At 45.8% G+C, this 144179-nt stretch overlaps 1 protein-coding gene and 1 long non-coding RNA gene across 2 annotated transcripts; one reads left to right on the forward strand and one right to left on the reverse strand.

Annotated features, from left to right (window-relative positions):
* Positions 1 to 4588: 4588 nt before the first annotated feature.
* LOC126542310 (gonadotropin-releasing hormone receptor-like) lies at positions 4589 to 88880 on the reverse strand. Its single transcript, XM_050189329.3, has 2 exons — positions 87594 to 88880; positions 4589 to 8181 (listed from the first exon to the last, which is right to left on the reverse strand). Exon 2 carries the CDS (start codon positions 7797 to 7799, stop codon positions 6570 to 6572), a length of 1230 nt encoding a protein of 409 aa, XP_050045286.1. The 5' UTR covers positions 7800 to 8181; positions 87594 to 88880; the 3' UTR covers positions 4589 to 6569.
* LOC129387712 (uncharacterized) lies at positions 34965 to 39945 on the forward strand. Its single transcript, XR_008614892.1, has 3 exons — positions 34965 to 35338; positions 36441 to 36542; positions 39862 to 39945. It is a non-coding gene; the product is annotated as an uncharacterized lncRNA (long non-coding RNA).
* Positions 88881 to 144179: the final 55299 nt, after the last annotated feature.

Below are 144179 nucleotides of genomic sequence, written 5' to 3' on the forward strand. Positions count from 1 at the left end.
CCTTGCGGAGCGGAGTCTTAAACCGCTGCCTTCCATTGTTAGGACTACTGTAAATGTTAAAAACATATATGCTGCCTCGGTTGAAATGACCAGGTATTATCTCTACCATGACACACTCAATATTCATCATCATCGTCATCATCATCATCCTCATCATCCTGGTTACGCACACTGCAAAGCAAAGGCCTCTCCCATACTTCTCCAACTACCCCGGTCACAGGATACAGGTCACAGATCACTCAATATTACTACCAGCCATTTTGAGATCATGCGTTACATGAGTGAGTTTGTTACTAATGAGACTAACAAGGTCGGCTCCCGTCGGATGATGGCGAAAATGCATGCTGCTGGCTGAGCGCTGCCAATGAGATAAAGAACGCCCTGCCGCTTCCTCGTCGCCAGTGACGATGCAGCCGACCTTGTTCACTGAACGCATGCTTGAGAGCAGCACAATACGACTGCGCAAACGCTCCATCACGTGGCTTTTTTTTTTCATATTTCGCGGGCTTTATTTGCAACCCGGAAAAAAGGATTACGTGAGACGTATTGTAAAGGAAACAAGCCGATCGGTGGTTTCTGAAGGTGTTCGACAAATGTGCGTATCATACTTGGGGTCCTCAGCCAGAAATTAGAAATCTTGGTAATTAAACTTAATTATTTATTGAGTTATGGGGGAAACAAAAAACTGTCTGAGTTACTATAGGCTATTGCGAATAGTATGCGTTCGGTTCAATTCGCTTCCGACACGCTTTTCATGTTTAAATTCTTGGCTCAAGATAGGTGAGACACCCTGTATTTGTAGATATATGTGCGAAGTTTTTATGTGCACCGAATGGGGGATAGTATCAACAAACGAGCTTATATAACCCATGCAAGAATGACAAAGCAGTGTAAGCACACCCCCCCCCCCCCCCCCCCCCCTCGCGCTGTCCTGCGTAAAATAACCATTTTCCTGCATAAAACCTGGGCATAAATTGTCGGCTCGTAGGTATCTGTAAAGAACATATAATATAATAGCGCATTATATTGGCCGGATATGTTATTTAGTTCATTTTCTTCGATATAGCCAGCTGGTAGGTGCCACTTGGTGAGTACTCATTCTTGGCCAGTTCTTTGGAATGCACCGAAGCACAGAATCCGTAAATGTAGCAAAATATGTGCCGTACTTCCCTGTTCATAAGCCTGTCTTCATCACTGCTCCCGTGAAATGCGTCATGCATGGTACATCGTCTTCGTCCTCATGCTTAGACATCTCACAATGCGCCTCCGCCTTAACCAGTGTTTGTATTTTAGTATAACTTGGGGACTGTGTATTGGATGAACATAAAACACTTGACTGAAGCTTCATTTCACAGTGATTCCAATATTTCTGTTTGACCTGCATAATGTTTTCCCGTTCGGAGTCTAAATATAATACCCTACAGCTGTATGGTATACTAAGTATGTAAGTATGCGTAATGTAGTATGTAAGTATGTGAGTATCGTAAGTAATGGCACCCTACTGCTGGTACCCTACTCCTGGTACCATGCTGGTCTACCCTCCTGTACGAGCATGATCGTATACGTAAGTGCTTCGCCTATGATCTCACAGGTCGGCATGGGCGAAAATTCTCCCGATATTCCTAGATGGTGTCACGAAAGGTCAGCTGCAATCACGGCGCTTACGGTGTCAGTGTTGCGTCCGCCGCCTGTGCCGGCTTAAAAATAGAACTATGCCTTGCAGTGAAAAATCTGATAAATAGCACGACCGCAATAGTAAATTCAGTTACTTGATTTCGTCGCGTTGTCTCAGATATCGATTGCCAATGAATGGCAGACAAAAGTATTTCTTCCGCCTTCTCGTTACTTTCTACTTTCTAATTTCACAAACTTGAGGCACTGAAACTGAACGAGAGGGAGCGAGACCAGTTATGAGCATACTTTTCTATAGAGATGTGGCATGATTCACCTATAAACTAGAATTAGTGACTATAAAGCTTCTTAGTGCAAATGAACATCATATAAACAAGTCCGAGGACTGGATATACAAAATTGTCAGAACACAGGATGTACGGCGTATCGAATTAAATAAAAGGAAAAGACGAGAAAGCAAACTATCTTTAACTATCTAGAAATTTTTCCATATGTCAATCGTAAAGGTAGCACGTTAAAAAATAATAATTATGGGGTTTTACGTGCCAAAAGCCCTTTATGATTATGAGACACGCCGTAGTGGAGGACTCAGAAAATTTCGACCACCTGGGGTTCTTTAATGTGCACCTAAATCTAAGTACACTTGTGTTTGCGCGTTCCGCCCTCGTCTAAATGCGGCCCCCATGGCCGGGATTCTATCCCACAACCTCGTGCTCAGCAGCCCAAACCCATAGCCGCTGAGCAACCACGGCGGGTAGCACGTAAAAAGAGCTGGAGATAAAAAAAAAACTTATTTCATTAAATCGTGTGGTTCACTTCGAATATAAAAAAATTCTAAATGCAAGGAATTGTGCTTCCTCAAAATCGGTTGTTTTCGACAGGGCGATCGTCGATATTGGAATTCCTGATGGGAAGGAGTGAATTCTCCCCAGCCCTGTGCCTTTCACGAAGCCTGTGTGTTGACCTCCCCAGCGTTATGAACCGGGCTGCCGCTGGTTCCAACTTTTGGTGTTAAATGGAGCGAAGAAATGCCGCGCCGACCTTTCCGGCCGTATTCACACACACCCAGAAAAAGTTCTCGCCTATTGCTTTGCGCGAGCTAGTGAAGAAATGCTTCGTCGTCTGATGCTATCGCGAATTTGCCCTTTCGCCTTCGGTCGAATGCGCGCAGCCATTCGCGAGATCAGACCGCTGTCAATTGATCTAGGAACGTAGGTGACTGAACTAGATGGCATAGGGATTGCTGACTTTGGAACGACCGAAAGTTGGGCGAGCTGGGAGCCATTTCTTGTTTAAAGTGATAAACTTGGAAAGCAGAGACAAAAAAAAACATGCAACGTAAAACACAAACGCCGGTGTTTGTGTGGTCCTTTTAGTTCTTTTTTTTTGGGGGGGGGGGGGGGGTGTTTATACGCCTCACTTTCCAAACCACATATTGCCGGCCTACTGCCGTTTACTCTTGGAGCCTTCTGTCCATTTCGCCGTCCTCAAAGAAAAAAAGAAAAGGCCCATGGTCCGTTTTGCGGCGAGATTTGAGTCCTGGTCTAGAAGCCTGCGAAGTTGCATAGAAGGGCCGGTTTTTGTGTGCTTCTTGTGCGGAGTGAAACATGTGCAACCTAACGAACGGATGCAAAACGCGGATTTCTCATGCAAATGTAGTGCAAGCACGCGCACACGATTTGTGCCGGGAGCGAATGCTCTCGTAAAGTACTTGATAAGGAGCAGCTGTCGCTCGCGGCTCTCGGACCAGCCAATGGACGACGAAGGCAGAGAAGTGGCGTATTATGTGGTCGCATTAGGAACTCTTGCGTGCCGATCTTTGTCATAGTTTCCACCGTGCATGATACCCATAAATAACACCACCTGAGCGCACTTTGAGTATTGCGAAAAAAAGATATAGAGGCAAGGCCGCACAGAATCTCTCATCACCAGGGGATTCGTCAAAACGCCACAGAGCGCCTGTGCAGAAACTTCATATATCACTGCATATAGTCTGGTCTTGATGGAAGTGATTGCTCTGGACGGAGGCTAGTTCAGGACGGCGGCTAGAGGCCTGTTCAGTGTTACTTGCGTAAAAATGCGAATCAGCGCTTCGCCTACGAGTACTGATGCCAAGTGCTGACTGATGAGTAACAATCCTGATGAGTAACAGTACTGACGATAGTTAGTGGCAGTGGCCGTCGTGGTTGTTGTGGTGGTGGTAGTGGACCATGTTTCTAGGATCGCTGTCACTTTCTCAGCGGGGCGCAAGTATGCAAATTAGCCTTGCTCGGTGAAGTATAGTTACACAAGCATGCTTAAACGCGTGAGGAGTCTGGCGTTCGGATAATACTGCTCTCAGGCTTCACCTTATCGCGAACAATAAAGTGTTATCCTGATGCCCCCCAAAGCACTGCGAACATTTAATCCAAATCCCATTACAAATGTACAGGGATCCTTTGGGGATAACATGGTAGAGGTGTTTTCTTTCTTTAAGGTTCAGTGTGCCAACCTAAACAGTGCGTTCCACACAGCCGTTTCCGTGCTCTGATTCACTATCATTACTACACCTGCACGCATGACCGTTAAGCTATTGCTCACTCTCAGGATGGAAAAACTTAATTGGCCCTTGCGCTGATTTTTGTTAGTTGGTGTTTGATAAGGAGGGGGTACTTACAGCCAACGTTGCCCTGCAATTGGGACCAGTGGTCCATGTTCCTGGGGTTCTGAAGATGTCAGGTAATTTCAAATTTACACTTACCTGAGCACCAAAAATGTAGCTGGGGCATAAAGGGTGTGGAGTACACTAAGCTTCTACAGGAAGTAGAAGTATGGCAAGTACACTGGTGACAGTGCATTACATCTGAATATATATGTCCTACTGTTTTACAAAAGTAATGTTCCCCACGAAGAAAATTAAGGCATAAAGGTAATTTCATTTGCCATAAACTTTACAAAGCACCACAAAGCTGTCGAATCGTGTAATGCTGGCCGTTTATTTGATCATTAAAATATGTGTATATGACATCTCCACCTTGTGTTGACAAAATACTGACTATTCCGTTAACATTCTCGTGCTGAAATCATACACCACTGACGGTGCAGTAATTGGGTACGCAACTAAGGCAGAACAGTAACAGGATACTACAATGATGAAAACATGTCCAAAGTATTTTGGTGCAAAGGTATTCTACATGTGCAGTAAACACGTGGTCTAGTTTTTGTATATGACTCATAGTGCAAGCTTTCTGACTTTTCCTGAATATGTTTCGAAAACATATACAGCATCATTAACTCATGAACTCTTTTAGATGTACTTCCAGTTCTCACTATCCCTCGAGATACCTCGACTCCAGAAGTGGTCCATGCGCTTCAATAACGCTAGTCGGCGATTCCCAAGTTACGATTTGCTAACAAGCTCTGGACGTCAACTGTAAGGTATTGTGGCTGCTCAAGACGAGTTTCTCAAGCGACTTCAGACCACCCTGATCCCCAAGCGCCTTTGACGCACAGTGTCTGTCTTTAGTGCTACTCAGCGTGAAGCCGAAGAAGGCATATGTGATAGACCCATCTTTTGTACACGAGAGTAAGCCGCCGAGCGTGCATAATAAAATTAATTGACAATACTCTTCACGAAGGACTATGTCACTTTCGTCGTATCAATATACGAGATGAGCTGAGCTGATGAGATGAGCTCCATGTTTAAACTATCGGACAACTTCACCGTCATCAACATCGCGCCGTATATTACTTTCACAGAGACGTAGCGGTACCAATTTTACCACATGGCGGAACGAATCATGCGGGCAGAGGTACTGGCGTTGCAGAACTTGCATTATCATCACAGCCGTCACGACGCCTTCTACTCAACACGCAACGTTCTTCCGAACTCCGCTGCCTTCCACATTCTTTTGCAACTTCACAGCGCCGCATTCTTCTGCTAGTAGTGCTGTTTATGATATGCCACTAAGCCTAGTCTTTCCTTTTCTTTACTTTGTCAAGGTTTATTCAGCTAAGCAGGATGCGCTACATTCCTGGTGGCGGTGCTAAAGGTGAATGTTTCTCGAAAGCTTAGTAGAAACGCCTTCCGCAAGAACATCTCTTCAGCTGACCCAGAGGTACATATTTGTGTATTAATTAATCCGGGTAACATGCGTAATATTTTCTTATCGTACCTGTTGGATCCTTCTCGCATAGATCGGATTTGCAAGTAGGCCTTTATGGAAGGCCTTTCCTTCGAAAGGATGTCAAGCAACGTCTCAGTTTTTGTACTGGCACATACCGACATGCGACATGAATTCTGCACTCCTTTTCCAGAGCTCGGTTGGATACGAGAGCAGTTCATTTAATTACCAATGCCCAACACGGATACTGTACACTTGGCAGCCTGTAATAAAGCGTACTTAAAGCATGTGTCGAAAAGCTTCTATGAGCAAGAACGCGCTTGCCAGACAAGGGAGATCTATCGCATTTTTGTCCCACTTCATTTTATAACACTGGTCTCTTCATCAAGTTGTACCTTGTCTGGAAAAGTGTGTAGTATTTCTTATTATGATAAGCAGACCCGAGAGCTCTCACTCAGTCCATGACCATCCGATACGCATATTACAGGAAACTAACATCATCCATGACGCGTCTCGTGCGCACCATTTCCCCACCACTTTCTCCGTGACCACCCAATTCGGCGCAGTTCTAGCCCGAGCACACTCAGTCCCTACTTACGAGAATGATAGACGTCCCTGAATACACTAGTCACAAAATACTGCACATATGATCGCTCTGCTGAAACACTGCATCACAGTTACTGAAAAAAAAAACCTACCGAACGAGTCCAGTTCATCTCTCAACATATTAGCATTGGGTAAAGGGCACTCTACCCTAAAGTGACTATGCCATGCGCTGCTGAAAATTACCAACTCGACAGCACAACGACTCCACCTGCGATCTGCGTTCGCTCCTCACATCTTTTTCTCCGGTGCTCCGAGCTGTCCGTTACTTCTGCACTTCTGCTCAGAAAGTGGCCCTTGCGCCGTTATTGGCCGCTTACGGCGGCGAGTAGGCAACGTTGAGAACGAGGTGCGAAGCATGGTGGTCGTGCGTTTGGAGCCCGAAGAACACGTAAGCCTACGCCACAAACCGCGCACGCGAGCATCGCAAGTGGTGCCTGCTGCGCCGCCGTTGAAGGCCAGATACACGTATGGATTAACAGCGCTGTTGGAGGCAGAGATGACGCCAAACACAGCCACCACGTGAGGTCCCAACGAAATGTCTCGAGCGAAGGCTAAAATCATCTCTTGCACCATGTAAGGCAAGTTAGTCAGCAGGAACGCCACAAAAATCACCACCGCCATCTTCAGAGTCCGCAGACGCGCTCTAGGCAGCGTGCTTTGGTTTGAATTCTCGGTGACAGTTGTAGTCGTTGGCGTTGTCCTTGATGTCAACGTCGTCGAAAGCCCTATGCGAACGCCTCCTGACGTTCTGGCGTTGGCGGCGCCCATCTTCCGCATCCTGATTAGGATGCTAGTGTAGAGCCCTACCAGCGCACACAGCGGAAGGACGAAGACGAGTGTGAACACGCACGCCATGTAGATTTGCCGGGCCATTTTGGCGGAATCCCGATAGATGTAGAAGACTGAGGCACAGTAGCATTTGTCTCGCACCACGACCACGCGGAACACGAACAGGTTCGGCAGGGACGGAACGAGTGAGAGCAGCCAGCAGATGGCGGCCACGGAGCGAGGTCTGGGAGCAGGCACGAGCGGCTTGCAGATGGCGTAGTGGCGGTCCACCGCGATACCCACAAGCATGTACGTGGAGGAGACGAGCGCGAACGTCTGCATCACCTTGAATACACGGCAGGGGCCGTCCCCGGCGGCCCAGACGCGTCCCATGATCTCCCAGAGCAGCTGAGAGTTCATGGTAACCAGAGTGACGAGAAGGTCGGCCAGTGCCAGGTTGAGGAACAGTACCTGAGCCTTGAACACCCTGTGGCGCCGCGACGTCAGGAGACGGTAGCACACAATTGTATTGCCGAAGAGCGACAGAACGAGCATGGTGGTTATAAGGGCGATTCGCAGTGTACTGGCGTAGATAGGGCCGAACACGTCTTCATCCGCTGTGACCGTCGCCGCTCCCGCCAGCGTCGTCTCGTTGTCAGAACCGAAGATTTCTCCGAACTCATATGGCATGGTGGCGGCAGTGCCGTTCGAAAGGCCGCGTCTTGCCCCATTGCCTTTCAGGCCAGCCGCAGAACGAGCGAAGGCCGTGAAGCCAGAGGTGGTCGGCTGGTATGCCTTCAGGAAACCGGATGCAAGCCCCGCCGTACTGAAGAGGTTAGCCGCCGTGCTTACACTTCATAGTAATAAAGAACATGTTGATGGTTCGCTATCTGTAACCACTCTTTCTCTGTGGGGCCAAATCAAAGATGGAGTAGCAGATACTCTTGATGGCTCCATCACTCGCCACTTACACTTTATTTTTTAAACAGGCTAGGCTTCCGTTCCTCCGTAAGTCCGAGCCGGCAAAGCAGCATGGGCGCCTTCTCAGTGTGGGCGCCTTAGCCAGAAGAATCTGAAACAGAGAAAGAAGATTCAAATTTTTTCAGTGATAATCCTTCGAGACCACAGCACCCATCAACAACATTTCCGGCCATTGGTTTTAAAGAGAACGTTCCCTATAACGTAGTTTCAAGTCTTACCCTCATACCATATTATACTGTGAGGGCAGCAATGCCGTCGTCTGCTTCACGTACCTGTGCTTCGACTTCTGTCGTTCACGGCGCTGTTCGCCAGCGCGTCGCTGGCGCGTTTCGACGGCCACCTGGTACCTATAAGCTCCCACTGAAAGTCATACGGCCGAAAGCGATCGTCCGAAAGCACATTTCCTATGCGCTAAGCTTTAACACATGTTGTCACATGAGATGCACCTTGTTTTCTACCAAGTGCACTACAGAGACACTGTGGCAATGCCGAAGGAGAAACGCAAAGCGCAAATCCTTCAGCGCCTTGTCAGTGTACTGAGCGGCTCTCCAGCTAAAGTCGGCCGGTCGTGCACAGGGGATGAAACCAAAACGAGCAAGACGAGCTATTAAATTAAGCCAACCGTGAAGCCTGTCACCCTTGTGTGTAAAAGGCAAGTAAAACTTTTTCAAAAGGAAATAACGTGCATGATGTGTTCAAAAAAAGGTCAGTCAATTTTCATGGCCCACAATTTCACACGTTCACTATTAGACACATTTCTTCCCTTTCCTGTTGAGTACCTCGAGAACTTGCTCTCATTCAGATCCCCGTCACTATCAGCGCACTTAATTAAGGATACGAACGACCCTGGGATAAAAGTTTTCCTCACTGGCAAGTTAAAATTAAAGCGCCATTTGAAGGTAGAGTTAGGCCAAAGAAAAAATTCCTGTCATTTTCTTCTGCTTAGACGTTACTCATGTTACATAAGTTGTTGTTCAGCCCATGGACTATTGCTCACAGCTTTTCTCCTTCTTTTAGCAAAATAACAATAAATGACATAATTACTACAAGGTAGCATGCTCATTAAAAAAGTAAAGCATGACTTGCAGCGCTTGAATTTCAAAAAGTGTAATGCTACCTTCCCAGAAAAACTTCAGCACACTTTTGCGCACTTGAATCATAGACCAAATTCGGGTGAAACAGAGTTTGAGACAGATAGACTGCAATGCCTGCTGCGGTATTTCATCAAACAGGCGTTTTCGCTTTCTGTGGCAGCTTGCGGCAGTATTTGTGAACCCTCCTCAGAGTTGGGCCACAGCAGTTACACCGGAGTCAGCGGCATTGAACACGCGACTACTTACAATTAACGCGTTCAGTTAAGCCTTACTGAATTGAGAAACATTAAATAGGTCAAATGTTTCAACGGATACGCAGCTATTTATCCATAAGATCCTTTTTTGTAAGCACCGAGGAAGGCTATACTTCTATACATTATAGCTACCGCGACGTCCCCCAGAGCGGTGTACTTAGGTCTGTGTTATTTAATCTAACCCTAATTGGTCTCTTTGAGCACGTGCCAAGCACAGTCAGGCATCAATGTATGCGGATGACATCTGCATACGGACATCTGCAGTAATACGCCTACAATTGCGAGCGAGAATTCAGAGAGCTGCTTCCCAAACTGCTATCTCCGTAATCGAGGCGTGGAAACTTCCTCCAAGAAATGCGTACTAGTGCCATTTGCGCGCGAACACGTGACAAACTACATGGTAATTATAAATGGCCAAAGAATCCCATATGTTCGATCTTACAAGATTATAGGTGCCATAATGGACAGGGACTTGTCATGGAGTCCTCACGTATCATACGTGAAGAAACGGTTGACAGGCATCTGCCACCTGTTCAAGTTTTTCACTGGCAAGACTTGGGGAATGTCGACAAGTGCTATGCTACAACTATACAGGGCGCTTCTTCTCGGCTTTCTGCGTACAGCTTGCCAGCAATAACCAACACAGGCAAAACGAATCTACGCACAATGCAAAGTGTCTAGGATCAATTGAGCGCTTCGGATCTGTGTAGGCCTGCCTCAGAATGCATCAACAGTGCCGCCGGTAGCAATCGCTAGATACCTTGTCAAGACCCACATTGAAATTGAAGCGCTGAGGACCCATATAAGGCATCTTGACAGGACTCTTCGCCACCACCTAGCCTCTCTACCAGCGGAAAGACCACGCACCTCTTTCATCCAAACGATAACCGCACATGGTGAATCATTGCCAGCTTGTTTCACTCCTGCTGCAAGACCTTCGATTGCTCCATGGTGCCTCGCTCAGCCGAAAATCAACCTGACAATACCTGGCATTACGAAAAAAGCTGATCTGTCATCAACAGTCCTTAAACGGCTCACGTTACTACTTTTGTACGAGAACTACCGTGACTCTACACATATCTACACTGATGGATCTGTCCTGCCAAACAGCTCCGCTATGGCAATGGTGGTACCAACGAAAGTTACAACCATCAAATTTAAGACGACTCACGCGACATCACCGACGGCAGCCGAGCTCGCAGCGCTCCTTACCGCCCTTCATTACATCGGTGATGAGCCTCCACACAAGTGGAGGATCTTCTGCGATTGAATGGCTGCACTGCAGTCTCTACTGTCGCCTTTACGACGCGGACTGCACGAATAGCTCGTATTTCACATTACAGAGACGATGCACCATATAAGTGATGCAGGCCGTGAAATAACTTTCCAATTGCTTCCAAGTCACTGCGGGATTATCGGCAATGAACGGGCCGATCCAACTGCCCGTTGAGCCAATGCTGAGGACCACCACGTACCAATACCACTTTCTAGAACTGACGCATCATGGAAGCTCCGCCTGCTTGCTCGCCAGTGCACCACGTCGCAATGGAATGCGCTGCATTTCAGGAATTCCCGACTATATTCCCTTGATCCCACATTAAGCCTTCGAGTCCCATCAAAGCTTCGCCGTGGAGACGCCACGTTTTTGTATCGACTGTGCTTGGACATTGCTTTTACCAGAGTCCTTCAATGCTTTTCTGGTCACGAAACTCCGCCGTAACGCTATGGGAGAGCTTGCTTTGTTGGTGCAGCTGCCACGCGGCGGCGCTGGGAGCACGGTGGGGATAGGTGGGGAGCTAGACGAAAGCTGCGCGCTGCGTCAGTTTGTTCTTTATTCTATGGCTAGATGCGCCCAAGTAGCCCGGCGGCATCGGCAGTTGGTTTTCCTCATTTCAAGAGATAATTTGTTGATCCGTACCGCGTTGTCACTTCGGCTACAGAGGTACGAGCGAAAAGGTATCGTTGTTTTGTTTGCCTAGTGACGCCGATGAGCGGGTGAAGTGGAAACGTGCAGCACCACGACAGGAAGCAGGCGGATTTACCTTCGATTCTGAACACGTCACAGTGTGTGAAAAAGATCTTGACAACACGGTTGTTGTTCGAAGCGATAAGTTCATTGTGAAAGGTGACGCTGTGTCCTTGCCCGGCACCGTTCCTTGGCTGTTCGAAGATCTGTCAGTGTACTTAGGCATCACGGCAAAAATTGTGCATTTTTTCCGCAGACGCCGTCGGCACTTCTTCACAAGGGAGAAGAACAAACTTGCACGGGCAAGCAAGCGTGCAACCTGCCCAGCCGGTGGGGGCAAGAAAGTGATGTGCGGAATGCCTTCCTTAACGGCTTCGGCCATGCTAACAAGCGGCAGTTTTTTTTTTCACTGCTTTTTCGCAATGCGATAAATAATCGTAAAAAAAATGAATTTTCCTCTTTTCATTCACTAATACGTCAACCATGTTCGTTTTTCTATTTCTACACTACTTCACTAGAACGACTTCGTAGCTTGCTGTTTTTTTAGGTGCTTTCCATCATATAATGTATTTTGCATTCTTACCTTGTTTACTGTGAATTTTCTTGCGCAACAGTGTCATGTTCTCGAACATACGTTATGAAATGTGCCATTATACTGAAGCTTGTGACGCAATCGGCATTAGTATCTCCTCAGCGTGACTTGTTTTGGGATATTTTGCCCCATATTAGTGGTTCACATTCTGAATAAATCGGCAGTGCAGCAGCGTCATGCTCGTGAACACACGTGTGCTTATTTTTGTTTAATTTAGTGACGTGAAACGCGGCTTCGTTTCACTTAATCAAGTCTCCCCAGTGCAGTCTTCATTAAGCAATCTCGCGCCTTGCAAGCGTAGTCCGTCCAAGAAACACACGCTGTCATTATGAAGCATGCCAAATTGGAGTGGAGGTGATAGCGAGACTCGTTCCAGAAGGCGAGACATTTGAGAAAGCGCAACCAACGCAAGAATTGGAACTGCACGGATGGCTTTGCGTAGCTGCGCAACGTAAAGTGAGACGCACTTTCGCTCGTGCAATGCCTACGTAACATGAAGTTGTCAAGGTTACACGTTAGAAATTAACACTGTCGTTGCAAACTCGGAGTTAAGGCTAGGTTAGAGATCAACGCGTATTCACGCGACACACGGACGTTGCCTTGCGAAAGCTTCGTCGTTCCCGGTTTGAAATTTTGCCGGCGCTCTCTGCGATAGGCTGCAGCAGAGTGAAATTAGCTTTTATAAACTATAAACACGGCAAATCTAGTAAGTTTTCTGTTATGTAATGCAGCAGCGGCAAACTAGCGCGGCTAAGAGGGTCTCAATGCAAATAGCTAGCGCAATCAGCGCTGCTTCAAGTCTCGCTGCGAGGCTTAAATTTGCGAGTTGGCGAGTTTCCTAGGCTTGCACAGTGTCACAAGCCCAAACAAACGACCTATCCTTAAATAAATATTCTCATGCTCCTCTGCCTGAGATAAGGAACTGCGCTGCAACGACACATACTGCTGCTCGGCATGACTGCCTCCATCGTAGCCTGTGTATCTTGCAAAGGTTAGCGAAAGTAACTTTTTCAGACGCACGTGCAATGACCGTATTGTATGTAAGGCGAAATATGAGTGGTAGTAGAATGTTAGCTTTTTGATGAAAGATAAACAATTGCTTCGAACCGTTACAGGAGTTTCAGCCGTGTGTCGTGCGCGCGGACACGGAATGCCCCCACGCTAGCAGCAGCGATCCTAGCGGCAGCTTCTGTCCCTGTATAAAACTGCGGGCGCAGTTTCGTGACCAGAAAAGCATTGAAGGACTCTGCTTTCACGAAGCCTATGCGCTCCGCATAGGGATGGCCGACAGCGCAACCTGTGATCAATGCGGCGATGAAGGATCGATTCATCATATTTTGTGCGACTGCCCGCGAACTCAACCAGCTGGACGACCGACCACTATCGGAAGAAGGGATTCCACACCGTCGACAGGGCCTAACGTCACCAAAGAAGGCCGTGCAAACCCCAGTGTAGGGTAGCAAACCGGAGACTGATATTTGGTTAACCTCCCTGCCTTTCCTCTTCATCTCTCTCTCTCTCTCTTTAAATAAGTCGGTCAACGCCTATAGGGTCGCTCTGTGAAATGTTTAAAAAAAACTCAGTGTCACTCTCTGTGATGAAGGTTAACCAGCGAAGTGGTGTACGCGGGCCCCTTAATGGCGAGCTGCACCTCCACCGCGGGTCGGCCTGGCATTGCACTGTCTTCGGGATCGGCCAACGTATGGGGAGTGCTTAACGCCTGCTTCACCACTGCCGAGGGTTGGCCCGGCAACGCACTATCTTCGGATTTTTTTAGACGCGAACACGATAGTGGGTAGCCCTCAACAGCTTCGGTGTGAAAATGCCTAGCCATTTTCATATAGAGTGAATACGCTGAAATTTATATCGCTGCTCAAATGAACATTTTGGCAATTTCATATGGCACCTCCATTATATTTACAGCTTTGAAATTTTGTTAGCGTGTTCTACCCACTACAGGCATCATTCCGACGAAGTTGTTCTGCATAGGTCAAGTGTGCCGTGCCAAAGTAAAAAAGATAAGTAAAGTCTGGAGCTTCACGCGCCATAGCCACGGTCTGATTATGAGGGATTCTTGAACGTGCCCCTAAATCTGAGTACATGAGCATTTTCGCATTTTGCCTGCATCGAAATGCGGCCACCGCGGCCGCGATCGAACCCACGACCTCGAGCTCACAAGCGCAACGCCATAGCCACTAAGCGAGCGCGGTAGTCGCACGCGTCAAACATTTTAACGCCTTGGCCCCATGTCACAAAATATTCGGCGTCGGCGTTCGGCGCGTTAAGAACAAGTTTATTTCAACAAGAGACGATACGAACACTGATTCACAATCCGCCCTTTTCACGGCACGACGGCGCATGCGCCCTGCCCTAGCGGATTAGTCGCGAAATGTTTTGGAAGGGACGCGCGCACGGTCGCGCGGGCAGATATCGGGGGAAAGTACCCCGAAAAAAAAATATACGCACGTACCCTCACTGCAGCGAACACTTGTGCCGTGTACCGCGTTGAAACTCTACTGGTAGCTCGACGGCGGTGCGGTGCCGGAAACGTGCGTAGCGTAAGACTGCAACTCCACTTTAAAACAGAAAAGGGCCAGGACTCCGTCCGGACTGCGCCGCGAACTACGTAGTTTCCGCCTTGCATTGACGGCTGTCAAATTTATCGATAAACCCCTACGTTACACTTGGGCCGTTACACTAGAGCGTCGGCCCACTCTTGCTGGTGGTGGCAGCGCGTGCCTGACTTCACCTACTCGTTTAAGGCGTGGTAACACTGGGTCGATACGAGACCGAGAAGACACTGACGTCGATGATTGGCCGATTATTCGGCACTGTGTCACTGAGACCATTTGATCATAATAGGCCGACAACAACACAACTGACCGGTGCTAGTTGTCATATAGCGCGACGGGCTTTCTTGTCGACGACGGCACCGACAAGATCAGCGTGCCGACCGTGATCGCTCGACCGAACCCTACGCGATCAACCGTCGAACCGACAACGCGATAGCTGCAGCTCATTCACTTGTAAACATAATTATTCGCGCTCAAAATGCGTCGACATGCCTTCGAAGTTGTAATGCACAAGCATCAGGCCTTTCAAGCCATGCACGTGAAGTTTGAGCCAATGTTGATCCTGTTTAGCAAAGGTTGGGTTAGGCCTGACCCCGTAGAGTTCGTGCACTCGCTACCGAGGGACCTGAACTGAAAAAATAAGCAGTCAGGACGAAGGAAACCACTCTTATACTTCAGTTGTGGCGCTATAGCGATTTGATAACTACTCTTCACTTCTCACGTGACGTACACAATAAGCGGCAAGCGACGAAACAGCGCTGTGCCAACATCTTGTACTTTGGTCACCGTTCCCGAACGCTGCCGGTCGCATTCCCGTAGATGGTAGGTCTGTGTGTGTTGGTATGCTGACACATTTCTTAATTCCACAGAAGCACTGTTTACCTCTGCGTCAAACGGGAAAGAAGAGACAGTGCGATCGGTACAGCAGCCTAAACTCACTCAGTAACCAATGGTGTCACCGATGGCATCCTCGTTTTCGCGAGAGAACTACACGGCCCATAAGTGGGGGCTTATGCCGAGGACAGTTTTCTTTAATAATACTTTATGGCACGCGTAAACTGTAAGTATAATGAAGTTAAACAAAAGCGAGAATCAGTAGCAACAGCCCGTAATATATATGAGTCTGGATCACAGTTGTAGAATTTAAGTGGCCCGGCCGCTCATATTGACTCGTCTCATCGAGGAACAACGCGGCTCATATTAAATTAAAATTAAATAATGGGGTTTTACGTGCCAGAACCACTTTCTGATTATGAGGCACGCCGTAGTGGAGGAATCCGGAATTTTCCACCACCTGGGGTTCTGTAACGTGCACCTAAATCTAAGTACACGGGTGTTTTCGCATTTCGCCCCCATTGAAATGCGGCCGCCGTGGCCAGGATTCGATCCCGCGACCTCGGGCTCAGCAGCCTAACACCATAACCACTGAACAACCACGCCGGGTGCGGCTCATACGCGCAGATATGTATGTTTTGCTACGTTTTGAGATTATTTCACATCAGCGATGCGCCGTTTCTACAATATCCGAAGCTAACAGCGATCTGAAGCTGTAGATGTATACATGTAAACAAATGCATCGCTTTGGCAAATCCGACGTGGAAGGCTGCGCTCGAGGGCTTCTTGAATATGCAAAATGTTTAGTGAATGTCTAAAAGGAATACAAAAAGCAATGTGCAAGCACAGACATCAGCGACAACGAACTCAAAGGCAGCCGCATCGGCAGACGCAACTCAGCGTGCCTTTTTGGCCGCGCTGTGACCACAACAGTGCACTCGGGCCTATTCACCCAGTACAGTCGATGGGTGAACGACAAGCTGTCCCGGAGAAACCATTAACAATTAATCGCGATCCATGAAACGCACAACCGACGCACACTCAACATGGGCGCAGGTACACACATGGTACACAAATCAACCGGCGAAACCCCCGGCACCCTTCCAAAACGTTCCCAGCGGCGTGCGTCAGAGGGCCGCACAGGAACATGAAAGAGGTGGATTATGGGAAAATTCAACCAGGACGATAACATATGCAAAGTACAAAACACTGTCGGCGTCCAGCGTTGACCGTCGTTTAGGCAAAAATAATTCCGAACCATGGAAACCCAACCACGCATGCCCAACCATGCAGGCCCTCCATGTTGGGCAAATGGGTTACTGAACTAATTGAATTTCTCATGTAAAGTATGTCAGAAAAATAGTAAAGTACGACTTACACACAACCTACACTCTTAAACAAATGTGCACCCTTTGGGTCGTATCTTGTACACAACAATAATCGTCATCTGTCTTGCTTGCGTTCCCTTTCTTGAAAACGCTGCGCTCGCTACTTTCCTGTGGAGAATGCTCTGTCATGCTGATAACGCACTTGCGGTTCGTAACTTCGAAGTACCGGGCTCGCAGCATTAACGAAAAAAAATGCGGGCAAGACAGATGACGATTATTGTTGTGTGGCAGGATACGACCTAAAGGCTGTTTTAGAGCGCAGCTCTTTGGCGTCCGTTCCTGGGTTTCGCGTCGTCGTCGGCGTTGTCGTCGGCCTCGTAACCAGCTCCGCCCCCCTTTCATCCCCCCAGCGCTAGCAGCGACCGACTGATACCGCTGGATGCCGCTGACGCCGCTAGAGAGTCAAGATAACGTGACTGCATAGAACACCGTCGCCGCCATGCAGAAAGAGGAGGAAAGGGTCCCCCCCCCCTGTTCTTGTGTGGCGGATAGGGTGCTCTTCAGTTGCCGACGCGCCGGTTATTTCACGTAGGCCCCGGCACGTCGACGAATACGTGACCACCTTCCCACGGCTAGACCTGGTTCTTAGCGCTGCGGAAGCGAGGGTATCATATTGTTTGTGTCGGCATAGGCGGCGTTGTTCCTGAAACCAACTCCGCAGCTGGGGTTGACTCACTATCGGCGTCAGCGGCATGAGTCAGTCGCTGCTATCTCTTCCCTCCTCCCTTTATCGTGTTGTCCGCTTGCTGCGCGCGCTTCTGCCCCCATCGTTTGCCGCTGGGTGTACACGCCGCCCCCCTCCCCCCTCTTCCTGCGAGTCTCCGGTTGTCAAAGCGCCGGCTCGAACTTAATTCCTTTCTTCGACTTCACATTCTACCACGGAAAAGCCAATCCGGACAGAAAGCTAGCCGATGAATTTCGTCGGTTGCAGTCCCACAAACTTGACACCATCACCGCCAAGTGCCTCGCCATGACTGAACAGCCGCACTACTTGTTGATCTCCGCTCTTAACGTACGCTCCCTTGCCGCACATGCCAAGGACGTACACCACGATCACATTCTGCGCCATTCCTCTGTACTTTGCTTTGCTGAAACCTGGATGGATCCCGAAGAGCCTCTCGAAATCATAGATTTCCTATACTGCTGTGGTGCTCGCAGAGACCACAACAGAGCGGCGGGAGTCGCTATCTACTTGCGCACAGGTCTCTCTGCAATACCAGTCGAAATGTTTGGCACGTCACATGAAGTTGGCGAACTGTGCGCCGCAAAGTTGCCCAACGGCTTGCTGGTAGTAGCTGCCTACTTCGCCCCTACCGCACTCACGAAAGACGTCGTGCACTTCCTGCAACTCGCATTAACCGTCCATCGATCCACACCGATGTTAGTAGTGGGGGACTTTAATGTTGACATAAAGAGAAACAGCAATTTCCTAACACTTATGCGGGAGAACATCCCGTTCCTCTCGCTCGTAACGCGTCCCACGGCTGTGACAACCTCGCGAGGCACTTGTATAGATCTCGTCTTTGAGAATCAAGCATTGGTGTACCAAGTCGAACATATATCAGTCTATTTCTCCGACCACAAAGCTTCCTTCATGACTGTCAAGAACTGTTAGTGGAGTCTTTGTTAAAGGAATACGTGTGAAAAATAAAAAAAAAATTCTGTGATAGCGCATACATGTGTTGCTCGATTTCTTTGCCTCAATCTATCGAAAAGGTGAAACAGCTTATTTGCTGCGCTCAAATTTCGCATTAGGAAGTAACGTAATCGTCGGTAATTTTTTTTGCTTAAGAATGTACATACTTGATAGCATCGAATTGTAATTTGAATATACAACAAAATATAATTATGTTACGCAGCAACTCAAAACACAAACCCCTTCCGCAAATCTTAAAGGCCATAAAGCAGCGCGCCCGGTTCCTTGCAACAGCTCCAGATGACGCTGGCCTCCGCCGCGTCGCGGCCCACACAAGGGGCCGCGTTTCCACACTCTTAAGCACTCCTAAACGCTCTTAAACGGGAGCCGATCCCAAAGATAGCGCATTGTCGGGCCAACCTCCGGCGAAGGGGAAGCAGGAGTTAAGCACTCCCCCTACGTGGGCCGATCCCGAAGATATTGAAATACCGGGCCAAACGGTGGCGGAAGTGCAGTTCGCCATTAAGGGGCACACATACACAACTTCGCTGGTCATCCTTCTTCACAGAGTAGAAGGGCACTGAGTTTTTTCGTATACATGTATATAATCTTCCTTCTTTTTGCTTCATCTAAACCTCTCCATCTACCTTATACCGCTATCTATGCTGTGACGAATCCGGTCCTATCAATCTCTTTTCTGCTTTTTTTTCACCAATACTCTAAACGTCTCTTGCTTGTCTCGACTGCTGGCCGGTTGATGCTTCCGTCCACATTAAATCGAAGCGCTTCTGGAAGGTGTAGTACATTACTAACGGGTCTCACTGTTTGACTCTCTTCACATCCCATTAGGATGTGCTAGGTGGTCTCCGGATTTTTTATGTAGCATAGACGCGCCTCATTTTGTTGCGACTATTTTCTCCGGCATGTTTTTGTCATTAGGTAACCAGCTCGAGCCTCAAACAGCATCGTACTGTCCTTTATTCTATCGTACAAATTTTTCCTTCTAATTTCTTTTTTCCGAATCCTGTAAACCTCCATGGTAATTTTTGTTTCCATTCTTGGCATAAAATTCGCTGTCTCTGTTTCTCTCACTTTCTTTATGATGACTTCTGGTTGTCAATTTTCAATTGCCCTGTACTTGGTTGCCGACATTCTTGACCTCTTCCTCTACCCTGTGTCCACGCTTTTCAGGTACAGATACTTGTGCACTTTAGACACCCATTCATTTTGAATCATGTTCCTGAGCCTTCAAAGCTAATTTTGCTCTGCGCTTCTCAGACTTCAAAAGAGGCCCAGCCCATGTCACCATGCCCTGCCGGTTTTACCGTGTGCGCCCAAATTCATCCGGCCTACTCATCTCTGGGTAACTTCCAACCCCGATAAGATATCCGATTTTAAGCAAAGTATGGCATCCGCGCACCACCTTAGGTTTATTGTGGCCCCAATGTGATCTGTTTCATTGTTGCTGCATTCTGCTTCCCCTTTATTTTCAAATTGTCTTGGTGAATGCTTTAGTAAGTCTTTCCTTCGCTTATGTATACGCCAAGATATTTATACTACTTGACTATAGGTATGACTCGCTATCGAACTGACACCACGAGTAATTACTCGTCCCTCCATTAAAGATCATAATTCCTGATTTCTCTGTGCTAAACGTAAGGCGTACATTTGTCTCTGCATTGCCACAGATATTCACAACCGTCTGTAAATCTCTTGCATTGTCAGCTAGTAGCACTTTGTCGTCCGCAAATATCAGTCCGGGGCCTTTCTGTTGCACCATTATCCAATACGCAAGAAAAGTGACCATTCACAATACATTGCCGACTCGCAAGTATCGGAAGATGGATATCATGTATACACCATGGGCACTTACGGTTCTATATATCCTTTTTTATCTTATTTATAAGTACTGCGATCTTAAACAAGGTCTTAGCAGCGTGGTACACGAGTAAGTTTGTAAAACAAAATAAATACAAAGATGTGGAACTGCACTAAAAAAAAATTCTGCACACAAGCGCAAGAAACAGGCGCAAAAACAGGCGCTTCAACGTTACTTCAGCGATTTTTCCAATCATACAGTAAAGCAGTGCTATCACTAACGATCTCAGCAAGTGCAAAAAAATGATTTTTATTAAAGATATGCCTTGAAAAGTGATAATTAGTCCTGTGTTACAGTTTTATCGGCCAGCTTATTCCAATCTACTATAGTTCTAGGATAAACTGAATATAGTTGAAGCAGTTGACACGTGTTGTAAATGGAGTTACAGCTAGTGAGCGTCGCTGTCTGGTAGCGTAACCTGTGGTATAGGTGATAATGTGAGACGTGTCAATGTTGTAGTGACCATTTATTAGTTGGAAAAATAATTTTAGACAACATACACGATTTCTATCACTTACAGAAGGCAAGCCGCTCCTACGGTTAGTAATAAAACTACGCCCATGTGTATTGTAGATGAATCGAACTGCTTTTTTCTGTCATTTTTCTAGCTTTCCAATATCGCTATTAGTGAAGCGATATCAAACTGTGTGTGGAAGAAATCAATAAAAAACGAGATCCCTTCTCGGTTGCTGCCCAACAAACGACGCTATATTAGATATACTAGCTAGATGCGATACCGTGACTACGCTCATGTATACAAAAATGGCTCGCGAGGGCCCAGGACGCGGCCCGAGCTCAAGGCATTCTGCAATGAGAACGCCTCTCCAAAGCTGCAATCACCCAATAAAAATGTTTATTCTCTCTCTCTCTCTCTCTCTCCAGTTTGCTCGACTCACATCTGCGTTTGTCCTTCATCACTTAGGTATACAAACAGATATTCGACAATTCCGGGCAACGCCTTCGACTACAGCTTTATTGTACCCTACTCTGTCTTCAGTCCGGTTTGTAACATCAAAACAAGACTCACAAAAATGGGTTATCTTCAGCGACTCGCAGGCAGCACTTGGACCGATTCGCAACTTAAGTGCATTACCTATAAACACGCCACCAGTGTACGAAACGCTAAAAGAAGTCACTAAAGCAAATGAGGCGCACCATACGGCTATCTCTCTGTGGATACCGAGGCTCTGTAACGTACACGTAAGTAGTGCAGTTGATGCAGCAGGGCGACAAATACACCAAGAGAACACGGCCACCACCCTTCACCCTTTCAATAACTACATCTGAAGTACGTTGCATATTAATAGATGCATCTTCACGCAGTGCCAAAAGAACTTGGCTCAATGTAACCGATCAGACATGAGATATTTACAATATTTATTCACTTATTGAATTTCATAACGAACCCCAGGTGGTGCCAATTTCCGGAGTCCCCCACTACCTACTACGGCGTTCCTCTTGATAAGATCGTGGCTACGGCACGTAAAACCCCACAATTTTTCAGGAGAAGCTTGTATTGCCTCACTCGTGTCGGTGTTGTGTAGCCGTACGAAAAAAATTCAAGCCGCGCGAAAATAAAGATTTCCTGTTCGTCTGCGGATTTGAACCACCGCCCTCCGGGTTGCGAGACCACCACGCTAACCGATTCAGCCACTGACGGTTTTCTCTTTATTACAAGAGACAGACTATTCAACAAAATAAAACAACCAAAGCCCTACATAAATTTAAGGTGACTGAAAACACATTCGAAAGTCAGGCAAACACGTGCAAGCGCCCAGTAAAGGCATCCAGTTCGGCACTGTTTCTTGTGCAGCATACACCCTATGAACGTAGGCAACGTATTCTTGAAAAAACGACCGAGTGCTTCGCGGTGGTTCAGCGTGCTTGTCACACATTCTACTGCGCCAAAGTCTATGTAGGCCAAGTACCACGAACATGTCATATGGTGAGTCACAGGGATCTTTAAAAGGTAGGAAACGAATTCTGTATGGTGTGATATCTAAATCCTTTTTAAGTGTTCTTTGGAAAATGTCCCAGAAGAACACGGCATCTCTACACACTCCACAAAACAGTGATCAATCGTTTAAATATGTGGACACAAACACCAGCTAGTCGACCAAAGCACCAAACAGCCCCTGTTTTTCTAGCCAGGTTTCAACAGGAAGAGTTACCGAACGTAACTTAAAGAAAAAAGTTTTGATCCCTGGAGGAATGATCATTTGACGGAGACGCTTAAGTACGTAAAGGTAATGACATCCTAAATAAGGTGAACGATAACGGGGAACAGGAAACAATGTGTCTCTGAGTGCAGCAGAAATTTCTTTAATGGAAACAGTAAAAATGTGTTTCATACTAAAGCAAACCTTAAGAAAGTGAAATCCTTCGACTACCTCCTTCAAGAAGTCCCAAGGAGCCCGTGGTGCATCTCTGACAGATGACGACACAACTATTTCTGGAAGGTAATTGATCAATCGAAGTTGTAACATTTCTCTTAGAAATGGGCTCTTTACATCACGAAAGAAGATTAACCGGGAGACAAGTTGCCTAACAAAAAAAGGTCGCATGGCCTCAACACGTGAGCTCCATACGAAAATAGCAAACACACGATGGAAAGCTTGCAACCTAAGCCGCGAGCAATGTAATACCTGCAGGACATACATAAGTCGAGCTGCTAGAAACACATTGTGAGCTTCAGCTTGGCTAAATATGGACAACTGTCGTCCCTGCTAGTTGTTAACCTTCCGTTGTACATACTTCTGCAACTTCCGCTGACCAGTGTGGATTACTATTGCGATATTGAGAGAGGTGTACACTTAGGTACTTAAAGTCTTGCGTCCACTGAATACCTGCGAAGCGAGTTGACAAAACGTACAACATAGACCAAACTAAACCCCTGAACTCTTCTTAAACTTCACTGCTGCACCAGAAGCTGACCAAAACTATTGCGTTATGGCAAGGGCACTTACCGCAATCTTATATATATGTATATATATATATATATATATATATATATATATATATATATATATATATATATATATATATAGGGGTTTTCTTCAAAGTTCAGCACGCAGGACCCGACGTAGCATACGCAGGAAAGAGACGACGAACTTTTTGGAAGACTTCCTTTACTTAACGTTTTCGGCTGGTGGACCAGCCTTAGGCTGGTCCACCAGCCGAAAACGTTAAGTAAAGGAAGTCTTCCAAAAAGTTCGTCGTCTCTTTCCTGCGTATATATATATATATATATATATATATATATATATATATATATATATATATATATATATATATATATATATATATATATATATATATATACACAGGCTGCGTTGAAGGAATGGCAGCGGGAGCCGGTCGCGCGTCTTGCTTTCGGCCGAAGAACAGAACAGGCGGCGTTTCAAGAACGCCGCCGAGAACTCGCTCGAAAAAGGGCGCTTCGTCAACGTGCTGACCTCGCCGTGAGGGAACGCGAGTTCAGGCGTTACGACAACGACGAGCCACGGATCCTGAGCTTCGCTTGCACCCCTCTTCACGGTAGTAGAAGGGCGGTCATTTTTTTTTTTCAAATATAACGATAAAGCTAAACAGGCGTCTAGAAACTGTCATTCACCGTCTGAGACTGGATAGCGCGCATAAAGTATGTGTTTACACCGTGTTAACCAAACTCAAAACCCTCACTGCGAATGTGGCAGCGCCAGACCTTAGAAGGTGTACATCTACTTTTAGAATGCGACAAATACCTTGAGCCGAAAAACGGACTCGCGTCAAAACTTATGAGACACGATCTAAAGCCAATGAGCCTAAAGAAGTTACTGGGACTGTGGCTAACAAATAGCCATCAACAGCGTGCGCTCAATGCTCTTTAAGAGTTCTTGTAGACCACAGATAGTGCGAAGAAATGCGGAGTTTCACTTTATGAAAAAACTCACTGCACGCATGCGCATTGTAGTTACGTACACTGTATGTATTCTTCTCTCTGTATCTCTATTATATTGTAGTTCTTGCTACGTTTATATTGGTTAATTTTTCTATGCAGTGTTATTATTTATACTATTTCTGTATTTGTACTGTATCTGTGGTGTTTCTGACAATGAGCATAAGTCAGTTTATAATGTACCATTTTTCTTTCTTTCTTTTACTTTTCAGATCTCTAATATTATGCGAAATTTATATGCGATAATATGTGATGCATGTCACCCATGCGAAAAGGAGTAGCCAGCCAGCACCATATTTCAGCACTAACATCTCATCATTTATTCATATCATTTGTAGGGTTTTCACCCATGCTCTTGGGACAAAAGAACGACAACACAATAGTGCAAACAATCACAAGGGCATTTCTTGCACCTTTCATAGACTAATGCCTGCTAGCCGAGTTGCTATAGCCACAAAACATGCCGATGGGCGCGCGACAAATCGCGGAAGTCTGACTCACCGCGACCGGATAACGAGCGAATATGTTCGCCCCATGCTGGACACCAACGCCTGGTCGTTCACGCGTACGGTCACGCGAACGGTGGCGCGTTCGAACAATCGTGTTCGTCAATTCCGTGTTAGGCTCCGCGAGATGGTCTCGCAGAAGCATGGCTTGCCGAGCCGAGCCAAAGACGCAGAGTCTTCTCCTTTTTTTGCGCCCAAGTTACCCCGCCGTTAGGTGGCGTTAGCAGAGTCACCCTCGCGCCATCTCTCCCAATGCGCTTCAACCAGACCGACTGCCGCTTGCATCAAGCCACGCGGCAAAGCCGGGTAACAGGAGACGGGAGCTATGCGGAAAAACAATATATCAGGGAAAGCGTGAGAGTCGCGCATCCCCACACATTAAAGAAAATGGCGAAAGGGATCTGGGTGAAAGCGCGGCATGTGCAGGGTAATGTAAAGCAAGAACGCGGTGCTGAAAAGTGAAAGTTTATTCATCAACGATGTCAGTTTACAAAGAATTGGATACAAAATTGGTACTACACAGGGAGACCCAAAGTTAGAAACTGTCAGTTGGACTCCCATACATGAACAAAATAAAAAAACGAGATATAAAGGAAGCATTGGTTACGGTGACTTTAAAGACAATTTGAAGAAAGAAAAGGAACAGTATGAAAAACAAGAAAATGTAAGCTGTTAAGGAAGAAAAAGATTCCAAAGAACACTTCTGTAATAAAGAAGCAGTGCAAGTTTATAATACAATAAAAATAGGAGCAATACAACATGTAGTATTACAGCTAGCTCAATTATTATTGCAATCACAGAAGTCAGTTGTTAGGATGAAGAGACTTGTTGCATAAAATATTTCTTATCTTGGTGCTTGAATATATGCTCCTTGGGTGATGATTTAATGGTATGTGGAATAGAATTCCACAATTTGATTCCCGCAAATGTTGTAGTGAACTTACCATGGTTTGTGCGCACAGAGGAGCAAGCTTAACGGTTGCCACAGCAGCCGAGTAGTATTAGGAGTTGCACCATTGGAATAACGTCGTGCTGACGTCACAATTTCGCTATAGGGTAACGGGGCGATGATTGAGTGGAACAGTGACTGAACACTGTAAGCGGCGCCCATTTATAGAGCCCGATTATAGAGAGGTTGCGAGTACGCCCAATGTACCATTCTTCACGTGGCTCTGATTTATCGTTCACGTCCCGGCGGCAACAGAACGTTTAGTCCGCGCCGCTATGGCCTTGATCATTGTGCCGAGGCCGCGGTTGCAAACAGGTCAAACTAACCGGCTCCTATGTTCCTAAAGAGCTGCGTGGAGTACCATGCCTTGCGAGGTTAATAGAGCAGAAACCGCTCTGCCTGAGCGACTCAACGACCCCTGTCCCCAAGTGTAGGCCATCAAGTCAGGGCACACACATACATTAATTCTGCGCCGCGAAACGAGCGTGGAGCGGGCGGGTTCCTTATCTCAGCCCTCCGTGAAAATGTCCGAAACCTCTGCATCCTTTTTGGCCAGTTTTGTATTTCGTTTGTTTACCGGCGCGATCTTCGTTTATATGTTGGTTGAGTATTCCTATATGTCCGCCTATGTGCATGTAATAAGTTTACTGCGATAGGCAGCTAAAAGCTTTATACTGAATTTAGCTGTGTCCGCCCGTCCTCCCCATTACGTAAAGCTAATAAGGTTTTTTTTACTACTACTCCAATACGTTGCACTCGTCAGGCCGTCCCTTCACCCAGAGCTTCACGGTAACCATACGCCGAAAAAAAGAAACTAGCGCTTTCGCCCATAGTGCCAAGCAGTGAAGCGATACCTAGCGCAGTAATATACCCAGCAAGTCTCGCGCTATTTCGGCTGCTTGGATTACACATTCGCAGATGCGCTCGAACACTCTGCTCTGGACGACAGCAAATTAACTTTCTTCAATAGTTTAGTTTACATAAACTCGAGGTAAGTGGATCGAGTCGAAAGTCGAGCTGGCCCATCCCAACCCGACCAGTTGCACACGCATCATGCTAAGCTGGTTGGCGACTCAATGAAACTCTCGCTTGTGGGTTGACTGCACTCGCCTCGATGCTACCTCGAATCGACCCGCTAGGGTTTGAACGCACCCGATCGCCAATTTTCAGCCCAACAAGCCGACTAGAGCCGACTTCGTCATCTTCGCTTTGGAGGTGGCGCTTCCCAGCAGTGCTTTAGTGGGGAGAGACAGCTATTTCTTCCTCCTCATGCCTATCCTGCCGTTCGTACATTATCTCCTGCTTTGTTGAAATTATTTGATCTTAGTGCTAGTTTATAGGTAAGCTGCAGAACGCGGCGTTAGCCAATCATAGCAGCTAGCCCGGCGAAAGCACACTTCAGGTGCACTATGCCACTAATAGAGAGTGGCGGAGATGTGAAATATGCGACTGCTACTCTGTGGGGCAGGAATTCAACTCCATGTGAGACACTGCGCATTTTGTTTTTCGTTATATAGTTCTCGCAAAGTATTTTACGGTGCCCGCAGGCGACATTCACCGGAATACACTGGCACTAGCGGTGGCCCATATCAGCTATCACAGTAAAGCAATACTCTGTCCACTACCATCATGGGTGATAGAACATATGTCAATGAGCAAATGTGCAGTTAAAACGTATTATGGGGAACCAGCGCACGGACAACACAAAGAGAATGCAGGACATCTCGCTGGACTCGCAAAGTGAAGGGTTATTAGAAATCAAAAATGAAGATGAAATGCATGCAAGCAATACTACGTGATCACAGGTCGAGATTCACCCCGGGAAACAATCTAATCTCGCAGAATTCGTTTACCAGACCACTGCTTCGACCTGCTATCTTTTGAGTTAGAATGTCCATCTTTTTCCAGCTTTCATGGGGCTAAATACGTCACAGGCGCATTAAACCACTCGCCCATTTTCATTCATACGTCCGAAATTCCGTGGACGTATGCAATAACCAAGAGGCTTTCTCTAGATTCACCTGCCTTTTCTTCCTCTCTTGAGAGCACGCACCTTCCCTCTCGTTTTATTAGCTCTTCAGCAGGAGCCATATAACGTTAAACTATTCCCATGTGGTTTTATTCCAATCTCCTGACGTCAAATTTGCGTAACCGCTGACGCAAGCATCGGGCGGTGACCCGCAGCGTTGCCTTAACAGCCTATCAAACGCTCTCTTAGTTTATAGGAGGTCATTCTCCTTTGCTTTCAAAACAAATAACATTGCCTACGTTGAGCGGTTTTTCGTTTTTAATTGGCTGCCAGGAGGCGAGGAGCACGCTCAACTGGAGAGGGTTTCGATGGGGCCGAACAAGTGCACTGCAAATCGATAATCCGTTGAAAAGGGTGCTGCCGGCGCCTGCGATTGGCCCGCTTTCCCTTACTTGGCTTGAGGTGGCTGGTCGAAAATCGCGGTGGCATGCAACGGAAGGTTAAGAATGCCGCTAACACGAATCCTCAGCAAGGAAGAGTTGGCAGAGCGAGGTCATAAACGCGCCGAAAGGGCTCAATAATGTTACATGGCCACGCAGAAAATTTTATTATATGCAATTAAACACATGCTCTCCGGCAGATGCGAGTAGCCAGCACCCGAGCGATCGGCGGCAGCCATCTTTCATTCCTTTCGGGACGGGGCAGCCTGCCGCTATTAAAAAAAATGAGTTTTGTTCGGCATATTAATGGATCTTTATTGCGTACACGTCACTTTGACGCTGTGAGTTCTCGCGGTTTTGTGGCGTTGCGTGACAGGCAGGGGAAGTGGGTGCAGCCCGAAAAAATTTGACCAATAGCTGAGGGCTAATGGCGAAAAGGCATCGAATGAGAAGTAACTATTTTCTTTTGTTCGGTCCAATGATGCATAATCAGTGTGTACGCATCATATTAGATGGGGAGCTATCGCGGTTTTCCTGACGTCGCGTTACAGACAGGCCCAAAGTGGGGGTGGCCCCAAAAAGTTTTTGACTAATCGCGGAGGGCTGACTGCAAAATCGGACTAGAAAAGTTGGAATAACATTACGCTATAGCGCCCCAGTTGCCTTGTTCCAACTTTAGAGTGATTGTAGTCTTTGGGCGTTGCTGGTCCGGAGTCAATCTTTAGTTGCGATTTGTGAACGCCTCCGCATTTATCACGTGATATCGCTTCTACGCCTTTAAACAACGTTTTCAGTTTTTTTTTCTTCTTTTTAATAAAACTTTAGTTTTGACTCCTACGAAGTGGCGCGTCTTCTTCTCTTGGTCTTTGTTGTGCATGGGCTGGCTCCCCACGATGAAACCACAACTTGCCCCGCCTAACATTCTTCGATGATGCAGTTAAAAACCCTGCGAGCAACATCGGCGTTGCACTATTTTGCGCGGTTTTTTGTGTACAACGCGAACGCTCAGAGCTGTGACATCCATGCATATAATTCAGAGGCTATATACGACAGGCAATTCAGTATAGTGGACTACGACGATGTTACGTGCATCGCAAAGAACTTATTGAGAAAGCCTGCTTCTTCACAAGGAAACGAGTTCAAAGCCGGGTGAGTCGCTGATGTCTACTCAACCGTGTTCGCATAAGATTTAATTATAGACTCTGTTTGTCTTACTTGAGTCGTCATCTTTGTGGACTCCCACGCTGCATGCCTTAGCATACAACAGAGAAGGGACACTCCATGGTCATCCAGCTAGTTGTGCGTTGCATCTCTGAGTGTGCCAGCAAAATCGCATATCGGGGGGCATCCCTGTATGGTCAATGGATGCCTTCGGACGGATGGTTTGCTCGACAAGTTGATATTTCATTCTTGAGGCGATAAGCGCGAGAAATTACTGCTTAAGATATTCCTGCGCTTTAGTTAAAACCCCTGCGAGCTAACCGCTACGTGAGTTGTGTCCGTGTGCATTTGTGCAACGCTGTGTCCGTCTTTCTCGCCTTCGTATTAAGTCTCTCCTCAAGGATGGATGCATTCGCACGTGCGTGGATTGCGCTGGAAATGAAGAGGCTGATCCACTGGCTTCGCACTAGTGCTCTCAACAACTGCCACTGCTCGAATATACTGCGCAATTTTGACGACGCTGATTGGCCATTACTTCTTCAAGCAGCACCGAGACTATAGCGCGCAACAAATGGATCGTTTCCTTCCCATCTTTATGGATCATTTGCTGCGCGCTGTCGCGGTCGAAGCTTGCCTCGTCGAGCTAGGCCACTATTAGTCATGTTAAGCTAGGCCAGGCTCTCTGCTGGTATGTGAAAGTTTTATCGACACGGACGTGCGGATAGTCCACCGTGCGCGTCTTCTGATTCCCGCGAGACACCCGATCACGTGATGTGAGAGTGTCCTGCTTTCCTTGCGCAGCGCGCGTCGCTATTCAGGGACTACAGTCTACTTGACCTGCGGTGTACGACCCCACGTGATAGCCTGTGTCAAAGCGCTTGTGCGCCTCCAGGCGACCAGACTCATCGCGCCCTGCTTACTTTCCTACAAGAAGCTTCCCGTGTGTAGCACACTTTTTTCTCTACTGGTGAAGAGGCATTTTCTGTTTTTCTTTCTTAGTACTTTTATTTTCTTCTGCAAATAATGAGACCTGCGGCCTTTCTTCTTATACTGCCGCACTGTATTCTTTGTGTTTGCTGTACCTTTAGCATCTCTGATCCTTCGTGTCGCTCTTTTCTTTCCTATTTCCTTTCCTTTTTCCTATCTTTAACTTCTCTTTTTATCATCTCCTTCCGGAACAGCTAATAAACCGGCGTTGTGCCCCTCTCAGCGGCAGCTGCCAGCCTGCTTTCTCCCTTATCTTTCTCTTTGTCGACTGTATATATGTTTTCATATGTAAATATTAATCAATCGATCAGTAATGTGTTTAACATGCCCAAAAATAACACGGAGGTCTGAGTGCTGCTGAACAAAGAAACAAAAAGCAAAACACGTAGAACTGTAGAACTAAAGCAGAAGGAAGGTATGGGATAAAACAATTAGATGAAAAACAAAAACAACTGCATGACACCTACATATTAGGCAGCAATACAAAAATAACACAAAGTTGCGGGAAGTAGTACACATACAGAGGAGATAGAAACTATGAGTAGATAAGAGAGGAGTGAGGCTAGAAAAAAGGCTCAAGAGAATGGGGGAAACTCGGAAGCTCGGAAGCGAAAGAAGATAACACGTATTGAAAGATATCAAGAAACAGGATATGGCAGTTACAGAAACTTTGCATTGTGTGGCGTACAATATCCGTGGTAAAGTAAATAAACAGAATATTTCTTATTGTGGAAAATATGTTTCTTGACCTTGCGATGTGCCGCATATGTTGTATGGTTATTTCATTTACATTTTTCTTCCACGCAAAGCTTCTCTTTTTTTTTTGTTCTTTTTATTCGCGCGAGCAAGTCGAATGAGATGTGATAGATGGTTGCGTCAGATGCGAACATTTTGCGGGCTACACAGCTCGCTGTCTTCCTAATGCAATCACTGCGCCGTTTCGCACAAAGGAACGCCCAATTCGCGAGCGAAATTCGAGCGCCCGCCATACTGAGCTCCTCGTGCAACGTGTGCCTCTTGAATCGAATTAAGCGCGTCGTAGAAAAGCGTGCCCTTTCGTGCCGTGTCCATGCGCAGCGTTCCAAACTGTGCGTGTCCACTAGCGAAAGTCGAAGCTTACTTGCATTCTCCGTTATATCTCGCTCTACTTGCATTTGTTTTATTTTGTGTGAGTGTGTGTGTGTGTTTTCACAAACAAGTATATATTTGCACCATTTGTTTTCGAAAATCTTTACTCAAGCTTGCAATCCAGACGTAGCGGCACACTGGGCGTAAGAGGATATATGTTTTCATTGTATCGATCTGCCGCGTGAGCTGGCGAAGGCCCTGCTAGAAACATTTTCTTAAGGTTGTAGAAGTTGACTTTTTCCTTTAGGAGTCGCTGCTCCAAGAGCTCTATTCTTCTGGAGAAGTTATCGCGATCAAATAAATAAAGTTACGAGAAGCAGGAACGCAAGCGCCAAAAATGAAAATCCACTACACATTAGAATTTCTGCGCAAAGTATATGCGGTACCGGCAGTACTAACCTGTATGTACAGGAGGGAGAGATACCATTTTAATTATAACTGGAGAGGTCATAGTCTTGCTGATTCATGCTGGGTGATGAAAGGAAGGGAGTGAGAGAAAAGAAAGGAAAAATACCGCACACGCCAGCCAACACGCAGAAAGCGCGCTAGAACATCCAGCTCATGTTAATTTACAGAGGCGAGGCCTCTTATCCCCAAGGAATGTTTGCGCGCCCTAATAAGCGTTCATGGCAGGCGCTGCACAGCGAAGGTACATGGACGTTCTACAGATCAAAACAAGTGTCGTAAAACCTTGATGAAGAGATGCTAAGGAGAAAAATTGTGCGTGTCATGTTGACCGCAAATAAAAACGGAGACCGTGCCCCTATGAAAATGGTCATTGCCTTTATGTTTCCTTTATGTATCCTTCTTGTGCCCTATGTGACCTTTATGATTCCTTGTCCTTTGTGTGACCTCCGGGACGCAAACTTTGTGTGTACCACATGTTTACTCATCCTAACGTATACCTCGAGGAAGTGACCTTTATTATGCCTCTAGGATGTGTCCTTTATGTTTACGGCAGGATGTTAACTGGGTGTGCTCTTTGCGTTACCTGAGTGTACACTTGAGTGCACATGTAGGTGACATAGAGTGCACATAACAACTGTCTGTACATATAACACAGGCAGATATATCTGTACAGTGTGACAGCCATTGATACACTCTGCAGAGTCATTGTAATACTAAATCTTGACTTATCCTTTCATTTGCCCCAAGAAAACAACCCTTATTATAATTATTGTAGGGTGTGCCCTTTGTGTTTACGGCGGGATGTTACCTAGGTGTGCACTTCAGTGCATACGTAGGTAACAGAGCATTAATCCATGTATGGTGCGCATGCACTCTATATATGTTACCTACATGTGCACTTGAGTGCACATGTAGGTAACAGAATGTGCGCAGTGTGCATCTTTTGCAAATAGTACAGCTAGATCTATCTGTACTGTATGTTAGTCACTGGCAGATTCAGGGAAAAGGCATTGCTTGCCCCCCTCACACTAGACATGCCGACCGGCACTAATTGTGCCTTATTGTGCGGAAAATTGAGCATGCCATGAAATAGGATGGTGTATATAATGATTTATGCTATGCATTCTCTTAATATATAAAGTATTTCTTACTTTTTCAACCTGCTATTCTCCAGTAGTAAGTCAGATGCAGAAATCTGCAGTATTTAACCTAATATGCAAGAATTTTATGAAAGTTTTGTGCCAGCTAGACCATCAAATATAGTTGATTGAATGTTTAAGACGCTTCTCATAGCAGGCGTCTTTCAGATGCTCCGCTTCGCCTCCAGTTTGGGAAATAATCTACTTAATTTATATATCTGGCTTATATATAAGCACTATGTTACCTGTGTGGGCACTCTATGTTACCTAGCTGTGTACTCCCTCGAGTGCACCTCCAGGTAACATAGAGTGCGACCAATGATTATCTTTTTACACATGCTACAGATAGATCGTCTACATGAAAGATGTATTAACTTTAACTACTGGCGTATCACAGTAAAAGAAATGGGGGGGGTGCACCTGCCTCCCCCTCCCTATCTATCTTGGCTGTATTGATCACCACGCGCCATCAACAGTACATACGTACACCAAAGCCTCATGCAGCGAATAATCTCTCACGACAAATAACAATTGCGCGGCGGCTGGAGACGCGGTGGCACGACCCGCAGTGTTCGATGGCTTGCGCTACATGAACCGAAAAAGAGGCGGACGCCTCCGCGGCCAATCCGCCGTTTATATGACTATACAACCATTTAAGTAGGTGTTCGCGGTGTTATATTGGCTTCATGATAGCCTCATCACACATAAATATCTAATACGTACATTACGATTGTCTCTATAATACCCTCGTAAGATTTCTTTGCAGCCGTCAGCGGGAAATGCAAGCGCTGCCACCTCCAAAGCTGAACTGGAGCTGCCGGTAACTTTCAGAACGCTTAGTTCGAAAGAATGTACTGAAATTGATTATCTATAACGTTTCTGATACTCTAAACAGAAAAAAAAAAAAAAAACTCGAACATTGGGAGACGCTGCCACTGCTCCACCTCAAAACCGTGGTCTTCGAAGCACTTTTTGACATGTTGCTTTTTCTACGCAATTTTTTTTTTTCAGCCCTCGGCCTTGTCATGATACCTTTCCTCTACTACTCACACAGATTATACACAAAAGTATGGTCACTAACCAATGCATAACCGGCCGTCGATGCTAAAAGTGCCTTTCTTTTTTGAAACTGCATGTGATTGCTGTAGCGAGATAGCAAAGTGGGCGAGTTGGTTACGATTCATCGTACCTTTAGCAACAGCGCAAAAGCAACGCGGAAACAGGGAAGAAACACTCCTAAGAAACAGCGCCGTGTTGTTCTGTTTCTTCCTTTTGTCCGTGTCGCTTTCGCGCTGACCAGAAGTACGAGTCATTGCTGTGTCAATATTAGCAGGCGTAGAAGTAGGGCAGCGCGGATCCCGTAAATGCTTGTTTGGGCGTACAACTGAATAATTTATAATTGTGAGTTGGCTGAGTATGAAAGTTGTGTGTGGAGTATGGCGGTATTTGATTACGCGAGCATGCAAGCAGTACGCCTGTTTCACTTTGGCCAAAGCTCCAGCTGCCGCTGCAAGCCAGCCATCGCCACATTTTGTCGTCTTTATTCCTTACGCTACGAGTAAATATGGTTCCACCTATTCAAGATAAGGCCTGACATTCTCAAAAACACGCCACTGGGCGCCATAAGAAGCGTGTATATGTGTGGTGATTCCGAATTTCTGATCGGTGGGTCTCACAGCTATCGCGGCTGCCCGGTCACCGTCCGCCAGCGCAAGGAGACGGAGCTGCACATGATGCGCGCTGATTGGCTCGTGTCCGTCGGCAAAAGTTCGCGCATAGTTCGTCTGAAATCTCTGTATATACTTTAAAAGAACAAGGCAGCGTACCAAGACACTTTAAACTCAATAATTTGTGTTTAAATACCAGTCTTTCTTCCAGCTACGACTGTTTTCAAATCTCGAAGGCCGTGCTTTTACAAAATGCCCGCTCTAAAAGAAAATGTAGATCTCGGAGGCTAATTTCACTTGTTAACCGCAGCGCGGCGCTGCCGCAGTGTGACGGTTGGGCCACGTTGTGTTGGTGTGCGCGGTGAGTGCTCGTTGCACTTACACGGTAATTGAATCATATTTTCGAACTGCCTAAACAAACTGTGATCCGTATCGTGTGCATTAACCATCAGGAAACCTCTGGACTCGTGTAACGCCATTCATTCGCCTTATGTTTCCTGTGATACGCCTGTCTTATGTGTACTACAGCGCCCGTCCGAGCTGCCTTTGTTCTCGCCTGTCCGCGTTCGCTCGTGAAATACCTGGTACTGTGGCTTCGAATTCTGGTGCGTGGAAGAATTTGTTGAAAGTTGTGCTTTCGTGCGCTGGTGTTCATCGGCAATTCGACCGTGTTCGCGCCGGGAATAGCGTCGTCGCGTGGTGCCTGCGAGACAAAGGAGCCGTTCGCCGACCGCATTGAAGGTAAGCAGGTCTGACGCTTGCGCGCATTCTCGCAGCTTATGGTTCATGTAGTAAGCTTTGTGGAACGACAGCAGAACACTTTCGTAGCGTATGTTGACCACGTTGCTGTGCACATTTAGCAAAGCGTTTCACGAGGGGAATTTCTGTGAAATGTATTATTTCTCACCGCTTACTTCCTTTATGCAGTGATGTGCTACCACCGCCGATTGTTGGGACTTAATGGGCAAATATTTACGTAAACGCTGAAAGTTACTGTTTCCTCGGTAGTTTCCCAGCACAAAATTCTTCCGTAGATATGCATTTCCGCAAGTTACGTGTGTAATGCATGTCGATGTGTCACGGGCATCGCGAGTTGGCACTCGACTGCGGTGTTTTACACTTGAGCAGATATTAGCTTTTGTGAAGATTATTTTATTGATGCAGTTCAGTTAGAAGTCCAGCTTCGCGAGAACCTGTCTGCATTGTTTCTGTTCTTCGGCGTGTTCGCGTATTTGTCTTCTATATTGCACGGCAAATATAGACCGATAATACAACAGCGAAATTTCTTTTTAATCGAGGCATGTCAATCAGACGCTCGTTTTCATTAATATTTTGATCTGAAGAACAGGATGTCAGCTCCTGCGATTGTTGTGAAAGTATGTGGGTTGTAGCACTGCGTGAATAGGGCTGCGATTTTGTTGCGATGCTTTCCACTCGATGTTTGCCTCTCTTATAGCCCACCATTCACAGCTGGCGGTTCTAGTCAATAACGATGGCGGAGTGTCAGTCAGACCACTGAGGAAAAGGAGTAGCATAGGAAAGGGCATCGCTACAAAATCGCGGCCTAGGTTTTAGACCGTTCATAAACGATTGTTTTGATTCTCTACATATTTAGGTTTTGGTGATAATTTCACAGATATTCTGATGTTTGCTGCTGGTTTTATTCCCGCCTGAATTTTAAAATATAACAGTGTAACCTCGTGAGATATAACTACGAGACATCTGTACAAGCAGGCACAGATTGATGTGAGAGTCCCTTATTTTTTTCAATTCCACACGACACTGTAAATCACACGCTTGAAGCTTTACGTCGCAATAGATTAAACCTTTCTTACTGTTGAAGGTTATGCGGGTTCTGGAGTCAAGCCTACAACCTGTAGGAACCTGCTGCGCTGCTACATACTGGATCGCACAATGATGCACTTGACCTGCACGCTTTTACAAGGTGAGTAAAAAACTAGCTGCACTGTGAGTTGTAGGATATGCTTGTGTAATATGCAATCATTTTACTGTGTACGTGTGCCATTTCCAGGATTTCTAGTAGCAGATCACTTGCACAATATCTTTTATTTATCTAGGGAGCCTTCAGTTGAAGCAATGTAACTAAATTAAGTTCTTCTGAGATAAATATAAACAGGGCTGGAGTGACTATGCAATGTATAGGCGATACAGCTGTATATTATTCGATCCAGATTGCTTTTTTAGGAACGTCATTGAGGAACACGAGGGTGTCTATGAGCCACCCGAGAGAAACGGAAGGCTTTGGTTACGTTAATTATTATGTAGTCACTTCTCACACTAATACCTGCACACCTGAATTCTTCCCTCTTCTCAGTCACAATTATGTATTGCATACCATAGTTCATCTAAAGAATACCAGCATGAAGACAGTAAAATATCCTGATTTATTAGGTAGCTGCCAAATTACTAGTCACAGTATGAGTGCTCAATTTTTAAAGCAAACAATCAATTATCCTTTTAATGTGGCAAGTTCAATATGTGTCTCAAGAGCTCGTGGGCTTCCCGGTGGAAGCGGGTCTCCTTTATATGTCACAGAAGTTTAATTGGTGATAATGTGGTGTAGAATGCTGCTGAATCATAAAAGTCAGCCCAGTAGACTAGTTGCAAGCCCACCATGGCAGCACAGCTAAAAGCAGAGAATTCACTGTTGCATTGCATTTTTTTCTCCGTTTCGCTGCACTGGTTCAGTTGATAACACAAACTTGTCCTATGCTGTCATTTATCTCAAATGTGGAGAATCTTTTTTACCTTCTCTTCTTTATTACTTGTCAACGGCCTAATACACCAGCTTCCCGTGACACGCAAACAATGCGGAGTACTACCTAGAACTTATGCATACATCTGTGGTTTGTGGTGCCATACGCTTACCACCTCAGATGTTTCAGTATGTTACAGGGAGGCTTGCTTCACACTCGAGCCACACTGCACTTGGTGCAATTTTGAAACAGCCACTTTTTGATATAGTGTTAATTATTTGTTGCACTCTCACTGAATTCAGGTTTTATACTGTGAATAATGCGCTCTCTATGGTTGTACGAAAAGGTTTTAACAACCTGGGTTCTTGGGCCATTACTATTTCTAATGTACATTAATATACCCAATAACATTTCCTCACACGTGCGCATTTTTGCAGACGGCATTCTTTATCGTTCCATCAAATGTGCCGATGATCATGCAATCCTCCAAAAAGATCTTGAACTTATTTCTATTTGGTGTAACACTTGGCTAATAAAGCTTAACGTTTCTAAATGTAAAATTATCTCTTTTAGCCGCAAGCATACTAAACCCACGTTTCCTTATCACATAAATAACATCAGTATTTTGCATGATAGTCAAATAAATATCTCGGTGTTCATATATCTTCGACTCTTTTATGGTCAGCCTACATTGCATACATATGCGCCAAAGCTTCAAGATCATTAGGGTACATAAGACGCAAGTTGCATAATTCTACTAATCACATTCGTGAATTGGATTATCTAACATTTGTTCTCCCTCAGCTTGAATACGCCGCATCCGTCTGGTCTCCCCATCAGAAATACTTGATCGAAAAACTCGAATCTGTCCAGAATAGGGCTGCGCGTTGTTACGACTATAACAAAAATATCCTTGTTTCATAAATATGTCCATAATACAGCACCATCTGCCCTGCCTCTTGAACCTCATTACAGGTCACACCGGCTGTACAGTCAAATTTCATGCGTATCTACGGAACGACTAATTCATTTAATACTCCGCTCTTCCAAGAGCCATTCGCCTTTGGAACAATCTTCCTAATGCCATTGCTTATGAGTGTGACCAGGAAAAATTCTGATATCTTCTAGCATCGCATTTTTCCAAGCTCTCCATAACCTAACATGTTATTTTTTCTTGAGTTTCCTGTTATTATTGTGCTACTACCCCTTAAGTACTGTTTCATTATAGTCAAATATTGTCCCGCTCCCTTTAATTTTATTGCTCATATTTTACTTTGTGAAAATTTCTTGTTCACTGACCTCTCACATTCAAAAGCATTCAGTTTGTCATTTGCAAGATTTTTTAACACTACCTTACGGCACGTTAGCGTATTTCTTACAGTGTATTTTTTGTATATGTATTCACATATGTATTCTAATTATTGTATAACCTTTGACTGTACTCTGCCCACTTACACAATGCCTCTAGGGTCCTGTAAGGTATCTTTAAATAAATAAATAAATAAATAAATGGTTTAGGCAGAAAGCCTCCTAAGTAATGCTGTCACACAAAGGTTGTATAACAGTGTGGTATGTCTTAAGGTTCATACATAACTAAATCTGTGGCCTTCAAGCCCTAGCTTTTTCAACACAATTGTGTGTGCAACAAACACCGTGCTTTTTAACCACTATTCTTATGGTGACAGACTTCTGTCTGTTTAAAGTAAGCGGTCCAATCTGTCTTACTATTTCTGGTTAATGCCACTGCATTGTTGAGTGTTGCTGCAATGGTGGCGGCTTCAAGGCCAACTAGATGTCCCAGACTCAGCTGAAAGCATGGACACAGTGTTTGTTTCTTTTGATGATGGTTGTACGTGTGATTAAAGCCTAAACAACTCGCCACGCGAATAAGACCTTTCTTGCTTGTGAAGCAGATGCTGCTACATACACAGAATGTTTGCCTCCCACCTTCTGTGGCATGCTGAAGGTAGTAAAGTGTTGTGCTAAAGGTTCAGTAGAATGCACACCTACAGCCTGCAACTGACAATAAAGATGTGTAAGAACTACAAAAACTTTGTGAAAATGTGAAAAATGCACAGGATATTGTAACGCCTTTCAATTTGGCATTAGAATGTGTGCGCGGCTAACTTTTAACCACATTACCTTATGGCATCGACAGTAGCGTTGCGCGATGGGAGCTCTCCTGGTAGATACTGGCAAGTTTTTGCTCGTGGCATAGTGAGGGCCTCAACTTTGGCAACCTCGTTACTTGAGGTACCACACAAAGGATTATTGGCCAGTTGCCTACTCGTACAGTTCATGTACTACTTAGCAGCTGCTGCAATAATGATTAAAATAATTTGTGAGCAGTTTCATACCTGAGTGTACTGGCAAACAGTGCAGTCTGTTTCAAACAACTAGTTAAAAGCTTCTGTGTCGCCCTGATGTTTTTATGAGCTATTTTTGACTGCTGCAAGTTTCTTAGCTGTGCATACAGGCCAAGCTGTTCTTGCGTATATGAATATTTTTGAATAAGTGAGAAAGATTGGCTTTTGTTTCGTTTTTCAGGTGCCCTGTGAGCTCTCATCCAAGCACCGCATTCCAGAGGTCTGCTGTGAGCAGACATGGCAAATTGAAGTAACATGCAGATAGTCCAATAAACTACTCGTAATTTCAGACTTTACAAAGTATAGTCAAAACTTTCTTTTAAAAGTGTAAGCACTAATATAACCTAATTTTCCAATCAAACATTACATTTTATATTAGTGAGAAAGACATAACTAGAACAACAGCAGCACTGCAGTGAAGAACGTACAATGGTACTCAAGTGTTATACTGAAATATATGAAGGCCAATTAGTTTGTAAGTTTAGAACGAATTGGCATGAATTTCTGCGCCGTAGCTGTGTTCCAATCCTTATACTGCATCATGTAGGGAACAGTAACTGTACAATGAAACCAATGCAAAACAATAAAACGCACAAAAAGTGCATAAATATAATATGGGTACAGGGAACTCTTCATCTATGCATGTCTTTGCGAAATAGAGGATTTAATCACTGGGGCTACATAAAGGATGCATAAAGGTGGGACATACGAAGGAAACATAAAAGCAGTGGCCAAATTTCAACATGGAGGAAATATAAAGGACGGTAACGTAAAGGATGCACAAAGGAAGGACACATATAGGAAACATAAAAGCAGTGGCCAAATTTCAACATGGAGGAAACATAAAGGACGGTAGCATAAGGGATACATAAAGGGAGGACACATGAAGGAAACATAAAAGCAGTGGCCAAATTTCAACATGGAGGAAACATAAAGGACGGTAACATAAGGGATACATAAAGGGAGGACACATGAAGGAAACATAAAAGCAGTGGCCAAATTTCAACATGGAGGAAACATAAAGGACATTTCCTCATGTGAACTCCGGGAAACATACAGTAAACATAAAGGACATAACCATTTTCATAAGGGTGGAAGAGAACACAAGAACGACGCGGGCGGTAACTTTCAACTGGATTATTCACGGCAACCCGTGGCAATATATATGAAGTAGAACATGCGCAGGACGCAACAAGAACACTCATCAGCCTTGCCTGGCAACCAATTATTAAAAAAAATCCATCTCCGATTGAAACAACCTGATGGAAGTATCACTAAAACAGTCTTGGCCTTTCTTTTTTTATGTGATATGCCTCCATCAGTTCGCGTGCAGTCAGGTCCTGGCTTCTCCCCAGGCTTTGCTTCGCTACGCTGATGAGTGTTCTTGTTGCTGCGTTCTTCGCTTGTTCAATTCGTCTGTATATTGCCACGGGCTGCCGTGAATAAACCGGCTGAAAGTTCCCGCCCGTGTCGCTTTCGTGTTCTCTTACGCTGTTCCCGTCTTTATTTGGGGTCAATATGATAAGCAGTAAATACAAACTAAGCCAAACTGAAGTTCTTCTGAAGGAGAAAATAGTTTGAGCTGTATTAGCAAACCACGCTTGCACAATAACAAGAAAGCCTCTCTTACCGTGCAAAGAGGCTTGAAAAGCCAGAAAATAGAAAAATAAAGAAGACTAACCACTGGTGGTGACTCCAGCTGGAAGTTTCCGCACCACTGTGCCATGACGTCAAAGATATTTACATAGCCTGCTCGGGCACAGTTAATATATTTATCATTAAAGATGTACAGCAATGCATTCTGAAAGAGCCGAAGGTCGAACCTAGCGATCTTCAATAACTTTTGCGGAGTGAAATCAGGGCATATACGAAACAATGGTTTGACGTCCATGAAGGCTCGATTATGTACCTGCCGACGTTGAGGTTACATGGAATGGTATCGTGGTATAGCGCAGCAATTCACCAACAGAATAAGAAACGACAGACGCACACAAGCGCTAGCTATCAACAACGAACCTTTAACTCAGAAAACCCGCCGTGGTTGCTCAGTGGCTATGGTGTTAGGCTGCTGAGCACGAGGTCGCGGGATCGAATCCCGGCCACGGCGGCCGCATTTCGATGGGGGCGAAATGCGAAAACACCCGTGTACTTAGATTTAGGTGCACGTTAAAGAACCCCAGCTGGTCAAAATTTCCGGAGTCCCCCACTACGGCGTGCCTCATAATCAGAAAGTGGTTTTGGCACGTAAAACCCCATATATTATTATTATTATTAACTCAGAAAGGTTTTTTTAATTAAATAAATTATGGGGTTTTACGTGCCAAACCCACTTTCTGATTATGAGGCACGCCGTAGTGGAGGACTCCGGAAATTTAGACCACCTGGGGATCTTTAACGCGCACCTAAATATAAGTACACGGGTGTTTTCGCATTTCGCCTCCAACAAAATGCGGCCGCCATGGCCGGGATTCGATCCCGCGACCTCGTGCTCAGCAGCCTAACACCATAGCCACTGAGCAACCACGGCGGGTAAAGGTTTTTCTTTTTTTATGATGTGTTGGTTTTAATATTGCGTCCATACCATCATGTATCGTAGAGGTGTGATATTGCTGTGCACGCGGTTTTGTGTGCGTAAACTACGACCGGTCCCGGAATTAAAACTTCGTTGTTGAAAGTCAGAGCGGCAATATGCGACCCATATTTCCGCTCCAGCTATGGGCTACACCGCGAACGCCATACGCAACGGCTAACTAGGAGGATGAAAGAAAGGGATAAGGCAGAAATGTTAACTAAAATGCGTCTAATTGGCTGCCCTACAAATGCACACACATACACACACACACACACACACACACACACACACACACACGCACGCACAGGCACAATGCGCACTACGCACACTGTATAGAGACAATGTGCACTATCTGCTCCATATATGGAAAAGAATTAATTTCGCCGCATACTCTTAAATATGGCTGTAGTAAGATACTCAAAGTTAGATTGCGCGTGAGCATTATATCATCTTCGTCATCTCTCTCTCTCTCTCTCTCTCTATATATATATATATATATATATATATATATATATATATATATATATATATATATATATACCCCATGGCCAGCGTCATGCGCTTGAGCGCGTGGCCTCCTGAATAACGCGTGGAGGTTTGACAGCTGTGTCACAAGCGGTGGAGGTTGCCCTCGATTCCGTGGTCCTATACGCCTTCGAGTATACCTGGAGCTTCGTTCAGGTCGCCGCTTGCTCCGCCTTTTCATTGCCATGACCCAAGAAGCGCCACCAGGAGCCTCCTGCGACACCGTCTCTGCCCAACCGGCCGCGCCCTCTTTGGCCATCACCACTCGACAGCGTCACTCTACCATGTTCGCTGGCCTCCGTGGTGACGACGTTGAAGATTGGCTGGGCAATTACGACCGAGTGAGTGACTTTAACCGGCGGGATGATTTTCGCAAGCTTCGAAACGTCGCCTTCTACCTCACGGACGTTGTCAAGACCTGGTTTCTCAACCATGAGAGCACCTTACCAGACTGGCTGGAGTTCTAACACCAGCTTCGGCAGAATTTCGGCACTCCAAACGTTTGCTCTGAGGTCGCCAAGAAAAAGCTCGATTGGCTCATGCAATTTCCTGGCGAAACATACACTTTCTATATTGAAGACGTTCTCGCTCTTTGCCGCCGTGCTGACGCCACTATGAGAGAACCTGATCACATTCGCCACATCCTAAAGGGCATTGGACACGTCGCATTCAACGCACTGGCACAGCAGAGCACTCTGCTGTGTGCGTTTCGCTTCTGCGTGCACCGTCAAAATGTTGCACAATCCAGCTTCGAGTATGCTATACCAACATGCTTAGCCTTCAACCTTAGCGTTATGTAACAAACACACCACTCTTACACTGCTCCGCCCAGGAACCCAATAATTATATTTCAATAAGTCGTGCATGTCGTGATTTTTGTCGTGTGGTCTCGTGCGAGATAGACAGATTTCTCATGAGGCACTTCTTGCGAGAAAGCGAGAAAACAAAGCCCAGTTTAAGGTGCTTCTCGCTCTTTGCTTCTTTCTTCATTGGGGGGGGGGGGGGGGCAGGGGGGTGTCAACATTAGTGTTCTTTTTGCGATGCTGTTCTTTGACGGCAGTCATAAGAGATGCAGTCAACTTGCAAAAGTGACGGCTATTCATTTACACAAAGAAGATATGAGAAACAAACATAGAAAAAAAAACGTCGCCTGTTCCCAAGCGCGAGTAGAACGATGACGAGTAAACGAGACACCGACAGGGGGCTTCGAACTTAAGAGGATCACGCTAGCAAAACTTGTGAAAACAGGCTGCACTGTAGAAGGTATACGCGAAATCGCAAAGAGATCAAACCCGTTTCCGATAGCGTCCGCGATGCATCAGCTTGTCGATGGGAAGCATGCAGATGTGAATGATACTCAGATTAGATACAAAACGTGCAAACGCAAGATCCTGCGCATATAAGTCCGCACGTCGCCTCTGGAAAAGAATAAACAGAAACGTATCGTGTGTGCCGCTAACGCGTCCATGCAGTTACCGAGTAACCTGCGACACGGCGCATTCGCCAGTAAATACACTGCCTCTGAACCAGTCGTAGTGGGACCAACTTGTGCGAAAATGAACGCAGACACCTCAATTTCTTTTTTCCTTCTTTCTAGTCGTGGCCTCAGTAACGTCTTAAGAAGACTAGGAAACCACCACCAGAAGCAATCTAGCCAAATGAATTGTCTTCGCAATACTGGAATACGACCATGAGCCGGGCCTTTTCTATCGCACCAATGGAAAACCATGACGTTACAGCTTCATTAAACCACTAAAAAATATGAATTCCGGTGTCTAAGGTTTCAAAATCACAGTCGGATTATGAGGCACGCCGTAGTGGAAGACGCCAGATGAATTTTGACCACCTGGAGTTATTTGACGTACATAAACCTCCATTTTTTTATTCCAGGACACTCATCCCCTTCACATTTAAGACGTAAGCCACCATACATATAAGTATAAACTGTTTGCGTCATTCATTTATTCATTTATTCATTCATTCATCCTTGTTGATGCGAGAGGTTGACACAGCTGGTGTCCTTGCATATATAGTTTTCAGCTCACGAGTACACAATATGAAGCCTTCTGTTGGTTGTACTTTTTTTTTTTCACAATGCCGCTAGCCACATCGGAGTGTTCATTAGAGTTGACCTCTGATTTTGTTGACCTACGTAAGGTCACAAAAAAGAATGAGGAAGTGATATTGGCTTTCGCTTTTTTCCAATTTATTTCCATAGACATGCTCTGAGCCAACGTTTTCTTCTTTCAGTTCACAGGCTAGCGTATTGCCTAGTCACCGACTCGAGTATACACGGACAATAAAATAACGTCCCGCGCCATTTCCTGAGATGGCACACTATTGGGGCTGTCGCCTTTTATTTTTCTCTCTGACAACATTTTTACGTTTGCTTCTAGCAAAAGCAATATGATGCAGGTCAAAATATCGTCTCGTCTGACGCCAGTCATGCAAAAAGAAAGAAATAAAACGCACCCGGCAACCTGGAGCTTATTAATAAAAATGTGCCATTCTTCATCTACCCCTTCCCTATTCTATATAGGCAACGTTGTAACAGTCTGTTGATATTACAAGCATGGACTTGCGCTCACATGACGCCGTTTCCAGCTTATATCACAACATTTGGCGTGTGCATAGAATACAGAGAACAGAAGTTTAGTCGTCCATATAAATAAAGTGATGTTCGCGCATCTATAAAACGGTTACCTAAAAAAAGAAGCCTTGGAATGAACACAAAGTTTGTTTTCCAGCTTAACACGAGCTCCAAGTCTCATTTTGCCGGCCGTGCTCGTTGCTATGACGCTACGTGAAATGCACACTACTTGCGACAATTCCTCATTCGTCTCTTGGCATTTGAACGTGCCGGCGTTCGTGGCATCGTAGAATTACAACGTTGCGACTTCCGACGTTGCAAAACCGTAAGCCGAAAACGGCTGCGTCACAGTCAGCTGCGCCGTGTTCTTTGTGGCAAGGACAGAAATAACTAAAGGAACACTACAAAAGTGATTACGATGTACTATGTAAAAATAGCTGCGCACGCAGTGTCCACGGGAGATGAAGGAAAACCGAATAGCAATGGTAAAACATCTAACGAACTGTCGTCTCCTACCGCTTCCCTATGTTTTCAACCACACTTAGTTTCTTATTTAATGGTCATTCTAGCGTTCTTTGGCCACCACTATCATTCAGTTGTTTTTGTTATTTCTTTGTTGCATGTTCTATACTAAAGTTAACCTACTTTTACAAGATGTTGAGCGCATGAGTTTGAGTCTGTCTTTACGTTTATCTTTACTGTCTGTCTCGTTGCCTTATACAAAGAGCAACTCGCGGTACTTGTGCCCTCTGGGCCACCGACACTCTCTCGAGGGACAATGCGTCCCTTCCGGCACGCATATTAATTATGCACTGCATGCCAAAGTAAGTATCGGTGGTCCTTTGTTCGCGGCAAGTTTACACAAGCATTCGCCCTTGGCCTTCTTCCCTTTTATTTTCCGGAGTAATCCCCCAACCCAGGGCTTATTCAAAACAAAGGAAATGGCATGTTCGCGCTATGCATGCGAACGCAGCAGACTTTGTGCCAGTGAACAAACTTGGGAAGAGTTGCCAAAAAATACAGCTAACGAAAGTTGCTGTACTTGCCAAACCATAAAATCTTTGTCTTCTCCAAGCGTTGCATTATCGAGCACTTCGTCCGGCCGTTAAGACGTGCCGATGGACGGATCTTCTGCGTCACGCGTTAAGTATTTAACATACAGAAAAAAAAATCGAGGGCCGGCCTCAACCACCGTGCGCCTTAAATACCGCGAATGCACGGAGATTTGTGAACCTCGTCGAACGGAGCGGCGAGGTTAATTAATATAGCTGAGCGTTTTTACGACATTCTTGAAACGGCGCCGTGATTGAAAAAGAGAAGGCGAGCGCGACACTGCCGGGCCATGGCTTCTTCATCGATTACGGCGCCTTCTATGTGCATGTTTCACATACTTTTTCGCGAGTCGTAAAGAAGAGTCGGTGGCTTCAATCGGCAGTCGCCAGAAAGGATTTGCAAATGTCTAGATTTAAACCGGAAACAACATCTTTCGATTGCCAATGAAGTACGGAGGTAAACTATGGTACACACTGAGAAACGTCCTAGTACTTAACTCCTGTTAGTGAAGTGTACGGCGCCCCAATCTGAGATGCAAATAAATAGTGCTTCGTTATGTCCCTCAAGGTCTGCTGACATGCTCAGGAGACCAACGCACTTTTTTTGTAACGAGCCTTCACAGAGTACACGAAAACGCCATTAGCTTCATTCGGTGACTTGCAGAAAGCAACAACGAACCTGGCGCTATTTGTGTGCTCTGTCGTCTCACCTCAACGAAGGCTGTCACTGCGATCTCTACTGGCAAGAAGCAGTGCCCTCTGTCGGCTAGGGTCGGACACTTTCAGTCTGACTTTTGACTAAACCCGTCCGCGTGTTAGCGCAAACACGTGTTAGCGCAAACGAATCTCCGGTTAAGCGGGATTCTATTTGACCTTCACAAGCCCTCAGCGCCTGCGCGAGCTGCCACACCCGAGGCCCTGCCAGAGCCGTTTACCTAAACCTTAGATAGCTTCATGGAGTCACCTACCATCAAGAGAACCGCAACTCCCCCAACCGCCATGCGAGCACTGTGGCTATGGCGTTTCCCTGCTATGCATTAGTTAACGCCTAGATTTCATTAGCGTCTGTGAATGCAGCCTTCCAATGGTGGCGAAACGCAAAAAAAAAACACAGCTGTAACGAAGTTTGCGTGCATGTTGAAAAAAAAGTCATCAGAACTAATTCACAGTCTTGATTATAGGCCACCTCTCATATAGTCATGTGTGCTGCTTGGGAAAATGAAATAAACCATTCGAGGAACACGTCACCAACATGGCTCGTTACGTATGCGATGCGCCTAGTAATCTCGGTAACACGACTAAGTGGGTAAAGTTTGATATTCAAACTACCTTTTGTAGGACGTAACTAATGTGGGCGACCATCGTTGGGTTCGAATGCAATGATACCGCGCTGTTGTTTGCTTGAGAGAAAGACAAACTTTATTTCTTAACAACTCTTTTGTCCAGTTAGGTCAGGTCCTGCAGGTCACCGCTCTTAATGTTTAAGGCGACATGAGGGCGAATGCACAAGACGGCGAGAAGTTTGCGCAGCCGGCCACATAGCGTCTTCATGGGGGCATTCCTACACTTTTGCTACATGTACCTTCCTATGCTTGCACTACTCTCTATATAAGATTTCACTCCATAAAATACATCACTATGCATGTTATGTCCTACATTAGCAAGTCTCTCTTTGTAGGAGGAGAAGTCATGTCATCATCATCATCATCATCATCAGCCTGGTTACGCCCACTGCAGGGCAAAGGCCTCTCCCATACTTCTCCAACAACCCCAGTCATGTACTAATTGCGGCCATGCCGTCCCTGCAAACTTCTTAATCTCATTCGCCCACCTAACTTTCTTCCACCCCCTGCTACGCTTCCCTTCCCTTGGGATCCAGTCCGTAACCCTTAATGACCATCGGTTATCTTCCCTCCTCATTACATGCCCTGCCCATGCCCATTTCTTTTCCTTGAGTCATGTATGACAACCTAAATATCATAGTAATACAACTGATGCTAACTATACCAGCTGGCGCAAGGAAGGCGATGCGGTGCCTCTGGGCTCTTGAGGAGAGCAGAGAGAGAGGTAAGTCATAAGGGAAAGAGGTTCTGGATAAACGTGACGATTGGAGTAGTATGACATATTGATTGGGGTCACTTTGCCAACAGGCATGGGGTAAGCTTGCCGAAACAACCGCTGTGGAAATCCGTGGACGTGTCCGCATCAGATGACTAGTTCGCTCTTAAATGTGTCACACTCCTCACCATGTAAATTTGACAACAATGCTCAGTATTTGCTTTAATATTTACTCTAACTAAAGAACACGCGTGTCGCCTTCACATTGGGAACGCTGCAATTCTCACGGCGTTCATGCAATGGTTAGTACCCAGGACGCTGTCAGAAGAAGTGTTCAAAGATTATCACGGCAATTAATGCATAAAGAAACATACACTACAAAGCTATGCGTAGGCAAGCATGACGTGGTTATAAGAAGCCAAGTTTCTTTCAAAATAAACGTTGTTGAAAGTCAGCGCTTGTGGTGTCTTCTTGTCTCGTCTCTTGTCTACATTTTGCGCTGTTAATAGCTATACTCCTTGCCACAGAAGTGTAACGGTGGACACCCTAAAAGACGCACCACTTTAGAGGCGACGATCATCTCTCGCGTGCAGACGGCTGCAAACAAAACGGCTGAAGCTGAGCCATTAAAACAGCTTCACTTGCTTCGGTCTCCTTGAGCTTCGCACCAGTCTAAGTGTGGTGCGGTTTCAGGCGAACGAAGAGTGATCCCGTCTCTCGTTAGCCGTTTACACTGGCTCCTCTTTTCAATATGCATCTGCGACGCAAGCGAAATACCCATAGCATAGGCACGCTTTTATTTTCTGAAATCATCGTGCGAGAACAGCAGTTTCAAACTCGTGGTATGTATGCAGAGCATGTGAACACGTAGTCGCCCGCCCATAATCCAAAAAAACTTTCTAACCCCTCAAGCTTGATGTAGCTCCTGCAATTTTTAGGAAATTCCTTCGGACGGGCTTGATCAAACTATTTGTAGCTCGCAACTGCTCTGTGCCGTAAAAGGGGAGCTGCTGTAAGCAGAAATGGCACCGCATGGTTGCGCAACACTGGTGCGACGTGATGCATGCCGTACTTACTGCGGCACAGCCAGGCTCTGCGCGACAAAACTGCCAGACAGCGACGACGGGAGGTGAGAAAAAATCGCAGACGCAAAGGAACGAAACGTACGCATTGGAGTGCCTGAAAGAGCAGACAAGAGAGCGAGTCATCAAAAGCCTCTCAGAGGAGACTAGACTCGCAGCAATTAATTTGCCCTGGCGCCCAACAGCATCCGCTGCACCTTCCATTGAGGATACGAAGATCGCAGCGCTCGTCGCGAGAGAATGATGCGTCACGCACGCGGAAAATGTACGAGCTCTCTACATAGCACGGCGTGCAGATGGCAGAGACCCTAACGGCTGCGAGTATATGATGCGCGTTTCCTCTCGCACCGTGGGTGGCGTACCGTTCCTATACACCGTGGTTGAAACGCAGCGCACGTCACCGCGGACGCTCTTGCGCCGGAAGGAAGGAGTAACACTTTGTCCTAGCGTAAGCTCATTAGTTACTGCGCGAGATGCCGCCAGCAGCGCCGCGGAAGGGAGCCCCCGTCTCCGGAACTAACCTACTTTCCGCACCTTAACGGGCCCAACGGTGCTATAGCATCTGCTTCGCGCAGGAGGTCTTTTGGAGGCGATTCAACGTTGAATGTGAATTTACCGCTAGACGCGTCGGCAAATGGAGCGAGAATGTCTGGCGCCTCACAATTGCATTCCTGAAATGGACAGCTTTCCTCTTCTGCGTGGAATAAATTTCTTGCGGCGCAGCCCCCGAGAATAGCACGGTGCACGCGCCCTCTTAGAGATATGATGCGCCGTACGCGAAAGCGCAAATTTTAGGCTTACAATTATTCACCGCGCATCGTGGATCATTTGCCTTGCGCTAAAATTGAGCGTGTCAGTTTCCATTTTCTTCTTTTTTTCCTTTACTTTTGCATACGATGTTGACGGAAGTAACCTTGTGCAACGTTTCCATACTAGATTAATAATAATAATAATTTCTGGAGATTTTCTACGTACCAGAACCACGATCTGATTATGAGGCACGCCGTAGTGGGGGACTAAGGAATAATTCTGACCACTAGGGAACCGCTAACCTGCGTCCAATGCAAGGAACACAGGCGTTTTTTTTTTATTTCGCCCACATCACAATGCGACCGCCGCAGCCGGGATTCAAGCCCACGACTACGTGCTTAGAATCTCAACACCGTAGCCGCTAAGCCACGGAGACGAGTGTTCCCCTCCTAGACATTATATCTTCGGGTCCAACTCTATAGCCTCTCATAGCCTGTGTGCTGCTTTGGGACATTAAACACCATAACTTAATTTTGGTTTGGTTTTCTTTGGACGGACGGACGGACGGACGGACGGATGGATGGATGGATGGATGGATGGACGGATGGACGGATGGATGGATGGATGGATGGATGGATGGATGGATGGATGGACGGACGGACGGACGGACGGACGGACGGACGGACGGACGGACGGGCGGACCCTACGGGAGGCATTACCAAATCGTGAGTAGGAGCTTACTATTGCCGATGAAAAGAAAAGTGTAAAATCATTGCATTCAGCCGGTGCTAACATGGGGCGCAAACATGTAGGTTAACAAAGAAGCTCTACAACCAGCTAAGGACCGCACGAAGAGCGAAAGAATGTTAGGCGGTACGTTAAGAGACAGGAAGAAAGCATTGTGGATCAGAAAGCAAACGAGGATAGCCGATATGCTAGCTGACATTGAGAAACATACATACATACATACATACATACATACATACATACATACATACATACATACATACATACATACATACATACATACATACATACATACATACATACATACATACATACATACATACATACATACATACATCATAAGCATCATCACCAGCCTTTTTATGTCTACTGCTTATTCCTCGAAAATAAGATGCAGCCAATGGCGGAAAATAAGTTTGCTGGCCAGGCCGTGCAAGGCGGAAGGTAGATAACCGGTGGACCATTAGAGTTACAGCATCAGTGCCAAGGGAAAGGAAACGCTGTTGAGGATGGCAGCAAATTAGATGGGGTGATAAAATAAAAAAATTTGCAAGCGAAAGCTGGAATCAGCTAACGCAAGACAGGGTTAATCGGAGATCGCTGGGAGAGGCGTTCGTCCTGCAGTAGACATAAAAATAGGCTGGTGATGATGCTTATGATGTATGTATGTATGTATGTTCCAAGTACAGATGTAACCTTAATAACAAGAAAAGCAGTCGCAGTTGTGCTTTTCTCTTTTTTTCTTTTTGTCTTCTTTTGCAATGCAGGTATGCACCGTGTAGCCAGCACCACTCCCTATTTGCGACAGCAGCTTTAGGTTCTTGTGCTGCGGCATTCAGCTTTAATTTGATAATGATTGCGGCGGTGTCAGAGCGTAACTGCTAATGTGTCAGGTTCCTTTCTGCATGTCATAACATTATAGAGCTTCAAAATTTAAAAATATTATGGGGTTTTACGTGCCAAAACCACTTTCTGATTATGAGGCACGCCGTAGTGGAGGACTCCGGAAATTTCGACCACCTGGGGTTCTTTAACGTGCACCTAAATCTAAGTACACGGGTGTTTTCGCATTTCGCCGCCATCGAAATGCAGCCGCCGTGGCCGGGATTCGATCCCGCGACCTTGTGCTCAGCAGCCTAACACCATAGCCACTGAGCAACCACGGCGGGTCATCATAGAGCTGCCGCTTTCACTAAAGCTGGCATGATTCGCGCGTGCGCTTGCACTTTCTGCTCGTATTACAACTACTGATATCGCGTCTCACCATTAAAAACAAGAGAATATCGTGGCTGTATAAGCGCTCAACTTAGAGCGCTTCATAGTGAACAGAAAGAAATCCCCATGTTGCAGTCATATTTCTTTTATTTTGTTCACATCCATTAGTAGAATCAACAATGACAGCGAAGCGCAGTTATAGCCCTCGACTTCCCTTTACGTTTAGACGCTCCCAAGTGACTTCAATTTATTTCACTTTGATCTCCAGCGTATTTATTTCTTTTTACATGCCTCGGTTGTCTTTACCGTTAGAGTCACGTGAGGGAACACCTTACGGGGCTGTGGTTGTTCGTGGCTTCGTAGTACCCTCGGATGCAGTGGCCTGGTCCGTCTTAGTAGATCTTATAGACATATTCGACGAGCTTAGCCCACTTAAAAAAACACGACTTCCTGCTTTCTATGACGAGGTCGAATTCCCCCTCGAAATATAACTGGCTGAATTTCTCGTGGTACTCCGTACATGATGCTCTAGCGCATTGTCTCGTTCCTCGATCAATAATGCACCTAAAGCATTGAAATTACTTGTTGCTGGCATGTTGTGTATCATTTGACTCGTTGCGAAAGAAGAGATGCCTTTTGTCTTAATACCAATCTGTTTGTAGCCACACTTTTCGTGAGTATTTGCTTTCCTCCTGGTAGCCTTGATAGTTCGACGTGATCCCTGTACTATATACCAGTAAACGAAGGGTAGTCGTCACGGCGTCGTCATCATCGTTGTATTATCGTTGTCGCACTATCGTTGTCGCACTATCGTTGAGTGGGCTCGGCGAAAACGCAGGAAGCGGAGCGTTAACCATGCGTCCCCTATTATTGTTCCAGGTGGCTTTGCTGCCATTTGTCGCTGTTTCTTTGACATCGCAGAATCATACCTGCGCTGCGCGTGCTCGTAGAACAAGCGGCAACTTCGCCCATCTGGCAATGAGTTGGACGTCAGGTTTTCTGCAAGATACCGGCAGCGCATGCGTCACATCGGCCAGTCCCGAACGTGTAAAAGAGCAGCTCCAACACGGATTCGTCAGTTGGTTCGGTGAAAACGCAGGAAGCGGAGCATTAACCATGCGTCCCGTATTATTGTTCCAGGTTAGTTGTGTCCACTCATACCGCAGCGGTGAAAGAGGCGTTGTTGTTGTGCCGTGCCCACGGACTTTGATTGCATTACCCTACGAGTGTTATCATGTGTGCAAATTGTTACTTTTTGGCTATGTAGAATTGAATCCGGGTCCTTCCTATGCTGATAAGCTCCAGACACTGATACAGGGCCAAAATGCTATTAGGGATGATCTGGCAGAGCTTAAAAAGCGGTTGGAAGACGCCGAAAGAAGTGTCAATTCATTCTCGGCCCGAATGGCCCACCTTGAAAGAAATGTCAAAGAAATAGCACACAAAGTAGACAATTGCGAAACCCTTAGCAATTCTGTCTAAAAAATTCAACAAACACTCATATTGCAACAGGCAAACCTTGTAGAGCTGGAAGATCGGAGTCGGAGATCTAATCTTGTGGTTTTCGGCATAGACGACCGAGCAAATGAAACTGAGGCTGATCTGCGACAGAAAGTAATCAAGGAGAAGTTCGAGGACAGGCTCGGCGTAAAGTGTTTGTCTATTGCTAGGATACATCGCCTGGGGAAACATTCTGGAAAGCGGCCTGTAATCCTGTTTTTTTTTTTTTCATAATTATATGGAAAAACAAGAAGTGCTACGCAACTGCAAAAAGCTTAAGGGAACGCAGATTTCCGTGCAAGATGACCTTTCTGTCGAAACATTAAGAAAACGAAAACTGTTGTGGCAAAGTGCTGAAGCTGATAAAGAACAAGGAAAGAAGGTCGCACTGGTGAACGATAAACTTCGCATCGATTCCCAATTCTGCGCATGGGATGACGTTTCGAACGCACGTGTTGTAGTCCGATCCGGGAGAGATCCTACCCAAAGAGCGTAGCTTTCACAGTCTACTCTTAAGAATCTTCGTGTGCTCTCTTTTAACGCCAGAAGCGTTGCGAACAAAGCGGAAAAAACTAGAAATATTGCTTTTGACTTACGACCCTCATGTGGTTGCTATCACTGAGACGTGGTTGTATGATGGCGTACACGACGATGAAGTTATTCCGCCGGGCTATCAGATACACAGGCGTGATCGAGGCACACGTGGCGGAGGAGTTGCTGTTATTTCTAAACTTGATATTGATGTATGTCTGACAAACCAGATTCATGATCACGAAAGCCTGTTTCGGAACGTCACTGTTAATGCTGTTACATTTATGCTTTGTGTTGGTTATAAAACCCCTGAAATTTCAGGATCATTTCTCGAACAACTTTACGACCATCTTTTTCTAAACCACCCACGACACGTGATTATTACAGTAGATTTCAACCTTCCAGCTATTAAATGGGATAAATTAGTTTACGGGCAATCTAAATCGAGTGATGTTATTTTAGACACAATGTTAGCTCTGAGCCTTGATCAAATTGTCTGTGAACCTACGCGCAGCAGAGCTGTCTTTGACTTATTCTTTGTAAATGATATTTTTTTAAAATGGTGTTATTAGTGCTGAACCTGGTGTGTCGGATCACAGCTTGTTTTTTTTCTTGGTCTTATCGAAGGTCTGCAGGTCATTCGAGTACTCATTCAGTGTGCATTAATGACTTTGACCGCGCGGATGATAGATCTATCACAGATTACTTAGACACTGCACTACACCACAGTACGCATGATGATGTTCATGCCTTGTGGGCACAATTTAAAAAGGCGGTCATATTCTCCATTGAACAATATGTCCCATTCCGGAAGGTACGTAAGAACCGTAAAAACCCATGGATCTCTAGGGATATTATCCATATTAAACGTAGACTCAAGCGACTTAGGAAGCGTAGAGACGTAACACCCGAGAACTTTAATGAACTGAAAAGAAATTTGGCAACTAAAGTAAATGAAACGCGGACACATTACTATCAAGCCACTCTCCCTGCATACATTAGAGACGATCCTGCTAAATTTTGGAGATTTCTGGGTCAAGGCAATGAAACGATAAATAAAATTAAACTGAACGGGAAATTCGAAATTGACGCCTTTATAATATCGCAGCCTTTTAATACTTATTTTCAGAGCGTTTTCTCTCCGTCAAGTGCTTATGTACTCCAACCGGCAATGCTTGATGATATGAACATTCCTATCGTCACAAGGAAAGGTGTCTTAGTTATGTTAAGGAAGTTGAGCACCAGAAGGACTATAGGACCAGATCAAATCCCAAATACATTTTTACAGCGCTATTCCATACAGATAAGCGATTTCTTGGCACAGGTCTTTAATGCATCCTTGCTTAGTTGCGAACTTCCGGACGACTGGAAAATTTCACGTGTTATCTCCACCTTTAAAAAAGGAGATAGGTCAATAATTTCTGATTATAGGCCGATTTCTTCAACTTCTGTTTGTTGCAAGTTACTAGAGCATATTGTGGCTCACAATATCCAGTGCGTTTTAGCAGATAATAGTGTCTTATCTCCTTGCCAACACGGCTTTCGGAAGGGAATGTCCATGACAACACAACTGGTAACAACTATTCACGACTTTTTAGGAGCTCTAGATCGTTCTGGGCAAATTGATATATTTCTGTTAGATTTTCCTAAAGCGTTTGATAAGGTTCCGCACTGTAAACTATTTCTAAAATTAAATAACCTAGGATTGTCGCTATATCTTATCAAATGGGTTGAGGCATATTTAACCAATAGAAAGCAGTTTGTTGAAATCAAATCTAGTGTATCTAGGATGCTCAGCGTTACATCCGGTGTTCCCCAGGGGAGTGTTTTGGGGCAATAATTATTTCTTATATATGCAAAGGATTTAGCGCAAGTAATCCCTGACTCAGTGTCTATTAAACTTTTTGCAGACGATTGTATTGTGTTTAAAGAAATAACCTGCTACGAAGATTATAACCTATTACAGCGAACTCTCAGCCACATTGAATGCTGGTGCGCAGGATGGGACATGGAACTAAACGTTAGCAAAACAATTTTATTAAATTTAACGCGGAAAAAGAATCCTAGCGTGTTTACTTACAATGTCCATTGCTCTAACATTCAAGCAGTAACTCAATATAAGTATTTAGGGATTACGCTTTCTATTGATATGACATGGAGGGCGCACATCGCTCCAATTTGCGCAACAGCTTTTCGGAAACTATGTTTTCTAAAAAGGAAGATTGCAAAGGCAACGGTGAATGTTAAACTTCAAGCATAGAATGCCATTATCAGACCTAAATTGGAGTATGCATCCGTTATATGGGATCCCCATACACAAAAAGGTATACAGTGCTTAGAACGCCTGCAAAGGAAAGCAATCAGATTTATATCTAATAAATATAAAAGGCTGGATTCTCCAACTAAGCTCATGATTGCGCATAACATGCCCACACTAGCTGTACGCAGAAAAATCAGTCGACTAAAATTCTTGCGTAATATTTTGTCTGGAAGAATAAATATATCTGTAGCCCCATATTTAAAGTACATCGCAAGAAGACCAACGCGTAACACTCACAAACACTCCCTACATCCAATTTTTGCCAAAACAGAGGCATTGAAACAGTTTTTTCCCACGCACAGTTTCGAATTGGAACAGTCTACCTGAGTTTGTTTGTGAGGCTGAAAACTTTGACTGAAAACTGAAAATTTGTTGTGTTAAATGTCAACCTAGCCAAATTGTTATTATTTCTGGCGCAAGCATTGATGTAAATTATTTATGTGCTATTCTTTTTATGTGTGTGATAAATATCGTCCTAGTGAAACCTATGTATTATATTGTCGTGCGAATCTTGTTGGAAATTATTTCTGTGCTGTTCTTCTCCCATTTCAGTGTAATTCCACTCCTGCTTGGGCCACGTTGGCCTGCAGTATTGTGAAATAAATAAACTAAAATAAAAATTACGCTGACGCAATCACCATTGTCATTATGTCGTCGCTTTCATGCCATTTCCTGTTTTGTTCACGCCCATGTCTCCAGAATCAAAGTGCGGTGAACCGACCAACCGACCGATATGGTTTGCCTATTTACTATAGATCATAACTGCTATTAGCAGCAAAAGTAAAAGATAAGCTTGAACGGCTCTGTTCATTTATCCTCGCAAAAGAAAGAAAAAGATACACATAATAAAGAACATTTCCGCAAGTATACACCTCTCCTGGAAAGTCCTTCGCCGAGCGAAAGAAATTTCGATTGATTAACGAGCGCTTCCTTGTAACGGAACTGAGGGCGGCCTGACAAATTGTTGTACTGCAAGCCCACAAATGCACATTGTATTTCACGAAACATGGGAACGAACGCTATTCGGCGTCCCGTCGACTATCTCTCCTCTCTATTTTTTTTTTTTTTTGCTACTAAAGCGGGTCGATTTTCGCAGCCGTTGCTTTATGAGCGTGGCCTCGAGAACGTGCCTTACGTGCAGACACGACGACTTCCGATCACAGAAGAAAAATAAGAAAAGGAAGAGCGCGAACGACTACTGCCCGTTCACAAAGCCTGCACCGAAGCTTACACCGAAGCCTGCGCCGCCTTTGCTACTGTTCCGCCTTCTCCTTTTTGTTCGCAGCAGCACACATGAAGTATGTATACTATCAGAAGCAAGATCGAACTTGTCATCCCTTGTCGGCACCTTATTTCCTTTTGGTCCTTCCTCCCCCGCAGTGTGCTAAACTAAAATTGCGAGCTTCGTGGACACGCGGGATGGAGGGAACGGCGAAATAATTGTGCGACTCTGGACACAGGACGTTCCAGTAGCGCTGTCAGAACAATGCGTCGTACGCCCTCTCGTCGGGCCTTTTCTTTCTGTTATAATCTGGGCCCGCTGAACCGCTTTTCATTGATTCTCTTGTGCGTAGGCGTCTCGATAGATTGCGCGGTGAGGAACAAGCGCCCCAGTGCGCTCTTAGGCGCAGCGAGAAGACGCCAAGCAGTCGACAAGCCAATCATAATGCGAGGATAAATACACTCCCCCAGGAGTTCGCGTGTCTTAACTGGCTATGTCTGCACGGAGTTTCAGTCACATTGAAGAGAGTGAGAAAAGATGTAGAGAAATGCAGGAATGTTAGCCGGAGGTAGTTCTGATTGGCTGCCCTGCACAGTGAGAAGGGGTCTGGTAGGGATAAAAAGAGAAAGAGAGTGTACGGGAAGATAAAGAGGGCGGAGAACAAACGAAGTAAACCACGAACAATGTCATGCGGTAGCAGGTAGCGTTCTTAAAGTGCAATGTGCAAGCACGTAGACCTCGAAGACTTCAGCAGCGCAGACGTAGTCTTCTGTGTGGAGTTGCTTTGGAGCGCTAGCCTTGAACATTTTGTTCTGATTCTGTATGATTGCCCACTTCATGAAGCACTGCGCACATCCATTGCCTCTCGGCCCTATATAGCGGGGGTGGACACAGATGGTTATTATTGTCATGTGTATTGCATGTTCTGCCTTTGTGGCTCTTAATATATATACATATATATATATATATATATATATATATATATATATATATATATATATATATATATATATATATATACATATTAGCACTGAACCTGTATTTGTATGTTTTGCCGCCTCCTGTAAAAATCCCAAGAAGGGATTGACAGTATTCCGAAATAAATAAATAATCGCTATAATCAAGCCTTCAATGAAAGTCATTCGCGTGTTGATCAATGACATGCAGACGCCATCTGCTCGGGATGTAGTGCAAGTGCTGGAGGGTCTGGATCCAGTTCTTGCGAGCCTCGAGTAGCAAGCACAATGGCTCTACCGCGTCAGCCGTTTTTCAGACAAGTCAAGGAAGCGTCTATTATGCAATGGAATGCCTGTGAACTGAAATCCCGTATCGATGATTTTCGCCATTATGTTTTCACCAATCGATTCCCCATTATTGTCGTCTGTGAACCGAACCTACAGAAACCCGTCCGGATCACAGGCTATGAACCTTATATGCCATTGACTTGTAATGACATATAAGGTGATAAGTGACATAGTAAGCTGATCACCTATATACGGTGTGAACTGATTTACGTTGTTATCCAGTGCGGCCACATGACAGTAATCAGTATGTATGCTTGACCGTGAAAAAACACAAACTTGCGTTTACTCTAGTGGGCGTTTACCTTTCTCCATCAAGTTGTTTCGACAGACAGAAGCTGAGTGACAACATAGATGTGACTTCTGGTCCATGCATTGTCGTTGGGGACTTTAACGCACATCATTCATTTTGGGGAAGCATCAAGGCAAATTCCAAAGGAAGAAACCTTGTTTCTTTTACCTGCGACCATGAACTTTGCTTTCTAAATGATGGCAGCCCCACGTTTCTGCGCGGCCAGACGTACAGTAGTTGTTTAGATTTAGCTTTTGTTTCGCCACGCCTCACTCGCCGCATCCATTGCTTCGTAGATATGAAAACCTACCTACCTGAAGATAAAAGGCCTAACCAAATCATTTCCATCAAATTTTAACCAAACAATAGATTGCTCGTGTTTGAATCACTTATGGAAGACGCATGCCACGAAGGCTTTTCGTCCACATTAGAAATTCAGACCGCCAAGACTCTGCAGGATGCTATGAGTTCATTTCGGCCATTAGATAAATACACACATTTTTATGCGGAAATACAGAGCCTCTGTGCAATCCGCCGGCGAGCGTAGCGACGGTACAGATGGACTATATCGGTTTACGACCTTAGAGAGACCGGACGCATTCAAAAGAAAATTTAGCGTCGCCTTGCTGAACAGCAAAATCAACGCTGGAAATCCTTTTGTGAGCCTATCTATCCGCGTAAGCCTCTGTCGGTTGTCTGGAGAACAGTCCGTGGACTTCGAACAGCTCCTCAACAGGGCCGTCCATTTAAATCTGTAGCCCTCCATCAACGGCGCCGAGAATCCGACGTAGCCGAAGATTACTGCGCAAAGATCGCGGGTCCGGCGTTCACCTATTCACCTTACGTATCTATTCCTATTGTCCCCCCTTGCTCCCAAGATCCTCGTATGGACGCGCATTTCTAGATCGAAGAAATGGAGGCCACACTTGCTGGGTTCAGGCGACTTTCGTGACCAGGACCCGATGGCATCACATACTCTGCGCTTGCAAACCTTGGTCAAAAGGCCAGAGATGCACTTCTTGGCCTATACAACGCATCATGGCGTGACAGCCTGATTCTTACCACGACGAAATCAAGTCGCCTTGTTCCACTCCTCAAGCCTCGCAAATCTCCATTGGAATTGTCATCTTGCCGTCCAATAGCACTGACCAGCTGTGTCGGCAAGGTAATGGAGAGAATGATCCTTACATGGTTAGAATGGTACTTAGAATTTGACATCTATTCAGGGGTAATGGCTAATTTTCGACGCGGACGCTCGTCAATAGATAGCGTTATTGACTTTGTAACGTAAGTACAGCACCACAAACATCTGAAACGAATCACTGCAGTCCTTGATGTTAAAGGTGCGTACGACAATGTTGACCATGGGCCCTATAACGTAAACCTATTCCAATATGTTTTTATTCCAATCTCCTGAAGTCAAATTTTCGTAACCACCGACGCAAGCATCGGGCGGTCATCCGCAGGCTTGTATGAAGAGACCAATCAAACGCTCTCTTCGTTCATAGGAGTTGGCTTTTGTTTGCTTGAAAAACGAATAAAATTGCCTACACTGAGCGGCTTGTCTTATCTAATTGGCTGACAAGAGGCGAGGGGCACGCTCAAGTGGAGAAGGATTCAATGGGGCCGAACCACTGCGCTGAAAATCGATAACCGGATGAAGAGGGTGGTGCTGGCGTCTGCGATTGGTCTGCTTTCCCTTACTTATCTTGCGGTGTGCAGTCGAAAATTGCGGCGGCATGCAACGGAAGGTTAAGAATGCCGCTAAAAAGGATCCTCAGCAAAGAAAAGCCTGCTGAGCGAGGTCGTAAACGGGCCGAAAGCGCTCGAAAACGTTACATGGCCACGCAAAAAGTTTTATTTACGCAAATAAACTCATGATCTTCGGCAGGTGCGAGTAGCCAGCGCCTGAGCGATCAACGGCAGCCATCTTTTATTCCTTTCCGAACGGGGCAGCCTGAGGCTATTCAGAAGAAAGTTCAGTTTTGTTCGGCATATTAATGCATCTTTAACGCGTACACGTCACTTTGGCGCGGTGAATTATTGCGGTTTTGTGATGTCGCGTGACAGGCAGGTGCAGTAGGTGCAGTCCGAAAGCTTTTTACCAATAGCCGAGAGCTAATGGCGAAAAGGCGTCAAATCAGGAATAACTGTTTTTATTTTGTTCAGTCAAATCATGCATAATCAATGCGTACACGTCATATCAGAAGGGGAGCTATCGCGGTTTTCGTGACGTCGCGTGACAGACAGGTGCAGTGGGAGTAGTTCAAAGAAGTTTTTGACCAATCGCGGAGGGCTGATTGCAGAAATGTAACAGCAAAGTTTGGAATACCTTTACGTTATAGCGCGCCATCATGCAATTTTGGACGCTTTAGAAGCTGTAGGGATTGGTGGACACACATTTCGCTCGATACGCAGCTATTTGAACGGAAGATCTTTCTTTATTTTGGCTGAAGACGGACTAACGACGTCTAACTATACCAGTCGTGGTGTACCACAAGGCGGAGTACTCAGCCCTACCCTGTTCAACGTGGTGCTCGTTGGTCTCGCCGAATCGTTACCGCAAACCGTTCAGCTCCCCGTATGTGCAGACGACAATTGTATATGGGCTTCAAGAGTGACACGAGTACAAGTCCGCACACGACTTCAGAAGGCTTCTATGGCCATGTCTGCAGACCTAAGAAGGCAAGGCCTGGAGCTTTCAGCAAGAAATGTGCACTCGTTGCTTTTACTCGCAAAGCGATGGCCCCGTATGCTTTGCGGATTAATGACGAAACCATATGATACAGACGAACGCACCGATTTCTTGGCGTCATCATTGATAGAGACCTGAGATAGAGACCTGGAGTCCTGGGGCGCAACAGTGCCATCAATTTTGCAACTATATAAAGAACTGTTTTTGGGCTTCTTGCGGTACAGCTAACATGTGCTAGGAAATACTTGCACTACAAATATCCGCAAACTCCAGAGTGTGAACTTGTCTAAAGAGAAGTTCCAGAGAGAACTTGCCTCGGTCTCCCCAAAAACTACGTAATCAATTGCGACAGCGGTCATTACCAGATACGCTCCTTTGACAGTCTACATTGATACAAATGTCCTGAGAGCACACATCCCACACGTGCCTCCGATTCCCTCACACCATCTTGCTTGCTTGCCAGCGAAAAGGGCACATTCAGCGTTTACCAAAAGTGTTGTAAGACATATCAGTGCTACTTGCCATCACAATTTATTCCTGCTACACGATTATCAGAGCCATTGTGGTGTCAGCACCGGCCGCAAGTGGTAATGACCATTCCAGGCATCAGAAACAAAGCTTGAGCGACGCGGCAAGGTTTGAAACAAGCAACTTTGGAACACATTCACAACGTGCCCAGATTCCGGCAACATGTCTGCACAGATCGTACGGTAACACTCAGCAGCTCTGCTGCTGCAGTCATCATCACGGCAAAATGTGAAGAAATCAAATTAAGAACTTCACGTGAGACCACATCGACGGGTGCAGAACTTGCGGCACTCCGTGCTGCACCTAATTTGATTAATCAGGAACCACCGCCACAATGGACAGTGTTTAGTGACTGCAAGACAGCCTTTCAATACATACAAGGCCCACTGCGCCATGGATCCAAGGAACAACTGGACTAAAAAATTCGACACATATATCATCGCAGCCATGACAAGGGACACAATATTTCAATTGCTTCCAGAACATCGTAACATCAGCGGGAATGACCACGCCGACGAAGCCACCCGATCTGCGCATCAAAGTAGTCAACGTATCTTGATTCCACTTTCGCGAACAGACGCCGCGGCTGGGCTGTGATTGATGTCCCGAGAATGTACTTTGCCCCTGTTGGAATCGAACGTTTTCACCATGTGTCGTTTGTGTTCGTTGTCTCCGGGCATACGGAGGCACCTACCGCCTGGGTTACCACGACGTGAGCAGACTATGCTGTAGTCTGTGGCTATAGGTGTTGCACTTACGAGCTCGTATGCTTTCCTTATTGGAATGAACAACAGCCCCACGTGCGAGACATGAAACAGCGATGAGACACTCGCGCATATTATCTGTGTCTACCCGCGATATAGCGCCTAGAGACAAGTGATGTGCAGAGTACTGGACCAGTTGGAGAATCGTCCACTATCAGAACTCAAAGATTTAGCTCAGTGCTTCCAAAGAACATCCGCGCTGAAGGCCTTATTCGTGTTATTAAGGTTCTTGCGGTCTACATGGCTTCACGATAGACTTACCGCTCTATAGTGTACGCGGTTTGTACGTGCTCGTGTCTCTTTCTCTATATCTCCCCCTTCCACTGTCTTTCTCTTTTTATCCCCCTTAGCCTTTCCCCCCGTACAGGGTAGCCAACCGGAACTACCTCTGGTTAACCTCCCTGCCCTTCTATGTACCGTTTTCTCTATCCCTTGTTAGGATTAGTTTTGCTCCATTCTATTCCTTTCTTACCACCTATACCGTCCACGGCCTGCCATGAACGTGGGCGGAGCGCTGAATAAATGCGCAAGGAACAACATCGCAAAAGAATCGTTATATTCTCCAGGCTCTGGTATCATTTTTGAAGGATTCAAGTGGCTACGATGTATTTCATGGCACGCAAATACATTTCCTCTGCGTACCCACTGATGAGTTCGATGTCGAGCCTGAGTCTATATATGGCATACTTCTTTTATGTTCTCAGCAAGATTCACTTTCCTCATTTGTTCGCCATTTTTGTGCTGTTCATCAATTGTTCCCGCTCTTGCCCCCTCTCGCTCAATCGCATATTTTGCTATTTCCCACACAATTTCGTTCACCCGGGGACGATTGCAACGGCATGCCCACATCCTCACTGCTCCACATCAAACGATCCTCCCGGGGCTGGCACGCACATCACGTTCATCGCATTATTCAGAGGACGTGTGCCTTGTATTCAAGTGCCTCGCGTTCGCTGGCGCAAACTGTATACGCGTTTCATGTGCTCGGCAACTACGCTTCCCGTGTTGCAATCAGTTATCCCGTAACAAATGCGTCCAGTAGCAACCTCACGTTCGCTTCATATTTTGTCTCGGCCTCGTCTACCTGTACGGCGCATACAGCGCGAATGTTTTTTGTTCATCTCAACGGCCTTTCTTTTTCGTCATTCCGGCTCACAAATCTGAGAGATAGACGGGAATGACGTGCGACCGATGAAGTGTTCTCGGATGTTGTTACCCAGCGCAGGTTCTGAAACCTGAAACATTTCTACATTGTTTATCTGAAGTACACGTTTGGGGTTTCGCATAAATTTGCCACTTCTTCCTTGATCCTTGCCCCGATGACGTTAGTTTTTCTGAGGAATGGAAACGCATGTGCACTGTTCACATTATTTCTAAGCGCTTATTCTAACTTTGAGTTCCCCAGCAGCGATACGCCGCGCCGGCTCAGGGGCTATGGCGTGGCGAGGGCAGATGCCGATATCACAATGTTATTGTTTTGTTTTTGTTTTTAAACCGGAGCCCTCCGCTACGACGTTTGCACTACGGCATTAACTCCATAAATCAATCACTTCTTTTCGTTAAATGCACCACACTGGGAATGACATCGTGTGCCTTCACGAAGTCCGCTACAGATCAAAACTCTTCGTGCTATCCCAAGTCTTTCTATGCTTGTTGGCATTAGCAATCATGTGGGAAATTGCGAAATGTCTTTAGATGGTGCCAAATACTACGCCTCGTCATTGTGCGCTATTTACGTATTTACTTCTTCTCCTATTCATCTTCGTCTTTACATTCTCATTAGCCTGTTGCCCACGTGGATATGTAGCAAACAGGTTCCATCGGTGCCTTTTATTTGCTTTCCTTCCTCGTGTGTTTACTCCCTTTAACACTATTGACAGTGAGTGAGTGGGTGAGTGAGTGAGTGAGTGAGTGAGTGAGTGAGTGAGTGAGTGAGTGAGTGAGTGAGTGAGTGAGTGAGTGAGTGAGTGAGTGAGTGAGTGAGTGAGTGAGTGAGTGAGTGAGTGAGTGAGTGAGTGAGTGAGTGAGTGAGTGAGTGAGTGAGTGAGTGAGTGAGTGAGTGAGTGAGTGAGTGAGTGAGTGAGTGAGTGAGTGAACGTGCGAGCGAGCAAGCAATAAAGCACACGCACATATTTCTACAAAATCACGTCTCATTCATTTGTTCACCGTAAGTGCCACACCCTGCTTCCGTTCTTTTGTACAGTTTTGGGTTTCTTTCGTGCACCTTTACGCGTTCTTCTGAGCGCCCGACGGTTTGCGTCCCCTAACTTTCGGCTAGCAAAATCTGAAACTCCTGACATATGAAGCATCCGGATTAGCTGAAATTTTCTGTTACGAACAATTCTATCGTAAGAGATTTTTGTGAATATCGCTCATATCTTTGATGGCTTCTGAACAACACAGGAAAATATGGCGTAATTTCTTTGTACTGTCCTTCTATTCATTAAATTAAGTATTCGCCGTGCTTCTCAAGGCAAAATACGCTCTGTATGCATGCCCTTACCATTGTTCGTGTTATGGGGCAGATACATGTTTGCATACGCACATTTATTATTCCGTGATCCTGCTATAGAGTACGCTTATATGGTTATATACTACGGACACAAGGACGCCTCAAATTTGTTCCCATTAGTCTTTGTTTATTTTTCTAAAGTTCTCCGTACCAGATTGAGCGCAGTAGATGTACCTCTGTCTGTTTAAAATGTCGCGCTCTTCTATGTATTTTGTGTATAAGAGCTCTAGTTCTTGCTAGAAGATAACAAATGACGTATTCTACGCGCAGTAAAAGAAAATCTCGAGAGCAAATGCGAGCGCATTTCGCAAGATGGGAGCCACGCTTGCCGAGCTTCAAAAGGACGGAATGACGAGCATCCAGCAGTCGGCGACAAGAGTGATTGACTCGGGCGAAAAGCCAAGGCCAGACAAGGAATGATTTATAAGGTACTCAATGGCCAGCAGCCCAGAAACCATTCTTGCTATTGCACAGTATATGGTGCGTCTTGCCGAAAATTTATGTCCCATCCAAGGAGAGCCCAAACTGTGCTCCGCTGTGTGAGAAACACATCCTATCTGAGTAATCACAACACTCGTAGCCCTTGCTGCAGGGACTGTTGAAAAGCACAGAAATATTAACAGTTGTGTGCAGAGACTGTTATTTATGTCAGCTTTCATTCACTCTAATCTCCCTTTTTCTTTAATCTCTTTTATCATTCTTTAAGTACCAAATGTCGAATGTGATCTCTGTATACGTTGAAGCGCCCTCGGTTCCGTTCGGAGTCCCTCAGCAGTATGTCGCCAGCAGTATGAAACAGTAACAAAAGCCTTGCAACAATGCTACAATATTTAATGAATAAGCTTTAAAATAACGGACACTGGATACAATGCTAAGTCTCTAAATTCGGTCGTTCAAAGGCGCATGTAACTAGCCTTCACCTCGACGCACTACACGCCTTGCGCACACTCGCTTGCTGTGCTGGCCCACCACAGTCTCGCCGCATAGTGCTGCCGCCGCTTCAATATAAGTACTTCGCTGCACATGAGCAAAGGTATACGTTGAGTCATGAATGAGGAATCGGCCACACTCTTAGCTGCGCAAGAGCCACGTGGTAGACGTCGTCGGCACGTGCTATCCATGAAATCGCGACGTGCTATAGCCGCTCCCAAGAACATTTAAAGAAGATGGATATCTGGCCTATTTGGCCTATCATATTGGAATCCTAAGTCGAGCTAAATAGACAAGAACAGACAAATGAAGCACCACTATCTTAGCCGTTTCTTTGTCATTCCTTGCCTTTTCAGCGCTATTTAGTATCCCGATGTAAGGAAGTTTGCATTGGTCACAATCAAGTATATTAAAATAAATCTTCCTTCTTAGACCCTCGGTCTCCCTACGAGATCAAAAGCTTTCCGATATATTATATTGGATGATAATAATGGTGATAATCACATGTTTATTATTTTTTTGAGGATACGGTCACCCCTTGGCCGATGTCGTATGGGCGAAAGAAAAGGATGGAAGAGGTGCTGCATAAAGTACAACAATTGTCCGGAGTTGCTCCCATAAAACAAGAGGCTTTCAAAAACCGTATCTGCCCACCCGGTTCAGGATTAGGATTACTGGTTTATAAAGGACACTGTAGAGCCTGAAGAAGCCAGCCCGTGGTGTACTTGGCTTCGACGTTAGAAACAGTATTGTAAGAACTCTTACACGTTTCAGCCGCCTTGACATGGACATCATTGACCCAGCAGCCGTTACCACAAAGTTTAGGAAGAGATTAACCTTAACTCTGGCTGGCTGTCAAAGACACTAAGAAAGACGCCACATACAGCGTCACAGTGAAACAAGTGATTTCGGTTACTGTTATCTAAGGCGGATACTTCGCCTCTGTAATACCATACATACAAAACCAACTACATTTGACTTCAACATGTCAGGAGTCGAATGCGCAGAGCTATTGGCATATAAATCTGAGCCAGTATTCATGAAGCGCTATTCGTAAGTGTTCGTAAAGTCTATTTCCCATCGGTCCACCATGTTCACAAATAACATGTCCAGCATCAGCAATGGCTGGAATTTTCCCTGAGAACCAATTCTATGATAAAAGGCATTTGTGAGCACGTGACCCTGGTTCGAAATTGCCTGGCGCCGTCGCGTACGCTATTCAAGGCCAAAACCAATGTGAACGATTTTAAGTGCGCGACAGCGACGAGCGACGGCTTCGAGTGACGAAACGGGCCTTCGCGCGAACAGATCGCTCGTTCTCGTCGCTCGGTCACTCTGTCTCGAAAATATGAAATTCGTCGCTCGTCGCCCGGAAGTACTATGCGTGACCAGTGAATATCGCGAAGCCGGAACAGAATGTGCATCAGTGATTCTACCGGTTGTCGCACGAAACGAGCGAACGACCAATTTTTGTATAAGTGCAAGGGTAAAAAAACCTGCTGCAAGGCCTTCACAAAGCCCTTGTGCTGCCATGTATAGTAAAACAACTCAAATTATTAGAGCGTGCGTCACGCCAGTTTTGGCGCGTGCTTGCCGCGCTCATACCGCCAACACCGAGGAGACGTCGCTCAAAGTCGTCGCTAGCATGGGGTTCGACTTGTAGGCGACGAACGGAGGCGACAGCCACCTCCATCACGCCGCCCGTCGCGCGCAATTTCGCTTGCAGGGGGTTTATACTTCGCTAACAAAAAGAAAATGCGTTACATGACAGTATTACACGTAATGCGTAGAGAATGCATCACGTGGTAGACGAGACCATGTCCTAGTCAGTAGCCTTTTAATATCAGCTACGAGGCTGGTTGTCATTTTCGACTACCCGACCACTGCACCGCCTATTATGGCCTTGCTTTACAATAATCATGGTGGTAACAACCTTATTGAAAATCTGGCAAACTTGTGGCCTGGGCCTAGGCCGCCCCCGAGGAGCTCCGGAGATCCTGTCTCCTTGCCGCCTCATGGGCTTGCTGGATGGCCCATAGTTGATATTGGAGGTTTGAGCTGCGCAGCCCAGCCGTTCACTGCATTTTCTGCATTTTCTCTGCCTATAACCTTTCATTCCCAGAAAATGTGTCTAAGAAATACGTAAGCCCTGCCGCATATTTTGCAGTTATTGTCTGAATTTATGTTGCAGAGACTTCTGACCAATTAACTTGTAGTGATCGACAGGGCATTGCGAAGCACTGTGCTTTCTCGGCTCAGACATGGTGGGCACTCCCCTCGGTTCTTTATCGCCTGGTAATCACCTAACTTAAACCAGCGATAAGCCCCATTAATGGATATAAACCTGTTATATATCTTGTTGTTCGTTGTTTCGTTGACCAGCCAAGTAAGCAGTGCGCGCGCACATTCTTCCACCCCCGTTTTCTCTCACCCCTGCCCCTGAACCATCATATCGTTGTTACCCGTTCCCTTGCCCAAACCCTTTCAGCACTGCATCGTATATAATGCAGCGGTAATATCAATAAAGTTGTTCACCGCCAGCCAGCATATCGTTCATGCTGATGCCCTGGTCAGAGCGGGTAAGCACGTGTACAACAAAAGCCATAGCCGCAAAACGCACAACCCACATCTGTATGACAGTACTATTGAGGACAACGTGAACACAGAAGCAATTCAGCCACTTGTTTTCCGCAAAAGAACATAAACGTCATCTTTCCTATAGCGTTAATTTGGCAACGCTTCTTAGTTTAGCTTCAGTGTGACATCATGAGGCAAAGCAAGCAAAAGAAATAGAAAAGAGGGATGAATAAGCACGATAGGTCAAAGATGCACGCTCCTAAGATGCGATCTATTTATTTTTTTACTTATTTGTTGCCACAGTTATGGGCTTTGCGCTGGTCTAAAATGTGCTACAGCGCTTTGTCCGTGTATAATACCAGCCGCCGGACAAAATAAGGTAAAACACACTCCAGATTCCATCCCGGGACATGCGAATTTAGTGCGCTGCACCATATTTATTACACCACCTGCATCAAACACGAGCACAAGACGGCATAGCAAGCGACGTTACCGATATCGTGAGCACGCCCAAGCACGCCGAATGTGAAACATGGAAAATAGTAAAGGCATTGCGTGGGCATTCGCGTCGGTCGATCCCCGAGCAGCAACGTGCTATTGGCCCCTTCCAATAAGCGAATGTTTGGCATATCGAAGGCAGGTTAACACTATTCAGCCAAGGCTGCTGGACAAACCTGCTGGGCCAATATGGCTGCGGGTATTGTTGCTGTTTCACTGAGTGCGTGGTTGTGCAGCTTTCCTTTTTTTTTTTTTTGGGAATACAGATACAGAGGGCACACACGGAAGAATAATGAGTTCTGCAGGAAACTTCATAGATGCAAACAGACCAGACATCACTGACGTAAATTTTGAGCCTCGTTGAAGTATGACTCACATATGAAAAACCGTGTTTTTCCATCTGCGCGTCCTCCTATAGAAGAAGCGAATCGTTTACTTGGCTCGAAAACCCTGAGAAAGTAAATAGTCATAGAAAGAGTATAGGCGTTCTTGCTTTCACAAGTTTGTTGTCTTAAAGAGTATGCCAACTATTCCGACCTACAAAGAAAATCTGCCTGCCTTTGCGTTAACTTATATTTTATATATATTGTATATATATTGTATATATATTGTATATATATATATATATATATATTGTATATATATATATATTGTATAATATAGTTTATATTGTAAATTATTCTGTCAGTTAGTTATTGTTTGTTACCTTTCCTTTTAAGTCCACTTCGATAGTCCAACGACGCACCCGACGCCTTCGTTCAAAGGCACTCTGAAGGGGTCACTAGCACACGTCGTGCTCTGCAATTCATATATTCTGTGAACTTTCCGTAATCGATGATAACTGTTTTGTCGACTTCGGACAGGAGTGCGATACAACCGCCGCCTTCTGTCTCACGACTGACCGCCAGAAGTTTGTTTTTTGGGGACATGGAAAACCGTTTACACTGGTTCAACTTATTGATCAATATTCCTATATAAAAGTTTGAGTGGCAACTAAGACACTGTGAAACAAAGTTCGGCAGAATAGCGTCGTCCTTTAAGGCTACTTTCCACATCACTTCGATTTTCGGGCCAGCTAAACGCGCACACCGCCACCGCGGGAAGAATCATTCTGCAAGTTTAAATAAAACTACTGTTCTAAGTGTACAATTGTCTTAATCGTGAAAATGCTGCCGATCCGTTGGCAGCTGAAGCATCTGGATTGAAAAACGCCGAGAGATGTATTGTAAGAGAAAAGCTCAGACGTCTGTTTGAAATATTGTGTTGAAGCCTGTGACTAGAGCGGGAAATGTATAAACTGCTATCAAATTGAAACTTCTTCGCCATAAACTTGATTCACGCAGCATCTGAGAGACGCCTGTGAGCCGGGTTTTCTTTCTTTTTTTTTTTTGTTTTACAACGGCGCGTCGTATATAGACTAGGCAGTATTGACCTATGCGTACACTTATTTCGGCTCACGGAATACCGGAATATCGGTGACGTGGACGGCAACAGCATTAATCGTGGCGACATGTTGTTGCACTTTGTTCAAACACTAAGCGTCAGAAACGTGTTGTTATTGCTCTTGTTGCAGTTCGCTGAAGGAAATTAAGATAGCCGCTCTGCATTCATTTTTTTTTTGCTGTAACCAACGCCTTTTCGCCAGCAACTCAATAGCGCATGGAAATTCATTTCAATAACAGTTTTGTAAGCTCTGGTTGGACGCGACTGTGGACAATGCTTACTATAAATGATACCACGGAAACGTTTCGAAATGTTTGGCTGTACGTAGTATAGCGGCAGCAATCACGGACACTGCTTCGAAATTGAATAAAGTTGCTTTCTATCTTTCCTTTTTCTCGTTAGTCCTGTTGTACTCCAGAATTATTTTACTTCGGTAACAATTATACAGACGCTCGAGGAGCAAGAAATACTATGGAGGTACCAAGGCAATTCTTATTATGCGTAAATGCAAGAGCCCTACTTGTCGCTGAGTTTAGTGCTGCTGCGTTGAACATGCGTCCTGAATGAAGTCTCCTACGACGAGCACGGATGTGCCGCAGCGTAGGGCCGAAAGCAGATTCCTGTACACGAACGCCGCCGCGTCCATTTCAGACAAATTTGGCGCCACGTATACGCGCACAACCACGAGTTCCGTTTCGACGAACTGACCAGCGCCCAGTTCTCTCCGTCTGCGCCGAAGCAGTCTCCGAGCTGGACAGGCCGTAGTTGAAGTCCTACTACTTGGCGCACATGGCTACGCCGGTGGCAACGTTGTCGGGTCGCTGAGCGGCGCACGCGAACGACTATCCCGCAATCTGTCTCTTGTCATCTGGCCTCGCTCATGTCTTCGTGAGGCAAAGAAGGTCGCCTCTGCTGACGTTCACATCGTTGCGCCACGTAGTCCACGTGTTTCGATAGAGAACGCGAGTTGAGGCAAGCGACGAGGCATGCGCGGCCCTGGCACGCGGAGGGTTAGAGCATCTCCGGAAATGGGGATAGTGTTTTTTGCTGCAAAAACGACGAAGCGAACTGGACGCCAAAACAGCGCTCCACTTGAAGTCGGCTCTGAGGTGGAGTCGGGCCAGCGTCCTGCCTTCCGATGCTGGCATAAGCGTTGTGCGCTCGCTAGCGTTCCTGCTGAGCCGTTGTATGTACGTGCTGGTCTGAGCCGAACAGACGGTAAGTGTTACGATACGGTTACCTAATATTTCACTGGGATCCGACTAACGCCGACGGTTTCGCACCGGTCTCATCTCGTGGAACATCGGGGTGTGACGCCTGCATCCCCACTGGCTGCACTCCTCATCGCGCCAGCGTTGTGAAACGCCTGCAGTATCTGCTGGGCCACTGTTCCTTCTGTCCAGCAGCAGTGACCCTTGTGCGGCGTTTAGTTAGGACTCCTTCCGACGGGTTCAAGCTCAGCGCTAGACCTCGCTATCGTTGTCAATGCTTAACCCTTCGGGCGAAACTTCCAATTTTTCTAAAACTTATGGTGTTATTGTAAACAGTAATAAGTGCTCTTTCGTCATTTCTCTCCACCTCTTGATTTTTTGTACTTAAGTTAAAGCAGCTCTTCTGTATCCGGATAGTCTGCTACACAGCCCTTCACTTTCTCACGTTGTATAGCACGGGTCGTAAGCAACAACAACAATCGATAAGTTCAAGTGCGTTAACTTTTTTTTTTTAGAACGTGGAGCAATCAGGGGTGCCATGCACGTATACTTAATTTCATTTGTCACTCATTTATTGCTCCACCATTGTCTCTTTGATTTTTGCCCGTGCAAAGAGAGAAGAGATAAGGGAAAGGCAGCTTTGAATTTACGACGTAGCCATTAGATTGGTTTCCCAGAGCACGTATAGCGTGGCGGCTCCTGTGCAGGCGTGCCTCCGCTTACCGACACTGGTGTTTGAAACCAGGGGCTTCCGCTCTTTACGAGCCTTAATCCTTTTTTATTATATTGCGTTTTATATGTGCGTGTGTATGTGTGTTTTGTTTTTGTTGTTATTTCGTTGTTTTGCCCGGGGAGGCGCAGCACAATCGAGATAAAGAAGGAATAGTGGAGCGTCTATTGTCTGCTGCACCGCACGCAATCGATACGCCGATGCACCTCACGTATACGTCCCTTTGCGCACAAGCTGACCACACACGTCACCGACAGCAGAAGCTAAGGAAGTAACATCTAAGGAATAATGAAGAAGAGAACAAGCACTAGAGGGCGCGCGACGGGCCACGGTAACAAGACCATGGCCACAGACTGAGACACAGGTTCCGACTCAAAACAAATATTCGCACCCTCGAAAGTTTGCAAGGCAATCGTGATTGTTGCACGATGCGTCTCGACACAGATGTCGGGCACACGTTCGACATCTGTGTCGCATACCACGTTACTATATTACTCCTTTGCCGGCACAAAGGCCTCATGACACATTTTCCAAACTTTTTGCGAGACATCAAGGTTGCCTTCCGTCGGGCTTTACACCAGCAGCAAGACGACCGTTACCCTCTTGGTGCCTACGACAGCCACAAGTAAACCTCACAATTCCAGGAATTTCGAGGATGACCCATCATTCCACAGTAGCTCTACGACAGTGGACATTGTCATTACTGAACGAGGTACATGAGCACAGAAGGCACATTTACACCGATGGATCTGTCTCAGTCATCAGCTCCACAGGCGTTGTTGTCATCCTAGCCTTACTAGTCACAATGCAGTTCAAAGCGTCACACATAACGACCTCTACAGCAACAGAACCTGCCGCCCTACGTGCCGCTGTTAATTACATGGCAGAAAGCAAACCACGAAAGTGGGTCGCTTTTTTTACTGCAAGACAGTCTTCGGAGTCTGCAGTCAGCCTTACGACGCAAACGCATGAATAACTGGCGTTTGAGACTCGGAACATTCTCCATAAAGCCCTCACAAACAGACACGACATCATCTTCCAATGACTTCGGGGGCACTGTGGCATCGTCAGTAATGACATCGCTGATGATTACGCCTGGTCGGCCCATAAACACACCCTGAGAGTTCCTATACCCTTATCAAGGACAGACGCTCCGAGGTGTCCTCATTTACTTGCTCAAACCAAGACTGAAACTTCGTGGAACACCCCGATTTTCTCGAACTTTCGTCTCCACCGGCTGGATCCTACACTTAAGCTGCAGATTCCATCGCACTTCTCCAGCCGTGATGCAACTTTACCCTACTGTCTCTGGTTAGGGGTGGCTTTATACAAAAGCCTACTCATTCCTTATTGGAATGTCGGACACACCTATATGTGACTCATGCAATTGTGAAGAGACAATCGAGAGCGTGTTGTGTTTTGGTAATTTTTATGACATTGAACGCGACGTTCTTCGGAGTGTGTTAAACAGATTATACAGCAGACCATTTTCAGGGGAAAAAGTTCTTGGACCGTGGCCGCACGCGTCGCAGGCTTACAAAGCGACGCGGCTGTTTCTACTATTCATGAAAATCGACTGGTTTCACTCGATATAGTGTATATGTGTCTGTGCGCGACTATATGTGCCGTTAAGTGAGTGTCACTTAATATATCATAATCATCACCCAGAACCTGGAGTAGCATGTCAGGCGAACAACCAGGCTAACATCTGCAGCAAATCATTAAAGCCTGTGTCTCTCTCGCTCTCTGAGTGACCGATTGTAGGCGTGAAGTGGTGGGCAACTGCACGTATTCGCATTGATCGTACCTTCTTCTCTTCCGCTCCTTTCTTTCTTTTAATCCCTCAAGGGGCTCTCCCGTGTAGGCTATAGCAAACCGGACGTGTGTCTGGCTGACCTTTCCGTCCTTTTTTTCTTCCGACTCGAAACAAACGGCGTGCAAAGTGCGAACTACGATGCCTCTGTACCACACTTCAGAATGTGATCCTTCAATCGTACTTCTTCGAGAAAGCGGCAGACACACGAAACGCGAAGCCGGTGAACGCGCGATACAAGACGAAAGTCAGACTGGGGACTCGCCTTGTTATGGCGGCATCGAGTTATGACATCGAGTTATGACGCTGCGAACGAATGCAGCTCGAAAATTCCTATGAAGCAACCATTCGAAAGAAAGAAAGAAAGAAAGAAAGAAAGAAAGAAAGAAAGAAAGAAAGAAAGAAAGAAAGAAAGAAAGATGCAGCACTGTGCGGCAAGATGAAGCGTGGAATCATTATAGGGCATGGCATGCGCACTGCAACACTAATGCTTTTCTTTTCTGGATCCTTTTTCTTTTTTTTTTCACGCAGTGTCAGTGGTGTCAGTTGCAGAAAACATTCATAGCGGCACGCGCGGATGGTCGCCTTCTGGGAAGCGCGAATTCCGCTCCGTGGTGGCACCTTCACCGTAGCAAGCACTGCAGGCACACTCTCGGGAAGCAATGCTGCTGCGCTGCCTCGTAAGGCAAGGCTGTCCGTCCTGCTGACGTCGCATTCGCTTCTGGTATTATTTCTAGAGAAGAAAAATTTTAGATTCGGTGTCGATGGAGGCACCTTCCTTTCGCCAATCCTTGGAAAGTATTTTACTTTATCATTGGCTCGATGACATGGCGATAACCACTGTATATCGGGGCGTAACGACTACACAAGGGTCTAGGCGAGGAAATACGGCGACGCCGCGAATTGCTTCAAGAGTCCTTATATGACATCTTTCGCTGAATAATACTGCTATATGGGGATGTTACGCAGTCCCGTTTCTGCTTATACGCACTCGTCCTACCCACTGTGGTTGCTTAGTGGCTATGGTGTTGGGCTGCTAAGCTCGAGGTCGCGGTATCAAATCCCGCCCACGGACGCCGCATTTCGAAGGGGGCGAAAACACCCGTGTACTTCGATTTACGTGAACGTTAACGAACCCCAGGTGATCGAAATTATTCCGGCGTCCCCACTACTGCATGCCTCATAATCAGGTCGAGGTTTTGGGGCGTAAAACCTCATAATTATACTATGCACTCGTCCTGTCGAATGACGCACCCGAAAACTTCCGCTACGCTGCAGTTCCTGCTTGAGTCTTTACTCGTCTTTTGCCGTCAGTGCAAAAGCGCTTGCAAATGACTGGAGAGCACAGGGACGACCCAGCTTACCTTTTATTGATATGCACGCGGAGGAAGTGTCCCCATAGTGCGTTGCTGCCCGTTATTTCCTTTTGCTCGCTTGTTACTCAGCGTCTAGTCTCCCGTTTCCCTTGCGGCCACTTGGAGGTCAAACGGACGCGCGTCTGGTTGACCTCCCTACATTTCCTTCCTTCCTGTTTTTCCTCCCTCCTCATTACTTTCTAAGTAATTTGGCTGAGCTAACTATAAATGTCATTATTTGTGAAGTTGTTCATATACGAATTTTTTTTCGCATTGCGCTGTCAATCGCCCGCTACACGCATGGTCCGTCTGCCCCTAGTAAAATTGGTACACATTAATTAGCGTCTGGAGATACCCAGATTTCGAAGTAGAGTTTCGAAATTGTTAGCATTCAAGAACTCTGGTCGAGCAGCACTTCTCCGGCTTGCCTGCCGTAACGATCTCCCGTTAAATTACTGTAGCTATCGCTCTCGCTGCTTCGTACATAGGCAAAACTACGAATTCGAATTCTTTTACTTTATGCATAAGTCAGCTTTATAATTCCATAACAAATGGTTATTCCAAGATTCAAACTGAGCTTCTTTCTGTCAGTCATATATGGAACCCTGTGTATTGCTTCCATAAATGACTGACATTACCTCAGGGTTCCTCCCAAGGTGTGGACAACATTTAATTTTGTCTAGGTGAAGCTTGAATAGCTTAGAGTCCGGTGATATATAAAATATCGCCATATATTTGGAACGTCAGTGATTGTTTAGTGTTTTATCTGAAGATAATCTAGAATACTTGCAGCGATGAATGGTAAATGAAGCTTGTTGAAGTTCGAGAAACATTAGGGACCGATATTTTCTCGCGGTGTTAAGACAATAAAATTTGATAACTCACGCTCTTACATTTTTTTTTTTTGGTTTATGTACTAACGTGGATGTTCGTACGGTCAAACTCACTGAGACACACTCACACCCACGTAACAGCTCACGTTTTGGAAATGAGTTTGCCGACCAGTGGTTTGTTTACATCGATTACATACGACTGTTCGAAGCTGAACGTTTCGTCACGAGCAACGGAAACGAGTGACGAACAGGATTACTTCTTTTCTACGACCTACTACAAAACTTCGCCATTTATGTTCTAAGCCGCGAGCGCGACAAAACTAAGTATACGGTAACTGGGTATACTCGCGAGCGATTGGGTAGAGCATGACTAATGAGATGACATCGCACCAAAAAACATTTCTGAACCAAAATACGGGACAAGCTGTGGCTTCAAAAGCAATTGGCAAATGAACTTTAAATAAACGAACAGTGAGGGACCATGATTCTGATTTAATTCATGAAAACAAAATGTATGCACTACCGTGTCTTGGATTGGATTTTCTAACACTGTCTTTCTGTTCGCGCACCATGTATGTTGGTGCACACTCCGTCTGGACAAGGCAGCCCCGAAGGACGGGCATTCGACACTTACATCTCCTCTGAAACGTTTACCAAAGCTTAGTGCGGTTAAGCCAGTCATTGTCGGTGACATTCACTAAAACAGCGGCTTGCTTTTTATTTATAGAGGAGGTATAGCATGCAAATTTTTTATTCTAGACGGCACTTTCGATGAGTGTAAGTTGCAGACGGCAGACGAACCTGCTGACGTTCCAAACGCAAGGCGCCATTTTATCTGTGGCATCTGGCGCTGTCAGTATACATATATGGCGACGACTGTGAAGGTTCGCTGCGAGGACGACAGTGAAGTGCCGGCGTGAATGACTGTCCCAAAGGAACTTTAGCTAATCTTCCTAGAAGATAAAATAATATTACACACAGATGATGCGTACGGTTAGGCTGTTTCAGACTCCACGCTGTATTATATGCATAGCGAAATTGCCTTCATGCTCTGCGGATTCGCGATATATTTAGCTGCAGTTTGTATAGATTTGCTGCTGAAAGGAAACTCGTACGTGGGCTTTTCGTTTCAGGCAAGGGCATATACGCAACCAGCAAGGGCGAAGTCAGGGGCTTTTAGTTTGCTTATGCAGAAAAAGACGCGCAGTCTGCCCAGATTGGCTGGTCCAGTCAGCCAAGTGCAGCACACGACGCCATAACCTCTGCCCTGCACTACACTCGTTTGCACGAGCCAGCACAAAGTTTAGAGAGGAAAAAAAAAATCACGCAGGAACTTCTCTATAGGAGTTGTCTAAGTATGCGAAAGCATTGTGCCACTTCCACGTCTCCACGCAGTCCGTTGTCATTATCAATGTTATGAAACTTGATTCGACTAGCATAAACCCTTTTAAATCCTCATTGGTAATTATGAGCCTTATCGGACATGATCCAACCCTTATCAACTCTTATCGGTCCGTACCAACCTGAATGTACAGAGAGGCTGTTGCAAAACCACAACGACCATTCCTGAGGAGGGTATGCAATGCTTTATTGATGGTTCGGAGGCTTGTTTTGAGCTTCGTCTTTATTGAAACGTATGCGGTTCTGTGTGTTGTATTGGTGATTTCAATAAATGTATGCACTGTTAGTTTCACTCTGCTGTCCACTTGTAGCCTCTTGCCTTACGTGGGTATGAGCCATTGCATTTTGGGCTTGCTTAAAGGAGGTATTACTACTACTTACGGGGTATGAGCCATCGTTTAGTGGGGTATGAGCCACTCTATTCGTCTCAAGTGACGGACGGACAAATTTCTCGTCGGGTACGCCTATAAATGCTTACTCATTTAAAAACATATTCCCATATTTAATTAAATGTTTCTGTGTGCCTTGTACTGCTTCTGTGGCTCTTTAGACCGCCTGCGGAGATGAATTGTGCCAGGAGTGGGGAATTCAAAAAGGGCCTCGTCTTGTAATTGTCCAATAACTTTTATATTTTGTATACGATAACTTTAGTAATAATGTCGGCCTTTTTTTCTTTCTTCTTCTAATCATTGCTCCTGTTAGCAACATTGTCTTCAGCCCAATTATGACATTACAGAAGAAAAGTAGTCAGCGCCACCTATAGGCACGAGACTCTCCTTAAATACAGGTCATAAAAGAACACGTCACTTTAGCAGGCATCCAAACACTGACGCTGCGCAGACATGTTCTCCAAGTATCCGCTCAATATTCGGCTTCTTCAGGCTTCAAGCTAAAGCGGGACCCATGGACCACACGACTCTAACCCGCCTAAGTTACGATGCTCCCTCAACCACGTGCTGGTGTTCTTCGCGCCGGTGACGCAGTCCCAACTGGCTGTGCTATCTGCTTGAAACAGCCAAACAGTTTGGGAGCGAGTTTCCTCGCTCCGCAGGGACTTGCTGCTGCTCAGTTAGCTCGGGTTTTTCACTCGCTCGAGAGTGTGCGCGTGCGAGAGCCTGTAGGCCGCGCGTTCGTGCACGTACGCTTGCGCTTCTGTGTTTTGCGTGCACTGTGTTGTGATCCGTGTCGTCTACACCTGGTAGTCTGTTTTACAGTGATTCCTATGCGGGAGACGCTTTATATTGTTGACGGTGATGTGAGTTTGCACGATGTCAAGCGAATTGTCTCACTGAAATAAATAAAGAAATAAAAAAATAACATCTAATGACGACTGCAGAGCTCAATCCCGAGTCCTGCGGGGCCATAATTTCAAGTCGCGCGTTTTAGGCCTTCTCGTGGCATATCATAGCGTAACTGCAGAACCACTTTGTCAAATCAGAAGACCGTTACATCCAATACATGTGTTTGCAAAAATATATCCGCTGACATATTTAACCGGCCATCTTGAAAGAATGTATTTATACAGCGAAGGCGCGGAAGTAAATGACAGCAATAGTGAAAGACTTAGAGAGAGAGAATGCGATTAAACAGTGGAGAGTTCTAACTTTTGACGCTCTCATAGCACCAAACAAAACGGCGGGAGACTGTCACTGAAACTGCATATATTTCCTTTGTTTCTTCTCGTCACTTTGTGCTTTCTTGAAAGAGAGAGAGACGCCATGCATCAGGAAAAGCCATAAGGGTGAACTGTCTGAAATGGGGAAAGATAAACTAATGAAATGGGGAAACGGGAAAAAAACGGGTGGTAAGAACGAAAGAGAAAAAATTAGGCAGCACAAACAAGGTCGGAACACATACCAGATGTTTGAGAATGTAAGCGAAGCTTTCTGAAGTTTAGAGAACGGTGAATTGAAACACAACCCTTGGTATGTAGAACTTGCCATTATTTACGGATTACGACGTGTCCATGGTTTCGGGTTGTTTCATTTCTTCTTGTTTCGCAGCTGTCTGGATCGTACGAGAACGCGCCATTCACAGCAGAGACAAAGGGCATTCTACAGTTTATTCTTTATCTGAGGCATCGTAAGCAATACTTACAAGTAGGAGCATATTCTTCCGACATTTAATACATAAAGATGGAAGCGCCTCTGGGGAGCACCATGGGCTCATGTTATTTTGTGTTTTACATTAACGACCTACAGTCTTTTATCATAACTCCGCACGTAACATTAATTTGCTAAGCTGATGACACCACAATATTAATCACCGATAATACACCGGACTATATACAAAGAATATCTGCTTATGAAACAATGCCACCGTTATTAAAATGGAAAAAGTGCATTTTTTAACTTATCAATACCACAAAAACAAAAGAAAAAAAATAATTTGTAAGCCTGCCGACTCGGTCATAATGGCATTGAAGTAGTAGAATGCATGAAAGTGCAGGGCGTGTATTTTACAAGTAACTTATCTTGCGGTGACCATATCTGCGAAACTGATAAAGAACTGTGCAAAACTTGGGGTATGCTAAAGAAATGTAGACATATCATGCCTCAACATAAAAAACCATTACTATATAGCTCGGTAACTCAGTTATCCTACGCACACCTGGTATAGGGCACAACAACAAAATCTAATCTAACCCGACTGTTCTGAATTTAAACGAACTAAAATTATGTGCTTAATTGCAAACGTCCCATATTATTTTCACACGCAGCAACGCTTTAAACAATTTGAGGCTATAAATCTAAATTATTATTATAACTATCGTTTACTCCAGTCATTCTGCTCGGCCACAAAAAAGAACAATTCTTCTTACAGTGAGATTTCAGAGTTAAGAGAAAATATTGCCGTATACACTGCTCCTTACCCCAGTATTTGGCACGTACCTACTCCTCATTACACCTAAGCCAAACAATAAATCACATTTACCCTTCCAGCTTTGCTCAATAATTGTGCCAACAAATCGGTCGATTGTCCAAAAAAAAAAAACATGCGAGATAAGTTAGTCTTAATTATGCTGTGTTTATTTACATATTTTCTTGTATTTGACCTATTAATGTGAAACTCTATTCCTTTGTATTTTTAAAAAAGTTTATGTGTGTGTAAAGGGGCGGCCACCCCGTCAAGCTACTGATCTGAGTAGCTCTTTGCGGCTGCTCCTTCCTTGTATATGTTGTTCAAAGAGAATAAATTCAAATTCAAATAAGTCTTTCAAACCGCCTCTTTCAAGTTCGTTACTAGTTCATAGCACTGCTTTCCAGTAATTTGCTAAGCGTCACTGCTCTTGCTGCTGCGGAAAGAGTCCGCGCTGAAGATTTCCGTGCGTTTGAATCGCTTGGTGCTGCGTACACGTGTCATAAATCACGTGAGTGGACTAAGAAGGTATAGGTAGCGCACAATCACTAGTCAAACGCCACAGTCGACCGGGGCTGACGAGATATTCATGAGTTAACGTTGTGGTTTAGGGCTCAGGATGTGTGGGCTGAATTAGACACTATACAAGACGATACAGTACTATATCTATATATATTGTGGAGTGATTTCCAGAAGTCCTGGGAGCTTTGCGTTTTGACGTGAGGGTGCACCTGCGCAGGCGATAGCGGTTAAATTGCACCTCCTAAGTGCAGGAAGAGGCTAAGCAAGTTAAACATTACGCAGATCGGATGCACTGCAGGAATCGACGTTATGCGAAACACTTCGCAGGTAGCTCGCTATTCAGCATCCTTTGAGGTTCTCTGAAGTGTTACCAGATGGGCCAACATGTTCGCGTAAGTTGACCGATTGTGCTTGTTTGTGTGAAGCGAGCTTACGTGTTACGGCAGCATCATTTAAGGCGACGATAATAGTATGACGGTGGCGGCGATGGCATTACATCTGATTTATTGTACTCCTGGAAGGAAATGTTACAACCTGTGCCCTTACGGCCAGGAACGATCACAAAGGCGGTGTAATTTGGGGCATAATGGAGCGCTCTAGCTTGCTTAAGCAACTTGTTACTATACCATGTGACGCAGGCAAAGAACAGCGATAAGGTTGTCAAGAATTGCGCGTTTCATTTCTGCGCCTGAGAGCAACACATGCTTTAGATTTTTTTTAAATAACATTCCTACTATGCAACTTGACGTACAGGCGCCGATCGTCTCAGAGCTTTAGTTGGCGTTGTCACATAAAAGGTAAGCGAGCATCTATCACCGAATGGGTAAAGCATCGGGCTTCTGTGCCGGGTTCCCCGGGTTATATGTATATATATATATATATATATATATATATAACCCGAAAAACCCGGCACAGAAGCCCGATGCTATATATATATATATATATACACACACACACTAGCGCATTTTGCTCTTATAAACGGGTATTCTCGAACTTTGTAGACGACGCCTTGCTAATTGCGTAATAATTGTCATTGTTCTCATTCAGTCTCTGGAATGCCCTTTCTCCCGCGGTCTCCCATATATATATATATATATATATATATATATATATATATATATATATATATATATATATATATAGCATGAAGCAAAGTATGGTTCGCGTTAAAAACTAATGGCATACAGGTATGCGCAAGCTGAATGTTTGTAGTTCAGTAACAAGCGATCTTACAAACCTTTGGATTTCGAGAAACATAGCAGCGTTCTTGATTAGTTTTGCACTGCGGTCGTTATCCTACGATCTCCTTCTCTGAGAAAGGTGTCTACCTTTTAATGCCAATAACAAAAATGAACCCCAACCTGCGGGAAAGCCGGTACAGTTTCTTTCTTGTTTTCTTCTATCATTTTTCTTTCATCTCTTTGCTGTCAACAACGCAGTGACATTGGCGGAACTTTAGGGTGGCTTTCTTGCCAAAGGAAAGAAAAATAAAAGACAGGATTTTTCTTCCATTCTTCTTCGACACGCAAACTATTAGCATAGATAGCTTGCAGCAGCAGCTATGCGATAGATTTAGCATCGCGGAAGCAATCGCTATGCAATTCTCGAAAACAAGGCTAAGTTCCCGTTCGCTGCCGCAGTATAAGGTACGATAAGTGCGCGTGTTGCTGGCGCGAACACTCAGTTTAATAATGTTGTTTCTTTCCCATCGATACCATAAATGATGATTGAGAGGATGGGAATAAAATTGGCAGTGGCTTAGCCAATTTAGCCGGAGTTCCCACTCCCGTCAAGCGGAAACCATTGAAAGCAATGCAGGGTTGCAAGTCACTAAGAGAGGACGCTTTTGGCGTCATTGCGTCAGATTCCACGCTACACTACGTGGAACGGGCGAAGGGGTTCAGAACGTTGCCAAGGGCTTACACATAAAGCAGGAAGAAACCAAGAAAAGGAAATATATTAAATGCGAGTCAAGCTCTATCACACATGATAGCCTCCATTTTTGGAATCACCCGCAAGAATTTCTCGAATGCCGAACAAGGTCATTCAAAACTTTCTTCTGCGTTGCACAAATTTTTGTTCTGCTTCTTCTTCTTCTTTGGGCGACACTCCTTTGTCTTTTTGTTTGCTTATGCACGAGTGGCTTGACTTCTGTACCGGCAATTTTTTTCTTGATCTTATTTTTTTTCGCTCCTTATGTTTTGTTTTTCCTCGCTTGACTGTGCGGGAAATCCATAGCGGGCATAAGCTGCGAGTTGAAGTCAAGAAGAGAAACCAGCAGCACTGTCTAGGAACTCCGGAACAACGTGATGCTGGCACCGAGCCATACTGTGTTGCGTTGCATCAACTTTAAGAAAAAAAAGAATCAAGCAGTATAGCGATCTTTCAAAACACACTCACACGGCCATCTTTGGCCCTGAGTCAGGCCCCGGCGCATTCATGCCAAAGTCACAATCTGGCAAATCCACTGCGGCCAAACGCGCAGACACCGCGGAGATACATTACCCTGAATTCTAATGAACTTTCTTTTTATTTCTTAAGCTAAGCTTATTTATTGTTCTGTGTTATCCTTTCACGAAACACCGTAAGCGTGCTACTGCAGTAATTCTGGCGCAATAATTTGTGCACTAAATCTGGTACAACGGTGACATGCCTTCAGTTCCAATTGAAAAACCAGTATTCTGCAGAGCTGCGTTCTGGTGCCACGACAACTAACCGTGTCGTTTCTTTTTTTCTGGGCTGAACAGTATTTGACAGCACGAAGAGCAAGCGAGGGAACAAATAAATATTCTCAATACCTGCCATGGTGGTGTAGTGGCTTTCGCGTTTCGCTGCTATAAGCCCGAGGGCGCGGGATGGAATCCCGGTCGCGGCAGCCGTAAATTACGTTCCTCTTGGTTATGGCGCGTAAAGCCCCAAATTTGTTTAAGATTCTCAAAATAAAAGAAAATGTCACGTTTTCGTGTCTGCACTAGCGTAGCAGCATGGGAACAATTCACAAACTCTCTATACCACTTTCACTTTTGCAAATAAGGCGTTCTAACTCCGTGTATGTTGTATTTCGCTGCGGCAAGTATTGAACGTATACTTTTGTTAGTGCGCCCTCCCTTCTGTAAAATGAAATGCCATTACACCACTCATACCTAAAACTCTTTGCTGTGCCTCGTATGCTTTTCGTTGTCTTCGTTCGATGAAGTGATAACGAAGAACGGAAAACCAACATAACCGTGCGATCCTCGCATAATAACATGGGGGTATGCACACAGAAATTGCAGTCGTTGGTGATGAGCCCGGGTTTCAGACAGAGACGCGCGCGCGTGTGTGTATTGTATCAATCCTGTTTGCTTTGCCTTGGAAGTATGCTATGGAGCTATCCAATCTGTTATCATAGTTTCTTTTTCTCGCCTCCTCAAGTGTTAAAGCAAATGACGTTGTCAAAATAAAGCAATACGATCGCTAAAGAAACGATTATCTGCAGTGATTTATGGACTCGGACAAAGTAGTTACTGCCAGGAACCAACTTGGTTCTGCGTCTTATCCTTTACGGCACTGGCCTCCTTCTAGCGCACGCACTTATGGAAAACGCATCGTTTGGTGGCCCCGCATACTCGAGTACCATTGCAAGGCAGCCCGCAGGTAGGACGAAGCAATTCCCTGGAGTGCTTCGCTCGTTCCGCAAGTAATATTGAGAGAAAAGTGAACACAGGCAGATACACACGACGGATAACCAAGTGTTTGCTCCTTGCTACAATGGTCTGTAGTGGAAATGTGTCTTCATTACCGTGCCGACCCCTTCCTCTACAGTTATTCCGGAGCGAAAATGCAGGAGAAGCAATTCTAACTAGCGCATTTTGCTCTTACGGTTATTCTCAGTCTTTGTAGACGCCGCCTTGGTAGTTGCGTAATAATTGCGATTTTTTTCGTTCAGTCACTGAAATTCCCCTTCTTCCGCGTTCTTCCTGCCTTCCTTTTTTTTTTCGCGCTCATTATCTCCAGTGACATCAAAAACAACTGAGGCGGATCTTCGACCGCAGATGAGGAGTCTCCTGGCCCGATTTCTTCTAAAGCTCCTACTTGCTGCACTTGCAATGCGACAGCACCCGACGCGCTAGTTCAGATGCTGCAGTTTCCTTCTGCGGAGAGGTTGGCAGCACGTTCGAGTCCCGACGGTGGCTCGGCCACATTCTGACGCGGGAGGAATGCAACAAAAGGACGCCATCCAAACGAAGTTGAGCTGCAGACTGAGTAAACCTGGTAGCCATAATTCATCCAAAGCATCCACATAAGGCGCCTTTCGCATCCGGGTTCTGTCCTCCGAGACGTATAATTGCATAAAGGAAAACACAAAAAAGAAAAATCGATCTGTATTTTCACGTGCCAAAGCCACGATATGAATATGAGGCGCACCGCGGTGGGATGCTCCCGATTAGTTTTGGCTACATGGAGTACCTTAAGGCGCACCCAATGCACGGTACACGGGCTTTGCTGCATGCAATCCCCATAGAAATGTGGCCGCCGTGGCCGGGCTCTGAATCCGGGCACTCACGCTTCGCAGCGTGACGTCATAGCCCCCACGCTACCCCTGCGGGCACAAAAAGTAATTCAATTTTACTTTCTTTACAATGTCACAGTAAATTAATGGTATAGTTCTTGCATTCTGCTGAGATAACTACTAATTGATTTTCCTCTTTGTTTACAGTGCGATAAACACACTGTAATTTTTTTCTTCGTTAGTGATAATTTCAGTAACTCGAGCAGACACATCAACCAAGCTGTTTTTCGGTGAGGCCTCTCCTTATTTTTATTTTATTTTTATTTTTTTATTAGCACTTCGGGCTTTCTTTTTCACTCTTCTTGAAACCGAAGATAATTATTCTCATCCTTCTCTTTCCTTTACGTCACTTCTTTTTCGCTCGCTTCTAATGCTTGTAAGCTTCATTATAGAATTTATGTAGTCACTCGTAATCGCTGTTCAGCAGCTTTGTGCGTCTAACGAGATGTCACTTACACACGAGTGTCGCACGTCTCACGTCGCTTCCGTTTTGTTTCGCGAATCATATCACATTACGAGAACATTTAACACCCCCAGGCTCTAAGTACTGGTCCCTTTATCCCAAGCATCACATTTCAGAGAAATAAGAATGTTTTTTACTGCATTTAAACCACTTTTCTAACAAATTTTCCGTAACTCGCTGGTCTGTGAAATGCGGAAAACAACAAGAACAAGAACGGGTGCTTAATTTCGCATTAGCAGCACATGTGAAGCAAGGGAAATGAAGTCGACCACTCGCGCGATAATATTTCCGAAAAAAACAACTAATAATCAAGTGTCATCAACTGCATTTAAGCCCGACTCGTTTCAATGTAGTCTTTCGTAACTTCACAGTCTGTGACGTACGAGAAAACGAGATACAAACGAGAAATGCGTTCGACTTCGCGTTAATGGGACGCACCAAGCATATGAAAGTACAAGTCGGTCACTCACCAGGGAAAGAGATTTCCGCAAAAAAAAAAAAAGACAAAATTCAGCTCGCTGGCGAGAAGCCCAATTTCACCGCGCCGTGCGTTTCCTGGCGTACGCCCGCGTTCTCTCTGTTCCGTGTGTCGCGCCGTCCGGAGCAAACTTCCCCGTTTCCGCGTGCGAAGTCCGCGCACCTCAGTCGCACTTCCGGAAGCAGATGCACGTCGCCTGCGCTCCGGGTCGACGGGCAACAAGCCCGGGAGGGCGAGCGCGCGAGAAGAGGCCGCACGCGCCTGGGCTGCCGCGCATGCGCGACGCCCTCCCCCTCCCTCCCTGTTTCCCTCTGTCACTCTCTCGCCCACTTTCCCTGCCTCTCGCCGCGTGCTTCCCTGTTTACCCGAAGCCGTTCCCCGACTCCCCGCCTCGCCTTTGTTTTTCGCTTAACGTACCTTCCAACTCTGAATCACTACGAAAGAACTTTCACCGGGGTTTAAACTGGCACGCACCGTTTTTCCGCATCCGGGAGAGTCATTAAAACAAAGTTAGTTGACAGGTGTCACCCTGAAGGTTAAGAAAAGGCAAAACATGTTTTTTTCTTTTTTTTACTGGTAATTGGCTGCCACGCATCATAGCAGATGTTAGGAATTAAGTAAACGGAAGCAGACCTGGCAAGGTTATTATCGTCATCATCATCCCATCATCATCATCATCATCATCATCATCATCATCATCATCATCAGCCTGGTTACGCCCACTGCAGGGCAAAGGCCTCTCCCATACTTCTCCAACAACCCCGGTCATGTACTAATTGTGGCCATGTCGTCCCTGCAAACTTCCTAATCTCATCCGCCCACCTAACTTTCTGCCGCCCCTGCTACGCTTCCCTTCCCTTGGAATCCAGTCCACAACCCTTAATGACCATCGGTTATCTTCCCTCCTCATTACATGTCCTGCCCATGCCCCTTTCTTTTTCTTGATTTCAACTAAGATGTCATTAACTCGCGTTTGTTCCCTCACCCAATCTGCTCTTTTCTTATCCCTTAACGTTACACCCATCATTCTTCTTTCCATAGCTCGTTGCGCCGTCCTCAATTTAAGTAGAAACCTTTTCGTAAGCCTCCAGGTTTCTGCCCCGTAGGTGAGTACTGGTAAGACACAGCTATTATACACTTTTCTCTTGAGGGATAATGGCAACCTGCTGTTCATGATCTGAGAATGCCTGCCAAACGCACCCCAGCCCATTCTTATTCTTCTGATTATTTCCGTCTCATGATCCGGATCCGCCGTCACTACCTGCCTTAAGTAGATGTATTCCCTTACCACTTCCAGTGCCTCGCTACCTATTGTAAATTGCTGTTCACTTCCGAGACTGTTAAACATTACTTTAGTTTTCTGCAGATTGATTTTTAGACCCACTCTTCTGCTTTGCCTCTCCAGGTCAGTGAGCATGCATTGCAATCGGTCCCCTGAGTCACTAAGCGAGGCAATATCATCAGCGAATCGCAAGTTACTTAGGTATTCTCTATTAACTTTTATCCCCAATTCTTCCCAATCCAGGTCTCTGAATACATCCTGTAAACACGCTGTGAATAGCATTGGAGAGATCGTATCTCCCTGCCTGACACCTTTCTTTATTGGGATTTTGTTGCTTTCTTTATGGAGGACTACGGTGGCTGTGGAGCCGCTATAGATATCTTTCAGTACTTTTACATACGGCTCGTATACACCTTGATTCCGTAATGCCTCCATGACTGCTGAGGTTTCGACAGAATCAAACGCTTTCTCGTAATCAATGACAGCTATATATATATATATATATATATATATATATATATATATATATATATATATATATATATATATAGCAAGTTATTAACGGAGAACTTATTTCGTAACGACCAACCTACGTTAACCTCCCTTCTTACTTTGTCTCTCTCTCCCTTAAATTTCTCGCTACGACTCATTGTGAGAAGAAATTTCAGCCAATATTATTATGAAAGGAGGCTGGCCAATGTCAAACTCTCTGAAGTAATAAAAAAATTCTTCCGATTTCAACCACTGCTTGGTACAGTTAGTGCAGCGCAGGCTTACAAAACTTCGCGCGCATAGTCCATTGCGTATATTTTTCACGTTGTTGAAGGGGTCCTGAATCACCCCTTGGGCTTGGTGAAAGAAACATAGTGAAGACACAAAGAAACATCTCAGCCACGGCTTACTGTCGCACGCGGTGCATGCAGCTCGCAAGCGGAGCGCGAAGTCATCCTTCTCTCAAAAGCGCTCTTTTCAACAGAAGTCTGGTCCTCACTCTCTTCTGGGAGCTTTAGGATAGGATAGGATAGGATAGGAATAACTTTAATAAAGTGCCGGCAAACGACGATTTAACGAGTCGTGACGCTGGCGAAGGGTCGACCCGGGGTTATACCCTACTCTGCACTAGCCCAGTTGGGCCCGTTTGTAGTGGGTCATGAGGCTTGTGCTTTTCGAGCGCACCCCGGGCCTGCTGGACGGCCCATAGTTGTGAGTCCTTGTCTGCAGGCTGCAGTGCACTTTTGAAGTTAAAATAGGAGCTTTATTTCGTAGTAAAGCGGATTTCCATGTGCGGCTGCTATTGGCTAACAGCTGATGTCAATCAAGGATGCTGTTTGGATCAGTGCGCTTCTTTCTGCTGTCACTGTGTGTATCTAATGATGAAGTCCAATAAACAGGCTGAAGTAAGCGAAAATGTGCTTTCGAATTTCGATAATAATTACTTGCTTCCGGAAGAAGCCGTCTATCGTCTGCTCACGCTCGGCCGCAGCCGCCCGCGTAGGAACTTTGGCCACCCTGCTTAGCTGTGTCATATCAGGCGGGTTTCGCTAATTTCGACTAATTTTGAACGCTCAACTAGCCTCGAATCCCGCGAAATTTAACGCCAACCCACACGCTCGCTTGCCAGCGCGCGCTCACTCCTGGTTGCTCCTGGTTAGACGCCTTGGCAGACTTATCGATAGCGCTTCCAAATGCGCAAGTTTAATGTGGTTGCTATATGTCGGTCAAGCTGGTCACGGTAAAAGCTGGCCCGCAACACGTAGCATGGTCAGACTCTACGTAGCGTTTGAGCGCGAGCACGCGTTCAAGCCCTGTAGGGCACAAAGCAATCGCTGCGCACACATACTACAGTATGCGGGTTGTTGCGGTCTGCTACGTATAGATTGCGCGCAGCCGCCGCGAGGCGCCGCCACGAGTCCTCTGGGTAAGCGCACTGCGGCTCGCTGAGCACAACCGCGTTTGGCTTACGTTTGCCGTGTCGTAGATGCCAAAATCGGAAGTGGTGGCGTCTACGTTAACGTTACAAAATCAAATTTGAACTGCGCGCATTGATATTGAGAAGGCGGAGCGTTGCGGGCACGCCCCGCTCCGCCGTAAGCTTCGCAGTGCGAGGAAGAAGGAACGGGAGCACTGCGGAGGCCGTTGTTTTATTGCCAAAGACTCCGCTTCTGCTGAACGCATTCAAGCACTTCTTGAGGCAAAGTACTTTTGAAATAGCCTATTTTAACTTCAAGTGCATTTCTCCACTTCGATAAAAAGTGGTCCAGGGCATCTTTAACGCAGAAAGCTATAGGCTAGTACGGTTCTTGATTATTGCGACATTTTTAAAGTGCTAGAGATCTCAGCGCTACGAGGGCCATCCGCTATATCTATCGTTGCGTGAGCGGCTTTTTGTCCCGCCCATCACGTATTGTCAGTCCGTAAAACTGGCGTCGGTGGTGAAGCCTGACGATCGGGACCAACACTGGGGCCCTATAACGTAAAACTATTCCAATATGTTTCTATTCAAATCTCCTGACGTCAAATTTGCGTAACCGCCAACGCAAGCACCGGGCGGTCACCCGCAGGGTTGTCTGAACAGACCAATCAAACGCTCTCCTCGTTCATAGGAGGTCACTTTTGCTTGCTTGAAAAACGAATAACATTGCCTACACTGAGCGGCTTGTCGTATCTAATTGGCTGACAAGACGCGAGGAGAACGCTCAAGTGGAGAGGGATTCGATGGGGCCGAGCCACTGCACTGAAAGTCGATAACCAGATGAAGAGGGTGGTGTCGGCGTCTACGATTGGTCGGCTTTCCCTTACTTAGCTTGCGGTGGCTGGTCGAAAATCGCGGCGGCATGCAACGGAAGCTTAAGAATGACGCTAAAGCGGACCCTCAGCAAAGAAGACTTGGCAGAATGAGGGGTAAACGTGCCGAAAGTGCTCGAAAACGTTACACGGCCACGCAAGAAGTTTTATTCTACGCAAATACACCCATGCTCTCCGGCAGATGCGAGTAGCCAGCGTCTGAGCGATCGGCGGCAGCCATCTTCTATCCCTTTCGGAACGGGGCAGCCTGAGGCTATTCCGAAGAAAATTCAGTTTTGTTCGGCATATTAATGCATCTTTATCGCGTACACGTCACTTTGACGCGATGAGTTCTTGCGGTTTTGTGACGTCGCGTGACTGGCAGGTGAAGTGGGTGCAGCCCGAAAGCTTTTTACCAATAGCCGAGGGCTAATGACGAAAAGGTGTCGAATAAGAAATAACTGGTTTTCTTTTTTCTGTCAAATCATGCATAATTAGTGTGTACACATCATATCAGATGGGGAGGTATCGCGGTTTTCGTGACGTCGCGTGACAGACAGGTGAAGTGGGGGTGGTCGAAAAGAGTTTTTGACCAATCGTGGAGGGCTGATAGCAAAATTGGAATAGAAAAGTTTGGAATAGTTTTACGTTATAGCGCCCCTGCCATAGCACCTTGCCTCTCCTGCAATGTCACTGAAACATGACGCCAGATATCCAAGAAACCGGTGTCACGGAGGGATACAAGGAGACATGAAAGTTCCTTGTTTGTAATGATTCGTTCTTCTTATCAATCCGTTGTTTAACACTTCTCAGTCTGTTTTTGTGCTTAGCTATATGGCGACATTATTTTGATGAATAATATAGTTGCATCATTAAGACACAACTATCCCAAACGCGATGCGAGATCGCGCAAAAGTATAAACGTCAAGTGAAGCGACGAAGCCTTATGGTGTCTTCCTGCAGTACCAAAGCATTTTCTTGCTTTCATGCTTGTCTTTGCATTGTAGACTGTTTTTTTTGTTTTTTTCTAAGTCGTATTAGCTGAAAGTGTAGTTTGTAATCTGTTTGCCGAGTCAGTTATCGGTTTGTATGCCGCTGCATGACATGCCTTTAGGAGAAGGAGGCACTGTCAAGCGGCGACACTGTACCGTTTTCTTCACCCTTTCCTCGTGTATTTGTTGTACCTGTCTGGAACAAATAAATACTCAAAGTGAAGGCTCGACGTGCTAGAAGAAGACGACGCAGTCTATCTTGTTGCACAGCTTTGCTAATGTCGGCGCACAGGCAACGCGTCGCCGTTATCCGCCTCCTGTGCCAAATATTATTCCTTCCTTTTTTTTTTTTTTTTTTTGAGGGGGGGGGGGGGGGGGAGGGGCTTTACAGGACGCACCATGCAGCACTACTCTCATAAAATATATTATTACGAAGGGATGCATGCTTATTCTAGCACTCGACTGAATGAAGAAGAGGATGACCTTGGGCTAACCTGGTGCTCGAATGTTTGGAGAACCGTCTTGACTATATGTGTGCAAGTAGGTCGTGTATAATAATATCTTTGCAAGAAAATACATTCGGAAAAATGTAGCATCGCGATAATACTAGTCTAAACGCCACTTGCTGAGGTGGCTTGGGGCTCCATCACTGAACACGAGGTCGTGGGACTGAACCCAACCCGCGACAGCAGCATCTTAACGAGGGCAAAACACACACAAAAACACACTCGTGTACTTACGTTTCTTATACTTACGTTTATTACACACATTATTGCTATGGTTTAACACGGCTAGGCTTGATTGATTCTTTCTTCGTCAGGAGCTCGTTGCCACAACATCTCCGACCTGTAGGTATGTGGCGTATTGTACTAATAAACTCTAAATTTTTTTTCTGCTGTATTTTTTAGTACCAGCCGCAGTAGCCAAGTGACGATGTGGTGGCGCTGATGAGCTCGAGTTCGCGGGTTCAATCCTGGCCGCGGCGACTGTATTCTGATGGAGTCGAAATGCAAAACACACACACACACACACACACACACACACACCTAATCACATGCCCCTTAATGATATCGTGGTGTTACCACGTAAACTCCAAGAATTTAATTTCTTTATCTTCTGTTCAAAGTTTGCGACGTAAATGTTGCGCAAGCGGGTCTCTTTATATTTTATACCACTGACAGGCACGTACCCAGGGGGGGGCCCGGGGGGGGCCGGGCCCTCCCCCCCCCCCCCCGAAATCAAGTGGCATACCCCCTCTCCCCACCCACGCCACCACTCCTCACACATTCCTAAAGCGCCGCCAGATCAATGTTGAGACTTGGCAGCTGTTCATCGGTCAGCATTATGATGCCTTTTTCACTCCTTTTAGATGGCGGTAGTTATCGGCATCTCTTGTAATGTGAAGGACAGTTTTCTCATAGATTCCGCACCCGCGCGATTAACTAGAGATGCGTTCAGTTGTCACCATCTATTCAACCGTCACGCGTATAGCTGTTGCTTTTGTTAGTTCAACCTTCTTTGTTTAGGCTGATCCTGGGACCAGGAGAAAGATGCGGCTGTTACTCAGCTGGTCTGTACTCTCATGGAACGAGTTGCTGCCGGAGAAAACGCCAATTGCGTTTAACTTTTCCCTTTGCTTCCTTATTTCCTTGAGTTACGGCTCGCCGCGACGCTGGCAGATGCCCGGGACCATATATACGTGATAGGGTTAGATAAGGTCGGAAATAAAATAATGTGAAACAGCGTCCATCATGAAACCCTGCAATGACCCTTAAACCCATAAGCAAGATGACTGTCGCCCGTTACCTCGTCTGTTTTTCCCTAATTGTATAGCACTTTTCGTGCAAAATTGGCAACTGGAAACAAAGATCGCAAGGAGTTGAGAAATGAAGCGATCTACTAAGGGACAGAGCCAAGGCAACAACCAAACTGCAAGCAAAAGCGAATAATAAAAATGTTAACCGTTGTTTATGAGAATATTTATGGATCAACATCTTTTTATTTAAAAAGGAAGTAGAGAAAACGCCGCCGGAAGTGGAGAACAATTACTTGTTTTGAATGACGCTTCTACAGTTATCGGTCGAACCGCCTCCCGTAGCCACTTCTCTGCTCTGCCTATGTGGGTGTTTTTCTAACCTTTCGCGGTGAGCGCAGTACGTCTAGAATCGCAGAGTCCTGCGCTCTACGCGGTTGTATGGGACTGGCGGCCGCACAGCGTTACGCAATTCGCGGAACTGTCAAAACTGATCAACAAGGCGAAAATAACTGATATTCGAAAATATAACATGGGAAAGACTGAAGAAGCCGTAAAAAATGAACGCAGCGTGAAATCAGTAAAAAAGAAACTTGGCATAGGACAAACCATGATGTATGCACTAAAAGAAAAGAAGGATAATATCATCAGCAATCTCGAAGATATAGTAAAAGCAGCGGAAAAATTCTAAGCTGACCTGTATACAGTACCCAGAGGAGTCACGATACCTTCACTTGGAAACAGTAATGAACAGGATACAGAAACTCTCCTATAGCTAGCGATGAAGTCAGAAGGGCCCTGCAAGACATGAAACGATGAAGAGCGGGAGGAGAAGGTGGAATAACAGTCGATTTAATCAAATATGGAGGAGACATAATGCTTGGAAAGCTGGCGGCTCTTTATACGAAGTGTCTATCGACTGCAAGGGTCCCAGAAAACTGGAAGAATGCAGACATTATACTAATCCACAAAAAAGGAGACGTTAAAGAATTGAAGAATTATAGGCCTATTAGCTTGCTCCCAGTATTATATAACATATTTACCAAAATAATATCCAATAGAATAAGGGCAACACTGGATTTTGTCAACCAAGGGGACAGGCTGGCTTTAGGAAGAGATACATTACAATGGATCACATCCATGTCATCAATCAGGTCATCGCGAAATCTGCAGACTACAATAAGCCTCTCCATGTGGCTTATACAGATTACGGAAATGCATTTGATTCAGTAGAGATACCAGCAGTCATAGATGCACTACGTAATCAAGGAGTACAGAACGCTTACGTAAAAAGCTTGGAAAATATTGCTACATGCGTGTGGTATTTGTTTGTTTGAACGAGGCGCGTGGGCGCCATCACTCCAGAAAAGAGGAGGAAGAACGAACTGGGCTCGCGCTGTGAATCTAACCGGTCAGCCCTGCAACTGTTGTTGTAAATATAATCTGTAAATAGTTTCTCGTCTTACTGACTCGTCCTTCGCGTAAGAATATCTACAGAGGTTCTACAGCTACCTTAATTCTACACAAGAAAAGCAGGGAGGTACCTATAGAGAAAGGGGTCAGACAGGGAGACACAATTTCTCGAAAGCTATTCACTGCGTGCTTAGAAGAATTCAAGCTATTAAACTGGGAAGGCTTAGGAGTAAAGATCGACGGCAAATATCTCAGCAACCTTCGGTTTGCCGATGACATTGTTCTATTCAACAACAATGCAGACGACTTAAAACAAATGATTGGAGACCTTAACAGAGAGAGTGTAAGAGTGCGGTTGAATATTAATATGCAGAAGATGAAGATAATGATAAATAGCCGGAAAAAGGAACAAGAGATCAGGATCGCCAGTTGGCCACTAGAGACTGTGAAGGAGTACGTTCACCTAGGTCAATTAATCACAGGGAACCCTGATCATGAGAAGGAAATTCACAGAAGAATAAAAATAGGTTGGATCGCATACGGCAGACATTGCCAGCTCCTGACTGGAAGCTTACCATTATTATTGAAAAGTAAGGTGTGCAATGAGTGCATTTTGCCAGTGCTGACATATGGGGCAGAGACTTGAGAGCAAGTTAAGGACCGCGCAAAGAGTGATCGAACGAAGATTGCTAGGCATAACGTTAAGAGAGAGAAAGAGAGCGGTTTGGATCAGAGAGCGAACGGGTATAGACGATATTCTAATTGACATCAAGAGGAAAAAATGTAGCTGGGCAGGTCATGTAATGCGCCGGTTAGATAACCGTCGGACCATTAGGGTTACAGAATGGGTACCAAGAGAAGGGAAACGCAGTCGAGGACGACAAAACACTAGGTGGAGCGATGAAATTAGGAAATTCGCGGGCGCTAGTTGGAATCGGTTGGCGCAGGACAGGGGTAATTGGAGATCGCAGGGAGAGGCTTTCGTCCTGCAGTGGACATAAAACAGGCTGATGATGATGATGATGATGATGATGATGATGATGATGATGATGATGATGGAGGTGGTGCCCCCCCCCCCCCCCCCCCCGAAAAAGAAATCCTGGGTACGTGCCTGACCACTGAAGTGCACAGACTGTGCGCGCTATCAGTGCTCGTGGTTCCAAACGTAATCGGCCTACAATCTCAGTGATCAGCCTCTGCATGTGTCAAGTGTGCGTTCGGCAAACGCTCGAAGTACCGATGCGCTTCCGCGTAAGGGTGAGGCACGGTGGTAAGGGGGAGCTCCGCCCCCCCCCCCCCCCCCCTCCAACAGAGTGCAATAGGGTGCCGCATATAACAAGCTCCCAGCGCATGCTTAACGTATGCTTAACGCATGCTCAACGTACATAATGTATAATGTAGCGTGTCCTTGCAATCTTTCTTCGGCCATCGACTTGGGGCGAAAGCAAGTCGAACTAAAGTGCTTTTTTTCAAATTAAAAGCGCTGGCCTGGGACTTGTTCATTTATTTCCACGTCAGATCGTTTCGAGCTTTATGTTTCTGCGGGATGTTAAGGACACTTTGCTGCAGGGTATAGAAACTAGGTTACGCAGATTAATTCCAGAAATTGTGGTGTATTCGTGTGATTATATCAGGAGGATGGTAACTGGATGCTTGCGTGAATTCTTACTTTCATACCGAATATGTAAAGTGAAAACTTCTGCGGAGTGTGTGAGTTATGTCCCCAAAACTAGACTTTATAAAGACCGTATGGAAACGCGCCTTCCAACACCTATGTATCATTCGCCGTACCGTGAATATCCAGGACAAGATATTTGAAGAGGGAGAAGAAAATGCGTTAATCCCATAAAGTGAAGTGCTAAAAGCTTTTTCTTGAAGTTGCCCCGAAATACGTTATCTGTGAAAACATGGCTTCAAGAAAAAGGAACAATGCATGCATGGACCAGTAATTGCCCGTTATGCGAAAAAGCAGAGGATATAGAACATGTATTTTTAGACTGGTGGGATGCAATATTTTATTGGAACACGCTCCAGCACAGTATACGGAAATACGGAAAGAACTGTCACTAGAACCTTATGGAGTAAGGTTCCTACCGATAGAAGCACAGGGGACATACCATATGAACTCATATGGATCCTGAGCCTCCACGGTTTGTGAAAAACGCGAATGCAATTTGGCGACACATATAAGAACGTTACACCCGTATGAGAAAACTTCAAGTATTGTGCAACTTAGAGAGGTGCTTAGAGCCCAATCTCAACCACCAGACAGGGTAACTATCCTTGAAGTGCTGAAAGACTGACAAAAAAAATCTAGACATATTTGCACCATAGTGTGACTGTATTGTGAAGTGTCGGTACAATGATAAACAAGGCAATAATAAAAATGGCGTGACGCCGAGGATAGATACATCGCTTGCCACGCTGCAGGCCCGGGTTCAATTTTTATAAGGACTAAATTTTGTTCATTCTTTTTACGCGGTCACCGTGTCGAGGCCACATAGGCAGACCAAGGTTGAGTAGGGGTAGCCAAAGAAATTCTCTTGCATTCACTCAAAAAGCTAAACTGGAAATAGGAGTGAAATCCACAGGGCATTTCATTTTGCATGCGAAATAGACAGCCGCCTGTAGCAGCTCTACGGGGAAGGCGTGGGACACATCATCATCCTTCAGGCTACATTGGATGCTAAGTGGATTACAGTTTGCATTTTATTCAATCCCTTTATTTATTGCTGATTGTTCCCGGAGCAACGTAAGTTGAGTATATGCCAATTATATTACAGTTACTGAGGCCTCGTACATTGTTGTTAAATTTTTTTCACTGTGGTACACCTAAATTTGGTGCCATAGTGGAGAGGTGCGCAATGATTTGACTTGGTCTGGAGCGGCAAAATGGCTTGAAGCGCTGCTATTAAAACCTCCCCGTATGATGCTTCTCCGGTAATTGGAATGTGACATACCGATACAGAGAAAGATAACTCTAAAATTATTGGCAGCCTGGTGAGCCATCACCCACCTTTCTTTCTTTAGTTTCATTTCCATACTTCGCAACACAGGCCACTACCGCGACAGAGATGAAACAAACGAGAGATAGAAAAGAGAAAGATAAAGGCGATGAGTTCACCAAAATAGTGGTCTGGTTTCCTCCCCGGCATAGGAAGAAGGAGAAAAGAGTTTTAACGAGAAAAGAATTGATCTTACGAGTGTAGCAACGTAAATCACGCACAAATACCAAAAGATCGAGCATCACTGTCACAACTTATCGCGGATGCTCGTAGACCGTTCGAAACTAAGTAGAGCACTATAGCTGCCTTGTGGGCAGACGCTTAAAGTGAGCACAAAAGTGATACTCTGTAGTGAAACTCCCAGATTAGCCCTGAGAAAAGCCTACAGAAAAATAAAAGATAAAGAAAGTGCTGGTTGCTGATAAGAAGGATAATACAAGGTAGATTCTACTGGTGATGGCGTTTGCTCCGGATTTTTCGTTGCTCCAAGAATAGCCAAAACAATACACCCTGCAGCCGCTTAGCAAGCCATCAATTTCGTTGAGACATCGTCTTGCAAACGCAGTATGAGGTGAAAGGAAGAACAAGTTGGCAGAACTGAGTGATGGGGATTAAGTCGATGGTGGGATGTTCGGGAACCTCGGCTGCGCAGCACTGTACTAGATACGATACTTTTTTTCGTAATGTAAGGTGCTTGCCATCCCTTCTAAGCTAAGGATTAACGGAGCAGCACTTGCTTGGTTGCTCTACGCTTCTTGTCGCTCACTAGACTAACCGAAATAAAATGGAAGGGTCCCAAAAACACGCAGGGTGCGAAGGAGCGAGGAGGGTTTGTAATCCGTCAGCAGCTGGGGGCCCTTGACATTGCGAAGAGTTAACGAGCGTTAAGCAGCACGGTGGAGCAAGCAAAAGGCGCGGCAAGTGTAATGAGGCACGTAATAATTAGGGAGCGGTGATTTGCGGTGCTGCGTGCAATCTCTGAAATCCCTCTGCGCGGCTGTCCCATGAATTCTGCCTGAAAAGAAGAAAGGATCTGGGAAAAGACATTGTCCAGGGCTTTGCATCTTTAAACAGCTGCAGCGGCCGGGAACAGAAACAGCAATTACCGCGAGACATTGATGCCACCTGGGTGAAAGTGTTACGCTCGCCGCTGCTTTCTTTCCTTCATTGACGTTGGAACGGTCTCAGCGTGCAATGTCCACGGCTTCTTTTTATCCACTAGAGAACTATATGGCCCCTTTTCAATAATAAATGCGACGTTGTGCAATCTCGACAATGTCGTTTGCCGGCTCTTTTCACCGGCGTTTGGCCCCTTTCTTCACAAACGGCGCAACAGTGTTTGATATCTCTTGTAGTTGATAGCGTCCGTAAGATTGCGTTTACCGTTACAAAGCTGGCATTATGTACGATAGACAGCGTAACAAAGCACTCCGAGTTAGTTTTGACCATTCGGGGTCTACCATCGGCTGAAACCTTTCTTCAAGATCTCTCGCTTTCGTTTTTTTTTTCCTGGTGCGTTCTGTCGTTATATATTGAGACTAAATTTTTTCTGCATAGACTATCGCTTTTTGTTCTTCGTTCTTTATCACAATACGGCCACCACGACCGAGTATCCAACCAGCAACCTCTATCTCAGCGGCAGTACAATATAGGTATAACACACTCAGGTAGCTAGATAGAGGCATGTGTAGTTTGCCTTCGTTGCGTTGCTCATATCTGTTCATTTGACCAAGTTGCACGCTAATCTTGATTGTCTTTCGCCTGATCATCACAACTGAGTGTCACAAGAACGGTACTAACGATATATAAAAAAGTCCTATAAATCCTGGCGCCTGCTCATCTGATCCTACCCATAGATACTGCACGTCAACTGTTTACGAAACGTGTGGCCCACACATATATCCCCGCTTACTGTAAAGGACAGTGAAGAGCACAACTTCCGAGTCTGCTTTAAATTACTCGTGAGGCAGTCAGTTCACGGCGTTTAACTGTCTGTTTGCGATCCATAGGTATTCGGAAGTGCCTTTGAGCTTAAACATTCCCGTTCGTCTAATCAAATATTTCATTGCTTGCCTGCGTAGTTGTGTTCAAGTTCGAACCTAACTCGGTGACCGAAGTCCCACTAGTCGCGCTTTCGTTTACTGTGGAAAAATAGATGAGCGTGAGAAATAACACCGGTACATACATTTATTCATTTCATCTCCTTTTTTCTCTTATTTTTGGGTCGTAAACAAACTACAATAATCTGGAGTTAGAGGTGCTGACTTAACTCGAGCAAACGCTGAGCAGGATAGCTGGGTGCGCTAACTACTCGTTTGGTGGTGTCGCACGGTACGCCGTATGCCCGTTTCATGCAATCCACACGTTATGCACAACACTACGACTGCCTCTGCATGCATTACCACGCAGATGCACGGACCGCGAGAACTTCAGCGCCGGCATCAAGGGGTGAAGATAGCAACTACGCGGCAAATACTACTTTTCAGAACATGTAAATGTCGATGTAGATGAGGCGAATACGTGCGGCATCCGACCAGCCACAACCACGAGCGTTGTTTTTTCTCGCATCTCCTCCGTGCTCTCTCTCTCTCTCTCTCTCAGCAGTTATGCATAACAGAAGGCGGAAAGCCAGTAGCATGTATAGCACGATCAGCTACCACCACGTAGGGACGGTCAACCTATGAATGTTGTTTTCATAGTCAAACTTGTTTTCATAACACGCTTGTTCAGAGCCGGTGTTCCGGACATGCGTTACTCACAAGTCTGGCGTCTTCCTTGTCTCTGCTCAACGCAGCACACTATCCTATGCTTTTTAGCAACCTGTAAACTCTGAATGCTGCTTCGTCGTTCTTATTTTATTATTCTTTCTTCATATGGCATACCGCGCTATTTCTAGCACTGGATTCACGACATGACTATCGATCGCTGAATAACAAAGTTGGAACCGCAATAGAAATAAGAAACTAAAGTTTACCTAGTTAATAGATGGCTCACGTGCTGCTTTTGGACGCTCGACCCCATCAACCATTCACCAATCCATCAATATTAGGTTCAGGTGCAAGTGAACTGGGCCCGTCTTCACAAGAAGGTCTCATGATGTACTTGATCGTATGAGCGAACTTCTACCTATCCTGATGTAGGACATATTATTAGCGAAAGCGGCAACCCATTTGCAAAAAGCCCATACGAGCCTATATACCTACTCGCAGCAACTTCCTGAGACTACACGGCAATGACAAATACTGGAAGGTAAAGAGTCCATTTTCGGTACGCTGACTTACCTACACCTATGTAATAACCTATCATTATACGAAAATGCAGAAACTATGCACGGCCATAGTTGGACTGACGTGACACCGCACACCGCGCTTAAAATATTGTCAACGAAGTTTGCCCGGTAGTGCGTTTATCAGAAATTCAAAAATTCATGCGACAAAACTTGTATAAACTTAAGGCTCTTAACAATGCTGACGTGTCGCCTGCCGGACTGGGGCATCGCGAACCATGCTTGGGAGAAAACTGCGTGAGCTGCTCCTGATTATGAGAAATAAAATCATGTCCTTATGGGCACAAAAGGACGCTACGCAATTTATTTCTTGATATCGAGCGTCTGCAGTTTATACGTGCACCGCCGTCATAGGCAGAAAGAATTCGTAGACTTTTTCAGGGTCCTCTTATGGCGTTACAGAGATAACAACGGGCTGGTCGCCATTATCGTAGTATTTCTTGTCCGAGATCACGAGCAGTTTAGTCGTACAGAGTTTTTTTTTCACTTCTCCATAAAACCGTACCGAAACAAACATATTTAATCGATAAAACAAAAAATGTGCTGTGTGTTTTCCCAGCGTATGCGTTAACGCACTCAGTTGTAGATCATTCAAGGAAGCGAAAACAGGATACGACGTTTCAAAAAAGAATCTAAACTTTAGGTGACTATAATATAACTTCGCGATAACGCTGGACTTAGGTATATACCTTCGGCTAGAACAGGCATAGGCGACCAAGTTGTTGCGTACATTCACTCTTACCGGGACTTCTTTCCTTTCACTGGTTCGTGCTGTGTGGACTCCAGCATAAGCACACGCGGCTGCAAGTTCTTGGTTTTCTCTTGTTGGACGTGTATTCTTTTTCGCGTGTCGTCTCTTTGTTCAGTATCGAGGCGAGTGAACCAGATACTCCTTCTGGTTAACCTCCCTACACAAGGTTTTTCCTTTATTATTATGTTTCGCTCTTCCTTTCATAGTTTATACCTTCTTGTCGGCGGATTACTTCCAACGCTATATACACGAAACCGAAGATGGTGCAAACCCAGAGCCCGAGGCGGCAAACTGGAAATGCGTGCGGGTTAGCAACGTTAGGCCTGCTCATCTACACCACACTGAGGGAAGCAAAACATTATCGTATAAGTAAATAACGAGGGTCGAAAGAAATCGATATCCACCCCCCCACCCCCCCCCCTCCCACTCCTACGGGCAGCCCTGCAGCTTCCGTTATACGCTCGACCACTTACAGGCCCCGGATCCTGGGAAATACATGTTGTTTTCTGCTTCCTGCGGTAGAGACAGGTTGTATAGACGAACGTCGCATATCCAGCATTTCAGGAGGTGGACACGTGCCCATTCTGTCTGGGATGTTTGACAGTGGCTGTTCCTGCCGTAGACTGCTCAAGGAGAAGAGTGCTTTGCTTGCATCTTTCATCAGCAGAAGCTCTTGTCAGTCCCTCAGACAACGGAGATCTGCTCTAAAGCAGAGTTCAGGTCAAAGAAGACAGCGTGGACTTCACGGAATATATCACCGCAAGGATAGAGACGAAGAGAGAGAGAGAGAGAGAGACAAAAGGGAAGGAAAAACAGGGAGGTTAGCCAGTGTAGATACCGGCTGGCTACCCTGTTCTGGGGAAAGGGGTAAAAGGAATAAAAAGAGAAGGAAGAGAGAAAAACAACGATAAAAATTCACACAGTAACGCGATGTTACGCGCAACAATAGTCAAAGGCGGTAGCGCAATTCACATGTCCTTAAAAACTTGAGCAAAGCCCTAAGGCCTTGAGTGCCGTAACCCGTCTGGACCAGTGTCCGCGATTGTCCAGTTTTTCGGAAAGAGACAAAACTGATTGTTAAGCTTTAAGGAAGCAGTGAAGTGGTGTAGAGAAAGGAGCGAATTGAATAAGTAACGGAGAAAACAGGCCATGATTGTTTTTGTTTGTTGACGAAGGTTCATATACGCCGTATAAGCGCCGTTCTAACCAGTAGACACCATCCCCCCCCCCCCCCCCCCCCCCCCCCCCCCCGGCAGCGTTTGCGCGTGTGGTCCAATAAGTCAATGTGTTTGCACAAGTTCTCCGTATACTTTCTACAGAATTTATGCGGCTATCGAATCACTTGCTCATCACTTTCCGTAGGAGCTGCGTGGCAAGCATCCAAGTTACTGCAACACGCTTACGGCACGCTTAAGTAAAGTGCCGATAAAGGAATTTGAACTGGACTGAGTAACTTCATCACATTTAGTACTCCGCTAAAAGGATTCAAAAAGCAGTTAAGATTGAGCGACAATGTATTAAAGGTTATGGATATTTCTTGGAAATTTATAGATCAACGAAATGCTAGCACCACTAAACGAGGCCATGTCCCGTCAAAGTGGCAGAGTAGCTTCTATACAAGAACGCACCTGTCCTGTTCACATTCCGCGTGGCATTCCAGCTACGCCGTCACAGCGGCTCGCACGCCACCGCGCTCTAACGAGGAGCATGAGCTCGCGAGTTCTCCGTGCACTACAGGTATCTCGCAGTGCAACACAGAGACTCTGAGCAACAACAATGAAAAACGAAAGATACGGAACTGTGAAATAAAAATTGCAATGTATGGTGTTCTTTTTTTTTGTTACTTCACGGTACTTGTCTCTGTGTTCTATCATTCACACTTTTTTCCTTTTAGCCCAGTTGAAGTGTCGTCAGTTTGTGCGGCTTATGCACAGGTGCGCCTCTCAGTTCTGCGTAGGCATGAGAGCGAGCCGCGTGGCTGTGTGTGAACTACGTCGCGAACGTGCGTATCGCTTCTGCCGTGCAAAGCAGAGTTACACAACGCCCAACAACGCCGAGGAAAGTCCTTTCTGCCGACTATCTGACCCGATGCTGAAGGTGTCGCGGCGAATAAATTGGTCTGATCGCGAAGGTGGCGCAGTGTCACATGGCATCGCAAAATCCTAACTGCCACAAGGGAAGGATGGAGGAAACGGGCGCGCACTAGTTGTGTGAGCCAACTGTTGCTATGCGACGCGGCGCAAGCGTCCAGCACCTAAAAGCACTAGCATGCACGAGGAAAGGGGTGGTAACGTTGTTATTCAATCGTGCTACGCGAGCGCTTGCCACCTAATGCATTCTTGAACGATTAGGCCTCGCTACAATGGCTGTCAGCATTAACCGCCGCTATGGCGAATGCGAAGTGAGACTGGACTCGCACCCAATATTGGTGACGTGCTTATCCTTGCTAAGCTTCTAGTGAAAAGTATACATTTAAAAAAACTCCCTGGAAATATCAACAGCGTGTTTTCTGGTACTTGGCACTGTGAATGTTGCCAGTACCGACATCTTGGGATTGCATCATTGTTTTATTGCGTCTGTCAAGAGCGTAAGTAGTTTGTTTATCAAATGCTGTTACTTGTTCATATGACTTTAGGTACTGTAGTTTAACATTTGGCGCAAAGAAAAAAAGCGTCTGTAGCCTTATGTATAGAGCGTCGGGCTGTCGCGCTGGAGGAACCTTGTTAAAATGAGATCATGCGACTCGTAATTTTCTTTTATTGAGCGACAGCTCACGCTACCCCCCCCCCCCCCCCCCCCCCTTACCTATCTAGCAAGATACCCAGCATGCCACGCCAAACTCAGTGGAGGTAGGCAAAGTCAACTTCGCTTTATTGAGAACGTACCTGGCTAGCCCTGCGCACACTCAGCAAAATAACACCCTCGAGGGTGGACTGGATATCAAAACATCCTTTTTGCATCTTTACATCTGAAAATTTCTAAAATGGTGCATTCAGTAGCAGAACAGAATTAGTACACAGTTTTATTAATTTCGGGGTGTTAAATGGTGCGTTGGGCTAAACAAACCTCTTGCAGAATTTAAGGGCGTTCGGGCACTTCAACATTTCAAGCAAGTAAAAGGTCATAAGGGTCTGTTTTCCAGCGGTTAGCGCCAAGTCGTTAATCGATCACGTCATATGATCTCTGTTGGCTAGGCATGTCAACCTGCTACTTCATGGAAATGCCATCCCCGGCAGTGAAGTGGACTTTTTGCCACTGGCTCCGTTTAAGTTGTTTCAGCTCCGCGTTGTTCTATAGATCAGCTGCCAATCGCCAGCGAATCATTGCGCGTCAGCCAATCACAGTGCTTTAGGCGTATACCTTTTTCCTGGGGTAGCGTCGGGGCCGGCGCAATATTATTCACAGTCAGTCTCGCGCTGTTTCATGTAGTATTCGTTGGAATAAACGTTCACTTGTGCGTGTGAGGCAATCTGCTACCGGCAAGAACGCAGCATTTATTGTGGAGGTGGCGCGCCCTCCTGTGGAAAAACGCAACGACGCGACTACTTTGTCCTCTTCGCTCCTTACAGTCTTCCACATCTCACCGCTACCTTCGCTTAAATTGTTTAACCTTGGTGCTGATTTACAGCTTAACCGAAACACTGACAAACGGGGTGTCAGCCTCTCAGAGCAGCTAGAGGCACTACTGCACTTTGAAGGTGCTGTATTCCCTGTGTTTGGTTATCCGGAGCGGTCAAGAGGCAGTCCAACCCACTGGAATTCTATAGTTCCACAGTTCGAAACCAGGTTCCGCGGCTTTATTACTATATTTTTCGCTTTCATTTCTTTAATGTCTCAGAAAATACTCTGAGATTACTGCAACGGACATGCCAAAGGCTTGGCTACTGATAGAATAAGAGATGTCGCTGTAAAGAGAAAACGTAGGGGACATTTCGTCAAAACACACATTGGGGGATTGGGTGCGACTCCAAACAAGCCACCCTTTTAAATGGGTGTGCTAGTTCGCCTAATCACTCTTTCTGTGCGTGTACTGGGGTGAGTTATAGACACGAGAAAACACCCTTAAGGTTGCAATTTTCCTTAGCGTTTACTCTATGGCATTCTTGTGAGCCTCTACTGTAAATTTAGGGAAACAATAAACAAGACGGGACACATTTTCGCCGACAGCGCCAATGCCGTAAAATATAACCAATATCAGGAAAGCAAACCCCCTACTTTTCATACGCTAGGGATTCAAATCAGTTCCGCAGGTATGTGAACCAGGAAAGCGGGACATCTTGCGACAATTCACCAGATCCGTGGTGCCAGGCTCTCCTGTCTCGCAACGTAGACAAGACTTCCACGTTTGCTTCAGCCCCACTCATTTAACTCACGAAGCTTCACTCGAAGCCGTGTACATATGAAGTAAAAAAAAATTACCGCATATTTATTCCCCGCGAGAGCGTGCAAGTGACACCCTTCGAGCCACGCGTCATCACCGAGTGAAGAAGAGCAGCCGCACTGCGTCCTTTCAGATTGCTTCAAACGCCTTTCCGGGGGGGAGTAGACGACAGAGACCGCATTGAGCGTGAAATACGTGCAAGAAGGCAAGGGTTGTGCGTGCGATGATAATGGTGTTCGGGCCCCCGAACGCGCGGCCCAATTTTTCGGCAAAGATCTGCAGGAAACCCCCCGATGCACATCCGCCTCTCTTATCATGTGGGTTTTATTTTGGATTTGAAGAAAAGGGCCTCGTTGATATGCTCAGAAAACACTAGCGCCGGGGATTTCTGGAGCACTGCAGCAAACAAACAAAAAATGCGATGGAACGTTGGCTCCCCTCCGTATTCGTGGTGGTAGGTAACTCACAAGGCAGGGCGAAGATTTTGCTGCGTTTAATATCGCGGGTGTAGAAGGCTATATATATATATATATAGAAGGCGCGGGTATAGTAGGGACTTTAAAGCTCTCTACGGAAGGAAAATGACGCTATGTAAAGGTGCTTTAAAGAGTATGAAAGCTTGAATTGAGTTTGTTTTGGGTAACGGACGAAGTCGTTCACCTCGCATCTTCACTTGAACAGGTGTCGAAGAAGTATACAATGTTCCTGCACGCAAGGCATGAAGCTTTTGTTGCTATTATTTGTTATTGGAGCCATTAGTGAGCTTCTTCAGCGGTAAAGTAGAGGAATAACATGCAAGTATATATGCAACTTTTAGGCCTATGAACAAAAGTACATCGGTATGCCACTAGAAGTGCAAGCTATATAGTGCCTGTTTGTACACAACATTTCCCTGCGCACTTCGGCTGTACTGCCGACTGCAAAACCCTCACTTTTTAACATATTTGTCTTTTAAGGACAACTCTCCATTGCCACTCCAACGCAGGCACGCAGGAAGGATTCTTACCGTATGATTACCGTGCACTGCAGGCTGCTTAAAAAGGGAATAGCCAACAATCTACTTGGACTCAGATCAAATCACATCCCTTTATTTATTGCAAAGTACAGTTTGGAAATGGATGCTAAAATAAAAAGCGCGTTTAAGCAGCCTGATAAACCCATAGGAACCGTCATTAGGCAGTATTTACAACATATGGTCATTAACGTAGAAATACAAAAGAATGTGTACAACGGCATACGTGGTGTTTCACGTAACATGAACCAAGGATTAAAAAAAGAAAGTGGTTAACCGCAACTGAATTAAACCAAGGGCATATGTTCTGGCGTCACGTGGTGTCCTTAGAACATTTTTTTATGTTGCGCTTAATTAGTTAATTAACTATAAGATGAATTCCGCAACTGTTTTAATATTCACTTTAGAGTCACGTGCGCTTCGTTGCGCTGTAGAGGGGATTCAGAAATGACCGATCCATTTTCTTTGTGGCAACGTACATGCTGCGAGGCAATTTTTTCGGGCATTTAAAGAAAGCCCGCGAAATATGAAATAAAACCACGTGACTGCGCTCATGCGCTATCGTAATGCAGTGCTCCCAACCGCGCTTCGTGCGAAAGAACCGTGCGCGCGGACCGCGGCGAAGTGAGCGGCCACGGCTCAGGCAACGGCTTCACAGTGCGTCAGCATCTTTGACGGTGCCAGACGGAAAGGAATTGCCGTCAACCGTTTCTGACAAGCGACAGGCTCGACGCACGCTTGAGGGCGCTGCAATACGGTATAGCGCACGAGCGCAGTCACGCGATTTTACTTCATATTTGGCGGGCTGTCTTTAAACGGCGGAAAATATCGCCAGGCAGCATGTACACCCGTGAGAAAAGTATACGGACCAGGGATTGCGCGATAAAGCCCGTTTTTTTTCCTCTGCCTGTGAATGCAACTTGAAATTGAGGACTGCAGTTCAAACTTGGCATTGCGAACCTACCGGTGTACTCTTCAATTTCACTTTATGCATATTAATTACAATGAAATTTAGTTTTTTTCGGATACCCTGTGGTCTGTATACTTTTGCTCACGGGTGTACGTTGCCACAAAAAATTGGATTGGTCGTTTAGGAATTCCCGTTACAACGCAACGAAACACTTGGCCCTAACGCGAGTATTAAAATTTCTGCATAATTTATCTTAGTGAACTAATTAAGCGCAATACAAAAATATCCTACGGAGCTCCACATCACGGCAAACCATATGTAGTTTGTTTCATTCCGTTGCGGTTAACCACTTTCTTTTAAATCCATGGTTCATGTTACGTGAAACACCCTGCATATAAGAATATCGAAGAGTGGAGTATTTTACAAAGTATGGTGGTCATTACACAATGCTGACACACAAGCTTGTTCATCTTTATCCGCGGCGACCGCATTCCACTGGCTAACAACTCAGTCAGTGCAAGACGCGCTTTCCTGTGTCGAAGGTTTCTCGAATGTTATTGAAGATTTGATCGATTGTCCGTGTTGTCGCCGAGTCTTTTGCAATCAAATTCGGTTCACGACTCGAATTCTGGTGTGCATTCTAAAGCTTACGCAAGCACCAGTGATTACGCTGGAAGGTTCATCGAGTCAAGAATAAAAAGCCAACGTGTCTGATCCGCAGATCATATTTTCGACGATCGTCGACTGTGCTCGCCGCTAACGTTGTCCATTGAGTGTCCCCTCTTTTTTTTGGGGGGAAGGTTCTCCCATCAAACAGTTCGTTTTCATTTGCCAAAGCTTTCACTACTGTTTGCTTCTTCACCGTAACTACAACGTGACAATATTCAACATATGCAATGATTTTGGTAACGCACAAAAAGATGACGAAGCAATCATTAAAATACAAAATAATGCCGAGGAACGCAGTAACAAAGGGGGCCGTTTTTACAGAGTGTTGTGATTACATAAAAACCAAGGCGTGCGATAATTTTAATAAAGCAAACAAGGATAGCTAATTGATATTTAAGAGAAACTAAGCATATAGTGGTAGCGAACGTAAGTAGTTCAACCACAAAAGGAATCGGTCAAAAGAATCGCGCATGAACAAAGTGTTGGTTTAGTTGACTTAATGCCTGAGGGTCGGTGTCGTTATGTGTATTTAATAAGAAGGGCACATTGTGCTCTAACACCTGCAATTTATAATTTCTCCGGAAACACGGGAGAGAACATGTACCATCACTCCTTGTGGTAACAGATTTGTTGTGAAATTGTAATAATGCGAGTGTGGTTATAGATACCCCAAATGCAATAGATGAGAAGCAGAATTACCTTAAAGTGCGAACTTCGTACATACATGCCGCAGCAACACTACTGTACGTACAGAAAGCATCTCGTTTATGTGTGAGTTAGGGGAGACTACAGCTACGTAATAGCCTTGTTTTGAAGTCAAAAGTCCCAGGATCTCCGTAGAAGTAATTGTTGCCCCTATTAATTGATGTAGCTAATATGTGATTCAAACAGCGTACGGCATACTATATGCACTGGCGAATGTGTGCCGTTATGTTTTGCAGACGAGTTTAGTAACCAAATATAACCAAGTTTTATAAACAATGTGGTATGGCAACTACAGTCTTCGTTTCGGTTCTCCAGTGGCGCCACATTCCTTTACTGAAAGGCAGATTTGAACGAAGTGTGAAAATTGACTCACTATAAGCGCGAGTCGTGTATCTTCTGTTGTTGTCGGCTCGAAGAATTACGACTGCTCTTCAGAGAGCTCTTGGCCAATGAGAAAACAATCTCACATTAATGTGCCTGAAAATTCACCGCTTCAATGTGCTCTATAAATACCTATATGCTCAGCTATTATAAGTGGTCTACGCTCTGTGGGGTACCCTCAAGAAGGTGCACGCCAAAGGTGCACTATACGCAGAAAGCTACAGCCAGCTAGTGTCTTGTGTTCTAACAGTCCCCTACTCTCAGTGGCATGCTGCGCTTCGCCAATCTTCGCCCCCTATTGCAAAGTTTGCGGCTGGCTCGTTGAACGAAGAGAAGACTCGATATTCTCTTTCGTTCTTGTCAAGAAAAAGCTATGCATGCCTTGTAGCTTCAAAATTCCTTTTGTCGTCCAGCTTTTCACCCCGTGACCTGATATTTGAAGCGCACATCGGCGGCGGCCACGCGGGCCATTCGGGCCACTCGCTTCTCTATTACACGAGCCGCGCCCGGCGCTGCAAGAACGAGATGAGAGACCAGACAGACTACGCGCACACTCTCGCGTTTGCGGGCGCAGTCAGGAACCCGAGGCATATTTCAGCGCGCCCGACGTGCACCCGCTTAAAAGGCATGTAGCGCGCAGGCAGCTCCCGAATGAGGTTCCCTCAGATTGCAGCACCAAGAAGACCTCCTCGGGCTTTTTTTTTTCTTTTTCTTTTCTGAGGTGCTACTATAAGGAGGAGCAAGAAGCTCGTGAAGACATCCACGGAAATAAAATAACAAAAAGAAGGGGAAAGAACACCTGAACAACAACGGGATCTTTGCTGGCAGAATGAAATGCCTCGGATTTTCTGGTGCATGAGCGGGCATTAATGAACGCTGCAAGTAGCACTCTTTTGGAGGTTCCAAGCTATGCTGTCTGCTCGGCAGGCGCGTTTTCCTTGCGACAACGCCGGCCGCGGATCGAAACCATATTCTTGCGCGAAGGCAGCGCCGTGACAAACGACAGGCTCTCCTAGCTGGCACTGTTCTTTTCGGGGTCACCGGGATGGAACAACGTTACCCGTCGCGGTGGCTCTGCGGCTATGGCTTTATGTCACCGAGCAAGAAATCGTGGGTTTCACTCCCAGCTGCGCGGCCGCATTTCGATGGGAGCAGAATGCAATAACGCTTCTGTAATGATCATTGTGCACTCAGTTAAAGAGCCCTTGGTGGCAACACATATATGCGAAGCCCACCACTATATGCACTGCCTTTCGTAGCCCTTACGTGGAGTAAACAATCCAGCTCTGCGGAAAAAAAGTGCAGTGAAAGTTACACTCCCTTTTTAGCGCGTTAAGTCTGATATATCGATCAAACGATCAACATTAGCTAGCGTTTCCTGCACATTCAAGTGCTAGCATTTGTATCTGTGTGCGCGCTACGCACGTGCGTGCGTCGTCTTTTGCGTGATGAGCATCTGTCTTGGATGCGCCCACACAACAGTGTTGTCGCCAGCATGATTGCAGTGGTCCGCACTCACCACGCGTGAATCAAGCTCGAAAAGCGGAGACAGGCAAGCGTGTTTAAGGCATAGCCTTGAAGACACTGCAGCTACCATCATCAAAAACAAAGGAACGAACTAGACAGTTAAACGATGACTGAAGCGAACGCGCATTGTTGTTCTCGACATACAAATCCGAACTGCTGTAAATTGTTACCAGCGGAGAGAAACAAGAGGCCATCACACTCGATCGAGGCCTTTCGGGGTAATGGAAAACCGTGCAGAAACCATCGACAGGGATTGCCCATATAAGCCAATAGCCGAACGTTATACTAAAAACCTATTCGCTTTCATAAACGAATGATGGGCTTGTAGGCGTATATTTGCTGCAGTGCGGATATCAAGGTATATCGCTTGTTGTTTTATCGCGTAATCCCGTAAAGAACAGAGCCGTTATTCAGAGCACCTGTGGCAGTGGTTTAGGTGCCTATATGTGCAAGCCGATTCGTCATATGTTCTCTCCCGCTTGGAAGGTGCCGGCTACGAAGCCAGCTGCCAACCTCATAACAGTCGGCGTTCAGCGACGAACGCGTCACCCAACTCAGTTGCGCGTGACCATACGCTCCATTTGCATCGGCGCCTTTATATCAACGATGAAAAGTCCAGCCACCACGAAAACGGGCCAACGATTGAAAATAGCTATTCGCTTTAAAAATACCCGCACAACCCGTCCACAATTCGCAGTACAAAAAAAAAAGAAAGAAAACGCGCCGGTGGTGCAGAGAGAAACTCCTGTTTAGAATCATCGGTGCCTTGTTTGCGCCGGGAGTAACGAGTGACTGGAGAAGTTAAATTGACGAAGGAGATTGACGTGACTGCTGCCTCGCAACGATGCAAACGTTCACAAGCGTGCATGCAAGGTTTCAACTACATATAAAGCTAAGCGGCACAGAAGAGAAGTACAAAATGCCTGTGCAGATGTATGCCAATCCGAGGAATGCATGCATCAGGGACAGCGAAGCTGCATAAAGAAGTTCTCGCACCTTTCGGAAGTGCAAACTACCTGATTTGCCACTACTCGATATATACAGAGTGTCCCACGTAACTTTAGCCAAACTTCAAAAAAATATGCAAATGTCACGTAGCTGGACCGAACAAAAGATAATGTTGTTTGCCGTCGCTGGGAGACACTCAAATTATTTTTTTATTACGCTTAAATAGATAATTAGTCCTAATTAATTATTCAACTTCTTAAATATTATAATTAGATGAAAGGTGCCATTGAGGAAATTGTAGAACGACATGACGCGAAAGAAACCCGCAAATGCACGCAAAATTGCCGCGGGACTGGCTACACGAGGCAATTTGCGCGTATTCGCGGGCTTCATTCACGCTCGGAAAAACACTTTTACGTAGCACGTATTGAGCAACAGAAAGCTGTATCGGGAGTTTTTTATGTTGCTCTACAATTTTCTGATTGGCGCTGTTCATCTAATTATATTATCTGAGAAGTTAATTAATTAATAAGGACTAACTGTGTAATTAGGTAGAATCAAAAGACATTCTGAGTATATCTAAGCGACGGCAAACAGCATTACCTTGGTTCTGTCCAGAAACGTGGCATTGGCATACTTTTAAAGTTTGGTTAAAGTTACGTGGGACCGAAGACGTCGCCGGCGTCGCCGGTTAAAGTTACGTATACCGAACACGTCGCCGACGCATGTCCCTGTATGCTACGCAGGATCTACCGACGCCGCCGTCTGGCTCGACCACGGTGCAGAGAACTCTAGGCACGGTGTAGACTGGGCGTTTCGAGGGCCTGGTATATAGGATTGCGTAGTGATGGTGCATTAGTGGGCCTGTTCAGTTTGTCGTCCCGGGCTGTTCCGGAGTGCCCGAGACGCTGCACACGCAATGCTCATTGGCTGAAAACACCACGTGGGGCAGTGTGAGACTGTCAGCGACGGATTACTGAAGAGGCCCACTGACGCCAACATCCGGCTTAGCTTTCTTACTGACTGTCCTACAGATGCTCCGGGACTCCGGCCCCGGCCGCGTTGCTGACTGTTATCCAGCTGACATTTGATACCGACCACGTCGAGGCGGCCGCGCAAGAGCCTTTGTGAAACTCCCCTTAACAGCTTCGCTATAAAGGGAGACATGTATTTGCTTTTGATTTATTTAGGGGCGGCTCTATGTTCTGCGCTCTGAGAAACCTGGTGCGAGAGCACGGAAGATGCGAACAAAAGAACACCAAAGAATAGGTGAGGAAACAATGAAAACAACGGCGGAGGAGTAGGCACAACGAAAGAGCCTCTTTCTTGTCTAGTCGATAGCTCAGGAAAAAAAAAACCAGGAAGAGCTTTCAGAGCACACGCTTCTTACGTTGTACCCGGCGGCGGTAACCAAAGCCAATCCGTTGATCAGCGAGCAAGAGCAACTATAAGGTCTCCGGTAAAGGGCACGGAACCCCTCTCTCTCGCTGCCACAAGCGCTCGCTGGCTCGTGTTACGGAGAACATAGTGTCGAAGGTCACTAAGGAAGCGAAGTGCACGTAATGGCTTCAAAAAGCGATACCCGTTGGCCCGGATCATGTTTGCCATCGAGTCTTTGTTTGGTGCAATGCGATTTTCGCTTCCGCTGCGAGCTCGCGCTGCCCATTCATCTCATCAGTATTCGTGGTGCAGCTTCAGCGACAAGGGCCGTCTCACGAATTCTAATAAGCTCCGGTCGCTCTATGTTGGACGTCCTTTTTCTTATATGCCATGGTTGACTGACCGATTGGACGTTCTAGCTTTAACACACACTTGAGCAGACAATTTTCGCTTAGTGCTAGTCTTGGTTTCTTTTTGTTTGTTAGTCACTTGTTCTTCTTTTTCTCTCTCTCTTTTACCGAACGCCTTCCTTGAATACTACCGTTGCTGAGACATCTACTGGGTAGGACTCAAATGCATTTCTAGTCTTCTTTTTTTTGGGGGGAAGAACAACTGCGGGCACGAAAATTAATTAAGCGCGTTCTGCGGGCACAACAACTGTTGTGCCCGCAGAACCCCAGCCTGGTAAAATTTTCGCACCAACTGTACGTATTATAGTGCATGCAGTATACAGATATGTTGCAACTAATCGTTTTGCAGAATGGTTAGGTCAACGTCTTTTTTAACAAGAACATTTAACAACTCTCGCTGAAAGTTTACTGTTGGTTGCCTTCAGCCTATATCTGAGCCAGCATTCACAGAGCGGCCCCTTCACTGCAATGGTTCGTAAGAAGCCTCAGCCAATAGCGACCATGAGCACGTGCTGACTGCATGTGCCCATGTGCTGACGGCATGTGCTGCATGTGCATGTGCAGTCACATGTATGTGCTGACTAATGAAGTAAGTAACACTATTTTTGTATTGTCCTTAATTGCACAATTAGTCGAGGTTAATTAACCAACTGCTGAAGCAGTGAAGTTACGCAAAAAATGAAGCGACGCAGGTGTTGGCTGTGCAACTTACGCCAATAACCGTTATCGCGTGCGCTGCCACACAAGTTGCCCAGTCGCCTTTCAAGCGGCAGCACACCCGGCTAAACGCTATGGTCGTTTGTACGCGGAACGTTTGGAAGCGTTGCTATGACGGCGCGCAAGCGGGCATATCAAGTGGTACTTTCTTGCATTTTGTGGGCATTTGCAATAAACAGAAAGTTCGAAACTGTTTAACCAGACGTTTTGTAAACCACTCACTCTACAACACTATAATTCAATTTTTTGCGTAAATTCATTGCTTCAGTAGTTGGTTAATTATTCTCGACTAATTATGCAATTATGGAGAATACAATAATAGTGTGACTTACTCTATAAAACAGTCTGCAACACGCATTTGATCACGTCGTCTTAGAGCGCATCGGCATATTTATAAACTCTGGCTAAATTTAGCTCGGACACCCTGTATAGAGCGCTTCATCTGGTCTTGCAAGCTCTGCTGTAATGAAAGGAAGAGACTTCTGAACAGCATGAAGAGAAGATATCTCTTCACGAGCGTGTCGAAGATTTAGTCTGGCCAGAAGGGAAACCACGGAAAGTGCGCAAAGAATGATCACGCATACTACTAATGTTTATGCGAGAGTATGGATTGATCGACTCACGTTGACAAGTTCATGACACGAAAACGAGACACTCAAGGTGAAGAAATTGCCGGCCAAGGCCCTCAAGCTTGGCCAAACTCTGGCAAACACCGTCGCTACCCCCACCACACCCCCTCGAAAAGTGTGGAGACGAAGCTGCATCACTCTTGCGAAGCATATGACTCCTGCAAGAAAGTTTTTTTTTTTAATATGGGTGACCTCATCTACAGATCAAAAAAGAAGGCTCACGGATTGAGCGAAATGGGATTCTCGACGGCTTTTAAACCTTCGTGGTTGACCAAATGCGGCTGCTCGAAAGGAGACGTTTCTCTTGGAGGATGAATGATTTCTGCTTGGAGACTACATCCGACAACAAATGTATATACACGTACACACTAGACGGAAAAAAGCGATTGCGTCGGCTTTGCTACCCTTTAAGAACGAGGAGCGGAAGCTCGCCGTAGAATGAAACTGTATTTGTCAGGAAGAGAGGAATGATGAAGGCATCAAGTCAGGCCTCAACAGAAGAATGTATACGAAATCAAAAGGACATTATACGCCACGCTCGCGCCATTTGGCGAAAATGGCCCTTTCCGCGGCACCTTTCACTGTGGTTTGCTTGAAGGCCCACTGGAGACTCCTCGCGGCTGCCTTCGTATAAACGCTACCAAGAGGGATCTTTTTTTTTTTTCGCCAGAACCGGTCGTTTGCTGGCTGTATTTCGCTTTTTCAGAGATGTGATACGCGGAAGTGCTTTTCAGCCGGAGGGGAAAACGATACAAGTCGTTGCAGCAAATCGGCATCCGCACCTCTGCACTGAAATTATGTCGGCTCTTCCGGGGTCATGTTTACCGCTTTTCGATGCCCCGCGGCAGCGTACGTCTCGACGCTTGAGGCGTAAAAAAAAATGCTTTTTAAACATGTGAGGTATGGTCAGACAAAAATTTGTGGCGAGTTACCTTTCGTAGAATCCTATCCTCCGAGCCGATCTACCTACAAGATTGCTTTCTTTTTTCATCCCGTTTACAGCTGGCGTAGAAAGGGAAGTATAAACATGGAGTGTGCATAGAGACAACCCTTCTCTTCTTTCATTGTTAACCTTTTGCAGTCCGGCGACAACTCGTGCCCAGAGCCGAATATTTATCGACCCCAACTTGCAAACCCTTCCAAAGTTTAGAATCTACACAACGTGCATCTGCACGCGTGTCGGGTACAGACCTGTGCCGTGTTTTTAAACACCTACCGAATGAAAATTTTGAAGGAGAAGCACATACATTTTTCCATGGACGCTCAGGATGCTCAGACGTAACTATACTCCGCTCCATACATAGCAGTCAACGCTGTGGAAGCTACGCATTGCAAGAAGTTCGGTCAAGAAAAGCTAACACACCGCACGTTCCGTCCATGCTTCGCTGCGCGCCAACAGCGTTTTGAGGCTCCTCGAGACCGGTTGCAAATAAAACACGAGAAAATAACAAAGAAAATAGAAATGATCCAAAACAACGCATTAGCAGCCGTGTACCACACTGTGTTCATTTCTAAGGGTTAAAACTTGTTTCATTCAATAGTGAGCCTATATAAAAAACACTTGCGCACAATTGCGATCAAAAAAATTTGAGGCTTATCAAGGTTAAGCCCAGTCGAAGCATCCACTGGGCTTAACCTTAGCGTATCCTTAGCATTTGGAGGCATCTTGACCGCATACACGCCCGGCGCAAAGGCGCTGGCGCGGTTGCGGGCACAGAGACTGACGCGACGGCGGGCGCGCGCCGCTTCATCCCTGGCGTGACGTCACATATTACGTGATGCAGTGATGGTAGCGCCGCCGCCGCGTCGCGCGCGACGGCGCGAACCGAAGCGTGGAGGCCTCCGCCGGGCGACGTCCGACGGCGCGATATGAGGCCCCATCTGCAGCCGGTGTGACGTCATCACGTGACGTCACATCATGTGATCTCACTTCAGGGTCAATGGTGGCCACCGCCGGGAGGCGACCGACGGCGCGATATGAGGCCCCATCTGCAGCCGGTGTGACGTCATCACGTGACGTCATGTCACGTGACCTACTTGAAGGTGACTTGAAGGTCAATGGTGGCCACCGCTGGGAGGCGACCGACGGCGCGATATGAGGCCCCATCTGCAGCCTGTGTGACGTCATCACGTGACGTCATGTCACGTGACCCCACTTCAGGGTCAATGGTGGCCACCGCCGGGCGTCGCGCAAAGGCCCGAAACCTACGTTAATATGCTTCGCATAAAAACATCGAACTATATCCAAGTGCGAACGAAGCCACTGCAAGAAGTCTCTCTAGCCTCCACAGCGTTGACTACTATGTATGGAACGGAGTACAGAGTGTCTGGTCGAGGCAAGCGTCCTTTGAAAAAGGATTTCGGTGGCTGGCACTGCTGAGGGAGCTGGACGGGGGGACATGCAGCCCGCGCAGCTGCCCTTGCGTGTCCCAACCAACGTGTGTTAATCAAACAAAAAAAAATGCATCATTGGGGACTTTCGCGCAGTGCGTGCCTCCTATGATGATTTCCATTGGCATCGCCTGTGATGCCAATAGTAGCACAGGGAATGCGCATCTATCTTCACCTAACGCAGTCGGGCATTTTGCTTATCTCTCCTTGATCTTCTATTTCTTCGTCAAAACGTTTATCTCCATGTTGTACAGTTGCCTATGCCTGTTAAGACTCAGCCACCATGTCCCCATACCTTTCTTTTTCGCTAGTACTGTAAACGTCTCTTGCTTATCTCGACCACTGATCAGGTAATGCTTTCATGCGCTTTGAATTCCAGCGCTCCTTGAAGTGGGGCGTTCCCTGTACGGTTCTTGTATCTTGGCATTCCATTGCGATGAGCTGAACCGTCTCTGGACTCATGCTACAGCAGGCACTTGCCTCATCGTGTTGCGAATATTTCCTCCGGTATGTTTGCGTCCTCGGGTAGTCGGAGGCATCACTGAAAGAAAGCTGGATTACGGAGCTGAGGACGGGATAATCTGCGTGGCCGTCTTCTCGCCGGTGATGCCAGACATTGGGGCTGCGCTTTTGCGTTCGCTCGCGTGAAAGAAAAGAAAAATGGTTCTGTTGTTACAGCGGCGATTTTGGAGGACCCAGTCCTCATAGCCATGAACTGTTTTCTGCAAACAAACGTGACAAAGCATGACTCTGAAGTAGAGTTGGCTCTACTATCTCATTCTAACGTTTCTGTAATTGGCGCGTGCTTATTTGTTGGCATTGTTATCGCAATGAGGTGAGGAAAAGTGCACATACATGTACAGGGTGTTTCAGCTAACTTTAGCCTGAGTTTAAAAATATGCCGGTGCATTCTAAGACGACGTGACCAAATGCATGTTGCTCAATTTTGTATGTATCTATTAGGTATTAGTGCTTTTCAGCTTACTGCGGATGCCCACGAAGAAATGAAACCACCATACATACATACATACATACATACATAGTCATATCATGAGAAGCCAACAAACACTGACACGAAGGACAACATATGGGAAATTACTTGTGCCTAATAAATGAAATAAAGAAACGATAAATTAGTGGAAATTAAAGTGGATGAAAAAACAACTTGCCGCAGATGGGAGCCGAACCCACAACCTTCGCATTTCGCGTGCGATGCTCTACCAATTGAGCTACCGCGGCAGCGTTTCCCCATCCACTTTCTTGGGAATTTATGTTTCTTTGATATTTATGGTAGAGCACCGCACGCGAAATGCGAAGGTTGTGGGTTCGGCTCCCACCTGCGGCAAGTTGTTTTTTCATCCACTTTAATTCCCACTAATTTATCGTTTCTTTATTTCATTTATGAGGCACAAGTAATTTCGCCTATGTTGTCCGTCGTGTCAGTGTTTGTTGGCTTCTCATGATATGACTAATAAAAATCGGGCCCCTCGGTTAACCCCCTTTCTTCTCGTTTATATATATATATATATATATATATATATATATATATATATATATATATATATATATATATATATATATCAGAATGTTTTTGTTCTGTACTTGTACAACTTCTTTATAGACCACAACATTTACTCGAATCACGTCACATCAGATTAACTATCTTCGCAGGCAATCATGTGCAAGAAAAACCAAAGCAACACAGTCACTAAGTAAACATATTAAATTATTACATTTCTTAGCTAAACATTACAACGCCTGTTTATGTCAGAGGGCACGGCAGTTTGCCGGCGGACAACATGCCTAAAGCGCCATTACTGCTTGTGCAGGTATTGCCGTGGTTTTTCGCCGTGGTGTCTACAGCAAACAGGACTAAACCAGGATTCTTCGATGTGCCGCAAAGTGGCAATGACACTGCGGACCGTCTACTTGTAAACGCCTACCCTACAGGAGTGATGTCATCGCTGGACAACCTAGAAAATGCTCAGCCGGCATCGATTTTTTCAGAGGGCACGGCAGCTTGCCGGCGGAAAACATGCCTAAAGCGCCATTACTGCTTGTGCAGGTCAGTCATCTGGGCAATTAGCCCGCTTAACGTAGCGATGACAGGTTTCTGTAGGTCCTGCCGTGCCCTCAAAAGTGTTTTGCTATTTTGTTTGATTGCTGGTCGATGCTCATGTTATTGCTTGTGTCCAGTGACATAAGGCAGAACCCTGGGTCCAAGGCTAATGAAATGTTGTAGGTCATTATCGATAGACTAGAAGAAAGCGACCGCAAGATGGACCGAATAAGAGAGGAAATTGCTGCTGTTAAAGCTAAAACTGATCAGTTACAAGGAATTTTGACAATGTTTGAGGAAATTAGCAACAGAATTGATAAACTGGAATCGGTTGTCCAACAGCAAGCATTGAAGTTCATTGAGTATGAAAACAGAAGTAGGCGCAACCACCTCCTAGTATTTGGAATCAACGAAAGTGCTGATGAAACAGAAACTAAACTCAGAGAACAAGTCCTGGATGGTATTTTTGACAATACTGTGGGGGTCCCCGTCAGCACTGTAGAGAGAATTCACCGTATTGTAAAAGCGAAACCGGATAGGCCAAGACCAATTATTATGAAGTTTCTTGATTCCAGGGAAAAGGACAGTGTTCTAAAGAACTGTTTTAAACTGAAAGGCACTAATGTTCGGGTCAGCTATGCTACACACTTGTAAATCGCACACTTGTAAATTATTACCGCCCCATTTCACTCACATTTATAAGTTGTGAACTTCTAGAACACATCATCGCAAAACATATTTTACAATTTCTAGAAGTGAATAGTTTACTCATCCCAGCATAGCTTCCGTACTGGACTATCTACCATTACACAATTAATTGAATTAGTTTATGATCTCGCTGCAGCCTTAGTTGAGAAGCACCAGATTGACGTCATTTGTGTAGATTTTGCGAAAGCCTTTGATAAAGTTCTGCATAATAACCTGATCTTTAAACTGAGAGAAATAGGTATCGATGAAAGATTAGTGCTATGGATAAAAGAATATTTAATTGGTCGTAAACAGACCGTAAGTTTAGATGGCAGCCTGTCGAGTCCACTCCAAGTACTTTCAGGTGTTCCTATATATATATGATATCTCCTCTGTTTGTTGAAGAACCGGTGAGAATGAAGCTTTTTGCAGATGACTGCCTAATATATTCTACCGTAACCTATGTTCAGGATCAACTCAAAATTAGTCGTTTAGAAAATTTCAGCCGATGGTGTAAATTATGGGGTATGAATATAAACTACGTTAATTCAACATACACACATATGACTAAGAAAGTAAACGTTCTGCCTTTTAAGTATTACATGGATGGTAATGTGTTAGTTCGCGCTAACCAGTTTAAATATTTAGGTGCTACATTCACGCATAATCTGACATGGCATACGCTCATAGAAAATGCGTGCTGGAAGGCGAACCAGAGACTAGGTTTCTCAAGGCAAAAACTAGCTCAAGCTTCGCGAGATGTAAAGCTGATAGCTTATAAAACTTTTGTTAGACTTTTACTTGAATATGCCTCAGCCATCTGGAGCCCTCATCAGAAAGAAATGACGACAAGGTTAGAAAAAATTCAACGTCGTGCCGCGCGCTTCATATGCTCCAAGTACCGCCGCTTTGATTCCGTCACACTGATGTTGCAGTCTTGTGAACTGGAAACACTAGAAGTAAGAAGGCAAAAAATCGTCTCAAAGTGTTTTACTGTACTGTACTACATGGATAGTTAAAAATGAACAAAGATGAGTATGTGCAACTTCCAGGAAAACGAAGCAGTCGTGTTAATCACCAATATGTCTTACGCCCATACTTTGCTCACAGTGATGTGTTCCGGTTTTCTTTTTTCCCTGCCATGATTGAACTTTGGAACGCCATATCAAGCTTTGTGGCAAATGCCAGTGATGTTTGTGAACTTGAAAAATTGTTAAACATGTATTTTTGTGATTCCGCTGCCACTTGATGCACCTGTATATATGGCCTGTCTGTATTTAAAACCCTCCCTGTAAGAACCCTCAGCAGAAGGTTGACAGTATGAATAAATGAATAAATAAATAAAATAAAATAAGATAAATAAATAAATAAATAATATATTAGAAAGGTGAAGAACATCATCACAGGAGGAGGACGAAAAAAAGGCAGAAGGCTGGGATGTTAACCAAAAAAAGTGTGGTTGACTACCCTGTGCTGGGGGAAGGAAAATGGGAATAGAACGATGAGAGAGAGAGATAAAGGAAAGGAAAGTCCCGGTGAGCTAGTGCACGTGCAAGAAGGGTACCGCTAAGTCAAAGGTCAGTTCAAATAGGGCAGAGGCGCTCAAGAAACACAAAAACGCTACCTCTTTTAGATAAAAGTGATAAGAGGTTTCTGCATTTCAACATAGCCACTGAGCACTTGCTGGTGGGCGAGCTGGTTATACATGTTTACGATGAAGACACCAAATAAAACGACGGATTTATTTGTTTGTTCTGCTCCCTTGTCTTGTGGTTCATCAAATGCTGGTTAAACGGGCAGATGTATGACAGATTGTATGAGCATCGGATATGAGATGGAAAACCAGCTGTCAGGTCACATTAGTGCTCATTGTAGAAGTGCACTCCAAATTTTGATAGACCCTGAATCTTGAACAGAGCAGATGGTCAACTGACAAGGGAGATATTGGAAACGCTTGAGACCAAGAAGCGTGGTGATGCTTGTATCAGTGAACCCTCAGTTTCTCCATCGACAAAGGAACTGGCGTATCTTGGGAGCGACTATCATGGATGAAGCTGTTCTGTATCGCGTTTTTTGTTGCGTGATGCAGATGACGGCACTGTTATTTCTTGATGTTTCGACTCTTGACAGCAGCTATTTATTCCTGCGTAAAGAAATAAAACGCTCAGTTGTTAGTGCGCCTACGTGGTTGTCTCGTGTCGTATTACTTCGTCGTAAACATAGCCACGTAGACCGAACTAGCTGGTGCCGAGTCATTCGTTTATTTTACGTGATTACATGCGCAGCAACGGGATGCGCGGCTCGAATCGTGTTACAACCTCGCTGTGACCTAGTGCGGCGGCGTAACCTAACCTTCGCCGCGCCTCGCGACAAGCGCTGCGTCTCGCCTCTGCTACTGAAGCACCTCTGCAAGTTGCGCGATGCACCAATTAGGAATCCCCTCGTGGGAAGATGGAAGGGCGCCGGCTATATCTTCATTTTACGCCACAATATTGCGTCACAGAAGAGTAGGACGGAGAGCCGCGCTTCGCGGTGCCGTGTTCCCATGTAGATGAATTGAAACACTGAGCAACCACGGCGGGTTATCGAGAAGAACCGCAACCGGCTAATAAAGGAGTACATTTAGGCCGGACTGATAGCTAGAATTAATGAACTCTGGGTGTCGAAACCGTCAATCGCGCTATTAGAAAAGGAACTGCGAGTGCAGATGAAGGGAAGATGAAATGTTCATTACTCATTTTGATACGGTGAACCTGTCATCTTTCGTTCGCCCACTTCTTATGTAATGCCCCACAGTTGGGTCTTTATGGTAATAAACTGAAAGTAAATGCAAATGTTAACACGGGCAACTGATCCTAGATTTATGCAAGGTTACGTGTGAGCAAACAAATGGATGAATTTAAGCGCTACGTGTGTCTCCGCCTTTCTTTCTTTGTCCTCGTTTTTTTTTTTCGCGCGCTACGTATATGAAGCCGTAACTAGATAGTCGTTAGGATGTAACGTTAAACATTTGCTGTTAAATTTTATTTGCGGTAATAAGTGCAATTACCGAATAACCTGTTTCATTTTTTTTTTTTTTTTTTTTTGCAAATGGTGTTCATCTGCGCAGATAGCTTACTATAGTGACGCGATTCAGGTAAATTTTTTAGGCTTCTTCTTTAGAAAACGATTTAGTAAGCAAACGAAGAACCGTATATAAGAATGACGGATTACATTGTGTTAAAAGGAACTGAACATGCGTCAGTAGCAGTTATCTTTAGGTTAAGCACTTCCGATTTTCAATCAACATGGTAAACCATTAGGTCCGGCAAGATACACTTCATCCGGACACGCCTCCCCGTGCTTCAGTAAAAAATAACAGCGCTGCTTTTGTGTTTTCAAAGATGGTTACACGGCCTTGAGGAATTCGTAATGCTGAGAATGGCGAAAGGTGGAGTTCGTTTTGGCCCATAGGAGTGCATGAACCCAAAGAAAATCCTCGCTGGCCGAGCAGAGGATACATTGTAAAAAAAGCACTTCTTACGTGGCCGCTATTCTGAAAGAAAACTTAGCCTCAGCTGTTGTTTTGTTGGATTTATCAGTGAAGCCGACAGTGCCTGCTTTCAAAAGCAGAAGGGAGGGGGGTGGGCACCTTGCCTTGCACTTTTGATAAGAGGAGGGGAAGGGGGCATGGTAAATATACCTATGTACGTGAATGCGTCAAGGAACATCAGCTGCCTCGAGTAAAGCGTGCAATGTACATACCCAGGAATTTTGGGCATTGACCCTTCGCATTGATAGCACTTCGCTGCTGCATCAAAGCAGTGTTTTGGTATGGACCAGAATGCTATAACGCAGCACTGAGTGCCGTCTAAATTTCATAAGTGCGTGTGTTATTAGAAGGAAGTACCCTCTCGACATTTCTATTTGAAACTTCTTGCAACTCGGTCAATCTTTTCAAAAACTTTATTTTTATGTTGCCCATTGCGTTACGCTATTGTACTGCGGTCATATTTAACAGATTGCCGAAGGGGCAAAGTTCTAAATTCCTTGACATATGCAAGAAATTCACAGTACTACATGTCGTAAGTGTTGTTTGGTATTGGACGGTAGCCTCTGCTGATGATACGTTAGAAATCAGGACTGCCTGGAATCTGTTGGTGCGAACATTTTTCGTATAACACGTACAGACTCGTATTTCTCGTATAACACGTATAAACTGTCATACGGTCCTACGCAATCGTGAAGGCATTTTGGTCTAATTTATCGTACTTAGGGAACCTGTCCCAAACTTCATCAAAAAACAATAGTAAGTCTTGCTTTCTCTCTTAGCATGCAGATCGAGGGTCGGGAATACCAGGACGTCGTCTAAACGCTTCCTTGAATTTAGCATCACAACATGGAGAATAAAAGAATACTTCGGCCACTACCACCGATGGTGATCCAACGAACGCTCTTGCCAAAAATGTGCAAATGGGAACAGGGTGTCTTAAACACCGAGCTAGTGTGCGGCATTCCTCATTGCTTTGCCAATTATGTGGGATCTGGCGCGATCCCCGAAACTCTAACAGTGGTGGCACCTGCGCACGCATTTCGGAGGCCACAGCGTGCAAAACTGCAGCGGAAGGCGGTGATGCTGTGCGCACCGCAAGGAAGCAGTTGTTCTTGACACGATGCTGTTTTAATGAGTTCAGATCCGGAGGAATCACCGAACTCCGGTTTACTTATTTTTTATTTTCTTATTTCGCTAAATGGTGATTCCGCCTGGATTTTCAGTCGCTAGAGGCGCCTTTTCGATGAAATATGCGCCTTCTGCTCTGGTTCTGATCCAGCGAGTCTCAACCACCACCGTCGGCCAGGCTTCATCTTCACACCAAACTCCCCTACGCCCCCATTACAGCCCTGATTTGTCACGCACCGTGCAACGAAGCCAATGCGCTACTTTTAAGTCAAAGAAGCGTTTATTATTGGCAGAAGAAAAAAAAACTAGATCGTCCGCGCTATCTCGCACCTACGTTAATATGGCACAAAATTTTCGTTCAGTACAGCAAATTCGAGCCGTCAATTCCAGGTGGCTCATTTCACCGAGGGAAACAACTCCCTTTCCTTCCGGAATGAAACTCCGAGATCCGCGCACGCCTGTTGAGCCGCGCCGTCGGCGAGGCGTGTCTCGTGCAGGGAGTGAGGCCGCTTCCTGGTCAATCAATCCCTGCACGGCGCCCGTCGTCACCGACAAGTCAGCCGGGCCCCGTGGCCACGACACGTATGAGCGGTGACATGACCCCAGTGCAGTTTCCAGCGATGTCATCCAGGTCGATGTCGAACACGGCCACGGGCGCCATGGCCATTTGGTCCGCGTACGTGCGGCTCATGCGCTGCTGCAGCGCGTTCTCGTCGGCGAACGTCGCCACCTGGACGAATGTTACTATGCTGTACGCACAGCAGAGAGCGTGGCGCAGGCAAAGTAAAGAAGAGGCGGACGGCGGCAACACAGCCCTGGCGCAGTCGTTTAACGTGTCGCAATGTCTAACCGGTCCAACTACAATAGCACTAAACACTATGTCAGCTGTCCTCGGCAAATGAAAAAAAAGGGGGGGGGCAGGAAAAAAAGGCCAGAAATACCTCCGTAAACATTATGCGGCTGCAGATATTGTCCCGTTGCATTGACGTTAGAATGTAAATGCCAAATGCGCTAGATAAAATAAAACTATTTAGCAAACTCGTGCCCAGAAAAACAGCAATACACAAAGCACAACTAAGGGTCAAATGCGTCGGCCATACATACGTGACTTATCGTACACTCCAGCGTAGTCGCTGGTGTTGGCGTACCTTCCAGAGTGTACAGAAGTAAATACGCAATCTGATTAGGCAAGACTCTTTCGCTATTGAATCGGCTGTGCGGCGCTCTGTTAGACAGCACTACCTTCAGGATTGGCCCATCTTCTCCAATCCTTTCATCGTGGCAGCTAAAGCTAGGTAGAAGCTGTGCGACATCGCACCGCCTTCAAAAACGCCTCGGGTCGCACAGGTTTTAACGTTTCATCATCCTCATCATCCTCCTCCTCCTCCTCATAATCATCATCATCATCATCAGCCTGCCTACGCCTACTGCTGGGCAGAGGCCTCTCCCATACTTCTCGAACTACCCCAGTCATGTGCTAATTGTGGCCATGTTGTTCTTGCAAACTTCTTATTCTCATTCGTCCAACTAACTTTTTGCCGCTCCCTGCTACGTGCCCATTCTCTTGGAATCCAGTCCGTAGCCCTTAATCACCACTGGCTATCTTCCCTCCTCATTACATGCCCTGCCCACGCCCATTTCCTTTGCTTGATTTTAACTAAGATGTCATTAACTCGCGTTTGTTCCCTCACCCAATCCGCTCTTTTCTTATCCCTTAACGTTACACCCATCATTTTTCTTTCCATAGCTCGTTGCGTCGTCGTCAATTTAAGTAGAAACCTTTTCGCAAGCCTCCAGGTTTCCGCCCCGTAGATAAGTACTGGTAAGACACAGCTGTTATACACTTTTCTCTTGAGGAATAATGGCAACCTCCTGTTTACGATCAGATGATGCCTGCCAAATGCACCCCAGCCAATCTTAATCTATTGATTATTTCAGTCTCATGAACCGGATCCGCGGTCAGTAGCTGCCCTAAGTAGATGTATTCCATTACCACTTCAGGTGACTCGCTACCTATCGTAAACTGCTGTTGTCTTCCGAGACTGTTAAACATTACTTTAGTTTTCAGGAGATTAATTTTTGGACCCACCCTTCTGCTTTGCCTCGCCGGGTCAGTGAGCATGCCTTGCAATTGGTCCCCTGAGTTACTAAGCAAGGCAATGTTATCAGCGAATCTCATGTTCCTAATGTAATCTCCGTTAACTCTTTTCCCCAATTATTCCCAATCCAGGTCTGTGAATACCTCCTGTAAAGATGCTGTGAATAGCATTGGAGAGATCGTATCTCCCTGCCTGGCGCCCTTCTTTATTGGGGTTTTGTTGCTTTCATTATGGAGGACTACGGTGGCTGTGGAACCGCTATAGATATCTTTCAGTATTTTTACATACTGTTCGTCTACACTCTGATTACGTAATGTCTCCATTACTACTGAGGTTTCGACTGAATCAAACGCTTTCTCGTAATCAATGAAAGCTATACATAAGGGTTGGTTATATTCCGAACATTTCTCACCTGATTCATAGTGTGAATATGGTCTATTGTTGAGTAGCATTTACGAAATCCTACCTGGTCCTTTGATTGACAAAAGTCTAAGCTGTTCCTGATTCTATTTGCGATTACCTTAGTAAATAAGTTGTAGACAACTGACAGCAAGCTGATCGGTCTATGATTTTTCAAGTACTTGGTGTCCCCTTTCGTATAGATTAAGGTTATGTCGGCGTTCTTCCAAGATTCCGGTAAGCTCGAGGTCATGAGGCATTGCGTATACAGGGTGGCCACTTTTTCTAGAAGAATCTGCCCACCATCCTTCAACAAATCAGCTGTTACCTGATCTTCCCCAGCTTCCTTCTCCTTTTGCATAGCTCCCAAGGCTTTCGTTACTTCTTCCGCCTTTACTTGTGGGATGTCAAATTCCTCTAGACTGTTCCCTTTTCCATTATCCTCGTGAGTACTACTGATACTGTATAAATCTTTATAGAACTCCTCAGCCAATTGAACTGTCTTATCCATATTAGTAATGATATCACAGGCTTTGTCTCTTAACGCATACATCTGATTCCTGCCTATTAACTGCTTTTAGGCTTCCCCCATTCCTGGGAGCATGCTCACTTCTATCCATATTATACTTCTTTACGTCAGCTATCTTACGCTTGTTGATTAACGTGACAATTTCTGCCAGTTCTATCCTAGCTGTAGGGTTAGAAGCTTTCATACATTGGCGTTTCTTAATCAGATCTTTAGTATCCTGCGATATCTTATCGGTATCCTCTACCGGTAAGTACCGGCACCTGTACGTTTCATCGGTGGAGTACCAATGACATGTTCCTTTCAAAATAGACCATACGACATAAGCACATATACGATTGTGTAACAGGCAGTCGTTAGTGACACCGCAATCCGCGCTTCTCTCGCGTGCGCTCATCCGGTACCTACGTAGAGCTCAAGCATCATTTTTTAAACAAGTCATCGAACAGCCAGAGCAGAAATCATGCCGTCCCCATCACACGATCGTCGTCGCCGTCGTCAGATACGCGCTCCAGTCAGACACGCAGCTGTTCACCTTTTACAAACACCTTGGTCCACATACACACTTTGCGTAACACCAAACGATGCTGGCCAGCTGGCTTCCTGCAAAATACTACGCATAACATCGATTGCCACAGTGCCCCCATTGCCCACATGATTCCCACATCGATTCCCCACAACCAGCCCGCGGCTTTGCAGCAAGGGACTTGTGGTTGGTAGCGCTGTCACCCTTGCAGACATCTGTGCCGTGTATTGACATACCTTCAGCCCTCACAGGCAGCAGACTACCAGCAAAGTGAGATCGACGAAGTAGTTTCCACTCTAAAGACCGCATTGGATGTACAGTGTTGAGCGATTGAAACGCGATAATCGGCTCGCATGGCAACCCGCGCTAGTGCATTGGTGTATCCGATGTAAGCCAGCACCTTTGAGAAGCATTGTGAGTACATTTAGCTCCCGAGCAATCATTCAGCGCTCATTCGTGGCGCAAACAGCGCCGGCCACTATGCAGGCCGATTATTGACTTTGAATCGCTCAGCGCTGTATGTACACTGTACCGGTACATGTACGTAGGTATGTACATGTACCGTATGTACATGTACGTATGTACATGTACATGTACATGTACATGTACATGTACGTATGTACATGTACATGTACATACGTACATGTACATGTACATGTACATGTACGTATGTACATGTACAAGTACCGCACGTATGTACATGTACATGTATGTATGTATGTATGTATGTATGTATGTATGTATGTATGTATGTATGTATCTATGTATGTACATTATATGTATGTGCGTACGTGCCACTGAGCACACAGGCGTGCGTGCGTGCGTGCGTGTGCGTGTGCGTGCGTGTGTGTGTGTGTGTGTGTGTGTGTGTGTGTGTGTGTGTGTGTGTGTGTGTGTGTGTGTGTGTGTGTGTGTGTGTGTGTGTGTGTGTGTGTGTGTGTGTGTGTGTGTGTGTGTGTGTGTGTGTGTGTGTGTGTGTGTGTGTGTGTGTGTGTGTGTGTGTGACTGTCGCTTACGTCACTGTCGCTTACGTGCACAGCTTGATTGTCAATCCGGCGGGCAACCATGAGGCACTGAGGATGCCAGGCTGTCCTGAGAACAGGCATGCCTGTGCATACGGAGGCGTAGCTCGTCTGGCCGGGCTGACGCGTGGTGTTGTCCCACTGGATGATACCCAGCACAGGAGCTCCCAGCTGGGCGGCCGGGGCCTTGAAAGTCTCAGGACCCACCTACGACGATCATCCAATTACACAGGAGCAGACATTTTGAGAGCGCCGATTTTAAGCACCCGTTCCTGCGTTGAGCGTAGGCGTGCGTCGGCGGCCTTATACCTTGTAAACGAGCGAAAGAGCACATGCAAAGATGAAAATGAACGGGGAACGCAGCGGTAGATGAAAGAAGAGCGCGCGAGAAGGAACGTGGAGGAGGAGGTTACGGGGAAAGCATGAGGCAGAAAGTGGAGGGGTAGCGTAGGGGAATTAATAACCTGGGCAGGCACTGAGTAGCCGGTGGTCATGGCATCCGCCGCCGCGTAGACGATCTGATCTGCGCTACCGATGAGGAGAGGGGGAGGACACGGTGGCATGAGGTGGAAAGGGCTATACGCTCGTGGGCGGAGCGTCAGCTGCTGAGGTCAGTCTGCGGTTCCAGCGTGTGTGACGTGTATCACTGATGCTGCAAGGGGCAATGGCGAGGGCTACGAATAAGGCTCGATGTGACGGTCCCTTGGGCGTTGTCGCCGCTGACAATGGCGGCACGATTTTCTCACGACTAAGGGCCGCTCTCGTCGTCGGCGGAACGAAAGCGTGAGAAGGGTAGTGCGGTGCAAGACGGGCTTTGCGGTGACGATGGCTACGATATGGCGCCGGAGTAGCGCGCATCGTCTGTCTGGAAAGAACGCGCGCTACTCACATACTTCTCTTCCTAATGTAAACCTACATAATCATAATGCAAAATACTGACACGCGAAATAAAAACATGTATAGAACTGCGCTCAAATTTCGCATTAGGGAGTATCGTAATCGCGTGCGTGCGTGCGTGTGTGCATGTGCGAGCGTGTGTGTGCGCGTGTGCGCGTCCGTGCGTGCGTGCGTGTGCGTGCGCGTGCGCGTGCGCGCGCGCGCGTGTGTGTGTGTGTGTGTGTGTGTGTGTGTGTGTGTGTGTGTGTGTGTGTGTGTGTGTGTGTGTGTGTGTCACTTCAAATATGCAAATATGGCAGACTGACTGAACAATTCCAATGCAACTTAAGATTCCGGACGCATCAAATGTTCCACGCGTATACCAAGTTTTCCTTGTTTGCCAGAAGCCTTCCATGCGTTCGATCGCTATCATTATGCCATTCGCCCGAGCCGTTCCTAACCAAGTGCTCTACCGTACTCGAATTGCTTTGTGTATGCTGACCTAGATTATCGTAGTCCGCAGTGTGACACCGAATCGCGTTTACTAGGCTCACTCAAGCCTCTCGAGACGTCTTGAGGCTGTGGCGCCGTTGCCCGCGGTTTAAGCGCAGGCTAAATGGGTAGATTTTACAGCGAAGCTGTATACCTCTAAAGTCCAAGGAAATTTTGTGTCTGCAAGCAAAAAACTCCGCATAAGTAGGCCGATCCAGGACACAGTGCAATGCCGGGCCGACTCGCGGCGGGGGTGAAGCAGGCGTTAAGCACTTCGCTTACGGGGGCCGATGCCGAAGATTGTGCAATGCCGGGCCGACTCGCGGCGGGGGTGAAGCACTTCGCTTACGGGGACCGATCCCGAAGATAGTGCAATGCCGGGCCGACCCGCGGCGTTGGTACAGTTCGCCATAAAGGGGCCCACATACACAGCGTTGTTGGTCATCCTTCTTTACAGAGTGGAAGGGCACGGAGTTGTTTTTTTTTTCTTTCATACATAACTCTCTTCGCGGAAGAGTGGGTGCGACTGAAATAATCAGGATGAACTGCGCCGGAGTGATCGTTGCCTTTTCTTCTAAGGAGAAGAAGCGGTACTTTCTCAATACATTACATTTCTTGTTAGGTAATTCAAGTGACAACGACGACCAACGTATGAGAATTCAACTTATTAGCGGCTTACCACGTACCACGCATGTAAACCGCAGTTGCACACCCCCTGAGGGGAAAGCGAAGGTGGCTTTAGCATTCGCTCCCGTATGAACTTACAAATAACATAATTGCAGCTATTGCAGCTAACCTGCGATGTTCAAAAAATTTTTGCTCGGAAGAAAAACAGGAAGGAGAGACAGCTTTCTATGTGGTGCCAGTCAGGCACTTACCCAGAATTTCTTTTTCGAGGTGGGGGGCAACCCTAGGTAACTTTCCTGTGCAAATAAGAGTAGGGGTACCTATAGTAGTGTAAATGTGAATAATGCCCACCGTTCACCATAAAAATGTGTAATTCCGCAAAATAGAAATAAAAGAAGGCGTATATCTCACAGGTGAGAGATATACGCCTGTGAGATAGACCTCTCCTTTGCTTGACAAACAAGGAACCACATCAAATGGGCTCGCGCAGGAAAGAAGCGCGGGAGGAACACTGCCAAGAACAAGTGAACAAACAAAAGTGTAAAGTAACGACTTCTAGTAGCGTTTTTTTATTAGCTCTGGAAGAACTGCAGATAAATATACATTTGCGGAAAGATCACAGTTCTTTTGCATCCCTCCTTTACTGCTTACCAAATTAAGTGGAAAAACAAACTCGTATTGTTATTTGGGAAATTGCGTAAGGAGGAGGAGGAGGAGAAGAAACATTTATTAAAAAGAAAGGACAAGCAGGTGTTGTTCTGCTTGTGCGGAAGGCGCCCTTAGTCCAGGGCTCCTGCGGCTCTTGCTGTCTCCCGTGCCCGCCGCACCAGTTGCTGCTGGTTACGAGGGTCCGAACTAGTCAGCACGGCCTTCCACTTTTCGGGTGTGGGGTTGGGTATTTGCGGGGCCGCCTTCACGTTGGGGCACGCCCATGTGGTGTGATATAGGGAGGCGTAATCATTACAAAGGGGACATTTCTATGAATATAGTGTAGGGTGTATTGCGTGTAGTCTGCTTAAATGGGGGTATGTGTTGGTTTGTAGTTGTCGCCATGTTACGGCATCCTCACGTGAGAAGGTCTTGTGTGGAGGCGGGTATTGTCGTCTGTTCAATCTGTGGTGTTGTAGTATGGCGTTGTATTGTAAAGGTACGGGCTCCATGGATGCGGCCGTATCCCTCTCTTGTGGCGCCCTGGAGGCATGAGCTCGGGCTACAGCGTGCGCACGCTGATTTCCACGGAGGGACTCGTGTCCTGGAGTCCACACTATTTCAACGTCCGGGAATTGGGAGGCTTGTTTGAGGAGTCGGTGGGCGATTGAAGATATTCTGCCTCTCGCGTAGCTACGGCAAGCTGCCTGGGAGTCAGTAATAACTGTGACGTACTCGTTGGTAGAACCAGAGGTGATGGCCAAGGCGATGGCTGTCTTCTCCGCTACGAGGGGGCTGGCAGTGCGGACCGTCATCGAGACCACCTCTTGTAGGTTATAGTCGACAACGCTGGCCGTCATGGCTGCTTTTTGGGGGTACTGCGCGGCATCTGTGAACAGTGTGGTGGGGAGACTGCCATATTTTGTCTGTAGAGTTTTTGTTGTAGAGTTTGTCAGGTAATTTCATCAAAGAAATATTGAAAAGGGTGGGTGATAGAACAGCACCTTGTGGGGTTCCTTTGTTGCGAGTAGGTAACGTCGGGGTTCTGACTGAGCCAATGCCTATTGTGGCCGTGCGGTTGCTTAGAAAGGCGCGTATATAATTGTAAGTATTACGACCACAGTTCGTGAGGCTTAGGTTTGTAAGGATGGTATGGTGAGCCACATTGTCGAAAGCGCCTTTGAGATCGAGTGCTAACATCGCTCCGGTGTTGTGCGGTGAGATTTTTTTCAAGGACTTGTTCCTTCAGTAAGGATGTGCGGCTGTCAGTCGCTTATAGCCGCGCAGAGCACAGGACGCTGCGGTTCTAGAGGCATTCCGCCCACCACGGAATCTCATAACATCCACATAAGCATAACAGAGAAGCGACTAAGTCAGGTGGTTAGATTGATAATGGTAGAAGCGTCATTCAAAACAAACGGACTCCTTCTTCATTTACGGCGGCATTTTCTCAACTTTCTTTTTAAATAAAAAGGTGTTGATCCATAAATAGTTTCACAAGCAACGGTTATATGTGTTGATTATCGTTTTTCTTTCCTGTTTGGCTGTTGCCTCGGCTATCTCCTTTAGTAGATCGCTTAATTTCTCAACTCCTTGCGACTCTTGTTTCCAGTTGCAAATTTTGCATGAAATTGCTGTACAATTAGGGAAAACCAGACGAGGTAACGTGTAACATTCATATTGCTTACGGGTTTAACGGTTATTGCAGGAGTGGTCATGCACACTGTTTCGCATGATTTTATTTTCCACCTTATCTAACCTATATATCAAGGGTATATGGTTCCGACGATATACCAGCGTCGCGGCGAGCCGTCACTCGAGGAAATAATCAAGCAAAAGGAAAATTTAACGCAAATGTCATTAGACAGTTTTAAAATAGCGTTTGTCGTCTTACGTACGTTAAACGCAATCACCATTGAGGAGCGCGCGTCCTTTCAAGACTTGTAGTTTGCCGTATGGGAACGCAAACGTAAAGAAGACGTTATAAAACAGGGCGCCGTCTGGTGCCTCGTGCCAAACTTATCCAAGCCAAGACAATCAATCACCAACCATCCTGTTGCTATCCCGACGCGCCTCGTTGCGTACGGGCGCCGGAATCGGTGGACGATCTAAGGAATCGGACGCGCTATGCGCTCCTAAGCGAAAGCTTATTTCCATAGTTACTGGGGACAAATGCGAGTCAGAATTCTCGGGATGGCTGCCATCACGAGAATTCACGCTGAAGTGGGAGCCATGGGTGCCGTCATGTTCGACAACGCTATTTCTTAGCGTACGTAAACATTCGAACGTTAAGTTCGCCAACGTACGTTACCATACCGCACGTAAACTGCAGAAATCCAGTAACGTTCAGAGTATGCGCAGTGATGACAACGCTATTTCTTTACGTATGCAATGCGTTTACGTGCAGTGCTAAACTAAAGCGGTCTGTATCCGGCCGCAATTCGTTCCACAAGCATATGGACCAGCTGACTACGAAGTGAATCCCATTCCTTGTGACTGGATCAGTCTAAACAAAGAAGGTTGAACTAAAGAAGCAACAGCGATGCGCGTGACTGTTGCAATAGATGGTTACAACTGAACGCATCTCGAGTTAATCGCGCGCGCACGGAATCGATGAGAAAACTGGCCTTTACACCCCATAAGATGCCGATAACTAGCGTCATCCAAATGAAGTGAAAGAGGCAGCAAAAGGTTGAGGGCCGAATCGTTGTGAAGTCTCAAGAATGATTTGACGGCGCTTTAGGAATGTTTGTGAGGAGTGGTGGCGCGGTGCCAAATGTGTCAAAATGCGTCCAATTCATTATTGTGCGGCACGCTCTAATTAGACCAACAGCAAGAAACTGCGAACTTTCTTATTGGGTGACAAAATGTGCTGTCGAAGCCCCGGACAACCAGGTGGTGTGATGAGATTAGGAAATTTGCAGCCGTAGGATGAAGTCGGCTGAGAGGAAGACCAGGTGTTACTGGGGGTTGTCGGGAGGCGCGTGCTCTGTTTCGCAGACCACCTACTTGCATCGATTGCGACAATCGCGGTGTATGATCTGACAGGGTCAGCCGTTTAGCCCTTTCAGAAGTATAGGACATCTTGGACGCCACTCACCGAAATGCTGTATCCCAGATTCGCCTTGTCGGTCATGTTGAACGTACTTAGTGCTGCGTTGAAAACGTCTGCCGCTGCGCTCTGGTCGCCGCTGCACCTGACGACATTGCGCAGTGATGGGGGCGCTGTGTGCGTGTGCGTCTTGATGATGACGTAATCGACTGCGCTGACCATTTTGTCGAGGCTGTAGGCACTGAGCCGCGACTTCACTGGCGGGACGCTAACAATGAGGCGCAGACCAGTGTCGTTAAGCTTTGTTAGCAGCCGAAAGAAAAGGTCCTGGGTGTAGACGGGACGGCTGCATGGGTCTCCAGGATAGTTCCAGTCCACATTTATTCCCTGCGGGAAATAATAGGGGTAATGAATCAACCAATCAATACATCAATCAATGAATCGATCAACTGTCCATTTCACGAGCCTAGGAAGAATGCCCAGGTCTCAATAGTGCCGTATGGGTACATTAAAAAAACGAGAACAAGTTAAAGACAACTACGAGAGGACATAAGTAAAAACGAGCGAAATGACGCAGGGACAAACAGGCAGAGAACATTTTGGCAAAATAAAAAGAAAAAAACAAACAAGTTCAATTAATTATTGGGTTTTACGTGCCAAAACCAATTTCTGATTATGAGGCACGCCGTAGTGGAGGACTCCGGAAATTTTGACCACCTGGGGTTCTTTAACGTGCACTTAAATCTAAGTACACGGGTGTTTTCGCATTTCGCCCTCATCGAAATGCGGCCGCCGTGGCCGGGATTCGATCCCGCGACCTCGTGCTCAGCAGCCTAACACCATAGCCACTGAGCAACCACGGCGGGTAACAAGTTCAAATGAGAACACAAATATTAATTATGAACTATTCAACAAAATGCAAGGTAAATGTACATTAGAAAAAAAGAAGACAGGAAAACTAGGGCAAATAGAAACTAATATATAAACAACGACTAAAAAAATATTGAGATCAACAAAATAAATATTGCGCAATCTTTGTATCTTATGAACAGTCGTGTGTTCGCTGTGATAAGCAGGAATGTGAAATGGTCTATCTCACACGTAACTCGAAGCACGATGCAACTCCAAAGTTGTTCGTAGTAACTGAGGACACCAATAAGCAGAAAAATCACTACTTACTGCCTAATACTTTACTACTACTACTAGTACTAGTAGTAGAAATACTAGTAGTAGCAGTAGCAGCAGCACTAGTAGTAGTAGCAGTGGTAGTAGTAGATGTAGTAGTAGTAGTAGTAGTAGTAGTAGTAGTAGTAGTAGTAGTAGTAGTTGTTGTTGTTGTAGTAGTAGTTAGAAGCAGTAGTAGTAGTACTAGCAGTAACAGTAGTAGTAGTTGGAGGTGGAGGAGTTAGTAAATAAAGAGCTATAGTAAGATTAGTAATCATACCGATACACTTAAGGAGTAGCATGATACAAGAGCAATTCAATAAACTGATGAATACACAATCACCGCGCACGCGTAATACATTTAAATGTACAAGTATAAAAGGCCTACTAAGAGCACATTGTTCACCAGGAAAAAAAAGAAAGTACCGATGGCACTAAATGTGATGGCAACCGAAAACCACCTATATAGGAAGACAAATTATATGCACGCACTAGTTATTACAGACGATTTGTCGCCAAGCAATGCTCGTTAATATTATTACGTGACAATGAAATAGGCAGAAACTACAAATGCCCCAAACACTGGACAAGCTGAAAGCCAACCCACGTAAACTCGAAGCCGCGTCGTCGCCTTCGTCCAGTGGCAGCCCTTAATTTTCGAGTGTCACGTATAACTTTCGTGCCGCTTCCTCCATCTTGCTGAATCTCGCGGAATTAGTTTTACCATAAAAGTTATCGCACGACGCAAGACGCGCCTGGTTGTACCGGAACCTTCTGGACTCCTGCCGCCGATTCTAGCTGCAGTCGTACATGCTGTCGCCGAAGCTTGTGTGATCAGGGCTCACGCGCGACACGAATAATGTTGTCACCAAATTCTGGAACGCACCCGACCGCCAGCGATGGCGTCGAAATCTCCGCCGAGTGACGCAAGAATAGCCGACGCGCGTGACCCGCTGATCAGATTTGTACGTCCGACGAGTGTGGCTCCCTCTTTCGTCGCGCTTGAGCGTTACTCGCTTTTTTCTGACCGCAAGTTCCCCCAATAAAGAGATAGCCTTCCGAGCCACGCCTATCGTCACTGTCACGAGAACGCGATGTCCCATCACGTGCCATCCATCAATTATGTGTCGATAAGCGCGACAGTAGCAACAAACAGCGGGGCCACAGCTCGCACCGTGCACGCTTCAGGCGCTCGCGTCGGCTGCGCAGTCAGCGCGGAGACCCGGCACAGGAATTGCGGTGGCCTCGTTCATAAGCGCAGCAGTCGTCAGAACAATAACCACAGTACAGCTACCAGCCCACTATCTTACATGTCAATAATTATTGTTTTGTTGTTCTTTACTTTTTATTTTTCGTACGATTCTGTTTAAACACCCGGAATACGATGTCAATGAAAAGCTTACCTCCCATAATCCGCTGTGGCGAACATGATCGGTCGCAATTGTCGCGAAGTTATGCAGAAGGGAATCGTCTGCGGCGACCAACGAAAGGTTGGCGCTGTCCTCGCGCTCTCCCCCGACGGTGAAGTACACGGTAATGTTATTCGTGCGGTGCTCGAGTTGGCCTTTGCCCTTCAAAGTCCACAGTACGCGCGCGTAGTTGCCGACGCTCAGGTACTTCCACGAGATCGCGCCGGAGCTCCCGTGCACCGCGTAGCTGTACACGACGATCGAAGAGCAGTAGTCTAGCGGCAGATAGGAGAGCAGGTACTCCTCCGTGAAGCGTTCATATCTGCGAGTGCCCGAGCGGCCATCAGGCATTCTGCGCAGCTCCACCAGCAGCACTCGTGATAGCGCGACCATTTGTTTATTTATTTACTATTTATTTATTTATTTATTTATTTATTTATTTATTTATTTATTTATTTATTTATTTATTTATTTAAGAAATTGTGCTATTAGGAATTACAGATTACAGACGCTAGAGGTAAATAACAAAAAGCAGAATCCAAAGTAAGACGGTATGCATTAGGCATGATATACCACAGCATAATAGGACAATAAATGTTATAGCAGTACTACCTATAAAAAGTAATCATCTACTTGCGATAAGCAGCAGGAAAAGCACAAGACAGTCATACCTCCCAAATATATTAGTTTTTAAAAAATTAGATACGGATGTATCAACGGCGGGTGTGGCTGACCGTGGGAGGTGATTCCACGCTATAGTATAGATGTTTTCGCGTAGAAAGCACGTAAACGCGTTGCCGTATTCGGCGTCAACGTGAACTCCTCTCTGATCTTGTGAAACGCCAGCCGGATTCTTTCGCAACGGCATAGACCGCCGGAACGCACGTTGTGTAGCTGGAGGAATACGTGACCGCGGCTCGAACAGTAAAATTCGGCGGTTATAGTGCGCAGTTTAAAAGGCATTGATGGGCTAGTCGGTGGGCCATGACATCTCACACGTATACGCACACAAAGAAAGGACATCCACACAAAGAACGCAACGTTGTGAACAAAAAATATATGAAAAATAAACAAGAGCAATTGTTGAAGAAATAGAAATTGATAAATGGAAAGACAGGTGTATCAGTTGCTCCGCGGTGTTACCGTCTGACAAAGCGCGCCGCTGTCTTGCACTTCGATTATTCCTAGAGGGGGAATCCAAGAAAAACATGTCATTTTTTTGTGTATGTTTTACTGTGGCTCTCGTTGACGCCTCACTGCGGTCAGATCACGTGCGCTTCTCGAAGGACACTACAAAGAGGCGGGTCTTTGAACAACAATGCAGTAGTCGCAGCATTTGTGTATGGTCCTTTCTGTGTGTGCGTGCACGTGTCAGATGTAAGTGCGCTGCTTCAATATCAGTGCGCAGTTCGACGAACAGTGCGCGGGCAGGTGGACGGGAGACAATGACTCCACAGTATAATACCGCGAAATGCCACAATTGCAATTCAGTCCGTCTTGTTTACTTTTTCGCCGATTGAAATGACAGGCATGTGAAGGCATGCCCGGCCGCGTGGTGAATGCGCCAGTGCTGTACCATACAGAGCCACCTATGAATGCTCACTTAGCGTTCAAGACGCAGATTACTGGCCGCAATTGTATATCGTTCGGTCTCGGAGCAGGCGGGATCGGTGGCAGCCATAAAAGGGGTGGTGCAGGGCTTAACTCAGGCCCAAACTTCCTGATGCAGAACTGTTCCACGGTCTCGCCCGGCGGCAGGAGGAAGTTCTCTTCAGGGTCATAGGTTTCCCTCGGTAAGCCCGGCGCTGTCATCTTTGCGGAAAGATAAAACAGCGACAATGTCGAAAAATCATTGCAAGAGTCCAAGTGCAAACAACCTTCCCAAGCGTTTTCTTTTAGACTGACAAACATATGTTTTAAAGCACAATCCTAATCCTTGCAGATAATATTTGCACCACAAACCAAAATACCATAACTGTATAATCAACCAAGCCTTATTACGTTTATAACTAATTACTTTTAAAGTATAGAGTGAGTGAATAAACTTTATTAGAATATGGAAATTTGGAAACTTCGAAGTCCATCCTTATCACACTGCGCACACGGACAAAGCAGATAAGCTTATGCTGACGGCAGAAATTGTTGTTGCATAGCCAAATCATGCTGGTCGGTGGCATTTAGTGCGTCTTGCGCATCCAGCATAAACGAAGCCTAAATTTTGATAGCAAGGGAGGTGTAGCATCATTCGAAAATCCGCAGCTTAACACAGCTGCGTAGCTCCTCCGTTTCAGCGCTGGGCATGTTGTTAACCTCGATTCAATAAGGTTAGCAGCGGTCAGGCATTCTGTCTGACCAATTTTGCACAAAAAAAAAAAAAAAATGTTTAGCGACTTATTTTTCTAAGTCTCTCTGGAAAGGTTTTCTTTTATTGAACGCACCTGCTGAATTTGTTCTATTGTAAGCGGTACGGCGCGCGACCTCTACAACAAAGTGACCTCTATAATGATTTCGGAGGTCCCGAACACTTTGTTATAAAAGCGTTTGAGCGCTCTATAACGTGAAATTTTTTTAATGTGAGCCGTGAAAACATTCTGCTCAATATTGAAAAACCATTCGAAAATTATTTTAGACTCGATTCTATTCACCCATAGCACTCGACTCGTATTCGTATTCCATTCTGTTTCCGAAATTGACGCACCCCTACAAAGGGATGCAGGTCCAAAATGCCCTCGTTGCAAGTGTTGGCACACTGCGTGCGCGAGTCCACGGTGATCTGCAAGGCGCAACATGTTTTTTCCTTTCTTTTCTTTTTTTTTCTGCACACTCTCGAGTATCGAGAAGGCATGATAACAGGGGGCCAGAGAGATTCGCTGGAAAATGGGGCCTGTTGATGGGGCAGTAAATGTGAGACAAGGGCGCAGCTGACTTCAGCGATCCCTCCGGCTCTGAGCTCATTATAGCGACAACAGCATTTTCCTCGCAGAACGCCATCTTAATTTTGCTTGCCTCTGGCCTGCTTTTTGTCCTCATATAAGTACGTTCACCCACTACGGCGGACACTGTGTAAATTTAATTTGCACTGCACTTTAGGCGAATGATTAATAGCTTGTCAGCTTACAGGCAAGAACGCCCTGAAGAAAAAAAAGAGGCCACAAAGCCGTGTTTACGTTAGCACGATAAAAAAAAAAACAGTAGGTAACACAGATAATTCATGTTGTTAGGACATCAAAAATATTTTTCTCGTTAGGCGTGCAACCACCAGTAGTAAGCAATTATAGAGAAAGGTATTCAGCTACTGGAATTGCAGGCTTAGAATGGACCAGCTTAGCCACTCCAGGAGCGGTAATGGTCCTACTCTCATCATTCACAGCAGTTGTAAGGAGAGGAATTACCGGGATTTCCATTCACCTTAATGGTATTGGAATCAAATGGCGGTATCCACTCTGCAACTCTCGTACTGACGCGATATATTCGACTATTCATCTCCATGCGGTAAATGAAGTTCATGGACATCCAAACCCTAGACAAAATAGTGAAAAGCCTCAAAGCGCCACGAATAATTTAATACAATAGCTTTTGTAGAGCCAGTTTTGGTTTCGTTACGAATGAGGATACTATTTTATGACGAGTGTACTTAGACTTAGGTGCACGTTAAAGAACCCCAAGTGGTCGAAATTTCCGGAGCCCTCCACTATGGCGTGCCTCATTATCAGAAAGTGGTTTTGGCACGTAAAACCCCATAATTTTTTTTTTATGATGAGACCACAAAGTATGGGGTCACGTGGGAGCACGACACTGCGACGTTGTGACACTCACTCCGGTGAGCTATGTCGCCTCGTATCCTGCTGCTCATTGAGAGGGCCAGTGTAACTGCATAGGGGACGACCAAGCGCGCCGAAGCGAATGTAAACAAAGTCCCAATGTCCTGCTCTTACGTGACGACATACGACGCTATCTATGATGTCTCAGCACGGTAGAAATGCTAATATAATTAAATATTTAGGGTTCTGTGAGGCCTCACAGTATTATTTTCTGGGGTTTAGAGGTGCCAGACCTTGAGCTACAGCAGAAATAAAGAAAACAAGAAAATATTGTCTCAGTGCGCCTTTAAACATTCCATCTGTGTGTTCAGCAATGCAGCCAACTTACCATTGATCAGTCCTCCTTAGAAACACAGTATCCTTTACTATGAGCTTCAATCTTCAATTGCCAAAAATTAGCGAACTTTCGAAAGATTGCTTTAAAGGCAAAACGTTCAATGGAGAAGTTGTAGAGGCCTATTGATAAATCTCCAAATAATTCCTTTCCTTGAAGGTATTCTCATTCTTCTGGACTACAAGAAAGTGCGAGAGATGTGAAAAAGAACCGCGTGGGCTAGGTGCTTGCACGGAGCCACGTTAGTGAGCTCAAACGTCATAGCAACTAATCCCCTATGCTGCACACAGACAGACGGCATGAATTGGCTTCAAGCAAGAGTGACAGTCGACGGCCACACCCGTCGTGCTCGATGCATTGCCATCCGTCGTCAAAACCTCCTCGTCCTTACGCCGTCTGTGACCAGCAAGAACATTGACAGAGGTTCAACGATTGCCGTGCGTTATTTATCGCTTATTATCCGTCTCCATTTGCTTCATTCTTGCAACATACATCTCTGCAACTGTGGAAGCCACGACCATTGTATTCAATGCATCTCCGTTTCTTAAGGCCTGTTCATGCCTTCGGTCGGCGTGCATTCGTTAGTAGCATGTTTGAGGGCACGAATATTGGTGCGCGTAAGCGTGGTGATTTTTTTCTTTTCAAGTCCTGCTCCTTTGCTTGCAGCCGGGAAAAATTAACACCCCACCGACTATTACCACAGAAAGAAATTATTTGGGTATTTGTCAAGAGGCCTCTACAACTTCTCCATTAAATATTGGACGTTGAAATATAACTTTAATGGTTGATTACTAATTATTGCTCATTAACGACCTAAGCCCTCATTGAAAATAAATACTATGAGTTGCTCA

This window comes from Dermacentor andersoni, chromosome 2 (assembly GCF_023375885.2).
Source record: "Dermacentor andersoni chromosome 2, qqDerAnde1_hic_scaffold, whole genome shotgun sequence".
NCBI classification, from domain to species: Eukaryota; Metazoa; Arthropoda; class Arachnida; order Ixodida; family Ixodidae; genus Dermacentor; species Dermacentor andersoni.

Excerpts from the sequence above, each read along its gene's own strand:
- LOC126542310 (XM_050189329.3), bottom strand. The coding sequence starts at position 7,799 with ATGCCATATGAGTTCGGAGAAATCTTCGGTTCTGACAACGAGACGACG.